This window comes from Megalops cyprinoides, chromosome 4 (assembly GCF_013368585.1).
Source record: "Megalops cyprinoides isolate fMegCyp1 chromosome 4, fMegCyp1.pri, whole genome shotgun sequence".
Taxonomy (NCBI): Eukaryota; Metazoa; Chordata; class Actinopteri; order Elopiformes; family Megalopidae; genus Megalops; species Megalops cyprinoides.
In genome coordinates this window covers 37,492,009-37,636,187 of record NC_050586.1, presented here as the reverse complement: position 1 = coordinate 37,636,187, position 144,179 = coordinate 37,492,009, and the positions used below count along the sequence as shown (strand labels likewise).

The 144,179-nt window shown below is 43.9% G+C and overlaps 6 protein-coding genes across 8 annotated transcripts; 3 read left to right on the top strand and 3 right to left on the bottom strand.

The window, feature by feature from the left end:
• Positions 1–6,960: 6,960 nt before the first annotated feature.
• Positions 6,961–10,542, bottom strand: LOC118776713 (beta-1,3-galactosyl-O-glycosyl-glycoprotein beta-1,6-N-acetylglucosaminyltransferase 4-like). Its single transcript, XM_036527223.1, has 3 exons — positions 10,498–10,542; positions 9,702–9,765; positions 6,961–8,697 (listed from the first exon to the last, which is right to left on the bottom strand). The coding sequence occupies exons 2-3, from the start codon at positions 9,734–9,736 to the stop codon at positions 7,398–7,400; spliced, it is 1,335 nt and encodes a 444-aa protein (XP_036383116.1). The 5' UTR covers positions 9,737–9,765; positions 10,498–10,542; the 3' UTR covers positions 6,961–7,397.
• Positions 10,543–36,931: 26,389 nt separating this feature from the next.
• On the top strand, positions 36,932–45,723 carry LOC118776662 (3-hydroxy-3-methylglutaryl-coenzyme A reductase-like). 2 transcript variants are annotated; one of them, XM_036527144.1, is made up of 20 exons: positions 36,932–37,198; positions 39,184–39,376; positions 39,542–39,653; positions 39,753–39,840; positions 39,985–40,069; positions 40,199–40,304; positions 40,612–40,718; positions 40,816–40,935; positions 41,228–41,388; positions 41,617–41,858; positions 41,960–42,120; positions 42,355–42,549; positions 42,691–42,849; positions 43,058–43,215; positions 43,300–43,405; positions 43,933–44,103; positions 44,250–44,390; positions 44,551–44,709; positions 44,797–44,951; positions 45,308–45,362. In XM_036527144.1, the coding sequence occupies exons 2-20, from the start codon at positions 39,212–39,214 to the stop codon at positions 45,360–45,362; spliced, it is 2,646 nt and encodes an 881-aa protein (XP_036383037.1). In that variant the 5' UTR covers positions 36,932–37,198; positions 39,184–39,211. The 2 variants fall into 2 exon arrangements, with proteins under 2 accessions (XP_036383037.1, XP_036383038.1); XM_036527145.1 differs by lacking the exon at positions 36,932–37,198 and having other exon boundaries at positions 39,212–39,376; positions 45,308–45,723.
• Positions 45,724–51,033: 5,310 nt separating this feature from the next.
• Positions 51,034–85,948, bottom strand: LOC118776925 (ceramide transfer protein). Of its 2 annotated transcripts, XM_036527573.1 has the most exons (18): positions 85,360–85,948; positions 83,930–84,064; positions 73,823–73,939; positions 64,410–64,517; positions 63,920–64,058; positions 63,316–63,399; positions 60,861–61,018; positions 58,887–58,979; positions 58,612–58,698; positions 57,419–57,511; positions 56,781–56,855; positions 54,238–54,333; positions 52,950–53,082; positions 52,754–52,824; positions 52,417–52,545; positions 52,054–52,183; positions 51,804–51,940; positions 51,034–51,304 (listed from the first exon to the last, which is right to left on the bottom strand). In XM_036527573.1, the coding sequence occupies exons 1-17, from the start codon at positions 85,453–85,455 to the stop codon at positions 51,813–51,815; spliced, it is 1,872 nt and encodes a 623-aa protein (XP_036383466.1). In that variant the 5' UTR covers positions 85,456–85,948; the 3' UTR covers positions 51,034–51,304; positions 51,804–51,812. The 2 variants fall into 2 exon arrangements, with proteins under 2 accessions (XP_036383466.1, XP_036383467.1); XM_036527574.1 differs by lacking the exon at positions 56,781–56,855.
• Positions 85,949–86,870: 922 nt separating this feature from the next.
• Positions 86,871–107,266, top strand: polk (polymerase (DNA directed) kappa). Its single transcript, XM_036526840.1, has 13 exons — positions 86,871–86,992; positions 87,713–87,865; positions 89,541–89,660; positions 90,764–90,916; positions 92,129–92,260; positions 96,361–96,499; positions 97,934–98,131; positions 98,518–98,642; positions 98,830–98,996; positions 99,782–99,814; positions 100,850–100,946; positions 104,613–104,784; positions 106,173–107,266. The coding sequence occupies exons 2-13, from the start codon at positions 87,734–87,736 to the stop codon at positions 107,264–107,266; spliced, it is 2,562 nt and encodes an 853-aa protein (XP_036382733.1). The 5' UTR covers positions 86,871–86,992; positions 87,713–87,733.
• A 4,037-nt stretch (positions 107,267–111,303) lies between these two features.
• Positions 111,304–120,635, top strand: ankdd1b (ankyrin repeat and death domain containing 1B). The gene is made up of 15 exons (XM_036526839.1): positions 111,304–111,478; positions 112,865–112,965; positions 113,147–113,245; positions 113,391–113,489; positions 113,890–113,994; positions 114,316–114,420; positions 115,217–115,315; positions 115,591–115,689; positions 116,512–116,610; positions 116,809–116,907; positions 117,223–117,321; positions 118,216–118,311; positions 118,960–119,161; positions 119,821–119,952; positions 120,580–120,635. The coding sequence occupies exons 1-15, from the start codon at positions 111,304–111,306 to the stop codon at positions 120,633–120,635; spliced, it is 1,665 nt and encodes a 554-aa protein (XP_036382732.1).
• Positions 120,636–121,459: 824 nt separating this feature from the next.
• Positions 121,460–133,146, bottom strand: poc5 (POC5 centriolar protein homolog (Chlamydomonas)). Its single transcript, XM_036526838.1, has 13 exons — positions 133,042–133,146; positions 132,110–132,193; positions 131,383–131,530; positions 130,001–130,087; positions 129,263–129,447; positions 128,399–128,575; positions 127,736–127,840; positions 126,470–126,649; positions 124,660–124,822; positions 123,166–123,314; positions 122,793–122,903; positions 122,182–122,361; positions 121,460–121,862 (listed from the first exon to the last, which is right to left on the bottom strand). The coding sequence occupies exons 2-13, from the start codon at positions 132,191–132,193 to the stop codon at positions 121,716–121,718; spliced, it is 1,716 nt and encodes a 571-aa protein (XP_036382731.1). The 5' UTR covers positions 133,042–133,146; the 3' UTR covers positions 121,460–121,715.
• Between the last annotated feature and the right edge of the window lie 11,033 nt (positions 133,147–144,179).

Sequence of the window (144,179 nt, the reverse complement as noted above, 5' to 3'; positions counted from 1 at the left end):
CAAGTAGGCCATTTAGGCATTAGAGCACCGCAAAATGGTTACCCTATCATAGCCTTTAAAGTTGCTCCAAAGCTCCATATCCCCTGGCACAGAGGCCTGTAGTGAGTTTATCTCTGGGTGGCAACTTGTGAGTATGCTTTGATTCCATATTGTGCGGTTTAAGCTAAGATTACATTACAGGTATTTAGCAGATGCTGCCATCCAGAATTACACAGGTTGCAATTTTTACATGTTATCCATTTATACAGTTAGATATGTACTGAGGCAACTGTGGGTTAAGTACCTTGTCAAAGGGTACAGCAGCAATGCCCCAGTGGGGACTCGAACCAGCAACCTTTCCGTTACAAGCCCTGCTCCTCGCCACTATGCTATATTGTCACCCACTGCTACAACAGAATGTGTGCCAACATTTTAAAGGTTAGGGCCAACATCTTATAAAATACCAGATAAACATAAACATAACAGGATAAAATACAGGGGAGGCTTAAAAAAACATTTATGAGTATTGCATTACAACTAAATAGGAAAGGGTAAAAGACAGCCTGTCACGTGCAGCCGAACCATATTCAGGGCACTTTAACATTTGATGTTTGACAGCTATTTTTTCACCTTCTGATATATCACCTAAGCATGAAATTTGATTGGTCAACCATTGGTTAAAAGTTACACATCACACATGCAACATAGCTAACTTTTACATACTCAGAAAAGCAGCCCCAGCCCAAAAAAACTATGCAGAACACTTTGCACTTCCTTATTTACGTGTTCCTAGAAGAGGAAGTTGTCTGTACAATCAGGTACACATACTGCAGTTAAAATTACAGTTAAATATTGCCAGCATGCTGTACTGGAAAAACATCAATTAACTGTGCCAAATTGTTTCAAACAACATTGCACTGGCATCATAAGTTGTATACATTGAAAAAAATAGATAGAATGTGCAACTTGTCACGTGCCTTCTAAAATAAGCAGGTTTTAATTGATTAGCAATGTTGTTAATTTTTTCTGTCTAGGCAACATTTGAGACTTCTCTGAAAAAGCAGACCACTTCCTGCCCAGACTGCTCACTGCAGAGCATTTGTGCAAATCCACCTTTTCAAGGAAGTTCTAGAAATCAAATGCATCCATTTCACAGGAGCCCCACAATTCCTATACAGTAACGAGCACTCACTGAGACACAATCTATTACAGAGGGTATTTGTGTAATTACTGTTAAAAGGACATGGAACGATCTTCAGTGCCCAATTTATTCTTTTCAATAGTAAAAGACGATTTTTTTGATAGTTTACCCAGGCTTATGTTTCACTCCCTGGTTCACATAGTAGACTCCTCCTTGGTTTTCTCTCATTATTATTTACAACATACTTTAGCCCACCAAATTGCTTTCACATGACACCCAGCCCACGAGCTCCCCGTACAAAACTGATTAGATGAAAGCATCCAGCTCCGCTAAGTGAAAGCAAAGGGAAATAAACTGGACGTGGCTCAGCTCAGGGGAACTTCTGAATCTGGCACAGCGCACTTTCCATTTTCAACGGCCACTTCTGGAGTCAGCAGGCCAGCGCATACAGTAGCAGGGAGAGCTACAATCCATTACAGGTGGTTAAAGTTTAGGATAGCCTCATTTTTTTCCCCCCCATGAATGGATAATATTTCAAATGATGTCATTTTGGTCGATAAACCACGCCAAAGCGAGGATACAAAGTAGCAGAAAGCGACAAGGCAGTATATTGCAAAAGTGATATGAATGACGCCATATCAGAACGACATGATATATTTAGCATTGGCAGAGCCAGAAGTGATAAAGCGAAGTGGCAAGTCTGTCTGAGAACTAGACCACAGATAACATTGGCTCAGATGCCGACAGCACTATGACAACGGTAGAACAGACACTCTCCAAACAGGACAAAAACAGGATGTGCTTTTCACAGGTTGAATCCAGGTCCACGCCCGGAGATGAAGCTCATCTCCAGCTTTTGTTCCATATACCTCACAACTACTGTGGAATGCAATGCAAATCGGGAAAGCATTGAATGGAGATTGCTGTCTGGCACACACACCACAGGCAGATTCCGAAACTGTTTGAAAAAAAGGTAAGAACAGAAACATGCATTCACACACCTCCCATTTCAGCTTCCCACTCATATCTGTATTTTGTAAGTGAGCAGAACAGATAAAAAAAGCACAGTTAAGCTGATGGGTAGCAAGTGAGCTTGTACTTAAGTTCAGTGCCTGGTAAGTGAATTGGTAAGTCCATTTCCAACAGACCGCTCTCCATTTACAAAAGTGAAGAATTCACAGTAAACAAAATAATTAGTGCCAGTCCAAACAGTTGTTTCCTATTTGAGCATCACCTCGGGGCCAATCAGTGCTGTTCAATCGACCTACCACTCGACATAATCAATAGACTAAGCCTATGTACTATCATGGCACACTGTCTGATGAGAGAGCCTACCATAACTCTGGTCCACAACATCAACTATGTTTTGTGACACTAGCTAGTATTTCTTCTATTTTATTTATTTTTCATTTTTCCAAAACTCTCCCCACTAGAGATAAATAAGTTAGTGATTAGTTCATTTCTGATTGTTGTGCATTTTTCTGCACTGCCAGGAACAACCTGGATTGCCCTTTCTGTAAAATGCACAGAATGATCTTGTTCTGCAGGTTTTCAAAGAATCTTTGAAGAAGCGTCAGCGCAGCTTAGATGTGAACTCGCCATTCCTCATTTTAACAATGATCACATGAGGACGAGTGGAGACATACAAACTGGTAAACAGACACACGAAAAGACTTGCTGCTGAAGAGGAAAAACATTTCCCGAGTATCGTCGAATTTGCAACCTTTCATTTCAACTTTAAATCAACTCATACAGGGAAATTTTCATTCAGTAAATGAAACTCATAGCTCCTGGCACAGTGGTTACAGAAGTAGTAACTAGATGACTGTAAACTGAGATGGGGCACAACTGCTGAACCCTTCAGCAAGGCATTTAACCCCAGCAATATAAAGGGATAATACGTAAAATGTAAGCTATGTAAGCTACCCTTGATAAGGGCAACTACATGGCCAGTGAATGATAACATTAATGTATTCTACAGCAGAATCAGTAACAAATAACACTGTTTACTCATTTGGTATACTGTCTTTGTGAGCGCAGTATAGACAAGAAAGTTCATTGTTTTGCATGCATGTTTTCCATGCTTGTGTTCCATATCTACTGTATATTCTTGCCCTATTTGTAAACTGTGGTGAATGTATAGCTGACACAAGACCTTTTTGTCTGGCTTTGACCAACATGCAGAACAACACTTTCAGTGTGCGCACAGATCCAACTTTACAATGTATGCTGAACATATACATATTGTGTGTACCATAGCGGGGGATGAGGTGGCTGGGGAGATGGGCATTATGGGAAGTGTTCTGTGTGAAATGTTAAGCATCCGCATTCCACTGTATGTTCACCCTCTTTTCTGTCAACACAGTCAAAGTGTGTGTGTGTGTGTGTGTGTGTGTGTGTGTGTGGTGGGGGGGGGGGGGGGGGGGGTGTATGGGATTGGTCCTGACCAAGCTATGACACGTTCAAGGCTCCCTTTACAACTCCAAGAGCCGCTCACAGCTAACATAAACCTATGGATTACTGTCAGTGTCAAATGTGCAAAAACACAGCTTGTATGGAAATGCACTACAAAATATATACAGAGGAGGGGGCAAGCCCCCCTACGTCACACAAAAGACAGAAGCGCAAGGCTTTGTAATCTCCTTGTGACAGTGAGAGGATAATTATTTATGGATGTCAGTCTATTATAGAGTACCGAGGTGGGTACGTCATCACTGGTTCTTCGCTGGTGTCGGAAGTAAATTCCCTATGGAAAATTACAAAGGGCTTTGGTCCCCTGAACTGATTCTAAAATGCTATGCGCAGCTTAACACTTTGGCTGTAATTAAGACATTCCTGTTGGAGTTAAGACAATAAAACATGTACAAACGCTTTATGAATACTGCTGCCATATACAACACAAGCAAATAAGCAGAGAGCAATATTGTGCTGGATTTTTAGAGACAAGGATCCTAGGAGTCTGCTAGCCAGTTAATTTACCTGTTTTAAATCTAATCATACTTCTCCTCCTCATGTAATTCACTGTAGACCTCTGTCGAGCTATTGTCCTTTGAGAAATATATGCAAACCACTCAACCACACAGTGCCTGACACTGCTATGCACAACAATAGCTCTATAGCTTTCTCACTGGCAGTAATGAAATCCACTTCATGCTCATGCTCAGAATGTTAGTTTGACTAAAAATATGTTAAATGGCTTCTTGCTTGAGTAGGTTAGTAGTAGCAATATAGTATCATGACATTCTGTGTCAAGACAGTAACAGTTTTCCATACTTTATGTACTATATACTTTATATACTTCTTTACGCATTAACACCATAATGCCTTTTGTCCACTAAAAACACAAACGCGTTAGCATTGTGTCCACGAAATATTGAAGAGAGCACATACTTTCATGCACAGAAAACAAAACGGATAATTCCTTTCGTGCACTGAATTGACCTTTGTGCTTTTCATTTTGTGGACAAAAGGCGGAATGCACTTCGCACTATGTGGACAAAAGAAACTCATTTTGAAGACAAAAGTAATTCTGTCCACGTAACAGATGTCCTAGGCCAGCATTTATGCTGTTGTGGCACGAAATGCAGAATGCGCTGTACGATCATCATTCCGTGCCATCGAATGTTCATTTTGTTCACTTAACTGTTTTGCTATATTACTGAAAGTATGATGTGCACGAAAGGGATTTAGCACAATCTATTCCGTGACTCCGCAGTTACAGAAGGCATTCCGTCCATGAAAGCAAAGGCTGCTTGAACTTTCGTAGACATCAGTGTTTTGCTTTCGTGGACGGAATGCCTTCCGTCAGTTACAGAAGACATTCCGTCCACAAAAGCAAAGGCTGTTAAAGGGTGTTATATGGTTTCGTAATGAATTTATGCGTTTCGTAGCACAGAAGGCATTCTGTCAATGAAAAAAGGTCTGTTACATTTGGCGCCCCATATCTGATACACTCGCACATGTTGCACAAGTTGCCCAGAACACTATAGTGACGTAAGCACTGGCTGGAGGATTGGTTGGGTTTTGCTGATATCTGAGTAACCTGCAGGCACCTGATAAGCTGCAGGGTCCTTGCAGGTGGCAAGATCATAAAGTAGGATGTATGCTGACGTACCCACCCCAACCCCAATGGCAAGAAGCTAAGAATAAGTTCTCTTCAGACCACTGCCATTCATACTGTTATTAAAATTTTGAATTTAGCTTGTTTCGTGAAGATAACATCTCTTACATTTACTCTCTTTGCAGGAAATATTACAGGTCATTAACTAAATGACTAAAGAGCTCCAACAGCACCGGCTTTTGCGATTAGTTTTCCTCACAGGACTGAGCCCTGCAGCCTGGGTTTGAGCCTGGCTCCGTCACCTGCCGACAGTGGTCAAGAACCCAAGGTGGTGGAACAAACTGGCTTTGTAGGGATGGGTTTGCTGGCCAGAGTTCCCTCATTGACAAAGTGAACATGTAGTATAAACTGAGGCCTTAAATGGAACGCTTGTGCAGATCCAGTCTTTATTATTCACAGTGGTTGTCACCTTTGCGCTCAGTTGAGGAAATCAATCTGATCTGTCAAACTTGGAGGGATGCGCAGACAGAAAAAAAAACAACTGGGGACGGTGACTGATTCACAGCAGCTTAGAAACTGGTCATATACTTAACAGTACATTTAATTTACACAGCAGCCAATTAAATCTTCTTTATTTGTCATATTGAAAAGGAAATAACTGATGACTGAGAATGCAAACTGAAAAGTTGCATTCAGTAAAATTTGAATGGCTGTGTTTAAAAACACAATTTAAGCATTGTTACTCTTAAACATGAACTGGCCCTTGTGTTACTTTTTGGTCTTTTTTTTACAATATATTTACTGATTTCGTGGATCCCAGAGATCATTATGTTGTGTAGCAATGAAAAATTCTAGCAATTACAATCACTACTCAAAAACAAAGTATTAGATTGTAACTGGGCCAAAATGTTAAGTTTTGGTGTTAAACAGACGTCAAGACTTCCCATTGTTCTGATAGCTGTGATAATGGACCAATGTCTGAGATTATATCAATGGATAATTCTCTGGGATCACATTCTGAAGATGTGATACATTGACTTGTATGACTCATTAGACAAATCAATAATAAATAACAATAAATCATAAAACTTTCAAAATAATAATAATAAATCTTAAAACATAAATCAAAAGCGTAAAGTCCGCTTTGTTTTCAAAGTCATTCGAAATTATCTGTTTAATGGATGATTATTGACTAATGGAAGGGACATCCAACCAAACAAGAAATGGTAATTTCTCAAACGTAAGCAATTTTTTCATGTGTATTTACAGGTAATTATGTGTTCAGCATTTTTTCTTCCAATGCTTGCACATTACCTGTTCAGTGGTCATGATATTAATCATTACATCAATAAAAAATATTTGCTTGAATATCTTACTCACAGTTAAGGTCAAAGGACAACATCAATGTGACTGAATGCTCCCCTAAGTCCACATTGAGATGAATCCTATTAAGACAGTGACAGGTATGGGCAGGAATTTTAAAAAGCTCTTATTCCTCAACGCCTTTATTCCTACAAAATGTCTCTGATTTCATTCTATCAAAGCCATCTTAATTTGTCTACTTCATATATAATTAAAAGAAAATCATTCCAATTACTTTTTCCACACAGGCAATATACTTCAGTGATGGAATTGTTCTCTGTCAGTCTTCAATGATAGTGCAATTTCAGAACAAAACAAATTTAACAAATCTAAAAAATAATTTGTCCCTGTAACAAAGCATTTCAAGGCACAAAGTTTCAATTTCGTGAATGAGCCAGTGTATCTGTAAAAGAAAAAACTTCTACAAATATAAAGCAATAAAGCAATAATGCACTTAAGAGTGGGAAATTATTAATAGGGTTATTGCAATGTGAAATTAAGTCTACGTGGCCAACAACACATACTGCTCTAATTGTGTTTCTTTCAAAATGTAGTCATCCGCAGTAATCTAACAAATTCATTTTCCTTCTCATGTGACTAACTTTGGGTTTTACCAACCTGCTGACAACCAAGATGTACAGGAAGTACACAGTCCTCAGCAACAAAACAAAAGATTTGAGGCAGATCAATGTTTAGATCTGGTACTAAAGTCGGTACCTGAAATCTGGAATGTAAAGTGCAGGTGGTGATACTGTCTGGAAAGTGTTACATCAGACATTAAAAAAAAACCTTCATACATTAAATCCCTTCACAAGCTAATAAATAACCCCCACCAAACTCCCCCTTCGAAAACGGTCACTTTGACGTCACGTTAACCCAGTGCTGCTGCTGTTCTTCAAGTATCTCCTCCAAACACATAACGAGCACAGGATCCACTTTGAGGTCGAACTTGTTTGCGAACCAGTGGCCGTAGCTGAGGAGCCAGCGCAGCTCCGCGGTGCCGTAGATACAGACACTGCGCTGGTGGGTGCCAGTGCAGGCCGGGTACAGCGACCCCTCCAGGTAGCTCCACTTCACCAGCCTGGCCTTGCTCATCAGGTCCGTGACGTCGGGCTCGGCCCGGGGGATCTCGCCCGGGACCCCGGGCACTCGCACCAGAGTGGCCCAGAAGTGCTCGTCCGGGGAGTAAGTGTCCTCTGACCAGGCGAGGAAGTCCTTCACCAGCTGGCTGTCGCTGATGTAGCTCACAAACTCGTGCGACAAGACAAAATAGGCACTTCCAATGAACATCTCGATGTTGTGCGGGGGCGGGTCTTTGGCCTGCGCGGTCTTGACGGGCAGTTTCTGGTACTCGTAAGGCACGTCTTTCAGCACGTGCTGGAAGCCAAAGCGCAGCTTCTTCAACTCGCTGGGGCGGCTCGACTCCAGCATGTTGGCCCCATTCAGTTTCTTCAGCTCGCTCACCAGCTCAAAGTTGGACCTGAGGGGGAAGTCCTGGCCACAGAGGTTGATAACGTACTTCCACCTGACCGTGGCCTTGAGGAGGTCTGACAGACAGTTAAGGTCGGCGTTGAGCCTCGTGATGTGGGCATACTGCACCGATTCCAGCTTGGACGCGATGAAGACATTGGGGAAACACTTGGAGAGGTTCTCCACAGCAGCTATAAATGTTTTGGAGGACTTCTGATCATAGTGAATACAGTAAACGTTGTGAGGCATGTAGACCGCCCTTAGAAGGCGTTCTACCATTGACGCGTGCTTATGCACAACTAATGAATAAGCAAGGGGGAACTCCCGCTCCTTGCTTGATAAAGGTATCTCCGCATATCTCCTCAACTGAATGTATGTCTGACAGTCTGACGTCAAGGATACGATTTTCTCATCTTCTAAATACTCATTGTTTTTCTGCCTTATTTCTAAGGACTTTCCCACCTCCACTGGATCCAGTTCATAAATAGCTTTGCAGTCAACGTCATACATGCGGGGCTTGATTCTCGAAGTGTTAAAAATATATCCATATGGCTCGATGATAAAATTCTTTTTCACGGTCACTTTTACATAGACCAGCTTCAACAGACATAAAATTAGTAGCGACAGGGAAAAGAGGAAGCACTTGTTCTGCAGCTCATGTTGACGGCCACATCTTATTTTCATTCTGTAGAAAAATACATGTTAAATGTTACAAATTACAATTAATTTAAAGATATGCACTGCATAGAAAAGCACGTCAAGAAACATAATTGTCAACATGCTTCTTTATGTGCCTGTGATCTTAAAAATGAGTTTATGAGAAATATAACTTGATCTAGCATGGCAAACTCACACAAAACACAAAACAGATAACACAACAGATAACACAAAACAGCCTAAAAGTGACAAAACTGACAAAGGCCTGTCATTTTTTTCCCCCACACACATACAGCGGATGGCTCAATCAATTCACCAGACGTTTCCCATGGAAATCCAACCACAGGTAGTTTTTTTAACATATAACTTCCCAATGTCATTCATTAAAGGTGAAACTCTGGGCTGCTCATCCTCGTCAGCTGCAAATGCAGTAAATATCACTGGAATGGAACAGCACTCAATATAATTGCATGACCAAATCAGCTGTCCAATTTTTATAGAGAAAGTACATTAAATGGTGTTGCTCACAATCATTGTGCCGGTACAACCGGTACAACTGGAAAAACAACCTTTTTCAGCCTCTAACTGAAGATTTTTTTTCTCACATTGTGTTTGGACTTTAACATGGCAAATCTGAATGGACACCATAGTTGAAAACAATGCTGTACTTACTCTTACATACCTTGTGTCAAACACTACCAATGGAGACTTCAAAAGATTCTTAATATTCTCCCTTTTGCGCTACAACCTCCCAGTTTTTATTACTAATGTTTTAAATTAGTAATATTTCAGATTCAAATAGCTTCAGGTTCAAAATTAATTAAATAAATAAATAATTTATAATAAATACGTCTCAAACTCTGCTAACAGAATTTAATAACTACAGAACTTTTTCCACGCAGCTGATTTTGTGGTTTCAGTTTATCCTCCAGGTCTAAAACAGCCATGCCTTGCCTTATTTAGTTCATCAGGTTGTTACAGTATTTAACCTTTTAAAATGACGATCTTGAATGATTAATCCATAATGTTTACCTTGCACAACAACAGCGATTTCGCAGCTGTGTCATTAAAAGTTTTGTAGTTCTCACGGGACGACCTAAAAAACAAGTTACAAGGTACGCTTAATGAAAACAGTTGTACAACGGCCACTCACACAAAGCCACAGCAAAAAAAAGTACATCACAGAGTAGGCTACATTGCAACATACATACATAAACCAATGCATTTACAATTATAACTGTCCGCGGCAAGATTCATAATTCATGTTAATTGCAAGACTTTTGAAACCCCTTCACTAATACCAGGTAGTTAGTTTTAAACTCACCAGTCTACTGGAGACACTTTATTCTGACAGATGTTGCATCCGTTGAAATTGCAACTAAAAATGATACCTCTCTTTCCCTCTCTCTGTTAAAGTCGCAAGATTAAAAGGGAAACTTAAAACAAAAAGATGCGTTGCCCATTGTAATTGTCATACAGCAAGCTTTTGGCAATAAAAACGATATTCATGATGTATTGTTTTGTTTAATGTATTAACGTTTCCATTCCTTTCACCTCGCACAGGGTACAGTACCTCCCGAAAGAGTAAAATAGCTACAACCACCTGACTTTCCCCACAGCACCTCGCCCGAAAAGGGTGGCATATTGATGTCAGAATGCACAAATCTGCTACGCTAATAATTAAATAATTAAGTAAATACGTCGCAAAGCACACAATTTGAATAGTTTCCACCACCTAATCCCCTTTAACCTCCCCTGTACCTGCCAGGTACATTGCATCAAAACGTAACAGAACAGTTCGGTAGTAAAGTCACAAAACATTACTTACGTCCATGATGATCATGGTTCTTCAGGCACGTCTGACAAGTTGGAATGGTAAGGACTTCCAGGACTGGCGATTTACATTTCGCTGAAGCTGACGGGAGGGGAGGCGAGAAGTAGGTGTGGCAAAAGCCATGCACTGCAAGCCGTCATGAGCGCGAATCGGTTCGGTGCCGGCGTGCGTCCCGTGGTCCGCATCGAATTATGAATTTCACACGTGCCTTTGAGTAATTCACTTTGTATAACAATATATTTGTCTCCAGTTTATTGCAACTTTGAGCTTCAAGTTGAAAGCTGTTAGCACATAACAGTGAATGGTGTGAACCTAAGTTGTGAATGTCGTAACCCCGAGTACCGACACTTACAACTGCAGTGTGCCCTGTCAAGTATGTACATAAAAACGACCAGATGATAGCAGGCAGCATTGGTAGAATGAGGTCTTAATAAACGTAGACAATAAGCAGTGCTTTAGCCTTCATGCTAATAAGGTTATTTTGTATTTATTTAGGTAATATTTCATCTTAATTCCAGAGTCCACAGACGACAGGAGTGACAACAGCACAACAGTGAACAGCTGACCATGGTAAATCGTTTTATTTTACGTGTTTTCAAAGTGGTCCAGTTAGAGCAATACAAAGCACTTAATCTTTGCAATAAACCTGAATTCCCAGAGCAGAAAGTGATCAAAATTTAATTCGATCTTACTGTTAAGACCAGGCTAAACATGTCATATAGCATTCAGACAAATGATACAAAATGACTTTTCTACGATGAAAACGCGAGTACTTCACTAGAATACCCAGTTAAGTCACAGCAGCTTCTGAGCATTGCTGAAACTGTAGTAAAGCATAACCAAAAACTGTACTGAACATCATGTAAACTGTATTGCTTTGATCAGTAACTTTCAGAGAGTGTCTCCCAGTCTTCACATTTTGAAAAGAAAGCCCAGTGATGATCCATCAAATGGCAGGGCGTAAACTCCTCATTACTGATTAGAAGGATCTTGTTGATTTCCATAAAACTGCCTACGGAGGTCTTTGTAGCTGTCTCTGTGAAAACAAAAAGAGGATGAAGAAAAAAAAGACTCTAAATTACACTATTATGACTTTATAGCAGTATTTAATTTGTTGCTATACCATTCTTTAACTCTCCATTCAGGAGGAAGAATGACTAACTCAAAAGTAAAACACGTCTCCAGCCAGGACAAAACATGAATAAAGGACAGACCTTTCACAGTAGCTGCTGCAGGTGAGCCGTCAGGAGTGAATCCTTGTTTTGATGCTCCAAACTGAGTCACTCCTAGGTCAGCAGTCATCAAATATCTTGAAAGTGACTTTGATCTATACATCACCTGTTAAAAGCAGGAAACTCTTTTCTTGCATTACTGACAAACTTCATTTAATGCATGAAGCTGATGTGGGACTTCTCCAATCCTGTATATATATATATATTCTTTGGCACTTTCTTCCCATGACTTGTCTCCAAATGTCACACATGGCAAACTGTACAAGCTCTTAAACTTGAATACCAGGAGTAGGCACCACCATTTTTAAACATCTCATTAGACCAATTATCCATGTTATGTGATAGAAAAACTAGCAATATGTCAGCTTTTCGGCATTTTTAAAATGTGGTCAGATGAAGGGAGTGCTGGGTAGAAAGGAGCCCTTCTTTTGCAGAGCTCCGCACTACAGGTTTAAATTATTTATACAGAAATGTTCTGTCTGCATAGCGTTGCATATGCACTGACAGCTTATTCTGTGCTGGGAGCCACAACAGACCGGCATCCACACTGACACTGACCTTCAAAACTCCCTTCAGAGTTGTAGGATGATTTCAATGACATATTGTAGATTTCAAAAGTGTGTTGCTTTTGAAAGCAGAAAGGAAGGAACGAATGGCTAGTTAAGCAGTCAGGTTAATCCATGCTTAAATGCTGATGAGTATTCAGCTACACATTTATAATAACAGCTCACTATTTAAAATTATTTCAAATGGATTAATTTGCTTGCAGTAATTCACCTCATAGTATATAGCAATAGTTCACCAACATTACACTACACAAAACCCAGGCATTCTGGCTAACCAGAAGAATGGAATTAGGAAGAGAACAAAAAAATGTGTTTTATTGTTCAAGACCATTTGTATTTCCATGGGTCACATCATCTCTCACTACAGAAATAACAGGATTTTGTTCTGGATGACTAAGCTGTAGCTCAGCTCTCTCCACTATATGCACGCTCACTTGCCACCTTAAAAAGATGATCCCAAATAACAAGCGGTGTTACCCGCCTCAGGAGTCAGACCAGAGAGTTGTAAATCTGATAATAGTGAATGAGAAGGAGGGGCAGTTCCACCGCCAGGAGCAGGTGCATAATTCAACAGAGGGAACCTGGAAGACTATGCAAGTGTTACACTGTTAGAGAGGCTTTAACAATTAACCATATACTGTACCTGGATACTGGTTAACATCTACAGAATATGCATTATTAAAGAAATAACCGTTTCATTCTTTTACCTTTTTAGAAGCGAATGTCAAACTGATAGGTACGTTGTGCCCAAGGAGTGATGCAACCCACTGCTCTGGGGTAAGGAAGAGCTGTCCATTTGAATCCTTGATAGAGCCATCAGGTTGAAGGGATGCCTTATAGCAAGAGCCCTGAGAACATATGAATAAGTAATTGGAGTGCCTTTTTCTTAACTGTATGACGAGAAGGTGGACGAAATGTGCAAATATTATCATGGACTAAACTGACAAAGCAAGCAGAATGTATTTGAAACATATAATAACTACGTAGTGAATTATGAAGGTTCAATCTGACCTCTCAAATCTCTTTCACAGCTTAGCCTAACAGTTTTGATTGTAGTCATTGAGAACATTAATAAAACAGTGTGTTGCAGCTGATAAGTGTGGCAAGAAGAAACTACCTGAACTGAGAGAAACCCTTCAATACTGAGTGATTTTAAAAAGTTTCTCCACACTTGGTCTTTCACTGTACTGTAAGAGCAAATAATGACTTTAATTAATGTTGCTGTTCATTGCACAACCACTACAGCTACTGTTTGTAAAACCATTTTGAAGGTAACCCATTTACGTGCACAACAACAATCTCTCCATTTTTCACATTCTTCAAAATGGGTCAATTTTCTGTGTGAAACAAGTCCAAAAAAGGCAACGAGATGAAATTTACCTTCAGTGTCACCTTCAACACATTGTCTCCAGGCTTAATGACTCCACGATGAATAAGATTTTTCAATGGCCTGTTGTCACTTGCACTGTCTCCATGTGGTGAAAGAGCATTGCTAACAGCTGCCTCTGCTGCGCTCTTCTGATTACCAACAGACAAAGCTGCATGTGAAGACTCTGCGTCAAGGATCAATGGAGCAATATTCGATTCACTCCGCTTTCCGGGACGTGTTTGACTGACATTGCTTTCAACCCTCCTGCTTAATTGCACATTCTGCAGGGAAACAGAGGTGGGTAAAATTTCTCCAGTGCTAGCTCCGCATTTATTTACACCCGCAGTTATGTGGTGAGCATTCAGGCCAGTCAGATTGCTCACTCCCAAATCCAGTGGCTGGCATGAGATTAAGGGTTGGTAATGACACCAGGAAGAACTCAGTATGTTTCCATGAGCTGGTGAGACAACAGTCAGTTTTGTCAGTGATGGCTGTGAGGCCTGTTGGTGGTCTCTGAGGTCCATTAGGGCAGTGGAGGGGGTACTGCTGCTGACTGATAGGTAACTCATCCGAGGATGGGAAGAGCCAGTGAAGTCCGTGTTAGTGACTGTTACCCTCTGCTTGTCATTGCTTGAGCTAGTAGCTTTTTGGGATGAGGAAGGCAGAGGAGCCTGATCTGCAGGGTAAGAAGTCTTTGATTGCACAGGTCCTGTGGGAGTCTCAGCGGGGGTAGACCACACCTGTGTTTCAGGCGTTCCACAACCCACGTAAGCCTCGTTACCTGCAATGTTCTCGCAAGGAGCAGCACCCTCTGCGTCTATCAGTTCATCACCTGCAGACTCAGGTTCCACCAGTTCGGCATCTGAGGTAATGCGAGCAGAATCGCTGCCGCCTGGTTCGATATTTATATCTCCATGACTTGAAATGGACTGAAAGACATTTTCTGTAGAAACTCCAGGACAGCTTAAGGGGGCCTCTTGCTCTGTTATTCTATAGGGGCTTGTGTTAATTCTGTGAAGAATGTCTTCAGACTTGTTTTCACCTGCTGTTGTGCTTTGTGTGGCAGTCTTGCGTGTCATCTTTTTTCTCCTTTGCATTTGAGCACTAAGTTTGAGAACATTCTGTTTCTGGAGAATGTTCAGGAGGCGCTTCTGTCTAGAAGCTAAGGATGTGAGCTGTTCTCTCAGAATGCCTTGCTTGAAGGAGTCAGATGCAATCCTGTAATAATGAAAATACCTGTGATCACCTACAGAGGTTGTGAACTGTTGAATGAAACACACTGTGTATACTGAAAGAAATTTATAAGGTTCCCCTTACCTGTACTTTCTGGTCAGATCACGATTTTCTGCTTTATGCTTGTTTAGTACATCATTTAGGACATTTTGAATCTGAGAGAATGCTTCATTGAATTTGCCTGTTAGGACACACAGTATTATCCTTTCTTATTATCTTAAGCATGCCCTTTCCAATTTCATTTTCAGTAAATCAACACAAACATCACAAGCTAGTCACCTGAATCTTCTGGGCCACTTAGTTTCCAGGTTGATATCTCATTTTGTTTCCTTTCCACTTTCTCTAGAGTTCTGATGATGGATTCAGACTAGTGCAAGAATACAGACATATAAAGCATGACCAATATTAGGGAACTGAAAGTATGAGGCCATTCAACATATAAAGCTGTCATGAATTCATATCTCATATGCTCACTGGATATGGAGCACTTAACCCTCAGAGGACTCAGAGGAACCTATATTGACAGGTGATGCTTTTCCAACAGACCAAAATACCAGAAAAAATACAGAATCAAAACAGACTTTTTTAACATTTTATATTCATAATATGAAATCAAATTTAATTCCTATTCAGATGTCTAATTCAAGCACAACAGGCTAGTACACTTTTATTATGTATCTTAATACCTTACTTGTATAATTTATTCAATATTTATTTTGGTACTATATGTTATCAGTAAGGATGATATTACGCACAATGTAGTGTAATGGGAGAACAGATGTTAATCTCATCTTATCAGGAGAGGGGTGCAATGTTATTATCAAGCTAGTTAGCAATTTAGGTAAAAATAAAATATGAGATCCAGGTCTGGCTCCATTGTTTAACGCATTCATAAACTGTCACTGTGACATTATATATTGATATGACTCATGACAGAACATAAACTCATCATACAGTTGGTGTCTGATTAACAGGAAGCATAACACTTTGACATCTATACCATTTTGAAGAATTTTTATATTAATTGTATCTTCTCCAACACTGATCTTTCCCATTATATTATAAATACCATAAGGAAACTATGGAAATTATACTTACATTTTGTTATTTAGTAGACAGTCTTACCCAGAGCAACTTGACAAATATCATAGTTATTCAGATTAGTTTGATCTCTACAATCAAGATTTACTTTTTGTAAATCACTCTGGATAAAAGCATCTGCGATATTAATAAATTTGTACTAATTCAAAGCTGTCACAATCTGTTCACTTCTAATTAAAATACACTGGTATCATTCAGCCTAATGTTATCACTGTTTTGTGATGGTGTGAGAAATATTGATTCATATTGTAAAATTCACAGCCAACTCTGGTAAAACGTATTTAAAATAGGGAGTTTTTCAGCATGACTATAGGGATGCTGTGATATCACACCAAACATGGAGGAAATGTCTGTACAGTTGCACGAAGGCAGCAGTGACGGCAAGTGAAAGTTCCTTTTGCAGAGCTGGTTACCCTTGACCATGTGACTCGCCTCCATTTTGAGATGAGCTTCTTAGTGTAAGTGAGTGAAAATGCTGATTTCAGTGCAGCCTAGGTTGCAGCTGGTGGTAAAATGAACATACAAGGCAATGTTTTTAAAATGGAAAAGATAGGTAAACCATTTTAGAGTTAAGTTTATGTTGGTATTAGCTATATTAATAGCCTTTGGGTAGGAGCATGGTTAGCAGCTAAATAGCTTTCATGCAAAAAAAGAAGTGCAGAAAGTGACTTCTGAAAGTGGCTACAACACACAGACTTAGCTACATATGGAGAGATACCCATGGAGAGAAAAGTAAACTGGAGTGCATTATTGATGATGTACTGTGGAAGGCAAATTAAGATAGCGGGACGATAAGGAAGAAAATGAAAACTGTCCAAGTCTGAGGATTTATTGTGTGGCCACATGAGATTGCATGCAAATTGTGTGTGCTTAAACGATGTTAGGTGGCACGGAAGTTAATTACTGAAATGAGTCAAACCGAGGGGTCATTGCGGTTATTCCATAAGGATCTAACTCCTGGTGTTCATCCATACTATGACACTGCATGTGGCTCACTCTGGATAGAAAAAACGAGTAATAAGAACTTACATCACATTTTTTGCTAGGCGGAACTCCACTGAAGATAGACTCCCCTTCGCAACAAAGGCATGGAGCAGCATTTTTTTTCCTCACTCCAGTTTCACATTCTAAGACGATACGTCATATATAAAGCATTAAGGTGACATATAAAAAAAGTACAGTCATTTATAACATTCCATTTCAAATCAGCATACTGTAATGTGCCTCTGAGATGTGCCTTCTGCGTTTCAATGTATTGAGATGGGAGAAAAATATACCTGTTGTGGATTCTGAAGAACGCTTTGGTTGTGTTTTAAAATTTCCACTATGTGTTGAAAGCAGCTCTTTCATGCCTGCATGGCACGCCATGTCCAAAGGGCTCTGTCCGAAGGCGTTTTTGTCATTAGGGTTTGAGCCATACTGAAGGAGGAGCTGGACAGTCTGCGAAAATGAACAAGAACAAAAATGCTTTTTCAGGGAACAGATTCTGGGCACAGAGAGAAATCGGAATACCTCACACTTCCTGCCTACGACGCATATTAACCACGGGACTGTTGCTTTCCTACACTTCATCAGGAGATGGGACAATGTTATCACACATCTGTGAATAAACAGGTGAAACATGCTAAAGCTAACACAATGTTCTTTATAGGCCCTTATTGTATAGACCTGTGTAGCAGTTGGGATGTCTAGCAGTTTCATTTTGAAGACTGCTGTGTACTGCTCAGTTTTGCATCATAACAACCCCTGTCATTACAGGCTTTATTTTTTACAGAGGAAGTAAAAAAGCCTTCATGGTACAGTGGCTTCACGCTGCTATTCAGCTCAGAGACAGACTGACTCACGTTGATAACAGGATATTTTTTCAACAGAAAGTCTTGTCAATGACGTCTGTAAGAAATATAATTCTGCAAACTAACGAAAACAACTTACTACTGCGCGTCATTTTTTTTAAAGAATCCCTAACAATAATCTGGGGTTGCACTGTTCTGTATGGATTTAAAAAAAGGTCTTTTTTTTGCAATAGTGCGTATCTGCATTGAAATCACTGTCGCACTGACCAGCATGTACCTCGTAATGGTCCGAGGCGACAGCATCATGCAGAGGTGTGAGTCCCTCCAGTCCCCTGCTGTTGACGTCAGCTCCAGCCAGCAGCAGCTCCTCCGCCACAGCCGCACGGCCCTTGATACAGGCCTCATGGAGCGCCGTCCACCCTGACCGTTAACACACACCACGCTGTCAGCCATATCACCACACACACGAGATTCATACGTGTCTAATGCAAGAACATGTAAAAAAAATGTTCCACCAGTGTGACTTCAGGGAAGGAAAGTACAAAAGCCAAGGTTAACACCACTTTCAAATTAAATTAAGAGCAAAACAGCTCTCCTTTGTCCAAACTGAAAGAAAGACTTGTGCGTACTCTGATTTGCCACAGTACCTTTAACAGTTTAACACCTGACTGTTAAAGGCTGATGAGCAATAAGAGTGGAAACACATGACAATCTTTTACTGTCCATTAGCCACAACAGACACCATCTGAAATTTTCCCTCTGATCTGAAAGCTCTCCATTGTAGGCGTCTTTTTGGCAAACATTGCCAAAAGCAGTACGCATGCTGATGTAGAACATGTTTATTGTAAATGGTAAAAATGAAACGTAAATGGTGCACTTTATTGATCCCCGTGGGGAAATTCATCTTGTGCATTTGTCCCCATCCAAAGCAGTGGGCAGCCGGGCCAACTACAGTTCTTTTGTCAGTGCCTTGGTCAAGGGCACTGACAGGAGTATTAACCCTAACATGCATGTCTTTCTGATGGTGGGAGGAAACCGGAGCGCCCGGCGGAAACCCACGCTAACACGGGGAGAACATGCAAACTCCACACAGAAAGGACCTGCCCGCTATTGTTATGATCACCTGCATAATCCGCCTGGTTGACATTTATTCCAGCTTGTATGAGGGCTCTGACAAGAGGCAGGTCTCCTCTCTTGGAAGCCAGATGAAGCTGAGATTCTCCCCGACTGTTTTTCTTGTGGATGTTTCTGTGCGGTATCTTTAAAATCTGCTCTGCTGGTGGTGCTGGTACGTCTAAAAATAACCAAAAAACTGTTTGTTTTGACATATCAAGAAAGGTGGTGTGTATACATAGGTTAGACCACATTTACCATGGGTTGGGGGGCATTTCAAATATACTCATGATATACTCATACTGATTTAAGCATTACATTAAAATAGAAGTCCTGTACTCTGAGGGTAGTTGTGGCTGTACTGACTGTGTGTATGTATGTGTGAAACCACATTGTCTGCACTTCTTCAAATACCTGGGCAAGACCTTGCTTCAGCACAAATGCTTGCACATGGCTGGCTGCCTGTAGGACATATTTTCCATGAGGCACCCTGTTCACTCTTATGGCAAATATCCTCATCTTTTGTAAACCTTTTAGCATTTTCAGTTTTGTTTTTTTGGTCTTGCTGTTCAGACCAGTTGCTATGGACACCTGCTTTGCCCGGCTGCTCCATATCTGGTCCAACTCCCACCTTCTGACCATGATCCACAGCGGGACATAAATTTGTTGCGCTTGCAGATGCAGAATTTTCCACATAGATTTCAGTGCTACCCTCTTCGCTTGTCTCAAATGCGTTTTCAAAGTTATCCTCTCGATTTTCTTCAACTTGATTCTCCATGCAACCAAATATTTCTGTATTTAGATTAGCATTCTCTACAGTAACGCTAAAATTGTTGAAGGCCATATAGTAAGACTCTGAGATTATAGTGCAATCTGAGTCATATGAGCTGTTTGCTGTATCATCTTTGGCTGTGTCTTTGTCAACAGTTGAACTAGCTTTGTCGGGTTTATTGATTTCTCTTACAGTGCAGGCCAGTGCAATGTCTTCAGATGTACTTACACCCACTAAATGTCTTTTACTACTGACAAGTAAGACAGTTTCCTCCTCATTCTGTGACTGAGTCTCTCGCCTGGAATTTTCATCCTCTGAGATCTTTTCAATGGCCTGGTTGACTGGGGTCACAAGGGATTCTGAGCATCCAGAATTGCTGGATTCTGAGTTACACAACAGGGCCTTTTTATTAAAAAGATGCTCCCCATATCTCAAGTGAGGCTTTTCAGGAGCTTTTTCTGGGATATCAGGAGAGCCTGGCCCTTCTGTCTCTTCTCCCTGGGCTCCTCGCCCAGGCGCATTTGGTGAACCCACCCGGTTATCAGTCAGCAGTAAACATCCTTCTATGAAGTCTTCTCTAGTTCTGTCCCTGCCCTGGCAACTGTCAGTAAAAGGTGGATCGCCATTGGTCCCTGATAAATCCCTCACATTCTCTGCAGTGTGCAAGTGCTTCACAACAGTATGGCTCTGTACAGATTTCTTCTGGTCCTGACTATTTTGTGGCAAGACTGAAAATGCTTGCCTCTGACTGCTCTCCACTGTCATTAGCATATGTTCACTTGCTGCTGTGGATCTCAGTGCAAACTCATTGTGTTGTATTTCCTCTGTATTACTCATGTGTCTGCCTGCTTTATCGCTTGCATCAGCAGGCTCTCGCTGCTTTGACAGAAATGAGGCCTGAATCTCGCCGTTTAAGTCTACGCATTTTGACCCTTTGTGTGACACTCTGCGGTCACAGTTTTCATTTGCCGTGAATGGCTGTGAATCTGAGGTGACATGAAGTTCATCATCAGCACTGTTGTGCAAATCAGAGGGCAACAGTCCTTCACTTTCATTCGGTTCTCCTAAAAGCAGTGATGGAGTGCTGCTGTCAGATCCTGCTGTCCCTGTTCGTTCTTCTTTTGATATACCTGACTGTGTTTGGTCCCCAGCATTATCTTCACTGTACGGGCTATGGCTAGGCTTAACAGTTACTACCGTTAAATCACATGAACGAGGTGCAAGCAACGAAATGCTACATTCATCCTCGTTCTCTTCCTGATCGTATTCTCCTGGGTTATGCTGCGCAACCCTGGATTCATATGATATCCTAGCTTCACAACTGTTATCAGAGAGGTTAGCACCTCTTAAAAGCTCTGCTTTGGGACTCATGTCAGTCACTGCTGTAAATTCAGAAATGTTCTCTTGTCTGTTCAGCTCAAATGCCCTCTGAATTCTGTGACCATTCTCTATCAAATCACATGCGTTGCCAGTTACTGGTGGGCTTCTATTTACTCCTGGTATCGGAATAACAGGGTCTCCTTTACAGAGGTATTCATCTTGCAATGGCAGACCAGGAAACGAGCGCAGAGATATTGTCCTGTCCTTTGAAATGACTTCACATCCTGATTGCTGGGGCCATGAGATGCCTGCTTTATTTTTGGCCATCACGTTGCACACTAAACCAGAACTTCTGCTATTCTGTAAATCATCCTGTTGTCTCTTTTGTTGTTGGGTATTTTCAGCTATGCCCTGAGCTCTAGTTTCATCAGACACTTCAAGAACAGGGCAGGGCATTGGGGACAGTGTTTTGTCCCCACAACCATGATCAAGAAATCCATTTTGTACTTCTGTAAATGAAAAACAGCTATTGTGCAGGTTTATCTCCTTGTCCTCTGACAGCAAGGATTTCAACGGTTCATCTCTCAAGCCGTCAGCTGCTAAGGCAGGCATGAAATCTGCACTCTGACTGTTCCTTTCTGCGTCACTTGCATCTGCTCTTTCTGCAGCTATTTGTCCATTTCCTGCTTGACTGACACTGCCAGGGTCAGCTGAATTGCTAAACAAATCAAAAGCGCTGTTATTCCTGCCTTCTGAGCTTTTTCTCATTCTTCGCTGAGGCCTGGCAGGCTCTCCTGTAATTTCTGTCAGACTGATCTGATTTGTTTCACCAGTTCCGCCTGATCTGTCCGATTTCCGCCTCATACTTTCAGCCCTCGATGCTAACATCTCTTTTTCAGCAGACACCTGTTTACTGTCTGTAGCCCTGTCAAGGGATTTGAATTCAACTTCCTGTGTTGAGCTGGCACTACACTGAAGAGACCGTCTGACTTCCTGGAACAAAAATTAAAATTGCTACATATGAGTTAGTCCATCACACAAGCACGTAACATCCAACATATTAAATCTGAAAGAATAAGTTAGATTTATTTGGAGAAGAGTGTCACACAAACCTCTTTTTGTGAGAACGATACTGGCAAATCTCCGCATTCCGGCACACATTCAATACACTGTATTTTCAGCTAAGTCAATTAAGTCACCAGTCCTTAATGCTGACAGGTGATGACACAACGGCGCGGATTGCTAAACACAATAATAACGCCAGAACAAGCACTTCAACAATAATTGTGCTCATAACGGATATCCTGGGCAGAGGTACAAACTGGCATTTTTCCCACCTTGGTGCATTCCTGGCTACGTGATTCAGGAAGTGTTGACTGCTCTGTGGAGGAAAAAAAAAAATGAAAAGAGAAAAATTAACTTGCTGCATTAGAACAGAGATTCCATGTTTAAAACCTAACATGGGTTCACCTTAGGGGGATTTTGTTTTACAGCCGTTTATTTTCAAAATAATGCCTTGAGCTAACAAAGTTATTAATTAACCTGTTCAGATGGAAAGCAAGATTAATGTCTTACTGGTTTACTTACTTCAACTAGACTACACTACAACTTAGTGACTCCTAAGCACTACGCAGTGATATTTCTGACATGAAGGCAAAAGGGACCACTGCACATGCAAGTGACACAGCAAACCAGTGTTTCCAGATCTGCAGTCATCTGTGCTGAAACTGTAAACACTGAAATATCAAAGAGTGCCTTTCCAGTTCACAAAAGCCACACTAAGATCAGTATGTAACTACTGCCTGGACCTATGCGTTTACCACTTGATGTATTTGCTACTTTTGTTGAACTAATGATTTTTTTTTAAGATATTTGCTCTACGAATGCAAAAGAAAACTGCAAATCAATAAGGACTTTGAAGGGAAAAGGCATCTAAATAGTACGTTATATACTGTATAAACATTATAAGCACAATAACAAGAGAACTATTCAAAGATACGACCCCCATGTAAATAGTACGTGATATATATAAACATTAAAACCACAATAACGAAAACTATTCAAAGATACAACCCCCCATGTAAATAGTATGTTATCTATATAAACATTAAAAGCACAATAACGAGAACTATTCAAAGATACGACCAATCAAACCACGTGACTTGACATTCACTTTGGGTATCAAATCCATGCAAATATTACGCCTCTGCTTTCTAGTTCTCTGGACCTGCAGAGGTGGATATGAATGCTCTTGTAGTAGTAACAGCAGTACCAGTAACCAGTCCTGTAACTCTTGCACATGTGCTCCTACATGCTGCTGAGCCTCTAATGTCCTCCACTAATGTGCCGCTTCTCCTGAGTGTTACACGGCCACCTGCCTCAGCACGATTGTTCTGCCACGACTGAGTCACACAACCTTTAACAGCATTCTTGCCGGCTTCAGGTATGGGGTTATGCATCACTCTCCTGCTCCTGAGACAGATGGTATTTGCTGAAGCTGTAATCTGAGAGCTCGACTCCGCCGCACTGGCTTGCAGTTCGGCATTACTCTCATTCGTCTTAGCGCAGCTCCTTTCATTTCTCACAACACCCCTCGTGCTCAGCGATGGTTTGCCGGTGCTTTCCTCTCCCTAAAACACACAACAGTCATCAGGCGGAAGACCGTGTTGCATCAAGCTCAAAGTATTATTATTATGAGAAAATCTGTGATGTGTACAGGCGAAAATGAAAATTCTGCAGCCCTTGATGCCCGAAGGATTGAGGGACAAATCTACTATTACCTGGTCACAGAATGGCCTACAAGTCGTTTACATTTTCAAGCTTGTGTCTTCGTGTATCTGTAACTACATACCCGCAGTAAAGGAATTAAATACCACCTGAGGCTCCAGGCTTCCACTCACCCTCTTTCGTCTCGTACACATGACCTGCTGGCTGTCACCGCTTTCTTGAGGAGGGCTACGGTTGGATGAACGTATCTCTGCAAAAAAAAAAGAAAATACTTTTCATATTTTGCTGCATGGTTACACTGAAAATAAGTCCCAACACAAACTCATACTAATGACAAAAAAAACAACATTCAGACCTGACAGTGATTTTCCTTCATCTCTTGGTAAATATTTTTTCATCAGATTTCGCAGGGAGTCATCGTCTGCCATGTCTAGGGCTGACAATCCCTCCTCGTTCTTCAATAGCGGATTAGCGCCACTGTTCAAAAGCAGCTGTGCGACCTGGAAATACGTCATGTCGGCGACAGAAACACCTGCTGTCCAGCGCATTCTAGCTTTTCCATTACTGCTTCATGCAATATTATTCAGCCTCTTAACTGGCAATAGGCATCGGATAGCTATACTGTAGCTTAGTAAAAAAAACACACTACAAAGAATCAGTGGCATCCAACACTGTTCCATAATAAATTAATAAGTAATAATAAGTAAATCACTCTAACTGCTACAGTTTCATTAAAAATGTGACACGGGGATGCTTGCCGTTCAGAAATTCAATGTTTGAAAAATACATATCGAGCAGCCCTCCTCATTTTCTGGCCTCCCTGTGTTCCTGGGTCAACCGTTAATTTTGTTTATTTCATATATTACTTGTATTCATGGCACTATTACATGAGTACATGTAAATCACTTGTTCATTGCATTATTATATTATTGTATATGTGATGAAATATGGTTACTTTGTGTCAGGAACAAATCCTTTCTGCATACAGTATAAGTCAATAGTTTGACACACCTGATTAAGATCAAAACATGCATTCAAAGACATTTTGATCTAAAGACTTATGCTTAAATGCTTGGAATGTGTTTCTTAGACAAATATCAATAGTGAAGTTGATGCCTATATATGAATTTCTTTCCAAAAAAAAAAATTTTTTTGACTACTTTGAGTCTAAAGATAAGATAGTTTTGATTTTTTTTTACACTTTTTTGGTCACTGCATAATTCCATTTTTATTATTTCATAGTTTTTATGTTTTTAATAAAAAATAAAGAAAAACCCTTCCCCCGAGTAGGTGTGCCAAAACTTCTGACTTTTACTGTCTTTCCCGTTGGTACAGTAGAGCATTTGTGGAATTCCACATCATGTCTAGAATGCATGTCACACAGACAGTAAAGGTTTCCTGTAATTCAGCTGCAGGCAGACGGCACGCACCTTATGATTGCCCTGGCTGATGGCATCATGCAGAGGAGTGACTCCTTCGTCCCCTGTGCTGTTGACTACGGCTCCAGCCTGAAGCAGAGCCGCTACAGTTTCATACCAACCTCCAGCTACTGCCTCGTGTAGTGGTGTCCAACCTGAAAACAACCACTCAGTCCCTCAACAACGCTTCACCTGGAATTAGTAACATGAATATTTTATTACCAACCATGTGAGTAATAAACCACGTTCAGTATTTACCTGATATTTTGTTGCTGTAAATTAAATGCATGTAATGGTATAATTGTTGTTCATACTACATCTGACACTAGCCTACTCAGCAGACAGATGTGTAGTACAGGGGATGTCCCTTTTTCAGTTTGGAATATTATGATATCATGATGGTTAAGCCACAGGGTGCTGCTTATCAGTGACAGGATGATTTTCTCAACCAAGGTCCAGTCAAAATGGCTTTATTCCTAAAGTCTGTATCTTTCCCTGTATTTGCCCAGAGGTTTGTGTGACTGACAGGAAGATAACCAATCAGACACCTCATACTCAATAAAGGTGCAGACCGCAGAAGACAAACTGAATTGGCGTGGCCTTTCCAAGATGGAGGGGAAAGGAACATTCGAGACATGTGCGAGGCAGGCTAGCCTGACACTATCCAGCTATAAGGATCTACAGTACGTACCTCTACTAGGCTGCCCTTTCCGGTGACACTTTTTGTTTGCCTTCATCACTTTGTGACTTCACAACTCGAACATGGCTGTTACACCGCTTGCGAGCTATGAGTAGTTTTCGGCCCGAGCCGGAAGCCGGAGTCGAGTGTTGACCGGATCACCCTGCGGGTGCGTTACCTGCGTGGTCGGCTGCGTTTGCGCTGGCCCCCAGCCGCAGCATGTCCATCACCAGCCACGCGTCCCCGTCCCTTGCGGCGCCGTGGAGCGCCGTCTCCCCGAAGAGGTTCCTCCTGTTGACGGAGCTGAGCTGGAGCTTCTTCCCCTTATTCTTCCACGCCGCCCTTTTGCCTGAAATACAGACATTAGCGGCGACCGTCTCAGCGCCTCCGTTTTCCTGCGTCCGTGTTCCGGACGTCCGCTGGGGCCTCGCTGCCTCCGTCTTGTCGGCGTGGGAGTGATAATATAATGCGTGTTGATAAACACTGACACAGGCCCTCGTTTGAGGAGCGCGGGCCTCCCTTCTGGACCTGTTAGGTGCTATTACCTCAGCAGAAGTTCTGAGTAATGAAGGAGATGGCCTGCCAGACAAAACAGCTCATTAGTCTCTGTGGCTTCCCCAACAGCAATAGAGACAAATCCCTTAAGATTTCTTTGACTTCTTATTAGCAAACCGAAAGCAAACCTTCCCTGAGCCATTTCCTGAGGAACAGTTTTGATTCCAACGAAGAAGAGCCACATAATTGGAAACTGCTTGCAGCAAAGTACAAGCGAATGATCTGAGATGCTGAAAAGATTCAGTTTTGAGTAACAAAATTTAATTGAGGAACTTCGGTGAGCAGAGAGCTGAAGTTGGAGCTGCATTAAACTCATCACTTCCTCAGGAGTCAGGTGAATTGAACTTCCTTGCTTTTGGCCTACTTCATGTAATTCGACACTCTTCCCTTGCATTCTAGCTGACAGAAGAAGGTTAGTAAAACCATGAGCTTTGTAGGTTATACCATGTTGTTATAACATCATCCTTGGGATTAGATCTGATGCTTTGGAGACTGTTTTTATCATGTAAACAACAGAAGTGTCCGTAATTCTGCTTACGCATCACAACATACTACTGTACTCTGATTAATGGGAGAAATCAGACCGAGCTAAATGTACCGGTAAGCTTGTATTGTAGACGTAAAATTAACTACAGCCCCCCACCCAATAAAAACAACAAATCTGCATATCCTATCTAAGTTATATCGAAGTTACATCTTATAGGAATGGAGAGATGGGATTCTAAACAGCTGAAAAAGTGTTTCTAAATGCCAAATCCCCTTTTGCGAGTTGGTCAAGAATGAAAATTGGCAAATGAAGTGAAACATGTCCTCCTATGAATTACAGGACAAGAGCCTAAGGAAAAAAAACACAAAATGGGGAGAGGTTTTACTGGTTTACAAACACTACATGTTGGAGTTTCACAGTGTCTTTGTGTTTTGGGATGTTTCTTACTGCTGCTGTATTTCGCCTTGCTCTGGTTCACAGGGCAGAAGTTAGGCTGTGACTTCCTTCTCCTGAAACAAAGACAACATTAACATCTCTGTAACATCCAGTCCACTCTAAATGAGTAATCATATTGCAGACTTTACTGCAGTATTAGACTACATTAGAATTCATATTTTGATTCAAGGAATACATTAGGAGACTACAAGTTACAAGTCATAGTAAATAATACTTTACCACTTTGAATAAGGTGACGTTAAAGGAAGTTAAAGAGCACAATATACTGTACATCCTGTATAACAAATGTACCTTTTGGCATCACACTCTGGGGGAGAGCGTGCTCTTTGGGCATTGAGCCGTGACACAGGCTGTATCTCTCCGGATACCTCGGTGTCGAGTGCTAAAGGGCCATGTACTAATCCACTTCCCTCTACATAACACATACAAATATCTCAAACACACTTCTGTATTGTGCCGAGGGATTATCCACATATCAGGATTCAGCGTAAACCAGATACAATAAACACATTATTCCTGTACATCTGTTTTTATTTACATAGAAATCAGATGCAGAAACCATCATGAGAGGAGAATTGTTCTGAAATGTATGTCACCATTGACTCAATGCTTGTGGAGAATATTTTCCAGGCCTTCCAGTGGCACTGCCATAATAAGCCCAGTGTTTTTCCACAGAATACCGGGGGAATTGGTTTAGAGCTGTCAATTTTCCACTTACACCAGGGCAACCAGGACTGAAAAGGGTTACTTATTCAATAAAAACTTGCCTGAATGACTTATTTAAGCTGACGATGTTGCCTACCCTGGGCAACGCAAAAAACGTGGTATAATTTTACAGTGATAATTCTTCAGGTTTTTTTGTGACTTCTGCGGTCTTGCGTGAAACAATGTGATAATCATAAGAATAACAAGCATTATTATTAGGAACTATCATTACAACCCAGTACCTAAAACCCAACCATCATATTTGCAAATGCGTCATGCATGTTCTGAAAGCATGCTATAAAGCCTTGCCATTTTGCCTTTTCTCAAATTTTTCTTACCATGATTAACTATAGATTTCAAAACTAGCCATACCAATGACCAATTTTGTTGCAGATAGCCAATTAAAGTTCAAACATCGATGAACATTGAATTTTACCTTTTTCAACAACTGAAGCTGACAATTTCACCATTTTTGCTTGATCATCAAAGACCTGCAACAAACATGCGGCTTTTGTGCTACACCTGCCCAACTTATCTCACTGGCAAATAAACAAAAAAATTATATGACAGACACAAATGGACCGAGAGTGAATACAGGTTTACAGATCCACAGTAATTAAAAGGATATTAATCGAAACTCTTCTTAGCATTCCATTCCATGCAGTATATATGGTAACTGTGAATTTTTTCCATTTCACTCTAGATCAAGTTCGTCGGCAGAAAGACATTATTATGCCATATCATGCCATTAAGCAAACAGAACATGGCAGGACTGGCACTATCAGTTGTTCTTGTGAAAACAAATATCAGAGATAACATACAGCCAGGCCTGACTTCACAAATATTACAGATAAAAATAAAGCCCTACACGTACAATGGCAGTTATTGCGTGGAAACCACACTTACCCAAACAGCTAGACCGTTTCTGAGGAAACCCCAGAATAAACTATTCACGCGGAAACTGGACATATTAATCAATTAGAACTTTAGTCAAGAACACTGAATCATCCATATGGATAAAAACATCATGTGGAGGACCTACAGCTGGCTACAGCTACAGGGATACTAAAACCAAAATTTACAGCTGTCTAAGCTGATGAAGCCAAAGGTACACTATGCCACTCCAAAATAAGGAACTTCTCATGAATCATTAATCAGTAATCACTATTCAGTCCTTGGAAAAGTACATCTGGCATGTTAGATACACAGGTTTGAAAGAAGAGGAGTCCTGCCACCACCATATTCAGCTAGCTAGCATGACCGGGAACAACTTCAGTTAAGCCATTTTGCATTGCTGCAATGCCAGCGAAAGCATGACACTAGACCCGAGTTGATGGATTTGTTTACTGTATTTTCAAACTGATACCATTACCTCACTGGCTAGCAGCATTCAAGGACCAGTGCAAACAGCAAAGTGATATAAAAATTGTATAGAATACAAACACAGATGACTAAACTAGAAAAACCCAGAACAAAACCAGGAAGTTAGCATATCTATCAATAACTTTCCCACTATTTCAAAATGAGTAGTGTTATGCTTGCTAGCCAGCTGGTTACAAATATACGGTGCTTGTAAACAATATTTTTTCCCATCTTTTGTTAATAAAAACAAAGCCATTAAGAAACTAAGTGGAGAAGGAAATCAGAAATATCTTATCTCTCTCTCTAAGGATATACATTTTACTTTCATCTGTAGCAATGGTTAAATCTGAGTCCACTGACAGGTTGTTTGTACAGTGGGTGATAAACACCCCTTTCGAAGTCTGCCACAACAGAAAAGCAAAAAGCACGAAAAGACTTGATCAAGACGTTTATTTCATAAGGCACAGTGGAATGCGAACATCGCACAGTTTGACTCGGCCTCTTTTCAAGGAAATGGATGTTTGATCGTAATTGAACATTGCGCAAGCACGAAAGCGCCTTCATGTATGGTGTCTTGGAGCCAGCGCCTGTGGCAAAACAGAAGAGCTGCCACAAACTGTTCCAACAAGTTCTCATCCACATAGTGGAAAAATACCTTCTCACGGCTGATGAGTGTGCTGTGGCCACGGGTTACTGAAACTGTACATGTGCGTGGAATTTGTGACAGCTTGTCCCAACTGAAATCATCTTATAACATACGTATATACGCTCATGGGGTAACCACATCTGAAATTCCACACCTTGCCGTGGTCTGTCATCTCTCTCCTGTGAGTGATCCTGGACGAGCCCCGTTAGTCTGTCGACGGTGCTTTCGTCACAGGCAGAGTTTCCACACTCACTCTCTATTGAGGGATCAGCTCCATGAAACAAGTGGAGTTGCACCATCTAGAGGAAATGTGTACCAGACAAAACGCACAGTAAAACTCTCCCTCTCAGACGGCTCAGATTACAGAGAAGATTCCACTGTTGCTCTCATGGTAACTCATGGTAACCTGATCCATCTACACTATTAATGTATGCGACTGAGTTTTACATCAGACAACTGATTCCCTTGATGTGTATTCAGTGTATCACTCATGTCTAGCTTCCACATACATTCAGAGGCCTTTCTTTAATCATTCAATATATGAATGTAGCCATTTATCCTATATTCTTGATACAGACAATTTTTTTTTTAAAAAGAGTAAGTGTATGTTTTAAAATGCTTCGATGTTACCGAATAATTCCCTGTCTTGACAGCTCGATGCAGTGGTGTGACTCCGTGCTGCCCCCTGGTGTTGACATCTGCACCACCTTTCAGCAACTCCACACCTACATCATAAGAACCCAGCAAACAAGCTTCATACAGTGGAGACCATCCTAAACACGTTGCACTCATTTCAGAAATACTGATGATACAATCAACAACTTCTCTTAAGAAATTCATCGCTATGGAGGTGACAGATCTGCTGACAGTTGTACCTGATACTCCATAATTGTTAGAAAATGTTTAAATAAGCAAAAAAACACAAAATTAATAACACCATCAGCAGACACAGAAAACCAGGATCCCAGCCAAAGGAAGGCGTTGCCACAATGTCAAGCGGTGTACTGATCCGGTCTCTGTTTTTGAGTTTTGTGATTGAATAAAGCTTTACAAAGTTCTTTGTATGTTTATGAGTTTATTTTTTCATGTTCTTCCCCTAGATTGTCCTCATAATACAAACTTTTTGTAACGTGCCATCCATGGTAACATTTTAAGATTTAGGGGAAAAAATTATAATCATTTAAGCCATTTATCGTTTTACTTCATAATTAAGTTGTTACTCATCTGAACGACAGACATGGATAAGTATAATTCTTTCAACACCTGGATATTGCAATTGAGTATACTGTACATGAATACAACCCTTCAGGGATTACTGCCTTTAGCTGGCTCCAGAGAGAGTGACAATTACCTGGAAGTGGCCATATTGTGCGTATTTAGTTTACTGACAGTTCTTTCCTGTTATGTTCTACAGTGCTATAGAGCACTGATTCTCAATCCTGCTCCTGCTCTGCACATTTTCCATCTTTCCCTGCTCTACCTACCTGACTGAACTCATCAGCGGCACTTTTGACTAGCTGAGCACACATGATTTAATCAAGAGCATGTTAGTCATTTCAATCAGGTGTGTTTGGAGCAAAGATAGATAGAAGATATGCAAGACAGGGGGGCTCCAGGAGTAGGATTGAGAAACACTGCCGGAGACACGCAGTAGCTTGCCTGCGCGAGTGCCCCCCCTGCTGGTGGCTGCTGGCTCCTCGTGTGATTTATCGCTACCTGTGGTCTGTGGAGGAGGCTGGCGGGACATGCTGCCTTGCGGCTGAGAGCTCACTGCTACAGCGGGCCGATCGACTGCAGACCCACGCGCCATTGATCTCAAAAACAGAAAAATAGAAAAATAAAAAAAGCTTTAGTGGCTCAAAGTTTGGAAATAGTGTAGCACAAAATTCAACAATTAACAACGCTTTGACAGTATCCACTGTTACAGCGCACAGTAATGTTTGTATTCACAGAATCATTAAATACATTTGTAATTTTTTTTTTCTTTTATGCCTCTTTCCTTATTTTGGAATCGGCAGTTGACCGTGAGGCTCCGTCTTACTGAGACAACCTCTTCAGACAGTATAGCGAGTGCGATCCTCCCATACGCTCACGCACCACCAAGGGGACCCTGGCTGACCTACCCACCCTTATCCCCGGCAGAACCAAGCCAATCTGTTCCGCCGCTGTGGACTCCGGGTCACTCTTGGCAGATGACACTGTTTATAGCCTGGGCTGTGCTCAGAGCAACCACTTTAACTGAATAAGCCACTTGGGAGCCCCCATCAAACACATTTTAATATTATGAGGGAATGTGACTGTAACTGGACCTTTAAGAGGACTACATATGCCAATAACTACAAATTGCTTGCTATAATATTTTATTGCTTAAAAGGAGCACAAATCCAACTGCAAAATCTAGTCCTGGAACTAAGGGTTATGTCTACTGATGTTGACAATCTTGGCTTATCTACAATCTTCTTTACAACTCTGTTTAGAGTCTGTCGATTAACCTGCTCTGCGTTTGTCGTTTAGGGTCCAGCCTGGGCTCAGACTCTGAGCTCTGTTCTGCTTCTCCTCTCCTCAGCCTCGCGCTGCGTCTCACTGCGGGGAGGCCGCTCTGGGCCTCTCCCCGAGCCCTGGCTGACAGAGGCCGGCGGCTGCCTGGCGCGGAGGCCCCCAGTGAGCCGGTCCCATCCTCCCGGCGGTCACTCCCGCTTTCACACTGCAGGGCAGAGGAGATGCCTTTACAGCCCAGGCCCAGCGCGGGGACAAGCCGCTCCGCCTCCACGCTGCTGCAGTGAAATGCTTCTGTGCCGACGCTCCTCCCCCTCTGCCTCTTCCCTCGAGCATCACCACCCGCCCTGCGTGCTGTGTGTTGCCTGGTTCCCCCCTCAGTGTGCTGGTCACTAAGTGACGCATGTTCCTGTGTTTATGAGGGTTGCAGTGGAGTGTAGGTACATTACGGGGTAAAAGGAGAGGATCCAGGCATGGGGCAGCTGAAGACTGAACCATTACTCAGCACTGCTGAGAGTGAAGCTACAGTGGCTGTGTTAGCATGCATTCCACACAGGGGCTTACAAGCAGTTTTTGTTGAACTTACTGAGCTATGGAAATACTGAGCTATATGGACAGCCATACACAAACACAGACACAAACTGTGCTGCATGCAAACACACACTAAACCTGCCTTACATAAAGACAGAGGTGGACACCCTGGCTTCAGAAAGTAAAAGTCCTGCCACGTATTCGTTCCACCCATGCACCACACCAGCTGAATTTAATTAGCACAACTCTTCAGCCAGGTAGAGGGGCTAATTAGTGTAATCACCTTATTTAGTGAATGGCTAGAACAAATACACGGTAGGACTTTTACTTTCTGAAGCCTCTGCATAAACACACAGCAGAATAATAGATAATAGAATAACAGAAATGTTCCTGGCACAGATGACACTTCTCCAGAAACATGTAAGTCTTTGTTTTTCACTTACCATCTCCACTGATCTCGGTTTTCCAACTGCTCTTTCCTTGAAATCTTTGTTAATCAAACAAAAAAGGGTGAACTCAATTACAGTAGATTACTAAATGACATTGTAAAGTGTTAAGTCGACAGGTTGTAGGCAGAGAAATGCAAGGAAGTTTACACTGATTAATATAAAAGCAAATTAATTTCCCAGAGAAGGTGTCACATCTTTTCACTAAGAGCAGGGAAAGCCCTAGCAAATTAATCACAGTCTATCAGGTTGATATTAAAGCAAAAAAAAAATGTTGGGATTTTGGGACATATGAATATGCACTCTACATTAGTGTTTCATTAATTCCTACTCTCTGTATCATTTACTGCGACTTCAGATGGAATACTGTACATCAAACTCCCCAGACTTCCCACAAATTACCACAGGGTGGCGTCAGTTACTAAAAAGTAAATATTCAATCATAAGGGAGAACCAGCAGGCGGTGTCCATGCATTTTTACGCCCATAATACTTCACACTGGCCCAAAGTCTGTACTTTTATGTGGCTATTTCATTTCTTTTTCATATGTGCGTTCTCCCACACAGCCTCAGGGAGAACAGACCTGAGTAAATTGGTCACAATTGGCTGTCTCCAATGAAAATGAACATTATCTATGAACAGGTTACACACAATCATTCTCCTAACAGGCAGTGTGATTTGCATGGGCAGAAGGAAAAACAATCCTCCTTTTTCTGCTAACATTTTTCCAGTGGAAAAGCTACTGTGTCCTACCATATGAAAATAGCTATCCTGACTGCGAAACTGCACACCATTAGGTGTATTTGCCTGCATTCTGTGAGTATTCTCTGAATTACCTCTTTTGTCATTGTTCCTTTCTTCATCTCCACATGACAAAGTATCTGCAGAACTTTCAAGAAAGCCAAAGGCATTATTTGGTCATGAGAACAGATGAGAACCGCCGAATGAAGTGCGCTAACAATAAAAATTTGCGTAAAAGATGGCAGTACAGACCTTGAGACAGATATGGATCCTCTAGAATGTACCTGCAAATATAAAAAAAAGAATAAAGGTGCACATCTGACAAGTCATTTTAACAGACGACATGTACGTGCTGCAAAAACAAACTGCAGGTCATTGTGCACTTTATTCATCTCCTGGTTTCTTTTTACCTTTTCTGAAACGTGTTCAGTTTTCTGCATTTCGTTCAACCTTCTGAACGACAGTGGTTCTATCTGCGGAGAAACTTATTGCAAAAAAAATAAAATAATGTGACATACAGAGCTACAGGCACAATGTGACAGCCAGCTAGATACCCAATTAGTTAAGTCAGTTAACGTTAGCTACTTAGGAAACTACGATGTGGCAAGTCTTACCAATGCCACTGAAGGAAAACCCGAAGGGTGACAATCCTACGGCACCTACACACATTAACCTGTGAAATAAAAGTTTCGTTAATTGTTAGTTTCAGTTGATCTACCACAAGGTATACATCTAACCAGGCAGTTAAGATATAGCAAGTGGCCTATCTGCCCGGAGTAATCAGAAGAATCGCCAATACAGAGGTTCATGCCTGGGGAAACATTTTTCTTTGCGGTCAGCCTCGACGTTTGATAGATCCCAAAGAAGGGTTTAACGTTAGGTAAATCAGATTAAGTAAATGCATGCAAAATGGTTTCTATAGACTGTTTTCCTCTTAGCTATTACACTTAGCCTAACAATACCCAACGTTAACATTTTCCAGAAAAGTCGGCTACAAGGTCACCTGTTCAGGAGAAGATTTTCGTCGGCATCGCTCTCCGAGTCCGCTACTATCGACATCTCGTCACTGTCTGACATATCATTTACCTCCATGATATAAAATATAGATATTCGGGTGAGGCTATGTCTACCAACAAGTGACAAAAGATTAGCTTTTTAACGTTTGCTGGCTAGCTAACTAGCTAGCTCAATGCGATTTTAGAGTTGGCCGAAACGCTGGCACAGTGTTTCGCGCTCTTCCCTGGGCTGAACGCCTTTATTCCTCACAATACTGCCACCTATTGGCCAAAACCAGAACACTGTCCACATATACTGTAGATCGCTGCCCGTTGGCACGATTTCTTTAGCGCAAGTTTTCAATTATCTACAGATAGCGGTGGTTCTCTCTGCTTTATATCGTCCCACTTCCACAGATTCATTTAAAACACATTTTATTGGACATGGTAAATCGGGAACCAGAGGGCCAGATATCCCACTGAACTTAATCGCATGATAGTTCGTGATGCTCATTAAGCAGCATCAAGAGTATGGCCCCCATTCAAGGAACTCAAGAAAGATGAGAAACCTCCATGGTGGAAGTAATGAGCAGACATAGCGTCCTGCTTTCATGTGTTGCTTGCTAGCTAGTTGTTTAGGACCTATCCGCTGCTCCGTTGGAGATTTGGACGCTGGGACTGGGGCTATCTGCATGTTTTACTTATGTAATTCGTAATGGGCTGCAATGCATTCATATGGCGATTGCGTGACTTGTGCACTTACCAGAAGGCTACAGAGTTCAGAGGACTCTTTCAGTCAAGCCCCGATTTCTAATTAAATGTCCTCCTTTTCTGTACAAACGCCTGGCTTGTCATAGCTGCCTTAGCAGCCTCCCGGTGGCGCAAGTTCAGTGGAGTCATTGAGTTAAAAATGGACGCCATGAAGGCAATGACTGGATTCCTTCTCTTTCAGTATAGTATTTAAACATTATCTAATGGGTGAATTAACAGGGCTTTTAGACAACAGTTTCAAGCTCCCTGTTATCAGGCAAGATTGTTAGGCTATTGTTTAAATTGTGTGAACGCATGTGAAGGTTTGTAGATAGTGGCATTATTAATCAAGGGTTAGCTAGTGTAAGAAAATGAGTTGTGGCAGGAAAGGGATGTGTTTTTTCTCTTGTGTAGGCCCGATAGAGTTGTTCCCGCTGTTCTCCAAAATTTCGCATTGTCTGGCAATTGTTCTAATGCTGAAAAAACTGACAAAGCTATTCTGTGGACATTATTTCCCCGTCATTATCAAAACTGACATTCACTTGCCTTATGCATTATTGATAAGGATTCCATGACAAAAACGCTAGCAACATGTGTTTAAAGTGTTCTTCAACTAAAACATGCATGTACAAATAAAAAACTGAATGCATTTTCGCTGAAGGAGAAGTTCCATGCGAGATTTTCGCAGGTGAGGTCAGGTTGAACTCCACGCTATTGGTAAGGCTTTATTTTCCTGCTAACCAATGGTACATTACAGCATCTCTGCACCTTCTCCGAAATTGGCCCAAGCTGCAGTGGTGAGATCACGCGTCCCCCTCCTGGCCACGCCTCCGCCGCGGTCGGCTTGACGACAGCCGCCGACGGAGGCGGTTCTCAAGACGCGATTGGCTCCACCATCGGACCACGAACCCCTCGCCATTTTTTTTGCATCCGAATGACATTAGGGGCTCTCCGTCGATGGGTCTCTGTTTGAGAGACTGCTCTCAAACGAAGCAATGCCCAAACCCTCCGTATTTATTGAAACAGACCTGTGATCACACATGCGTCTGTTTTTTTTCCTACATCAGCTAACGTTACTACATTTATACGCCTAACTTCACACTTGACATCGCTAACCTTGTCGACGAGGAGCGTTCAGGCACTGAACAAGACGGACTAAGGAGACGCTGCGGGGACCTGATAAATTCTTGACAGCCGCTAAGGTAGGTTGCTAACTGGTAGTGGATTTTGGTGTTTGTGTATTTTCGAAAGGGCCTCGACATCGAGCGGTTGTGGTTTTTACTGTAATGTCAGATGTTCTACTCTCAGGTAAACTAGCTAGATTGTCAGCTGAACCGAATTAAGTGTGGTGTTTTGCTTCCGAGATGGGTAGCTAGCTAACTTGCTAACCCTGGTAGTGCAAAGGCGTATGCAGGAAGTTCTTTTGATCTGTTACGTAGCGAAAGGTGCATGAGTCTGTTAGGCAATAATTTAAAGTGTAGTCGCATTAAGTGACATCTTTCATATAATGTCCATACACATGTATGTACGCAACTAAGCTATTAGTATGACGAGACGGCATGTGTCATCAACTGGCTAGCTAGTCAGCTAGCTACAGTTACTTTTTCACATTTCAGTTTAAAGATAGCACTTTTCCATCAGCTTTGATTAGGCGTGCTTGCAGATGCAACAGTTGTCATATTCTGAACAAATACTCCAAATTAGTGTGCCAACCCAGTGATTGGTGACTCATCGGTTACGTTTTAAATTTGACAGTCAGCTCGATCAGACAGTAAGTTATCTGCCCTTGTAGCTAACATGTCAATAGAGTTCCATTGTGATCACGAACGGTAGGTTTGATAAATCTGAGATTGTAATCAACTGAACATTTTTTTTTCTGGAATGACAGCTGTGTCGGAGCGCGCAATAATGAGCTTGTTCAGACTGCGTTAAATATGATGTAATCGACTGATAGTTCCAGAACTGAATATTTAGGAGTGAGCGTGAATCAGATGTCTGCAGTTCTTCTTTTCAGTGGTCTACGCAGTTAATCAAAGCATTCGCATTTATTTTAGTTGAACTGATGACTGGATAAAGTCATTGTTCTGTACGGAGAGCACACGTCCATCAGCATATTTTTGGAGTGGCCGTTTTTTATTCCTGTAAGGAGCGAAGTATTCCTCTTTTGAGAGGTTGAGGCGTCTGTATTGTCACTGTACCGGCAGAATGACTCTGCTTGTCAGTGATGGGAGTGGCCGAAGTGGCACCGTGAATTGCCTGTGCATTGCTCATCTCATACCGGTATCTGTCAGTGTAGGACTACGTTGAAAATGTTTATTGTAGTGAAGAATATATTGTTTATGTTAACGGTGAACATATATATTCATAGTTAAATGTAATGGGATGAGAGACCGTAAAATTTTAGGCAACCATTTTTAAAAGTGTTAAAACCGTTGAAAGACTCATTTTCTTAATTCATACGGTTTAGGCTAATTTGAGTTAGAAATATTTATTTGGATTTGGCTAGAAGGATGAGTAGTACTTTTCTGTGATTTTGTCTGTGCCATAAATGGTACACGGGGATTTCTGATTGAATAGGTTGGATACACCCATTAGTTACATAACATATTTTTTCAGTCAAGCCAGTTAAATTAGTGAGTTGCTTTTGGCAGTCTCCAAGCAACAGCATTCTGGTCCCTCTGTACCAAAATAGAAAGCATAGCAACAAGACCAAAAATGCAAGCAGATATATGTCCCATTGTGGTATCAGACAGGATAATCAGCACCCTGGTATGAGGCCCTTCGGCTGTAACTGCATCAGTAATCCCTTTTAGTTGCGTCAGTTGAACAAGAATTTTTATTGTCTGTATTTTACCTGCATGTCTGCATTATTAAGTTGGCTGTTTTAAGAGATGTGACTTATCAGTCCATCCATGTATTGCAGAAGAAAATTCTCTTGGTACAACCTGTCTGTTTGCTGGAACACAACTGTCTTCTAAGTCTCCCCTGAACTTGCTGTGATTTTCCTTTTGATTCTGATTGCATTGAGGGGAAAAAAGATTCCTTGGCATCTGTTCCTGAGTGGTTGGAACTGAAGTTGAGTGTGGAGCTGCAGTCCAGACTGACTGTTTGTGAGGAATGGCAGCGGACCAGTGAGTGTGGAGACATCGCTCCGGTTGACGCCCCCCCTTTTTTTCTGGCACCCTAGGAAACCTATAGAGCCACACAGCGCCGCCATGCTGACCCACCTGTTCAGGATACACGGCCTCTTTGTGGCCTCCCACCCCTGGGAGGTGATCGTGGGGACGGTCACGCTCACCATCTGCATGATGTCCATGAACATGTTCACCGGCAACGACCAGATCTGCGGCTGGAACTACGAGTGCCCCATGCTGGAGGAGGTAAAGCATCAGCCTCAGCACACCTACTTCGTCCCTGAGGAGGCAGAGCACACTTCAGATAGCTTGCGGTTATGTAATTTGCACACAGATGCTCTTAGTCATCAGGCCTTCATCAAGGCATTTTGCCACTGCCTCTGTATTGATAGTTTGTGTTTTGTGTTGCAGCAAATTCTAAGCAGCGACATTATCATCCTAACCATCACCCGGTGCATAGCCATTGTGTACATCTACTTCCAGTTCCAAAATCTACGACAGCTTGGTTCAAAGTATATCTTGGGTAAGTTCGGAGACCCTATTGGTAATTGTTGCTACATTTGGATGTTTTTTAAATGACATAACATAACATCGTGCATCATGTAATGTTTTATCTCTACAGGCATTGCTGGTCTTTTCACAATATTCTCCAGTTTCGTGTTCAGCACTGTAGTGATTCACTTCCTGGATAAAGAACTCACAGGCCTTAAGTAAGCATTGTTTCACTTTCATACATTTGCTTGTTTGCGTCCTTATTGGTTAGATACTGTTCAGGCCCGATTTATTTAATTCAGTACAATTGTTGTAACTTGGGAGGATTCCTCGCTGTAATTTGTTTTCATTTTGTTTTTCAGTGAAGCTTTGCCTTTCTTCCTGCTGCTGATTGACCTTTCCAAAGCATGTGCCCTTGCCAAGTTTGCCCTCAGCTCCAACTCTCAGGTACCCTCAACATGTCCAGCCAACTGTGTTTCCCTCTGCTTGTAACATCACAGTTTGTGCCTCATCATAAATTCTCAACATATCTCCAAGCCAGCTGTCATCATAGCAAGGAAATGTGTCCCCCCACAGGATGAAGTGAGAGACAATATTGCCCGTGGAATGGCCATCCTGGGTCCCACATTCACTCTGGATGCTCTTGTGGAGTGCCTGGTGATTGGAGTCGGCACCATGTCAGGTGAGTTGCTTGTTCACCTCCTGTCCATGAATTTTGTGAGCCTGTTTGTTTTTTTTTATTGCGACATTTGGTAGCCATACTGAGACATATTGTAAATATGTTTTAAATGCTCTATCAATTTATTTATGTATTCATTAAGAGATTTGGTAGCTTTACAGTGGCATGTCACAATATGGAAATAAATGCCTGTTCAGAGAGTCCTACTTGTCTAGTTTGGCCTCCGTGTAACTCAGTGACTATAGATTGAGGGCGTAGCGTTTTCAGTGGTTCCCCTGCTAAGCCTCGGTCCCTGTTGTGCTGTCCTCAGGTGTCCGTCAGCTGGAGATCATGTGCTGCTTCGGCTGCATGTCCGTCCTGGCCAACTACTTCGTCTTCATGACCTTCTTCCCTGCCTGCGTCTCCCTGGTGCTGGAGGTGAGTCATCCCAGAGAGGGTCTCTTTTCTCCAGGACAGAGGATGCATGCTTGTGCTTCGCACAGGGCTCACTTGGTGCACCCCTCTGCCCTCACAGCTGTCCCGGGAGAGCAGGGAGGGGCGCCCCATCTGGCAGCTGAGCCACTTCGCCCGCGTCCTGGAGGAGGAGGAGGACAACAAGCCCAACCCCGTCACCCAGAGAGTCAAGATGATCATGGTAAGGCTGTCTGTCCTCCGTCCCTTGGCACTGCTGAGGGTATGGGTATGCTCAGAATTGGTTCAGTCTTATACTTGCCCCTAAGCGTGGAATTCCCAGGTTGTTGGCCTAGAGTATTTATTTTCAAATGAGATGGATCACAGAAAGTGCGTTTGTTCAGCGAGTGGGTCATGGACTTGGAAAATGTGGGAATCCCTGCTCTAAAGGACACCTACACTGTTCAAATGAAGTGGTTGTGGAGGCGTACATCCTGTTTTGAGGTTAATTAGTCATCATTCTTCTCCCCATCCAGTCTCTGGGCCTGGTTCTGGTCCACGCTCACAGCCGCTGGATTGCAGAGCCGCCTTCCAGTAACAGCACAGTGGAGGTACCCAGAATGGGCCTGAGCCTGGGAGACAGCATCCCCAAGAGGATCGAGCCAGAGAAGCCTCTGTGGCAGTTCTACCTGTCCAGGTACGCCTCTGTAAAAGCTGCACCATGAGGAGATTGCTTACACTTACATTTACCCTGCCAGTCAACAAAATTGGCACCATTCTGTGGGACAGTGTTGGCTATAGTTTGCATACTACCCAAGATCTTGTGTTTCATTAAGATATTTAACTCCAGTGTGTTTGAAACTGAAAGTGTGGTTTGACTGTGCGGGATTAACAGGATGTGACCGCTTTACCCTCCCCCTTCCAGGATGATCAGCATGGACATCGAGCAGGTGATCACCCTGGGGCTGGCCCTCTTCTTGGCCATCAAGTACATCTTCTTCGAGCAGGCAGAGACCGAGTCCTCCCTGTCCCTGAAGAACCCCATCACCACCCACTCGCTGGCCCAGAGGCGGGGCCAGGACGAGTGCTGCAGGAAGGAGCCGGCCTTGCCCCGGTCCCCACAGAAGATTGCCGCGCCGATGGTCGAGGCCACCAAAGAAGAGAAAGGTGAGCTCAGTTTCTCCCCTCTGTCATCCTGGGCACCTGTCCTGTTTTTCCAGCTTAACCGGGCGGCGTTCTCACACTGTCTTTGTCTGTCCTGTTCACAGCCGAGGTGATCCGCCCTCTGCCTGCGGTGAAAGAGCCAAAGAGCACCTTTGTGTTGGGGGATGAGGATTCGGCACTGGAGCCGCCCACCGACCCGCTGCCAAAGCTGCCCACAGAGCCCCGGTCCATCGAGGAGTGCGTGGCCATCCTGAAAAACCCAGAGGTGTGTGCTGCTGCTACTGCTGCTGTCATCATAGCCTTTTACTACCTCTGCCAGTATCATGTTGGTGTCATTTATGTAAGCCATGTTGTGCAATGTTTACAAAACTGTAAAGCCTCCCTGCCAGTGAACATTCTTCCTACCATATCTTCAGTACAGTCCACACCTTTGCTTGGTCTGATGATTGACTGGGATTTTCCAGGCTGATACTCACCATGTCCTGTTGTCATTCCACAGCTGGGCGCCAGGCACCTGAGTGATGTTGAGGTGATGTCTCTGGTGAACTCCAAGCACATCCCAGGGTACAAGCTGGAGGCCATGATGGAGACCCCCGAGCGCGGGGTGGTCATCCGCCGAAAGATGCTCACCTCCAAACTGCCCAGCGCCTCGGCCCTCACGCACCTGCCTTACAGGGACTACGACTACTCTAAGGTAAGAGTGCTGTTGCTTGGAAGACTGTTGACTGATACGGGGTGTTGATACCTTTATGTGCTTAGTTAGGGACTGCAAGCCAAGCACACGTAGAACTTCACTTCAATCCACAAACGGTCATTGTGACATCTTGTCCAACAGGTGATGGGGACCTGCTGTGAGAATGTGATTGGCTACATGCCTGTCCCGGTGGGCGTGGCTGGACCTCTACTCTTGGATGGGAGGCAGTTCCAGGTCCCCATGGCAACGACCGAGGGGTGTTTAGTGGCCAGCACCAACAGAGGATGTCGTGCCGTTGCTGTGAGTCCGTGCTATGTTTACACTAACGAAACTGCCCTTATGAATAAGCTTACCACAGTCTGCTGCCATGTGTTTCCTTTTAACAAAAAAGAAACACTTTTTGTGATTAATTGGTATGCTTGCAGTAGAGCTCTTCAGTGTAGAGACCCACTGTATTGAGTTTAAGGTCACGTGACCCTTGACCCCGCTCCTGCGTGTCCCTCCACAGCTGGGTGGTGGCGCCAGCAGCCGGATCCTGGCGGACGGAATGACCCGAGGCCCCGTGGTGCAGCTTCCCTCGGCGTGCCAGGCCGCGGAGGTCAGGGCCTGGCTGGAGAGTCCAGAGGGCTTCCAGAGCATCAAGGAGGCCTTCGACCACACCAGCAGGTCAGCAGCTTCCCGCACGAGAGCGCTCCACAGGGTATGGGTTCGGCAGGATAAGGGAAACTGACGAGCTGCTTGTTCCTGCAGGTTTGCCCGCCTGGAGAGGCTGCTGATCGGACTCGCGGGCCGTAACCTGTACATTCGCTTCCAGTCCAAAACTGGAGACGCCATGGGGATGAACATGATCTCTAAGGTCAGTGTTGCAATGGCTGTCAGTCAAGCCAAATTCATGCCAAAGCTGTATGTGTCCTGGTGGAGGGGAAATTCCAGTCACCTGACTAGTACCATAAATAGCCTGTTCCAGTCATTTAAACATATTGGCCATAAATCTGTGTCTGGCGTGGGACTTGCTTTGTGCACTTACGGTGATTTTCTTGGTCATGCCAGATCTTGTTCTAAGCTTTGACTGCTTTCAGTGCAAATCATCATGCGGTCGGTTCCATTTCAGTTTAGTCAATTCAGTAATGAACTGAAATCCAATACATGAATTTGAAAAATCCACACAGAAAATGATGGATTTTCAGTTCATTCGTGTTATTTCAGTTCATTCCCTGAACTGACTGAACCGAAATGGAACTGAGTCCAACTCTAGAGTAAATGGCGTGTTTCGTTGGACAGGAAACCTTTGCGTGTGGGAGTGTGTCTGTTTCACATGTGTATCCTTTTAAAGCACACTGAGGTTGACTGCTGAACCTCTGTATGTCTGTGTGTGTCCTGCAGGGCACAGAGCAGGCCCTCGCCCGGCTCCAAGAGGAGTTCCCCGAGCTGCACGTCTTGGCGGTCAGCGGGAACTTCTGTACGGACAAGAAGCCAGCCGCCATCAACTGGATCGAGGGCCGCGGGAAGTCCGTAGTGTGCGAGGCCACCATCCCCGCTAAAGTGGTCAAAGAGGTACGGGGAGGCATCACGCTTCGTGCGAGAACCGCTAAAGGACCGAGTGGTTGAGCCCGTGGTGGGAGCTTTTAACAGCCGCTTCTTCAGCGCCTTACCGAAACTGAGCATCTCTGGTTAAATCCCTCTCTCTCAACTGTTTCAAGGTTTTGAAGACCACCACAGCAGCTCTAGTGGACGTCAACATTAACAAGAACCTGGTGGGGTCCGCCATGGCTGGCAGCATCGGGGGCTTCAACGCACATGCGGCTAACATTGTGGCAGCCATTTACATCGCCTGCGGTCAGGTGAGGAAACACCTCTCTTTAACCACTGCTGATAAAGCAGCATATGTATTTCACCAGTTTTTTTTATCTCTAGTACATAAAGAAATGGCATTTAAAACAAGGTATCTGAGATGCTGAACTGTGCTTTTCAGGGAATAACTGAATTTATTTTCCTCTACAGGACCCAGCCCAGACGGTGGGCAGCTCCAACTGCATCACCCTGATGGAGGCCACAGGCCCCGCCGGAGAGGACCTGTACATCAGCTGTACCATGCCCTCCATCGAGCTGGGCACCGTGGGGGGCGGCACCAACCTGCCCCCCCAGCAGGCCTGTCTGCAGGTATGTAGCACTCGGCTCGCCTTTTTATGAATGGTTTCGGCTCGCTTGGCGTGACAGGTTGTAACCGCGCGCGATGCTGCGTTCCAGATGCTGGGTGTGCAGGGGGCCAGCCAGGACTCGCCCGGGGAGAACGCCCGGCAGCTCGCCCGCGTGGTGTGCGGCACCGTGCTCGCCGGAGAGCTCTCCCTGATGGCCGCGCTTGCCGCCGGACACCTGGTCAAAAGCCACATGGCTCACAACAGGTAGGATCGATCCCCGACGCTGAATGCCCATCACTTATTACTTGGATCCTGATGCTGGAGTTAAGGAGTCAATAAATGGCGTTTTGCATTCCATATATTAACAATGGTCTAGAAGTAAGCAGTACGTAATAGGTACAGTGTCAAAGAAAAAAAGCATTTCTTAGAGTGAATATCACTCAATGAAGTTAGTACAGCTAAATATGATGTGTTTTTTTTTTTTTTTAGTTCTAATACAGGCAATTATTGCAAGAGCAGAACAGGTGGAATATGTCAACGTGGACTGTAGATATTGAGAATTTCTAACTGAAAAATAATCGCCAATGTTAATAAAATGTGGCTCCTCCTTTTTTAAACAGGTCAAAAGTAAATCTTCAGGAAAGCGTAGGAACGTGCACCAAGAAGGCCTCGTGAGAAGTGAATGGGGACGTGAGGAGGAGTTAACGGACGGCCAGTGGGGAGAGACGCCCACCATGCTGGGAGCAAGCCTGCTTATATCCAGTGTCAATGTCACATTCCAACCTGCCAAACGCAGAGGGGAAGCATCCAATCTGGCCAATACGCATAAGCTGCAATGATTAACTGTACCATTTCATGGCTTCCTGGATGATTTTCTGGTAACCGAATGTGGTTTTGTCAAGCGTCACCGTCTCTGCACTGTTTAAAAGACTGATCACTGTTGGAATCTGCCTTTCTCTAAGAATGTACCCAGACAGGTTTTGTTTTATGAACAGGGTCCATACGGTACGACTTTTTTTTTTTTAACTATTAAATTATTTAATTTTTTTTTTTTTTTAATCTCAGCTATCTGTGACGAACAGATTTGCCATTTCATTTCCAGATCCAACACTGTAATAGGGTTGACCACACTGATTTATAATGACGTTGTAACAAGACAGAATTTAGAATTTCTGCCGTTACTGAATTCACTTACAATGCAGTAAGACTTAATTAAAATAAGTTGTATCAACTGGAAGAATGGTATGACAGACTAAAAAGTACCCTGGTATGATTATGCTGGATCTATTTTTCATAATGTAAATGTAAAGTAACGATAAGACTTCAGAAGATGGAATCAAAGTTAATGTTCAGGTAATACTGTTGCACAACGGACTTTGTGTTTGCCAAATACAGCCTTTTACGTCTTGAGAGTAAAATGAAGTGAACTGTTAAGAACGTTATCATTCTACAAATGACTAAACACTAAGCGCTTTCTTTCAAGAACTTAACACGAAGTAACGGGCACAGATATCGCAGAGAAAATATACTTTGATTTTTAAAATGGGGAAAAAAAGGCTCGTAAGCACAAATGATTTCAAGAAGGTGCTAAAAATTAGGTGTAAGAATTGGTTTGCGTTGTTTTTTCCTGCTTCTTTGCGTACAGCTGTGTGCTGCGCACCGCACTGCACAATCACGCCCAATACGCTGCTGCTGTTCCATACGAGAGGGTGTCGCTAACCGGCTCGGCTGTACATGTCTACACTTGGAACCTGTCTGTCTCCGCCCCAGCGGCGACCGCCACGCAACCCGCCGGGTCCGCTCACACACGCGATCCCCGTCACCAACCACGCTACGTATTGCTTCAGCTTACAGGAGGTGATGGAAGGAGTATGTATGTACGTGTGTGTGCTGGTCTTGCATCCGTATTTATTTAAAAGCACAGAATGATGGCTTCTTGCTGGATCTGTGCTGAGACACAAAAAAACAAAAATCACAACTGTCTTGACAAGTCGTATAAGCTTTTGTATACACAGGTATTTTTTGTAATAAAATGAAAAGGGAATTTGCAATAAATATTGATGTAACTGAAATTTTTGTTGCTGCCTTTTTTATATGTAATGTGATGCAGTGGATGTAAATATGTGTGTTTTATCTTTCAGCCCAGCTCCCGCACAGTTGCACATTTCTGTTATTCAGATACGGCTTCATTCACACATACTGTAGTATAATACTGAATATCATACGTAGAATATCCTTGATAAATGCCATTAATTGTGCAATGAACTGAAGAACACCTTCTTGAGAAATTGTGGGGTTGAGTGAAATGTTACAAGTGAAATGGTGAGGTACAAGTCTAAATTCTATCTGAAGGTAGAAGGTAGCACATTTTAGGTGTAGGACACGTACGCTAATGGAATGACCTTCCCCAGATCATGTGGGAAGTAGATCTTTTGGTCTAAATTCAAAAGCCATATATTTTGCTCCATTCAACTCCTGATCTTTTGTGCCAAATGAGCATCCTAAATTATGGCCCGGACTTGTTAGTCTTTATGGGCCCATATCATTCCTGACAGTGGAAAGGTCAATAACATGGCATAACCATTGTTCCCAAGGTAGCATTCCCAGATTTAACTGGGACTCGGTTTATGGCATGGACACCAGAGAATTCAATAAGTCTACTCTCTGGATAAGCTAGTTATTACAGCTCAAGTATCAAAGTTACCTCACTCTACTTCTAAAATTTTAATACCCAAGTCATTATTCATTAAACTTTGGTGGTCAAGAAAATGGCAAAATTCGTCATCGTCATTCGTCATTCGTTGGTTTCTTCGCCCAAAGCTGCAGCATGACACATCAAACCTCCATCTTAACAGACTGAACCTTGCTCTCTATAAACAGACACTACTTTATTCGCAAAGCGTATGAGATGCGCTTTCTATTTGCATGCAGCTGTGTCTATCTCAGGATATGTTGCTTATGAATTGCAAAGTAATTGTCAGCATTTTCTGAATTTAATGTGCGTGTGTTACAGCAATACATTTGTAATTCTTCACCCCACAATTTTATGTCCAGGATCTCAGCTCAATCACACTGTTTTTGTTCATTTTGGGAATGCCCACTGTGAAGCACTGCAGCAAGTTGATAGCAAATGGCACTATAACAAAACATTTGACCATACTTCACATTTTGGCTAATAGGCATATTTATTCTACGTATCCATTTGCTATCTATACAACAAGACCACACTACTAAGGCCTGTGTGAGGAATCAATGCTTTCACTTTCAAGAGAAATTATCCATATAATATTCATTCCACCCTCATATGCTCATCAGGGCTGTCATGGGTAATTAAAACTCATTTATATAGGAAAGTCCCCTGCACTTTGTCTGCAGTTTGCTTTGGACTGCTGTACGCACCGCCCATTATTTCAGTAAAGAAGTAATGTCGCATTCACTTGTGCCAGAGACAAAGATGAAAGTGAAGGTGCAACCAACAACCAACAACAGAGTAGGGACAGTCCCTCAGCTTGAGGGAAAAGCAGTGAAAAGCTTGACTTGAACAGCCCACTGATCCTGAGTCAGTACAGACAGATGGTGTGTGTGTGTGTGTGAGCCGGTACACCACAGTGTTTGAGGAGCCCTCCTGAAGTGACATCAGCATGGTCTGCCCTCACCAGAGGGAGGGCCAGCCAATCAGCTCTGCCTGCATCACATCTCACCAGCCTGGGAGCATCTGACTGGTTAACTCTCGCAGGTCTCCGTCGGCCCAGGAACGCCTTCTATAATGCAGACCGTTTCATTGTCGGCTAAGCCTGTCGAACGGAAGCGAAAAAGAGAGACTATATTTGTGTCACCCATCCCCCTCACACCTCATCACACCACAGAATGCTGTGCTCATTTTCAAATGTCTCTTCAGTTACCACTGAATATACTCATTTACTGCAGAGAGGGGGTCAGACCCACTCAGAAGTCCTGGTTAACTCTGAATGCTGATCATACCATTTTTTTTACATTAATATGTAACAAAAAAGAGATTCATGGTATGAGAACAATACTGAAATGAAACAATTTGTACAACATGCTTTCTCCCAACCACATAATTAGCATACCTTTTGCTTTACTTTCTGCATACTATATTTCCATAAAGATCCGTGCACATTTATGTTGACAATGAATAACACACACTTAGTGCCAGTAAGTTTTTAATACCCTTTAATCTTAAATACTGTTCAATTAGAGAACAAAGTAGAGCAAAACGCTCACAAGAAAAAAAAAAATCCATTTTGTTATACAACATTCTGACTCCGGTTCTCAACTTTGTACAGGTCAATACCATTGTGAGGATATTTGTACAGAATTCCATTAAGAATTTTAATATAGCTTCTATAAAACATCTACAATCTATACACTCCCAAAAAAGAAAAGTTCTTCCGACACAGGCGTACATCAGAAAGCCAAAGGCAAGAGCAGAGATGTCTGGGAGCAGAACAGTGCTGCTGAACCGGGGGACGAAGGGTTAACTGATCTGATCAGATCTGTTCAGGTCCAGAGGGAGGAGGACTGCGGAGCACGACAGGGACGCGTGCATGTATGGATGAACGCACACGGACAGGGGCACCGTCCCGCATATTCTAATGTCAAGCTGTTCAGTTACACATTTTCACAGCATGGTTTGTTCTCCCCAGACCCCTTCCTTCTTTAGTGTAATCGCCCTAAATTACCTCACATTTAGTGCAAACGCTAATGATAATAAAACACCAGAAAGACGAGACAAATTCGAATTCCGCCAGCCCCGCCCGTTCCTTTGCGAACGCAGATAAAATGATTGTTTTGTTTAGCATCAGGTTTTTTGGGAAATCCCTCGTCTGATCTGTGAGATTAGCAGCCTCTGCTCTCTAATCCTTTGACTAAAAAGCTGATTGGTACTGCGGGATGCTCTCGTCACTGGATGGACTCTTTAGAGTGAAGGCCTGTCCCCTGCTGATTGCAAAATCACAATGTTTAATGAAAAATTCATATTGAGGTAAGAAATCAAGTGAAATGTTATTCCCCCCGCCCCTCAATCATTTTCAAATGCATTTATAAATGCGAATTAGAACAAGGTCATAAAAAACAAAAGAGTGTTACTTTTTTTTTTCTTTTGAATTGCTTTGCAAGAAGTACCCAGTGATCGATCATACACCCCCTTCCAGGATTAATACCGAGGCACTTCTCTTGTGATTTGAATGGGTTTCCACGGACACCCCCAGGTAACTCCAGCTCTCTAAGGCATATGAAGTTTGAACAGTCACACAATAAAGCATTTACAGAATCTATACACGTTAGATGCAAAGGTTTTAGAAAATGATATGCAAATTAGACAATGCTCGAAACGGATCCCCTCCCCTGGAACAAAGCAGCTAGCGGAGAGGAGCTCCAGCTTTCTACAAATCCTGTACATTTCAGTTACACAGTGGCAGACAAGCTGGCAACATGTGAGGTGGGTACAGGGTGGTTAAAATGCTACCTGCCCGCTGTGCTTTGCTAATAAAGCTCTACTGCCGGTGGAAAGCACAAGAGGGGCACATCAAGCCACAGATTTTTCACCTGCGAAGCATTTTCTCAAGGCCAGAGGAAGTACAGCTCAGCTGGAAAAAGGGCCCTTTGTTCCACAGATTCAGGACTCACGCAGTCGGTCCTTTCTCACGTTTCCTGTTGCCACTACAACTCCTTCCTCTATTTTTCCTCGAGTCACCCCTTTATAGCACACGCACAAATGAAGCGAAGCAGAAATGTAGTCATTTCAGGGGAAAATAAAACACAAAAAACACAAACTCTCCCTCCATCAGAACCTGTGTTGTCTTCACGAGAGGGACGGAAAAGGCAAGGTCAGCGAGAGCCCTCCACAAGTCTAACGAGAAAAAAGGCATACAATTGTGTCTTTTTTATTTTGTTCAGTTTGATTATTTTTGTTAAGTCTTTTTTTTTTTTTTTTTTAGAAAAATTAGCAGCATGAAAATAAGCCATGAGATCAGTGATTGAAGCAAACCCAAACGGACGAAACAAAAACTACTGAAAATAATTACTATAATTGGGGTTTCATGCTTCGTTTTATCTCCAGAATCTGTATAAAGTTCTTCATATTATGTGTGTGTGTGCGTGTTTGTGTATGTGTATACATATATATATATATATATATATATATATATATATATATACACATATATACACATACACACATCAACACACACAAACACAAATATATATATATTAGACAGAGGACAAAACCAAACAAAAAAAAAACCCAAAATGCTGTTTGGCTATTCTCACAGGTTTATAGTAACAGTGTGAGAGCTACTGGTGATGCACAGCCTTGGTACGGCGGTTGGGTCCAGCTCCAGGCCAGGAGCTGGGGGGTGGTCTGAGCGGGCCGTAGCTGGCTGGAGGGTGCGGGTAGTGTTGGGCGCTACGGCAGCGACAGCTCTGAACAGTCTGGAGAGAGGCTGAGGGGAGGGAGGGGAGGGGGGCGGCGGGGTGGAGCGTGCAGGGCCCCGGAATGTGTGCTCAGCCTCGACTCTCTCTTTCTCTCTCTCTCTCGTTCTCTCTCCGTGTGGCATGAGGAGAGGCGGGGCCTTCCTGCCGCCGGTGCTGAGACACTGAGGGAACAGAGGAGAGAGGGGGGGTTAGCTTTATGTTCAAATGAGAGAAAGCCTGGGTCAGATGTACTAAAACTACCCCCTTATTTCAGTGCCTCATGGGATGTCTCCATATGAAACAATGGGCATTAACCCTTTGTATTAATGGTGAATACATACTCTCTGTACATTACAGAAATATACAGGGCAGAGCAAAACATAAGGAGTTCGTGTTTCTTTGTCATATTTGGAACAGCAGTGGCACGTACTATGTAGCACAGGTTCCTTTAAATAGCCACCATAATGACGCAGTGACAAAGCCCATCCTCAGGCATGTTCACTTCCTCAGTTAAAGGATGTTCATTTCTTGCTTTATAGCAGCTCCAGTTAAACATTACCCTCTAGAAGTGCCTAGATCACATGAGACAGGAATCCATCACAGAACTGTCTTTCTGCATATAAAGAGTGCCCCAGAGGCAGGCCTGGAGACTTCGGTGCTGCGGGTTTCCTTACGCATTACCTGCAGGACTCAGAAAAGGATGGCCTTGTCAGCTGTCTTCTCCTGGACGTAGGAGGTGAAGCGTTTGAGGAATTTGGGGTACTCCCTCTTAGCCACTGCTCGGAGGACAGATGCTGGAGCCCAGCCGCCCGGGTTCACTGGACACGGCAGGACACAGTTTGGAATTAAATATCACCCCCCCCTTCATCCCACAGTTACACCTACAGAGCATCACATTGTCAGACTGAGCTGAAAACAAAGGAGAGCTTACCATTAGCAACGTAGGTGATTTTGCAGAGGATGTTGTCTCTGCTGATCTCTTTGTCGCCCTCTGGTGGGCTGACCAGGGTCTGACAGATCATGGCCACATTGATTTTGGCACGGACACACCTGTTGGTGGGCTGGGAGACACAGAAAACAAAGAATTATTACAATTATGAAGAATATGAGACTGTTCATGGCACCAGTGGGGTTTAAACTCCCTTCAAATGAACTTACTTAAGATCTCATGTCTGTGAAGCCCTGCAATAATCACTTGAGAGCACTGGCATTTTGTGTCACAGTCCAATAGCTATGTGGAATTCTGGGAATTCTGAGGAAAGGAGAGGGTCCACACTTTGGCCACGCTACTTACAGGGGCACTGTCGTGATCCACAGAGAAGTTGCACACCAGCCACGTGTCGGGGTCGTTCTCGTTGTTGGCCAGGATCTTACGGATTGCTGACAAGTACAGAACGTCCCTCTGGGAGGCCGGCCACACCCTCTGTAAGAAAACTCCCAGCCTTCAATCAGAGGGTCTCTTATCTCCCCAGCCACGGGGAGGGTGGGGGCTGTTTAGTCTCACAAACTGAAATCAGTGGCGTGACGCGTGACAATCACAAACACTGCTCTTATCTACCGCACGTGCAGCCGCCTCTGAATACAATCTTTTTCAGGACGCCAGAAAAAAAAAAAACAGCACGTTTCATTACCTTGTGCGTCTGGTAGACGATGATCGCGTTGTCTGACAGCGTCTCCACCACGTTGAAGTTCTCGATGGTTGCTGAAAAGGAGGGGAAAGGGCAAAATGACACACTTTCTCTGAACGCGTGGCACAATGGGCTACCGCAGGCTTGAGATCAACATGTGGGTCTCCAGAGCACACTCAGAAAGAGAGGGGCCACTCACTCTCCCAGTCATTCCGGACCTCCGTGTCCCAGAAGTAGTGGCAGACCTCGTGGCCCGTGACACCTTTCACTGCGTGAGTGGCTTTCAGGGGGTCCAGCACTATGCCATTCTCCTCCACCTCCCTCCTGTACACCTGAAACACATGACCAGCAGCACTGCTTGTGACTCAAACCTCCCAACTTCACTCCCAGCAAAGAGAAAACGCAGAGAAAGAATGACATGTATGATGCACTGTTACATCATACTTCACTACAACACTCAAATAGCGAGCTTCCATCAGGGTATACTCAGTGCAGGATCGCCACCTGGAGGCAGACAGAAGAACTGCAGACCTGTGTTGCATTGTGCACCTAAATGCTTTCACAGCACATGTTGCCAACATTCCACCAAAACAACACAGACACTAAAAAAAACCTGGGCTGCTATTCTTTTTTACCAGTGTGACGCACATTCAGAGATTAAGAAACAACCACAAAGGATTTCACAGCAGTTTATCATTAAAAGGAAGATGAAACAATGGCACATTCCTACACTAACACGATGGCTTATCTGTACTGTGCAGATATGCTGGAGACGATGACTTTCTGACTGAAAAGGGAGTAAGAGAAATGTACATCATTGTATGTCAGTCTACATGTGCCCACTTGTTTAATCACAATGGCACAAATGTATATACATAATATATATAAATATATATTATACACACACAAACATATATATATATATATATATATATACACACATTATAGTAGCGCCGTGGTTAACCCCCCCACACACACACGCAGTTGTCTGTGTCACCGTCCCTGTCTGTGCATGTGTATCATTCCCCCGTGTGTGTGTCAGTGACATTTGTTGCATGGGAAATTAGCCACTGATTGGGGGGAGGTGTCAGGGTGGGAATAATTAGGAAAATTGATAGGTCATTTGGGGTTTGGGGGGGGTAGAGCTTTTTTGGTTTTTGGGGCGGTTCCGGTTGGAGGGGGGGACGTTTTGGTTTTTGGGCAAAATTAGCGACACCTCCCGACACCCATTTCTAGTTTTAAAATTATAGGGAATAAACGACTACTCCCTTTTTTTTGCAACTGTCGCCGCTTCTTGACTCTGTTCAATGGTCACGACGCGACAATATATATATACATACACATATTCACACACACACACACACACAAACATGTACGTGTTTATGTTTAAAAAGTGATTTGAAAAACAGTGGTGGTCATATTTTTTGCATGCTTTAACAGGCTGCAGCAGGCTTAAAATGGGTCTTGTGTGCTGAGCCCCGTCTCACCTTCATCTCCCCCTCCTCGACCACCAGCTGCCAGTTGGCGTCCCCGCCCACATCCTGCAGAGAGTAGGTCATGTGATTCTGCACCATCTCCTCCACCTGCAAGACACAAATCAACCACCGCGCTCACCACAAACAGCTTTTTTTTCCTTCCTTCATAACCATGCACTTTGAGCAAATGCTACGCCACTCGTTCATCCGCCTGTCAGCCTGGTGCCTCCCGTGTTTGAGATAAGCGTGCAAAGGCCTCCCCCAGCTTCTGCATCCACTCATCCCTCATGTGATGAAGAACGGCTACTGAGCGCTGTCTAATTGGGAGAATCACCTACCGGTTCACCTCACCGGTTTGACCTTTATCTCAGTTTAGAACACATTCATTACCGCTGGTGTCGTCTGGCTTGACACAGGACTGTTAAGCAAGGATATTACGTTAATTTCATTTCTGTTAAAAAAAAATCCAGTGTAAGGGAAGTTCTGTATGTAATGTGAGGGATCCCAAAGCCAATGTAAGGGAAGTGCATCCAGCTTTGTCGCATGCCTGGTTCACAGTGTGGGAAGGAAACACATCACTACTCCAGACACCCCCAACCACCCGCTGTCTTAAGCGCAGGACACTGACTGTGGCCTTGATGAAATATTCCTTTGACATGCTTCTGAAGCCAAAGCTGGTCCTGACCAGGCTTGCACAGGGTCACGGAAAGGTGACAAAGTATGGAATCACTAATCAGAGCACAAACCTCATCACTGAACACCACTGAACTATATTAAGGCTCTGCATTTATTTTTACCTCTACTACTAACCTGCAGTATATTTGCAACTGATTAGAAATGAGGTTTATGTCAAATTTAATGAGAAATTAATATTACAAATACATCTGACAATGACCTTCAATAGGCTCTTCAATGGTTTATCCCTTTTATGCGAACCTGTGCTGGAATCCGCAAAATCGTATGTCTTGGCTTGTCTCCGCCTGGCAACCTTCACACTCTTGCAAGAGCACTGAAGCGAGACGAACGTGATCCTCCAGTACACTCCCACACAGCCAGTGTTTATTTTATACACTACAGCTCACAATGCAACACAGAGAAATAGCCGCTGATTGGATGACAGATGATATCCCGTGGACGTCATCCAAGCATCTTACAGGTGCCTGGCAAGTCGTAGGCTGAAAGCAGGGGGATGAGGAAACCATGGCCAGCCTACGCGTCCCTTCACCTGGTGTAACAAACCCAACGTATCCCACTGCGGATGATGGCAGATGATACGGCTGGTTTCAAACCTGGGCCTTACTGCGCAACCTACACTCAAGACCGGTCCACTCAGGAGCCTGATGTCCAATACTTTCTAAATGTCATTTTATTTGGATGTCTGTTCAGTTTAAATCAAAGTACATCTGTATTATTATTTAATTGTTGTCCACATGGTTGTTTTATTTTTGCAGCCGGTGCTGAGTTGTGAGGGGGCAGTGAGCTTCTTATGGAGGTCACAAGGTGAAATCACTTAGGAAGCACTGCTTCGGGACACCACAAGCTCATCACAGCCTTCGGAAATGCGTTCAATGAAAACAGGTAATGCAACAATAAACGTTGTTCACTGTAGATTTCTCAAATCCTTCTGCTCTTTGACTGACATGTCTCCCCAGCCCTAAAATTCACATATGGCTTACACATTGTTTCATTAATACCTGCTGCCATACAGTTAATCTATGCAGTCCACCAAAGGCCTGAGCCAAATGCTATTTTGACCCAATAACAAAGACTAGTAACAAACAAGGTCAAACCTCACTGCCTGATAATGCAAGCCTACAGAAAATAGTTTCAGCGGTGTGCGCTACTGCTAAAACCATTGTGACTTTAGGTACATGCAAAGTCAAACCAATATATACTTAATCTGCACAAACATAAGAAAAGAAACATATGTGAAACTGAGAATGCTCTTTGGGAAGTCCTCCTGCTCTAACTGAAAGGGAACTCGGGTATTAAGTGAATAAGGGGGTGCCCAGTGCTGGTCGGCCGACGCCCGAGCAGGCTCTCCAGCTCTGCTTTATAAGACTTAAAACCTGAGAACTGTACGGAGTGGTTGAACAGGTTCAGAAAAGGCAGTGAGTAACTGAACTGTAGGCTTAAGAGCCTAAGGTGAAAAAGAAAACTCTTTCGGCTACGGATGTCCGCAAGCAGGATTGGCCACCCCTGGAACAGACAAGAGATACTGAAAGTATTCAGAGCTTCACATGACAATGTTTCTCCACTGGAAGTTTTGCTGGAAAGCCCAGTTCCAGAAACTACGCAGTGACCATACACAAACGGAGGGGGGGGTCTCTCTACAGGCAAAACAAGCATTAACAAACAAGGGATTAATTGAAGGGGGAGATAACAAGTCAAGAGAACTGGAACGACGGCAGCTAACATCATGCGTGTGAGGTGGTTTGTGTGCGTCCGCACGGGGGAGTTAACAGAGAATGAATGCCGCATGCAGTTAAAGGCCGCAGGCCAGAGGGTGCAGTGCAGACACTGCGCAGCAGGGGGCGCCTGCACGGATACGATACCTGCGTGCTGAATCTGTGAACATCAGAGGGACTGACTAGATCAATGGAAGACATGGAGGGAGAGCGACTATAGGGCTACACCACAGAGAGAGAACAGAGACAAAACACCCGGGAGTGAGAACCAGAGAGATGCCACAAGAGCTCAGACAACCGGCCACTGAAAAGAAGCCACACAGTCAAAGAAAAAAAAACACTGCTCATTGTATTCAATGGCATGAAAACTGTTCCCAGCAATAAGTCCACCGTACAAGGCTGTGATAGACCCATTTATCATTTTAAACACACACACACACACACACACACACACACACACACACACACACACACACACACACACACACACACACACACACACACATATACATACATACATACAGGTTGCCAGTTGGACTGGCTTCAGAGTGATTGTGTACTGGTGTTATTCGATAGCAAATATGAGAACAAATTCAGTGGCATACATTTACATGTTAAAATCATTAATAAAATCAGTGCAAATGCCTAGCCTTTGTTATAATTGGCAGAAATAAAAAGGAAAGCCAACACCCTGACAAAAATGATCAGCTTTTGGAATAAAGCTCCTGGTGAAATCAACAAAATGAGCATTGTGATAAGAAAAGACCAGCAGAGTAGCTCAGTACCTTCTGGGCAAATCGGTGGGTGCCGCTGGTGGAGTAGATGTCACCAGAGGGGACAGGGACGGGCCGGTGTATCCTGGACTTTTCTGACTGGGTCTGTCGGGCAGACCAGAAGGAGGGGGGCACATTCATGCATTATCAAAACAAAAGAAAAACAATCACTCACTTACAGAACCATCTCTTTACTTCATGTTATTTTATTCCATTCATATATATACTACATACTACAATTACATCTGTACCTTTAGTTGCACATCTTACTTCTCGGAAAACAGAACATGGTTTACAAAAGACTGTGCTAAATGTCCAAAAATGTCCTTCCAATACTTGCAAGACGTTTTAGAACAACACATGCTTTAAATTAAAAAGTAAATAACTTAATACTTTATAAATACCTTAAAACCTAATTAAGAAATGAGAAAAAAAAATGTCAGGGCAAGAAACTGAAATTAGGGATACCACTGTTTCCACACAATGGAATCTGTCAGCAATCTGGTGTTGATGTCTGACTGCAGGATCAACTGATCATACATTACTGACTTTGACAGTACTTCTCTGCTAAGGTCAGAAATGACAGCACTTCCAGCTAAGCGGATTTAACAGTCAAATCTTTGCTACCCTTGGCTTTCCTTGGTTCATCTCCTTTTGCACTGGCTTCCCACATCTCAGGAACCATTTCACATTATGCCTTATGGGGCTATGGCTTCAGGACTGAAGGCGGGTGTGTACAAGGATAACGTTAGTGGCCAGGCGTGTCTGAGAAACAGCCTACTATTTAAAGCTACATTCTATGTTTAAACTCTCAGATTGTCAATGTTCAGAGTGTCATCAAAACTGCATTCATAAAAGACCCACTATGTGCCATAACAAAGATGAAGCTTAAGAGCAAACTGTGTCAGCAAACTGCATATATAAGAGAAATAGCGCAATATGTCCATCAATCATGACTAAACTGACAGCTATAAAGAATACACAACCTACATGGATGTATTTGTGTACGATGAGTGCAACAGAGTTTTGCTAAAGAGGGTCACAGTTGCCTGCGCCCTAATGAAATTTAACTGTGTTACAGTAAGTTGGAGCAATATCTCCAAAAAACAAACCAAACCAGCACAGTTACGGTGAATTAAACTGATTCAGCTCCTTTCACCCACACCCATACAACGCAATGATATTATAGATAACAATGCGATTACCTGTTCCTCAATCTTGTCTTGTCTGTCGAGGGCAGCTTCAACAGCATCGAAAAATTCGTCTTCATTGATAAGGCTATTTGGACCTTCCTGTTTAATGAGATTTGAAACAATTTGTAGTAAGAGACATTGCTGGGACGAAAATCATATCTGATTAAAGGCATCCCAGACCACACAAAAATGCAGACCTATTTATCACAGCTAGCACTAACAGAAGACAGTGTCTTTACGATTCTGTGCCTGTATGTTTTCCCTGTACAGTAAAGCAGGAGCCGTACTTCATAATCGGGGCCTCCGAAATGAGATTTCTTCTTCAGCTCAGCCATGGCGATCTTGTAGGCATCCTCTACCCGTCTCCTCTTCTCCATTTCCTTCAGAGAGAGAAAAGAAACCTACACTGAGCATCGCGAACGGCAAATTCAAACTGTTCACTCTGCATTACCTTTTCAGTTTTTATGAGGACAGAGGGTCTGGGGGTGAACTTATTTTTAACCATATTTTTTTATTCAGTGTTTTGATCCTTTCCCGCTGATGAATGATCAAATGTGTCTGTTCTGCAGGATTAATGTCAGAGTCTCATACGACAGCAGAGAAATCTGTGCGTGTGTGTGTATATATAAACCACACGCACAAACACATGGACAGTAGTTTCTCATGCACAAAAATACAGTACTCAGCTTACAGCATATAACAGCAATGATGCAGTTTTCAACCTGTGCTTCGCCATTTAGGGCAAACGCTAGTATCCTTTAGAAGCTCTGCATTCAGCATGAACATCTGAAGTAAGCACTCTGAATCCCATTAGCCTCCAAAAATGACAACACAAATGGCGCCCTCACCCAGTGAAACATCACGGAAAACAGAAAAAGACATCTGAGAAGGTGAGAAGCATTAAGAAACGTCAACCTTTTGACCCATTCACTAAAACCTAAAACGTAAAACACCCAGCCACACCACACAAGAATGAAAAACCTGATTTTGGGGTGTGCACAAAACCACGCCCTTTTCTAACTTCTTCCACAGGGCCCCGCGCCGACCGGGGTGAGGGGGAGCAGGAGGTCAGTGAATCCGGCACACGTTTCGGAAAAAAACCTACAGCGCAGAAGCTGCTCTTCGCACAGAGAGGAATCCACTTCTGTTTGCCATGTTTCAGCAGGTCGCCGTCCCACTGCACCCTGGACTTCCACAAGGCCAGCCCGTACACCGACCACCCCTTGGTAGCTGAGGTCATGGTTCCGGCTCGGAAAAGGCCCGCACGAGAGAGCAGAATTCAGAATCCGGAACTGAGAAGCGGAGGTCCTCGTGCTGCCGCCGCCGTCTCTCCGTTCCCACGCGCCTCTGGCAGCTCCACTGAAGCTTCAAGGAACCGGCGCTTCCTGCCTACTTTGCAGGCTCGAATGTTTGCCCAGAAAAAAAGATGGAAGAACTGGTTTTGCAACCGTCAAGAGGGAGCTTGCGTGGCTGCAAGGGTTTAACAACTAGCAGCTTGCGAGGGGGGAAAAAAAAAGACACGGAGGAACGCCTCAAAAGTCCAAAAAGTTTCTGAATCCTCTAAAAGAATGTGCAACTTGCATAAATTATGGGATGTCTCCAAATCTTCAGATGTGCCATCTGCCTAATTTTATACATTTGTTATTTGTATAACCTGGTATTCTCAGGCAAGCTGCGTTATTCGAAAACATGATTGATTAAACACTGGCTAAGCAATAACCAGGTTGAAAACAAGGTAGCCACTGCAAGCGGCGCTGGCTGGCCAGCACAGCTTCCTCACTCTTAGACCTTGTCATACCAACGCCGACCATTGTTGGGGACGCGGTGCTGTGTGTATCTCCCAGCCGAGATGTGAAATAACGACTCCCTGAGGTTGTGTATTCCCAAGTTATTGCAAAGAGCACCTTGGCATCCCGCTAAACTGCGGTTAAGTCTAAATCTGTCCTCCTTATCACCATCATCTACAGCTGACAGGCCGTTCCCTCCCTGGCGTCACTTACCCTCCTCATTCCCCGGATGGTCAAAGGAAATGAGGAATAAGCTGGGCTTGTCTGGGGTTTAATAAATGGGATCCTCAAAAACAGAAAGGAGGAAGCAGTGTGATGCATGCACTATCCGTATGGGCAGCCACGAGCCCTCTGCATGGAGAAACTTTGATGACCCATGCAGAAAGCGCGCAGGACGCCGCGCAGCACCCACGCAGCACCCGCGCAGCACCCACGCAGCACCCACGCAGCACCCACGCAGTACCCACGCAGTACCTTGTCCAGCCTCTTCTGCCAGCTGTCCTCCCGCTTCATCATGAGGTCGATGCAGTGGGAGAGGGTGGACAGGATCCCGGCGGTGGTGGCCTTGAAGGTGATCGCCTCCCCTTTGAAATCGATCCCATTGATTCCCTTGGGGCTCACAGACGGAAACACTGAAACGCCACAAGGTAAACAGCGGGGGAGGTCAGGAACAGGACGGGAGCATTCTGTTCTGCATTTCAGACGCGAATCACCAATCACAGCAGGTCACAATCAAAACAAGCAGAGGTGAGAACTCACAGGAGCAGAACTGACACTGAAAGTCAGTGAATTCAGTTTGATACTGAATTCAGTTTTGTCCTAAAGCTGCACTGCTCAATGAAGTGCAGCTTCAAATGATAGTTATCCCTCTTTGTAAAATGCTACAGCATGATTTCAGCAAATAAAATCTGGTTTCAAATGTCACTTATGCTTACAACACACGTTATCATGTGGGTATGTAAATGTATATATCATGAGATTCTTTTCGTTGGATGAGAGCAGAGGGTCAAAATGCGTCGGCACAGCTGATTTGTATTTCTACATGAAAAATATGAGCTCTCCCATTTAAGGTGCCTTCAGTGTCACTTATCATGCTGTTCTGCTTTAACCCGAAGTGACCTCTCTGACTGATAAAACACCACGACACTGCAGCTCAGAGACACGTTTTATCAAAGGCATGTCAAACATGAAATAACATTCTTGGTTCAATGATCGCAATCAATATCCACTGTTCTATCAACTGTGTGTATCATTTGTTTACGATTCCTATAGAGGATGAATAGTGATAATTAGCACCATGGCTACAGAAGAGCACTGTTTGTTGTTTTTTTTAGCGATTTCTTATTTTATCTGGAACAACAGAGATAAACCTCAGACAGGATATTAAAAACATCAAGGGTGGTGATATTGATCTCAAGGTAAAAGAATGAAAAAAAATCAATCCCTTGGGGTGAGGGCACGTGAGAACATCTCAGCTTACTGCTACGGATCACGGTCTCTCCCACCTAGATAAGAATGGTTTTTGGTTTCTCCAGACACTTTTCGTTTGACGGTAGCCGCTAAAATTTCTAAGACTTCGCATTCCAGCCATACTATAAAAGCTTAACTCAAACAAAGGTGAAATCAAAGCTCACCAATCTGATACTATGTGGTATCCATTCAGCCGTTTCTCCCACACTCCTCAATATTTTCTGCATTACTTTAGAGCTAGCAGCTCTCACAGCAGTTAAGTGTGATGAACTAACGCCATAGTGGTCAAACACCTTTCATTATCTGACCCTATCAACAACTTCAGACCAAAGCTTCAGCACACTTCATGTTTTAATTTCCGTTTAGTTTTCCTGGAGAAATGAAAACATCCGCATGACTCATGAAGTCACAGAAATATTATGATGTTAAGAGGAATGAAGGTGCTTACGATCTTCAATATCATAACACTATTGCAAACTTGGAAATTGCTTGTGGTTACCATGCCTTCCGTGATAATGATCTCAGGGTCCAGTAAATGGTTGTGTATCCACCATAACCGATGAATATTTAAATAAACACAGTGATGTCATAGTTCAGACATTTTAGCCTTCAATATACATAATCATAAGTAGGGTGTATACTGCTCCAGAACAGGCTTGGGTAAAGCTTGAAGTCTTAGTCTACTACTTCTAATCTGTGCCGAACGCCCATCTAAAATGGGATGTAAGCAACATATTTTCCAAATAAATTCCAAATGTATTACTAACTAGCAGAGCACATAGTTTTTTTTTCTCATATTTCTTGTACTTGGTCCACTGGGTTGTCAGACATTGTTTTACTGTCACTACATCAAACCCTTAATAAACCTTTGACTCAGGTTGCATGAAAAATACATTTTTTAAGTCCAAAGGATTAAGATATTGGACTTGCAGCTGCAGTAGTGTCAGTTCAAATCCTGCCAGAATACATGTGGAATTTTAACTATCTTCAGGTGTGGAATATGGCTAAACAATGTGCACATATTTAATTCATTACAAGACATTTCTGCTAATGGAGGGTAATGATAACAGCTACTCCCCAGAAATTAACACACTTTCAATAATGGCGTTATACTTACAGCTGATCAAAAAAATGCAAGAGTCTCAATTCTTTTCAGCAATTTTCCACAGAAGAACAAGCCCACAGCTTCATACATCCACAATCACTTAACAATTATTACAGACTAATGGATCTCTCAACCACTCACTCTGTTTGAGTTTATGAAAGGAAGGAGTAATATGCTAGTTTTGCTAGCAACTGCATCTGTCTGCAATCAAGCACATGTCAAGTTCATCTGGTGCAAGGTGGTGGTTACACTGCACTCTTAAAGAACTCAAAAATACCCTCTGCAATGAGTAAAGTGGGAAGTAGTGATATGTGGCAAGCACATTTCACGCTGTGCTAATCTCACCCTACTTACGTTTCTCCTTGCTGCCATTGTTGTTGTGCAGGAAGTCCGCATCTGGGCGAGTGTTCGGAAAGTCGTCCTCGTCGTCTTCCACGACTGCGGGGGGGGAGACACAAAGTAGACCCTCGTTTTCTCGGGCCTCTCTGACCGCAAATTCAAAGGCCAGCCAGGGCTGTGTGTGGCGGGCACAGGGCCGTGTCACACTCACAGACAATAGACGGGCAGCGTCACCAGGCCGAGATGACTCTACAGTGAGGCTGGCGCAAACAAAAGCTCCACATTCACCCAGTCAATCGTCAGAACGCGAGCGTTAAATTACCAATGCATTCCTTAAATCTTACTCTGCTTTAAATTACCAATACATTCCTTAAATCTTTAATCAATATAGATTATTGAGGAATGATTAAATTACTATTAAAGTAAGTCTTGCAGGCAGTGGTGAGTGTTTCTGATATTTCCAGGTGGAGACCAGAATTCGCTTCAAGCAGTATAAGCAGCATCTTTAGAATTGAAGTACACAGTCTTGGTAAAGTTTTGTAAGCCTTATCCGAATGAGAGGACCCCGCAGTGCCTGGGACACACAATTTTTTTTTTTTTTTGGACAGTTCTGCTTTACCTTTATCTCTCTGGAACTCGTCTTTGGACACACCATCAGCGCAGGCATCAAAGTATTTCTGCAGCGTATCCACCTGTCTGCACAGAATGTCCCGGAATGTCTCCATCTCTGCCAGCTTCTCGCGTAAACTGTGTCCTTTCTGGGGGTGCACAAAGAGGACAGTGTTTCTTTTTCCAGCTTGTGTTAATTACATCACTTTTGTTGCATTCAGCAGGAAAGGAAAGAATTTCTGGCCCTCATTCCGAATTCAAGCCCACTGGTTTCACTGAAATCAAATATAAATGGGGAGACCCATCACTGTCACCTTTTTCCCTCCATGAAACATCACAGGATCAGCCGTGATATTACAAATGAATGATTATTTGGCATCGCATATGAATAGCATTCATTTCATGCTGTTGTGGGCTTTACTCAAGGCTGAAACCTACAGTGCGACTAGATAAACACGTACGGATGACACGTTAACGTTTTACGGCCGACCTGCCCCCACCTTGAAGGACGATGTTGAGGTAGCGGAGTAGCCGCTTGCAGCAGATGTGAGGGACAGCATGGAGCCATGGCGGCGTAAGCTGGACTCCGAACCGTAGCCCGACTCCGCCTGCAGAAACACAGGAACAACCGTAAGAACACCAACTACACACTCCCAACCCAACCTGCCAAAGGAAGTGATACATCAGACACTGATATGGGTAGAAAGAAAAGCTGGTTTTGGTAACGGACTGGAAATGCTGCCCCTTGCAAGCTGGACAAGTCAATGTCATTTCTTTTCTGATTCAAAACGGATGCAAATGTGCAAACGCATCACAGCAGCTCCCCTGAGGTCAACACATGACTGCACAGACACTGGCTGATGTACTGGCTGACGTGCATGTGATAGTTTGTCTTCGAAGCTTTACGGTGGAATTTCCTTCTTGGAGGTTTGTGGCTCAAGCTAAAGCTGAACTATGCATCTATCTTTTATCAAATGCCAAGCTAGACTGAAGAGATGCAACTCCTTCAGCTCAGCTTTCACTATTCAGACAGTTGTTGAGTGCCTTTTCGGTCAATTATTTTCCCTTTCACATACACTCAACATGTAAACATTAACCTGTTCATTATGACACAAAACTGGACGGAATGAAATCCTGCTCCACTAGCAAGATACATTTTCTACTGCCAGGCCCTGTGGAGTTGCTGTAACACCGGGCAGTTTGGCTCTGCCAAGGAAGCAGAGGTATTCCAGGCGCATCCTCTGCGTGGTAAATGTGTCTCTTTCTCCCCTGCAAGGCACCTCATAGTGTGAGATCACCATCCACTCTGCAACAGCTGCAAATGGAGCAAAAACTGAACAGCCACACCTGGTGAATCTTAGCAGCAATATCCTGTTTGTCTTGGAGACTGCCAGTTATTTTTCATGAGCTCCGATTGGCTCGCTGACCGGCCCTTAACCGCCTGACCGCCAACAGCGATTGGAAGAAGCGACTACACCCACTTTACCGACACCCCCAGAGGGTTGCGGCAGACACGCACAGTGTTGGACAGTACGCCCGGGGGAGTGCCTGACCAGAGGAGCCCGGGGGGGTCAAACGCAGTGCTGTGTGGCGCGGCGGGCCACACGGGGGGGGAACAGCCGACCGAAAAACATTCATCCCATACGGGACAGCTCATACCCACTCATATTTTACTCCTTATGCAATAACAATAAATCACTCGGCCGTTCCTCCCTCTGAATATTCAGGGACACAGAGTATGCGCTGCTTGCTTCTAAGAAACGGCCTGCGTGGAATTCGGCAAACCTTGAATTAACCTGAAGAGTCACATTGCTAAAAGAAACTAATACCTGGTATGTGGCCTGTTGCGCATAGCAGAGTATCTATGGGCAGATGATTTTCCCTGAAACACTGCAAGCCTTGAAAAGAAAAACATTTAACTTATCTACTTATTATGACTCAGAATCAGCTGAGGGGATCAGAGAGCCAGTCAGCAAGGCCTAAACGTTTGACAGAAGCTGGTCTTCTGTCTAATACTATGAATAAAGACAGAAGAAACACCCCCAGAGACCCCCATTCAGGTGACTGTGGTTTTCAAAGCCACTGTAACTGCACTCAAACATGCTCAAAGGGTTTCAAATACATCGCATACATACAACGTTAGGGTGTAAATATAACCCACTATTTTTAAACCCTGGGCATTCTAGTAAGCAGCCCGAAAGCGCTAATTATGTAACAGCAGTTAGTTTTGCCCGTAGCCATTATTCATATTATATACACAACTACAAAAGGCTAATTCATTAAAACTAAAGCTCTTCAGTGTTCAAAGCAAGGCAACAGGGTACTTGAATGCAAACAACTACTGAAAGGAAATTAAAAAAAAACCCTTTACCTTGAGCATGCAGTGGAAAACCCTGGTTTAGAGAAAAAATTCAGAGCTCCCAATAAACTAAACCCTAGCTAAAAACAGATTAGCCCAATTCAAAATATAGTTTAACTGGAATAAAAGCAAATGTAAAGAACATTCAAATGCAACAGAGCATGCTGGTTAATTTCACAGCGGACCATGACGATGCAGCACCAGATTTAAGTAGTGAAGCCACAGAACTGCGCTCATCTCCATGACAGCAGCTACTCAGCCAGGTCTATGTGAATGCTCCGTTAAGTTCCTTAAGTCTACAGCGTAGAGCAGGAGTTTCTGCACGTGCAGGAGGCGGAGTGGACCATGAGAGCATGCGGCGTGCGTAGCCCACCGTCCTGTCATTCCCACAGCCAGAGCAGAGCAGGCGTGGAGCAGCCCGGCAGCCGGCGCTGGGGTCATGGGAGGGGGAGCTCCTCGCGGCGGGCGCTAGCGGCCGTAGCGTTAGCGTTAGCGCTGCGGCCGTCCGGGTCTCTCCGAGTCCCCAAAGCCATGCGGTTTCCATGCGGCAAGCTGACTGCGGCTCGGGCGACACTGACGTTGGTGGCCCTCTCTGCCTCCCTGCAGCGAGCGAGGGGATCCATCGCCGCAGCGGGCGGGCGGGCGAGAGAGAGAGAGAGAGAGAGAGAGAGAGCGGGGTGTGGCCCTGGGGAGCAGCGTCTTTGGGGCGGGGGGACGCGCTAAGGTGCCAGCGGGTCCGGGGGAGGGGAAGAGGAGGCAGAGGAAGTAGCACTCCAGTTAGTGCTCATGCAGTCACTCTCTCCCTCTCGAAATTCAGCCACCAGCACATGCAGTTTCTGCATCTGTTTGTGGGCCAGCGCTGCTCTGGACCGCTGAAAACCAGCCCTTCTGGGGAAGGGGGGGGCGGGGGACGTTCTGAGTGAAGGACCCGCTTCAGGGCTTCCCCCGGCTCCGATCCCCCTCTCCTCCGCTTTGGAACGGCCCCCGCTGCTGCTGCTGCTGCGCGCGTCTCTTACGATCTGGCTGGCTGGCAGAACGCACATGCATAATTCATCAGAGGCCTGTCAGCAGAATCCTGCAGCTCGCTCCGTCTCTGCCTTTCAGAGCTGCTCCTCATTAACAGATGTGTACTGGCTGGGAATCTCAAACACATGCAAGCTCAGCATCTCTCATCCACTCCGCATTACATCAAAACTCAGTCAGGTTAATTCAGCCTGCTAGTAGCATACTGGTAGCGAATCATTTTAAACATTCAGGATTACTTTTTTGCGCTATGAAATGAACAGCGTACCAGTATTAATAAATACTGGAAATTATCACCAAATGCAAGGAAAGGGTACTTGCATTTAAGGAAATGACAACCTCAGAAATCAGGTATGAAATATAAAATGGTATGGCACTGGGCCAGGTGTCAAGTTACAAAGCCAGGTTGCAAGCAAGTAATTAAGAAGACAGGGGTACTATTGCTGCAACACAGGCTACAATATTACACTAAAAACAAAGAAAAAATGACTGCCTAGCATTGATCTGTTTTACAGTTAAGCTACTGGGAAGAAGCCCAGACCATCCACTTTCCTGTCTACTGCTATTGTCACAGGTAATATAGTTATACAGGTAACCAAAACGAAAATATCTGATTGCTATATGCCAAGTCCACAAGATCCAACAGATGCAGACAGACTGCATAATTCAGGTAACCAGGGAAAGAGAGCCAGACCGGACAGTACCATTAATTTAAAACGTGCAGTACAAAATTCTGGAGGTTTTCAGGCAGGCAGGTGTGTTATCTGGCCACTAGAGGGAGTAATCTGCTAAGCCTTTCATACAGTGGCCACACAAGTATTTTCAGTGGCAGAAAAAGAATGACCAGCTCTCATTTTTGAGGTAGCGATCAAAACTAAAAAATACTGCTTTAGATACAACAGCCTGTATGCTTATTTAAATATTATTTTGGTCAGTATTGGAACTTAAGAGTATTACCACTAGACCTTGGTTTTTTTGAGTTACAAAAACCAGGTGATATGGGGTTGCAATATTAATCAGAACAATCTGTAATATATGTTGACTTACAGGCCAGCATGACCAGTTCACTTCAGTATATTGCACTGTGTGTGTGTGTGTGTGTGTGCGTGCACGTGCACGTGTATTTCAGTTCTGTTAGCACTAACTTACTCTTGAGGGATAATGAACTGTACCACAATGAGCACTGTACCCAAGAACTCTTGCATCCCCAGTATGGCATAACTAAGGCCAGAAAAGGCCAGCTCAGGAAAAACATGCCACATTCTTGTACTGACAGTGGGCAAAATGCTTTTTCACAAACTTATCTCTGAACACTTCAGGCATAATCTAATTCAATGTTTATCTCTCAATCAAGAGAGGATTCGTTATACCTGTGTTAAATGTTATTACATATAGGGCAGCGTTTCCCAAACCTCTCCTGGAGGACCCCTTGTCCTGCATTATTTAGATCTCTCCCTGCTCCAACACAGCTGATTCAAATGATCAGGTTGTTATTAAGCAGCTGCAGGAGTTCATAACGAGTTGATCATTTGAATCAGCTGTGTTGGAGCAGGGAGAGATCTAAACTATGCAGGACAAGGGGTCCTCCAGGAGAGGTTTGGGAAAGGCTGATATAGGGAAATATTGTGTTAAATGCTAGCTAGAAAGCTTTGATAACAACTGAAACACGTAATTTGACAAAAGAGACAGTACAGATTATGCCTGCAATGTGTCATGATATAAAAGCCAACTGGATGTGTGTTAGGTACAGCATGTCCCATATAAAATAATTATACACAAGCAAGTTTTCAGCCACTGGGTGGTGCCAAAAGGACATACTTCCATTTCACGAGGTTACTGTAGGTCAAAGACCAAGAGTAACCCTGGCAGGTCCTTCTGCCCTGCCAGTAACCCTCCAGCGGCTGTTCACACCCTCTCCCTGATACCTGTCTGTCAACAAACCCACCACCAATCACATCAGCCAGGAACACAGCCTAAAAAAATAAAGCAGCATCATCTCTGCTGCAACTGCTGAATCAGAAAAGTATACTTCTGATTCAGAGATAAGTCAAAGATTGAAAGACAAAGACCTCAGGACAGTTTCCTCACTGTTTTTAAATAACTCTGTGGTTGCATGTTTTCCTTTCTCATGACAACTGGAGAAAGAAAAAAAAAAAACAATGTAGCGCTAATATCTGGTACCCATTCAAATACTTCCAAATGCACATTCGAACACTGTATCCCATTACGTGTCTTCAGACAGAATGAAGAGCTTTAGATTGGGAGAATCTCAGCTTCTGCGGCGTGGAGCCGCCGTCTGTTCCAGCAGGGCCTGTCTCCACAGACGCAGCAGGAATGTGTGAAAGCACTCTGTCGGCTGAGTGCTAACAGGCAGCGGCGAGCGCAGCGCAGCCCCGCCCTGACACAACACACCAAACACTCATGTGCCACCACATGCCAGAGTGCGCACCGTCAACGACTGTAGCCAAACTTACACGCACATACGTACGCATATCTGCACGCGTATGTGTCTGTGTATATTTATATATATACTCACACTAATACATACCATAATATATATATATATATTTCTATATATATACATATAGAAAAATTATGCTTATTATACACATTTTCACATATTTATATTACTGTATACATATACACTGCATATACAGTATGTGTGTGTGTGTGTAGGCCTACATATACACACAAAAATATGTATACATGTATGTGTAAAATGTGTATACAGTGAAAATGTGTCATGTGATGCTCTGTGTGTTCACCCACTTAACAGCATGTATTACAAGCTCAATGCGTAATGTTAAAAAAAGAAGTTAAGATCTTTCGGACCTGCCGTTCAGAGTAACGCGAGTGTGAGGCTGAGGGGGTAAACAGCAGAGCCTGTATGTCACCCTGCCAGCAGCAGCTGGGGGCGCGGGGAGGTGACTCGCTCTTTCCGGCCACGCTGGAGAGACGAGTGATGAAGCGGGGGTCACGGCCGGGGGAGAGGGCTTTCCCGCTAGAGGGGATGTGAATAAGAAACGCAGCTGTCAGCGGCAAGGCCAAGGCGTGCAGGATCCCGTGACGACGCTCTGAGGCCAGCTCCCCGGCACGCTCACCGCGCGATTCAGCGCCCGGGGCCCGGGGATTCACCGGCCGAGCTCGGCACCCCGTTACTCAGAATCACGCATAATTCATCTGCAAACCGTTACGGAAATGTGGCTGTGGCCTTGCGGCCTTGTGGCCTCGGCCGAGGGGGGAGGGGGGGAGGGGCATCCTTGAGGATATGAGCGAGGTGATGGTCATATCATATCAGGCGTTCAGTAATGCTTCGCAGGAACAGGGTGGGTGCTGGGAAATTGACACCGCCCCCAGCTCGGAGCCTTGGGGCGCGAGTCATCAAGGCCAAAAGGGGTGTTCTCCTCAGGCCCGGGCTTTACTGCTGTGACTCAGAGAGAGACATGCAACCGTCACCGTGAAATTGCACACAGAGTGGGGCCCTGAACATCACGCCACATAGGCCCCGACGCAAACGTGTTCAAATACGCTAACGTTTCTGCACTGCTTTTCAAAAGCAGGGAGCCATCCTAGCCATTCACAAAATCAAAAATCCAACCTCGTTAAGGAATGTTTTCTACATGGTAATTTACAAAGGCAAAAAACATTCTGCTCCATATAAAGCTGTGACGGTGAGGGTTACCGCAGCAGGGCTAACTGCGAGAGGGGAGGTGTATGTTAAGGACTGTGCTGTCGGGTTTAGGCCGAATTATCGCCTCCTGGCTGAGAGGCCTCTGGCGGGAGGCCCACAGGCCTGCACGGCCGGCCTCTCCCCTGGCCCGACTGGGCGGTCCATCCCCTCCAGCGCCGTGGCTCTCAGCTTGCGCTCTTACTCAACAGTGACTAACAGCCCCGCGATCCCAGCAGGATCAAGGGCCTGTGGAAAAGATTATGGGCTGGATTAGTTGCTGCAGAAGGCATTACCGAGCGCGCAGGCTCTGGTCTGAATATGCACGGGGGCCTGCCGAAATCGGGCCGGCCCCTTCTGCATTTCCGGGAGTTTCGATCCACAGTTCTCCCAGTTTCGGTGAGATGTAGGAACCACTACAGGGCCTCTCGCCCCTTCCTGTGTCCTGTGCTCCACATTCTCTGAGGTCTCAAATTTCACTGTGTTGAAAAAGCTGAAGTCTGACAATCATTTGAAGAAACAATACCTTTTTGCATGTGTGCACAACAGCGTGTGTTCTGGAGTTGGGAGGCGGCTCGGGGTATTATAGAGTTTGCCTAACGAGGTGGATTGCATCATTATGCTTTAGTGCTCTCAGGAGGAAACGTATTTGAATAGGTTTCTCTTTGTTCTGGAAGTGCCCCTTGGTGCCGGCCGTTCTGAGCCACCGCTCAGCTGAGGGGCTAATGAGGTGGAGCCTGGCGAGCAGTGTGGTCCGGAGCGGCCATGGAAAATCCCCACGGCTGGCTGCGACTGTGAGAGCGCCTAGCAGCGGGACCGATGACCGGACCTGTGTGTGCACGAGTGTGCGTACGTGTGTGTACGGTCCTCTATTCCGACGCCGAAGCAGGGTCGCTGAGCTGACCTGTGTCTGTGTGTGTGTGGTCCTCCGCTCCCACGCCAAAGCAAGGGTCCTCAATGGCGACTCAGCGCAGACAAGGCTTGCAGCTCTGCCAGGAAAGCAGCTACTGATAACCCAAAAACCACTTCTTCCGATTTCAGAAAATTGATTCTAATACAGGAGGACAGCTGTTTTTTAGCAGCACAATTCACTTCAGAGAACTGCAAAGGTGTGCACATTTTATAATGGAAGCCTGCTGACACCTGAGCCGGAACTAAAGAAAAGAAAGAGGTCGTTTAACTGCACGCGGTACCGGTTTGGAGGAGAACAGCGAAGCCAAAAAGGGGGAGAACATGGGACGCTTCTCCCCGCCTTCTATCTTGTCTTGGAAGCGTCGTCCCGCCCCAGACAGGAGACAGCAGGACCTCCGAGTCCCTTCCCCCGTCACGAGCTCCAAGACTCCTGCCTGGGCGTCTGGCTTTAATCGCAAACAGCTGAGAGGAAGATAAAAGGAGCACCATCGTTCCCATTTTCCGCAACAGCAAGGGTGGGGCGGGGGCGGGGGGGGGCGCTATGAAAGCAAAGGCCCTGCTTGTTTACACACTTGGGGGGGTTTGACCGGAGAAGTGCGGCCCGGCACGTCTCGCGGCTGCGATATCCACCACGCTCCTGCAGGCTCTCGCCCCAAACTCATTTCTCAAGTGCGCCGGAGTCCCGCCCAAGCGCGTGAGAGCAGGGGGGGGGGGGGGGAACGGCCCGGCCGCGCGGCTTCTCTCGCGCTCGCTGGAATGCACACGCTGCGCAGCCTCTGAGGCCTACGGCTCCAGCTACGCCCCTGCAGGGGGGACTGGAAGTCGGCCCGGGCTCAGGGAAACGCATCCTTTTTGGTTACAGCCATGGAAAAATAACAATGAGTTATTGCCCGCCACTCGCTTTTCAAGCGTAATCAAAACAAAGAGGTCCCCTCTAACTGAGCCGCCGGGAACGCGGCCATCTTGAAGTCTCCGTGCAAGCGCCCGGTGCTTCCTCTGGAGTGTGTTTCTGGTTAAGAGTCTCCAGCCCCCCCCCCCCATGTTTCACTTCACCCCGCTCTACACTTTTGTGGGCTTCCAGACTGTGCAGTCTCCTGTCTGTGTGCAACATCACCCCCCCCCAGACAGAGCCCTGGCTGACAGCTAGGGGCTGGTAGAAGCTGTGGCGTCAGTGCTCTCTGGACTCTGCCCGCGATGTGCCAGTCTGTATTGGCCGCCGGTCCTTTTCGCAAATGAGCGCGCCCTGACATCATCGCCGGCGTCTGAAGGGCACCAGCGTGGAGGGGTCTTTAAGTGCACTTTGGGAAACGATGCATTGTGAAAGAGGGCTATGACAGCCAAAAGATGAGGCATCCCGGCTTACTGTGGCTGCATCAGTCAAAGCAGCCTCCAGGGCGGGCCCAAATAGTATTCAAATGCTTTCAAGATGCAAATCTTTTACAGTGTGTAAATACATTTAAAGAGCAATATTTGACTGCAATTTCTACAATCGCATCCTCAATATATAATTAAGCAATTAAAAACATTGCAAAACAAATTATAGAAATCCAGTAAAGTGTTCCTCTTAAATGATTTAAACCAAATGTTGGCGAGCCTTGTTCTCCAAGCATAGCCTACTAAGTTAAAATCTCTCTTTGTCGATTTAGATTTGGTGCTTACTAGGGCGATGTCCATGAAGGGCATCAGCTAAAGAACTTTGTGATAATGTTGCCCTGCAAATTCAAAAATGCTAAGAGCCCTTGCTGTTACAGGCCCTCGGTAAAATGGGAAAACAAAAAGGCAAGAAGAATGAAACGAGGCCTCTCCCCTGGCCCTGGTGTCATGGAGCGTGTGAGGAGAATCACGCGGCCCTGGGAAGCGGACCAGCGCTGGCTGGGGGCCGAGCGGCGGAGCCGTGCGGAGCGGCGCTGAGCGGCGCAGAGCGGGGAGCTGTGCGGGGCCTCCCGCCTTACCTTGTGGAGCTCGATGGAGTTGATCCACTGCTGCCGGTGCTCTGGGTCCTGGGCCCGGAGGTACCACACGCTGTCATTCACGCTGATGTCGAAGCGGCACTCGTCGAACTCGTGGGGCTGGGGAAAGAGGCGGTACAGAATCAATACTGCTGCCCTGCGATGGCAAACTCCCAGGCTACCCAGCTCTGGTCTTTAAGGGCCCTGATCCAGCAGTGCTAGCAGCGCTCTGGGGACACACTAGCACTCTCTAAAAAAAAAGGGGGGGGGGGGGGCTGTTAAACTGGGTCAATCCAGACAAACGGTGACTCGGGCAGCTAAGTGCCTGGCTGGAACCACAGACTACAGGCACGGCAAGCCTCCGGGACTAGGGTTAAGTAGCTCTGGTGTATTCATTCTTTCGAACAATGTAAGTGACACTGAAAAGCAGTCATGCTTTCTCCCAGCGTACATTTCCACACACGGCAACTCTGAATTTACAACATAAGGGCATTATTATAGAGCCGACACACAGCAATTAACACACAGCACACTCGAGAAACAGACAGTGGTAAGATGTTACATCAAAATCAACATGTCAAATGCTGTCTGCTGAAAAGTACTCATATTACAACAAAAAGATGTGCATTAGTAAAATGCAAGACTAGACTACTAAACATGGAAATATACCCTTTCCTAAGAGACTAGAGAAACTATATTTCTTCTGCAACACTTCAGGCTTGACTGTTTTCACATGGCATGCCATCATCACTCAAGGCCGTTTTTATTGGCTTAAAAGAGTGAGCCAAATAAATTAGCCAACTGGCCTAAATATACTGAGCCAAAGCCCTTGGATGCAAACACTGCGTTTGTTCCCACAGAAGTCACCCAGACACCTTCTTGAAGAGTCCTTTCATAGCTTTTAAATTTAACTGTGGCTGGGTTTGTTCCACTTTTAGTAAAAGGTGCTCCGATTCATTAGAAAAGCAAACAGTAGACACAGCCAAGCACATACCGGTACCGGGAAAGGTCAGGCTGTACAACACAAGCAGCACTTAAAATTCACTCAGCATCATCAATATCCTCAGTCTGAAATGGACTTTGCCTTTGACAAATGACCATTATTCACAAAGCACGCAAACATATGAGAATCTCAACCGAATAAATTACTTGAACTGAAACTGACACAAGGAAAACTTATTATATAATGATACTACTATAAGCATAATACAGTGATGCTGGGGGCCCTTTTGGGCCTTTCGGTGGCACAGACTGCGTGACACAGGAAACAGCTGCTGCTTGCTTCAGACGGCCGAGCGTGGCCGATGCCTCCCAGCCCTGCCACCCTCACAGTGTTATCACAGGGAGCGAACGACTCCCACATTCCTCAGTGGGGTTGCGAAAACCTGCCCCTCCCCGTGTCTCCCCGGGCGCTGCGGTGTGTGCAGAGAGCATGCCACGTTCCCCCGTGGGGAACAGAGCACCGCTAGCGAGGGGGCGGAACAGGTCGCACTGACTCGAGCGGGCGCCAAGTTACTGCTGACCATGACAACCAAGACTGGCAAACAGGAAGAGCAGAGGAAATGGCACAGCATGTCATGTTTATTATAATATGTACTATAATATACACGGATGAGCCAAAACATTATGACGACCTGCCTAATATGCCTCCTCCGTGTGCCGCCAAAACAGCGCCAACCCGCCGAGGCATGGACTCTATAAGACCCCTGAAGGTGTCCTGTGGTATCTGGCACCAAAACATTAGCAGCAGATCCTTCAAGTCCTGTAAGTTGCGAGGTGGAGCCGCCGTGGATCGGACTTGTCAGTTCAGCACAGTCCCGTAACCATCATTAAAACTTTCTGTGACTTGTGCCACAGTAGACCTTCTGTCGGTTCGGACCAGACGGGATAGCCTTCGCTGCCCTCGTGCATTGATGAGCCTTGGGCGCCCAACACCATGCCGCCGGTTTGTGGTTTGTCCCTCCTCGGACCACTGTTGGTAGGTACTCACCACTGCTGACCGGGAGCGCCCCACAAGCCTTGCCATTTCAGAGATGCTCTGACCCAGTTGTCTGGCCATAACAATTTGGCCCTTGTCAAAGTCACTCAGGTCTTTACTCCTGCCCATTTCTCCTCCATCCAACATGTTGACTATGAGAACTGATTGTTCGCTTACCATCTAATCTACCCAGACTTTGACATGTGCCCTTGTTTGGAGATGATCAACATTATTTGTTTAACCTGTGAGCGGTCATAATGTTTTGGCTCATCAGTGTATATGCGCATCAATGTGAAGGCAATGATTGAAGGAAAAAACAACATCAGAGTGCAACAGACAGAGGGTGAGAGACAAATGTGAAGCACAGGAGAGGGACTCAATCTCCAGCCTCCAGCCTTTGGGAGAACTGCATCTACTACAGCAGGACGCAAACGACAAGTACAAAGTTGGCTGCGATGGAGATCAAATGACTGCTCATGTATGCTATTCATCCCCGTGTGTTAAAATCGATGTGTGTACTTAACGAAAGACCCCCCCCCCCCCCCCCCCCCCACACACACACACACACACACACACACACAAGCGAATGGAATAACGTACATTTTTTTCCATTCGTCACAGTGGCGCGCTATTAATAGCTAACTCTGACGGAGTCACGTTGTCGTTATTTATTACAAGACGCCTCGGTAATACACAAACGCGTTAGCATTCCTTCTGACGGGCTAACGCCGCCCGTACGAGCGGTCGGCGTGCGGTTCGCGGTCTGCGTTCTGCCTGTGTGAGAGAGGTGAGTGCCGCTAAGGGCCTCTTAGCGCCGGTGAGCGCACGGCACTCCAGCCCGCTACCCTCCGCTGCCCTTGACAGGGGGCTGACAGCTCCCGATAAAGCAGCAACGCTCGCTTTCGCAGCTCCGGCCGGCCGTTAAGACAAAGTGCTAAAAGGAGAAGCCCCACTCGCCCAAAGATAAAGCGCAGCCTGCCGCCAGCGCGAATACGAGTGGATACGCTTTCAAAACCTCTTACGTTGATTCTGACTTAAGTACAAGCGGTCGTTTTTGGACGATTGATACAGGTACTAACAAAACTGGGAAAAATACCGACAACTACCTTGGGTGTTTTTCAGTACAGTTTGCTTTGAGGTAATGTACCTATGGCTTAAATACTAAAGAATATGGCGTGAATGAATTACAGAATTCACCCCATTCTGGATGCGCGTATAATATCCAATACAAATGCTTAGACAGTATCGTGAGTGTTTTGTCTTGTTTGAAATGTGCGGTCTCTGAACTATGACACTGTAATGCGGCACAAGTCAAAAGGCTGCACAGACGTCCTCGCTAAATCACAGTAGAGTGCATTACGGCCTGAAGATGTCTTTCCAACACATCAAGACCATAAAAGGGGCAATGCTGGATGACCCAGGCAAACTGAGCTCATATCGCAAAAAAAGATGCAAAGCTAAGCACAAAGATCTGTTTGTCCAGAAAAAAACTGCAGTCATTACAGCTGTACATACTGTATCACACTAAGACTCGGGGAGGAACAGTATGGTACATTTATGAGGCTGTGTGTTGGACGTGGTCCAGCGTGCCCTGATTTCGCTTCTGGTCGAACGCCAAACTGTGCCTGACATTGCAGCGAACCGCTGCTGAGACACTGAGGATCCGAGCCAAAATAAAGTGTTGCGCTCTCGAGGGTTGGGAGAACGTGGACGTCGTAAATGGTCGAAACGTCTGTTACAAAAGGTCGTGATGTCATACAGGGAGTCTGCACCTGCCCTCAGGGGTACTGGATTTTTGATCACAAACATTCTGAGCGCTGACATGAAACAGCGACGCTTTCATGAACTAGCCAAGAGAAACTTCCCATCATGCTTTGAAGTGGACCCCCCTAGTCGCAGTGTGCGTGTACGCAGTCATGGCACGGTGCAGAACACCACTCCTAGCTCCAAGTGCTTTCCCTCGGCGCCTGAAAACAGATGGGTGCCTTGACTATACATGAAGTGATCGCCGCTGCCTAACTAAGGCTTTGGTAATCTAACATGGCAAGGCCTCTTACTAGCTAAATAGGAAGCTCTGCTGCGTCAGATTACCAAAGCCTCGCTGGCTAAATAGCAGAATGAAAATTGTAAAAAAGCAACTTCATTTGATGTGATTGCTTTTAAAGCCTGACAAAAGCTGATAGCCCTGTGATCCTATCTTAGCAGCACGCCTGCTGACCGGGCTGTAAAGCGGGTTACGCTATGTCATTAAACTAAATATTTACTACAGACTCTCCGGAAGAACTAGGGGCTCCTGGACAGGGACAATAAAACCTGGTTTACAATCTCGTCCTCTTTATAGCTGGGCAGCATACAGTATGCCAAGCACCTTTCCATTTACTTCTTCTAATACTTATCATCATCATGTTCTAAACGTTTTATGAGGAAAAACCTGCATTCTCAGCACTTGATATATCTGAAGGGGAGTGGGACCAATAAGTTTAATTACTATGTCACATCTTGAAAATAAATTACCTTTATCAAAGGTGTTTATGTTTTTTGAACACCTGTCCCACAATGCCCCTGTGATCTCAACTTTTGTTTTTATGTAGTAGACAGATGACAAATTGACATGCAGTCAAGGAGACCAGTCTTTTCCAAAATACATTCACAAGGTCTGATCAAGTGAGGACAGCTTGTCAATAAACAAGCTGGTCAAAGAGCATTTTCTCTGTCAGGCTGTAAAAGCCTTTGCTCTGTGCAGATTAATATGGCCACAACCCAAAAGAGCAATGACATGCCATAATTAGCTATTAGCTATCCTGTAATCCTCTGTTTTTTTAACTATGAAGGTAGAGTTCAACACAGGAGAGGACACACAAGTATCATCTTCTTGAGCAGTCCCATGAGCACATTACTATTGTGTATATTTGCTTTAAGAAGTCTAATTCTCTATTTCATCTTTCAATATTGTACTGTTCATTCATCTTGAAATGGTAAAAAAACGTAAGCCATACGGGGGAGTTGAAACTTGAAAGAGATAATCCTGAAACACGGGTGCCACTGGCCACTGACAGATAGTTTGCGACAGTCAGCTGAAGTTTTTTATGTCTTGCAGGCAAAAAAAAAAAAGAGTTTAAATTTTGCAACCTGCAATTCTGCAGGCCGTCACAGAAAGTCCTTTCTTGTACACCAAGAGTCTGATGCAATCTATTCAGCTGCGAAGACCACAGTCACCATGTGAATTTGGCAACCTAGAAACGGGTGAGGCATATGATGTGTAAACAGAATAACAAAGGCATAATCTATCTATCCATCCACCTAACAACTTCATCATCATCATCAGTAGTTGAATGAACAGGCAGGTATACACTAGCATTATCGATGCTGCACTACATTACAGTACATGCATTTAGCAGATGGTATCATGCAGAGTAATTTCTATCACAAGAGAACAGAAGTGTATCCATCCAAGTTATGAGTAACACTGACAGACGAGTTTAACAACACTCTCAGACCAGTGAGTGCATGCACAACACCATCCAAACATCACCACAAATTAACTTGTGCTAATCTAAAGCTAGACGGCCCAGAAAATATGGCCTGGATATGGCTTCTGTTGTCATCAGCCATAAGGAATACTAGCACATAGCAAGTGAAAGAGAATAGCAGTGCATTCAGTTTGGATAACTCTGCTTTAAATAGCCTTAGAATTCTGAGGGGACAATATTTGTTGGCATTTAACATTAGAAATTTGCTGTCTAAAAAAAGAAAGTCATTGACAATTGAATTAACCTGACCCTCAGGCTTACAGCAATACTTCAAATAGCATACCTTTATCAAATATTCACAATGAAAGCATGGCTCTCAAGCACCGAGTGAACCAAAAAGAACTAATGAGTAATAGTGTCATTCTGCCTGATCTTGCAAAAGCCCTTTCGAAAATGCAATATCAAAAGCCTAAACAAGCTTTGCCCATTTCATCTACTCCTAAAGATATTTTCACCACGTGACAGGCAAATGTACCCAAAGTGGCTCTGCTGTAACACAATTATAACCACTCCAACTCCTCCCAAAAATACATATCATATCCATTTCAGATAGAAATAAATAAGGAGCTATTCAATCCCTCCATTTGGCAGGCCATGAATCTGCAGAACAAATGTAAGCTTCTAGCATTGCGTCAGTAACAAAAAAAAAAACAAGAAAGCAACAAAATTCCGTATTGCCACTCCATGAAATTTCCAAGCGCCACATTACACTTAAAGAAATAATGAATTACCCCTATCAGATAAAACTGAAAAACCAAATTTCAGGGTTTCCAAGAATTTTACTTTGAAACCCTACAAAGAAAAACAAATAGCGAGTCAGTACAATTCTATATAGGGCATTTCTTGGAAAGTACGAGTCATGCCTGCCCAAACCCATCCCCAGCAATCACACCCTCAGTTATAGCTGTTTAATCTCACAATGTGCCAAAGGGTAGACTGTTTGCTCTCTCAATACAACGTGTGCAACAGTCTGCTGGCACAAAGTAAAGGTTTGTCCGTACAGTTCAGCCTTTGTCATTGGCATAAAACTGAGGTTCTACTTTTAGTGCCAAAACTTAGCCACAATCCATTGCTTATGGAGAAGGTCAATACTTAGGAAAAATATTTTCTTTGTTTTTTCCAGACTGATAACTGTTGTGTTGCAAAGTAAAACTTGAAAGACTGAAGTCTTGCAAAGGAAGTGGGTGTTTGAGTCACTTTTTGCATGCAAGAAGTACTGGGGTACATGCACTCATTGTAATTCTAACAAACTTTATATGGAAGAAAGGATGTCATTTGAAACCAGGCTTCCTGAGCGGAGCAATTGAGAAAATATAGTCAACCGTTTTCAGAAGTCTGGTATTGGCGCAGCATAAGATGTTGTAAAGTCTAGTGTTTATTCAGACAACTTACCAGAGGTTCTCTGGCTTGTTTTGAAAGATAATAAACCACGGCATTAATGGACTTTCAACCTTCCCACAGAACTCGTGTTTAAGAAGGCCCAAGGCAATGAGAAGGCATGTGAACAAACGGCAAACAGCCCAGCAGAATGTTAACCTTTAAAGAACCACAGGTAAGCATTCACACACACTGTGAAGACGTGTGAAAATGTTTCCTCTTCGTGAGTCATAAAAGGGAAATGTGTTCAGGACAGCAAAAACCCAAAAATAAGGTTACATCCTTACATATACGCGCAATACGGGGACAAGAAATACTTGACCATTTCAAAACTGGTAACAATATTATTTTACGCCCCAAAATACCTTCCAGCAGGCTCATCATCAGAGAGAGAAATGCCACTTCAGACAAAGCACAGGTGTGCTGAATTTAGGCAAATCCATGACACCTTTCAGGCCGATCCGGCCCTGGAAGTATTTAAATGAGAGCCTGAATAATTATTTGCAGATTAGCAGGCTGAGGAAACACAACATGAAACATTCCAGATTCAATATCGCTTGGCAAGCAGCTACGACGGCCTCACAAACATGTGCCTTAACGTGATCACTGTGTTGCGCGTGAAATCAGCGGATGCTTGCCTTCTCTGACGGGACCAGAAGCAGCCAACGTAAGTGAGCGAGCATGAGATGAAACTCTGCCATTATTCCTGCAGTTCAGTGAGGCTTTGTTTTGGCCTGCTCATCGATAGCTGCATATTGAGCCAGTTTAATTATGCTGCACTCAGGGCTGTAATTACAAACAATACAGAATCATCCTTAGTGTTCATACCCAGGCTATTGAAAAAAATACCAAAAAAAAAAAACAAAAAACACTGTGCCTTACTGATAGGAGCTGAGAATGACACATATTGTGGTTTAATCAGATTCTGAGTTATTTTAATCTTGTTGGGTCCAAATGCATCAGCCCATTTCATTAGAAACACCACTTTCATTAGAAAAACAAAAATGTTCCACCAGACTGTGGGGCTTCAACTGAATTTAAAAAAGAAAAAAAAAAAATTAACAAAAAAAAAAAAAAAATTAAAACCACAAAAACATCATAGGCCAAACTGCGTCACAGGTGCTGCCGTAGCTGGACCACCAGTGATGACATCACCTTTTTCGCTACCATCTTTCTTGCATGCTCGCTGAGAGCACCTTTGAATGGAACCCCTCACAGCATTTATGACTCAAAATATGTTTCAGACAAAATGCTCAAAACGGCAATAGCAGAAGCCAGCACTTTTCGTGGCCCCAGATACCCAGTTCAACAGGTTCATTGTCCCTGTGGCTGAATAAAAGATAAGCCGTAGAAACACTCAAAGACCTTAAGCAGTGAATATCCTGCACAGGCAAAGGACAAAAATGTATAATTTGGATAGTTTGTATATGGGCACAGAAAAGAACTCATTCCAAACAGTAACAACAACACCAATATATTTTAAAACATGGTCTGCATCCTATTTAATACTGAGGTTTGCCTTGCTCTTAAAATACAGCCATTACCTTTGTCCATGGTGCGCTCTGCAATAATTTCAGGGATCAACCCTTGACCAAAGGCATTTCTTTCACTTAATTCATCACCAATTTAGCCTTTGGTCTTTTCCATTTTTTTCATATTTACTGATAAATGCATTGAAGCAGTTTGGCACTGTCAATACAAACACCAATCAAAACACTTGCCAAGTGAATGAATTGCAAGTGTGAGAGACAGAGTTCAAGTTATTCTTTTTCTCCTCCTCTGCAGTGACCATCTTTGTTGAACTTCAGATTCAGGAAGTTTTGGTTGATGGGGGGTGTGGCAGATACACAGCATCATATTTTGTTATAAAGGATGGGTGTCACATTCTACCGTAAGGGCAGAAATACAGGCATCCACTCAACTGCTAGACGAGGGGTGCACTGATTGCAGGTTTCTGGACCAATACCAACGACCGCTATTTGCCCAGCCATGTCGTCTGATTCCGATGCAGATTTTGTTTACACAGTGCACAGCACACAGACCCCACGGGTGCAGGGGGATGATCATTTTAAACGTCTGGGTAAAAACGACCAGACAGCTGTGAGAAACCATGTAGTGGGCACAAATCAAAAATCACAATTAGACAGCTCAACACATCAGGCTATATGTACAGAGATACAATGCTGTTTGTTTCAGCATGCGGCAGGAAGGAGAAACCACCAATGAAAATGTTTGTATCTAGGGATATAAATATTGAGTGGTCAATTATTTGCTTTATAATTGTTCCATTTCATAACTTTGTTATAGGTGTACCTTGTTACTTCTAGTTGAGTTTATAAGTTTGTGCACAATTGTACTCAACAGGTCACATTAACAGAAAATCACCTGTAGTACCCTGAAATGAGTATAGTTCCCTTTCAACAGCCTAATGTTCCTGTTCACCTGGACCACATCAAGACACACTACAAAAATAGGAAAATAATAGTGACAACTTCTGCTTGCTTTGAGCTTGTCTAGACTGAAACTTGGCTCATGCCCTGTCTACCAAGTGCAGACTAGCTTCCAGAGCAAGCAGACAATGCCACACCCCTAAAAATGGCATCCCTCATAGAACTAATTAGTACCGTGACTAATCCAACATAACAGATCGGACAAGGTTACAGAGTGTACTCAAAGAAATTAAATATAGTCTGCCGTGCAAGGGAAGCGTTATCAATACCTCTGCACCCATTGACTGCCTAAGGTGAAGTTCCACAGAGGGTCAAGAGCTAGCTCCACAGCTAAAACACTCTCTGCATGAGAGGCCTTCTCATTAACAGGGAAAGGTGGACTACTGGGACTCATTTGGCTTTTGGCTTGTTAAGGCATTAATGAAAAATACATTTTTCTTTGAAATAATTATCTACTCATTTTTTAGTTTTTTAACAAGTAACAATAGTTAATAAGTAACCAATAATTCCTTAACATCTCTGTTCTGATCATTTTAAGTTTTCATCACCAAGAACACATAAGCATGCCCCAAGTAGAACGATAAATATTTAAATCAAACATTAATGCCAAGATACTAAGATACCACACCCAAAGATTCCTGTGGGTAGCTCTTAATATATGTGAAAAATCCTGCAGGTGGTTCTTACATGATCGAACAGATGGTAGATGACAGACAGCTCCATAATGTACAATTAAGCCTATGCAGAGAAGAGGCGCACTTCTGCACGGTCTTACCGTGATGACAGCCTTGCTGAGGCACAGCGACCCCCTGCAGCCATACTCCCGCTCGTCCTCGGATTTGTAGTAACTCAAGGTGTTGTTCTTCAACACTACCCATCGGTCCTGCCATCCGTGGATGTAATTGGTCCACTACAAAAAGAGAGTAAAAACACAAATGATGCCACAAGGACATCATTACCCTGCCGTGCAAAATTAATTTGTGTTACATAATATTACCGATTCATTGGGGACTGCAGCCGATAGATGAGACTTATTAATAGCAATTAATTAACGTGGCTGTTATTTTTCAGCGAAGCTGTCTCCACCTATGATTTAAATGGGTTGTGAGGATCGTGTTTGGTTAAAACAAAATACGCAGCAGAGATAGTACAATTTCACTGAAAACCGATACAACTGCAGCAGAAGTGACATTCGCGCAGTCGGTACTCTTTTCTGTTGTAAAGCTCACCACGTTCAATGGAGGCAGTAAAGAAGAAACGCAACGTATGACGTAGCTAGCTACCTACTCATGTGATTTTGAGTTGTGGTCAAATTCAGATTAGAAATAAGATGGTCATTTGTCTTTGGACTTAAGCGTCTTTGGTACATGGATCATATTAGCTAAAAACCTTTCTTAAATTAGTAGAACAGTTTCACAGGCTGATCACCACACCTCATGAACTACTACGACGCAAACAATGTCAGATCCTGTCATTACACCGATTTTACGCACTAACACAGCTAGCAAGCTAGACATATGGTTAGCTAATTTGACTTTGAACCTTGTGCACTGCGTGATGTTCGTTTAGATTGTAAAGTACAGCTATCTAGTTAGAATGAGCTAGATACTTCAGGATTAAAGTCCATAGAGCAACAAGCACGTATCACAAGCGGTCAACTGCGGTTCCACGGATGATCTAGTTACAAACTTAGGGTGGACATCTGACGTTAGTCATCTCGTGTGGCTGGTTAACAGTTAACTAGTTACATGTAGCTATACAGTCGGTTAGCAACTGGACATTGTAGATAGTTACCCAACAAACGATAATCGCATTAACATTCAACGGACTATCGAAATGTATAGTGTCCAGGTAAGTACAAGTAACTATCTAGGGTTAACTAGCCCATTTACAGCCAGTTAGCGAAACAAAATGAATCGCTTCCTACACAAGTTATTCAGCAGGATAGCCAGGCATCTCTTCCTCCTTGCAGGCTAACCCGGTTACTACCCACGTCGTGTCCACGATCAAAACTGGTCTTGACAACAAGCAGGCAATCCACGTGATGAAACAAAAATGAAACAACACAGCCAGCACAGAAACTCTGGCGTCCTACAAGCGATGGAAATGTTGAAATGCGCACCTTGCGTTTTAATAAACAAACACTGGACCCCTCACGCCGTCTGCTTCAGCCCCCACCCCCCAAATCCCTGGGTTCACCCTTACCTTGCTGAGGATCCCACCGAGCTCAACAGGCTGCCCGGACTCGGTGTCCAAATCCTCCTCGGAGCCTGAAGAATTCCAACTCTGATTATCCGACATTTAGCTAACTTGCTAAGCCGCGTTAGGAAGAAAAATAAAAATAGTGGAAAAAAAACACTGATGACACAAACGGTCGTGGCAAGAAAGACCCGTCAGTTTCCAGAACTCATACTGAAAGCCACAAGTCAAAGAGCAGATAAATGAAAACCCACCGACATACACAAAAAACACTTCTGAAACTAAGGCTAACTAGCTAGCTAGCTGATCCCGTGAACTAAAGCCTTTCCCCTTGGTTTCATTAATGCGGCGCTCTGGTAGCTAACTGCTGAGACTCTGGCGGAGAAGCTGCGACGAAATAGCGCATATTCAAGTCCTGCGCTTGAAAGCGCTGTAATGTGAGAAATCCCTCAGTAATGAGCGCGGCGGCGTGAGGGGCTGACCTAAACGGACGCCATCTTCTCCGACGACTCGCTATCGAGCGCACTGGCAGCCTGTATTTCGCGATCTCTGTTATGATGTTGGAAGAGACCTGTGGCAAAAGTGAGGACAGGTTTACGCGGTTTGTAATAAAAAAGCGACGCAGCGCAGAATGCGACGCGACGCCTGGAAATGACGAAAGCAATCTGTCAAAATGAGCAATTAGCTAGTTAGAAATGTGACAAGCATTGCATTATGAGGTGAAAAAAAAATCAAAAGAACACTATACATTTATTTAGACCGTTGTAATGTATGACAATGAAATAAAATATCCAGCTGATCAAGAATAAAATGACATTCAAATCAGTGTGCAGCAGAGTGAATAACTGCGATAGCTAGCTTGCGACAGCAAACATTATGTTCCCATCATCACAAACAACATTCTTTTGCAGCACTTCCAGGACCATGGCAAAAATGGTTGGCAATTGCAAGAAATGCAACTTCTCCCTCTGTAACACTACAGGTTGTGTACAATTAAACGGGTGCCGTTCTGTTTAAGTGAGAGGGTCTTGGCCACGAATTTTGGCTTGCAGTTAGATTGGCCATGTTCCTGAGTTGTCTGGCCGCAAATACACAGTACAGCAACTGACTGCTTTATTGGTTAGTAAAGGGTTAACTGTAAACGTATGAAGCATGCAAACAGCCAAACTATACGACAATAATGAAGCAAGTGATTTTGCCCAATACTGCCAAATACGCCTTTACCTCTCAGCAATAATGAAGATATTTAAGTCATTTAGCTGACTACCTAGCACTACGGATTTCTGTGGAATCAATTTACATCTACATCGAAATTAGTGTTGTCTGCACCACTAACAGTTGTTGTCAGTTTATTTTTTAATCATAAATCATAATATGTTGATACAAGTTATCAATTGCCTGTTGTCGTTGCCCTCAACAAACATGTCACTTTTAGGAGAGGGGGCGTGGTCAAATACGTCAACGTTTGTTCGGGAAGTACTTACTGCCGGGCGCGCAGATTGACGTTAGCTATTTTAGCTAAGGTAGCTAGCTAGCTAACTCAATGGGAAATTATGCTTATTTAACAAGAATAATTAGCGAGCAATTCGCCTAACGAACATGAAATGGTGTTTGTTAAAAGCTAGAATCAGCAGAAGAGGTAAATTACTATATCGTAACTAGTTAGTCTGTCTTGTTACATTGGTTAGTTAGATTGTATGGATAGCTACCCATCTTAGTCATATATAATTGTTACGAGTATTAAAGACAATCTCGAGGCGTATTAAATAGCAAAAATATATATCTAAACTTCGTAAGATAGCTAGATCATCGAGAGCGTAGATATGACTTGAGGTGTATTAAGAAGTCTGTATAGATAGCTACTGTTATAAAAAATCCAAGTAGTTTCTCGAGAGTTAACTGGCTATTTCTTAAGTAGAATTATTGATGATGGTTCGGGATAATTTACGCTGGCCGTAGTGTTTTTTAATTTAGCAAGCTAGCTGGCTACCTACATACCATCTCGGTATAGCCAACTAAAGATTGGCTCATAAACGTTTGGAGAAAAGTATGTAGTTTTATAGCTAGCTAACATGCTTTCTAATACATGTCATAATTTACATTTTACATTTTTTCATTTAGCAGACTCTATTATCCAGGGTTACTTCCAGTGTGCAAATGCATACTGTATATTATGCCATACCTGTTATATTGTATTGTGAAGTAGTTAGCTAGATATACCTTCAATAGGCTAAAGATTTGGTTAAAAAAAATCACACACAACATAACAGTGACGTTCGAATATGCTTTCCTCACATTTCAGCGTCGTCGACTGCAATTGTATGGCTTTTATTATTTAATAAAACTGCCTTTCCGACAGGTGTTACTACATAGCTAAAGGATGGAGCTGCCAGAGGAGACCACCTGCACAGGGGTGGGTTTCCTCTCCCGGATGGGCCTCAATGACAACAAGGCTGGTATGGAGGGTCTAGACAGGGACAAGATCAACAAGATCATCCTAGAGGTTTCCAAGGTAAATACCACACATGAAACACTACATTAATGAAACGAAGGATATTTCCGTAATCAGGTGAGGTGCAATCAGTACAATAGCATCCAGTTCAGTCAGATGTTTACTTAAAGATGCATTTTATCCAAAAATCATGGTCAGTAATGTGATATGTAGTTCAATACTTTTAAAATATTTTCATGCCAGTATGACGATTTCATAATCTGAAATCAAAGCGTGGTCAAAAAGTGTCTGCATCAGCAGGAAAACAGACTTGTTTCAGCTTTCTGTCAAGGGAGTTTTAGGTTGCTGCATTTTTGGAGATGGCAGCAGACTAAATGCTTTGTGGTGTTCAAACGCCCAAATGGCCTACTTGGCTCTCTAGACCAATCAATGCTAGATCAATACTTGTGCAGTCTGCACCTGAGGATATTTTTGTTGTATCCTTATTTAGATGGTTTAGAGTATCTCTCTAAGGCCCACTTTCATCTTCTGGCTTTAGCACATTCACCGTCCCACAACGAAAGTACCCACCCCTGACGGACACCGACTGTGCAGTGCCAGGATGAAAGTGCACTTCCAGTTAAGCCTATACATCAATTAGATGAGGACACCAAAAAAAAACTCCCAGACAAACTGTACGTTGGATGTATTGATTCAGAATGGGTTGAACAATAGAGAAAGAAGTAGTGAGCTAGTACACATTAGACACAGATACATATAATATCTGATTTGTTATGTTTGATTTGAGAAAAGCCCCATGGAAACTTAAAAAATCCTATTGTCAGTGTTTTTTGAAAATGTCCCACTTTAAGGCTGAAAATCTGACTGGTTTTATGTGTTGTCATAGAGAGTTGAAACAGAAGCCCACATTTACAGACTTCTCAGAGGCAGTGTCTTTTGCATGTCTTGGATGCTCTGAAGACTTGAGAATTGTCTGTGTGAGATAAGGACAAGGCCACGCTCACAGTGTCGCGTGAAATACCTGGCAGCCGTACACACTTGCTAAATGTTCGGGACTGCATCATTATTCCCCTCATTACTTGCGTTTCACTCTCGGCAGCCCTCGCTGTCAGAACTGTGAGAGTTTCCCAAGCTAAGCTGCAAGCCACTGGAAGTGCTGCCAGCAACCGCACGTCTGAGAATCCCATGATAAAATATCCCAGGCTCATTTCCTTAGCCAAATACTGTTTACTCCCGCTCTCTCACTCCCCTGCTGGCAGATCCCAGTTGTCGCACTGCTCCTATGATGAGAGGGCTTCTCAGGCAGAGACGCGGACGCTGGGGCTTCTCGTGAAGTTGCGGAGTATGACTTGGAGTTGGGGCTATAAATGGCTAAGGGAGCCACAGAGGTGTTGCTTACAGCAGCTAAGGGGGACATCTCTATTCAGTACACATTAGCATGGGGTAATACTGACACTGAATATGGCACAGGTATGAGGAGAAAATTTGAGGATGCGTGTGGAACGTGACTCCTTTCATATTGAAGGCATCTGCGTACCCATGCTGTTATTCTGATCACCTTCGAAGATACTGAATGATCAGAACCTGCAGAATGCTCACTTGTTTCCTGTGAAACTGCATGTCCCTGAATTAATTTACTCCGAAGGCTGGCACACTAGATACGCGGGGGCTCCGCCCTCGTCCGCACAATCGCACAATTTTGAAACGACTTGCACGTCTGCGTCTCTACCTCAAGGGGTCGAGGTTTTATGAGAACGAGCTGAAGAAGGACCGGCAGGTGAACCAGCGCATTGAGAGGATGCTGCAGCAGAAAGCCCAGATCACCGAGCAGCAGCTCGGGAAGGCGCAAGTACAGGTGACGTGCGTTCCCGTTTCAGCTCGTGTGTACATCCAGGGAAGTTATTTACGGAAAATATGTGCAACCTCTCGCAGGGGTTTCGACCTTAGGAGGAGTTGACAGCTAGCTTGTGTGTACCATACAAGCTATAGCTGGGTTTTCTGTCTTTACCGTTAGAGACATACGGCAGTGTTTTCTTTTCGTGCTCACACCTCCTGAGGAAAGGGCAGCAGTGTAGCATAGTGGTTAAGTAGCAGGACTCGTAACCAAAAGGTTGCCGGTTCAATTCCCGCTGGGACACTGCTGCTGTACCCTTGGGCAAGGTACTTAACCTGTAATTGCCTCAGTAAATATCCAGCTGTATAAATGGATAACATTGTAAAGAACTGTAACCTATGTAAGTTGCTTTGGATAAAAGCGTCTGCCAAATGAATTAATGTAAATGTAAAGGGTAACCACAGATAACAAATGTATCCACTCGCACAGGAACTCATCAGGACTGAGTTCAGTGGGCGGTACATCACAAAACATTTAAAATGTAAGTTTTGAAAGCGTGTCTTCGGTTAGTATAGCCCGTTGACTCAGCTTGTAGTGGTTTTTAGAGCCATTTAGGCCATGTCTGATGGCAGGTTTGTCTAATACATCCAGCTCTAGGCCATATCGTTTCCTGAATTCATCCATTAAGCGTAACACTTCAGCGTGTTTTCTGAGAGGGATGCCCTGCCCTGTGGTCGGTTGTGAGGTCTAGAGTGCACTACAGCCTCCCATTGTCCCAAAGTCTTCCCGTTCCACTCCTGGATTCAGATATTTTTGTTTCATCATTCATAGCTTCGCTTGCATATCTGTAATCAGTGCTACGAAGATAAATTCGTTCCACAGGCAAATTTCATTGCAAATAGCTTCCTTATTTGTAAAGGTAACTCAATACAGCTGTCATAGCTGATACTACCAGCAGTGTTTGATTTTAAACTGTATTTTATAAGAAATAATGTCTTGCATTTCAGTCCCAAATCTCTGAACAAAAATACAAATTTACTACATGTCAAAGCATGTCAGGTGATAAAGCAGTCCACACCTGGAGAGTGTGGCGACTAACAGCGTGGTCCTGCTGAACCACTCAGGTGGAGAAGATGGCCGCCGATCTGGAGAGGGGGCGGGAGTTGGGGCGCGTCATCGTGCACGTGGACATGGACGCTTTCTACGCCGCGGTGGAGATGAGAGACTGCCCCGAGCTGAAGGACAAGCCCATGGCTGTGGGTTCCAATAGCATGCTGGTGAGGGTCCATCATCCAACATGGGGCTTTGGGTAATAGCACAGCCACGTTAATAAGCATTCACTGTTTTTCATCATTGCTAAGGAGGAGTTTCTGCCTGCTGACACTTTTGTCCTGAAGATATGAAGGACTGTATGGACACAAACATTTACTTTACCTACCTTGTGCGAAGCCTTGCTTACCAGCTATAGGTCAGGCCTAACAGTGCATTTGTCGAAGACCGTGCTCTAAATTGAGATAATGTATGCACGAAGACGGAATAATTAAAAGGACTGGGTGATTCAGTCGGCGCACAGTAGGCGTTTCTCATTAACATTCAACGTTTGTTTGATTGTATTGTGATTGGTTGGGAACAGCAAGGCACAAGTCAATAACAAGCAATACCTCTCCCTGCAGTTAGGGGGCGGTCTCTGCGTACTAACCTGTTAAGTACACAGTTGTCACCTGACAAACAGTATAATAGGGGTGGAAGGCCTGACACACGGTGCATAAGTGACTCTACCTCTTGTATATATACATATCTCATATATAAAGAGCAGCTGGGACTATTCTCTGGGAAGAGTAAACCAAGGGATAGTGCCTGGTTGGACACTCCAGGCATCTGTTAATTTGCCTTTTAAGCAGAACCTACTTGGTGCAGGTTTGTTACTTCCAGCCAAACATTTTCAGTGAATTTCATCTTCTACAAGATATAGAATCATGTCAGGGTATTTAAAAAGTCATTTCAGGCTCTTAAATATTGCCAAGCGGTGAATACTTTTACAGGAGTCCTCTAAGGTCACACCTGGACAGCACCAAGCCGTGGAGCGAAGGACCTAAGATGTGCTGTGACTTCTCAGATGAGGCAGATAAAGGCTGACTCGGCCTCACGGCTGGTCTTAGCGATAACCACCGCAGCTGCTCAGGAGGGAGGACCAAAGGCCTCTGTCTCCCTTTCATTTTTCTGTGGGTGGGCCATCCACTTTGTTTGTGTGGTTTGTCAGTTGAAGGTGTGAGCGCTTGCTGTGTTAATGTTGCTAGGCTGTTAGCTGATGTTTTTCGTAAACATTTTATTTCCATTACGACACTTGATGAAATCAAACCTTTGATACACCCAAGGGTTTTTTTTTTTTTCCTCTCCCTAAAAAGTAGTTCCCTGGCAGTACCCGCAGCTCCCAGGTCTTAAGTTTTGAAATCTTGAACTGAATCTTGCCTTTCTCCCACCTCCCTCAGTCAACTTCTAATTACCACGCCCGCAAGTTCGGCGTTCGTGCGGCCATGCCAGGCTTCATTGCCAAGAAGCTGTGTCCCGGCCTGGTCATCGTGCCGCCAAACTTCGACAAGTACAGAGCGGTGAGCGCCGAGGTAACGATCTGACCCGCTCCTTCCTTCTCCGCTCCCTCGCTTGTTTTGTCTTGTTGTTATTTTTTTTCCCCCCCACTGTTGCCATAGCGCCCGGAGGAATAACAGAAGGTCTTTTCATTCGGCGGCATCATCTGCTTAGTTCATGAGTTCATATCATCTTGTTCCCTTCCCATACCGCCCCTCCTCTGTCCGAATTACAGAGATATGAGGCAAGCAGAACCAGAATGATACAGGCAGCCCCTTGAGCTGGGATATATTGCAGCTATTGTACCTGTTTTTTCTGCTACTTTAAAGACATTTCTTAGACAAAGAGAGATTGTGCCATACCAGGGATTTCTTGTAGAAATACGTTTCGATCACTGGAGCGTGCATTGTTCACAGGAACATAATAGGGTATAAATAGAGCTTGGTGATGTTTGATGTTGGGGTAATGCTGGTGCATTTAAAATAATGTTTGTCCAGCTTGCATTGATGTGAATAAGAGGGATGCCAATTTGAAGCAGTTTAGTGGAAATCACCCAGCAGAAAGAAAAGAAACCTTTGTCAGGAAAGGGCAAAGGAAAAAGTTCAAACTTCACTTTTCCAGTGTAGCCGGAAAGCTCCGTATTTATTTCATTGCGTATCCTTTTATCATTGAATCCTGAAAAATGTACAGAGATCCCAATCTTATCTCAAATCAAGTACATTTCAGCATGCTGAAGCATATCATTATTTGTCTCTAATTTCAATCCACCAGGTAACATTTTTCTTTGATGTTCATTTCATTTGTTGTTGTGAGCGTCACACTGTACCATGCTGTACCACAGTCTTGAAATGGTGAAGACCGCTTGATATGCTTCAGAAAGTGATTGGTGGTTCAGTATTTTTAAATATTAAGTTTTTGGAAGTATAGATGAAAGTTTGCATACACAGTTCAGTTAAACACGGGTCCCTGGAGAGGTCATGTAAAGCTTGTAGAAGAGCTCTCCCACACACTGTGCCTCTTGCAAAATGAACACATTTAGTATCACAGTGGCTAAACTGAAGCTAACAGTTCAGTCAGCAGACCTTTGTTAGAGCTCTGAGCTGTAATATTCTACAAACATTCAGTCTTTGACACTTGTCTTAGAAGAATGTCAGAAGCTGTAAGACTCCTCTGTCATTGTTTAAGTGTCAACAAACAGCTTCACTTCAGCAGCTGATACTGAATGTGTTGATTTTGCAAGAGACACCATGTGCGGGAGACTTTCTGCCATCTGTAGATTCACTTTGCTAAGTGCGATATATATATATACACTACATACATACGCTTTTTGTCGATAGCAAGGTGTGTGTTTATACATTACAGTGCATGCATATTCTGTGGATGACGCCCCTCTTACACGCACAGCTATAACAATTCTTAGGAGGACATCACATGCATGTGTTTAAAAACCCAGCAGCCTCATACAGAAATAAAAGTGTGAGCAGAGGAGGCTGTCTCTCTCTCTCTCACACACACACACACACACACACACACACACACGCGCGCGTGCGCACACGCTGGATGTATAGCAGGCCCAGCAGCTGCAGAGGGCTGCCTGTCAGCTCGAGTACAGCCCTGCGTTAGGAATGTGGGAGCGCCGCTCAGTTTGGCTGGACGTTCCCCCATTAGATTGGATTACATTAACATCTGAGCTCCACATCTGCGCTCAGCGGTCAGGCCGGTTCGGCCCTCCCTGCAGGGATGACTCAGTGGCCCTAGCAGACGGCACGGCCCAAAGCTGATTTCAGAAATGAGATAAAAAAACGGCACGGCTGCGGGAGGAGCGGAAGATATCCGTTACGCCCCCTCCTGGAAATGAGATTATGCTGACATTTAGGAAACTGAATTTGTTGCCTGTGCCATTTTTTGTCAGTTTGCATGCACATGTCGGTGTGTGAGTGTGTGTGAGAGTGTGTGTGTATGTGTGTGTGCGTGTGTGTATGTGTGTGTGCATGTGTGTGTGTGTGTGTGTATGTGTGTGTGCGTGTGTGTGTGTGTGTGTGTATGTGTGTGTGCGTGTGTGTGTGTGTGTGTGTGTATGTGTGTGTGCATGTGTGTATATGTGTGTGTATGTGTGTGTGCGTGTGTGGAGTGTGTCAGTATTGCATCAGTTCAGTCTCGTGTACACTGCCTGTGTCTGTGTCTCTGTCTGCGTCTGTGTGTTGCTGAAGGCCACACGGCCATTGTGCCAGTTTTAGAGTTCAGGAGGGTGTCGATGTGGCACTAATCCCAGACAGCAGTATTGACATCACTGGATTTTGACTGAGCTGGCAGGACTGCAGAGGAAAGCATTAAAACCATTTACAGACCCTCTGTTCCTCTCTTTATACCGTGACCCAGTGACCCAGCTCCACACTTCCTGTGGCCGTTAAGTGTGATTTCACCTTAGATATTTTATCACAACTAGTATTTTTTTTTCCAAAGAAAATAATTTCACCTTGCACTACAGTCTGCTCAACTGCCTTTCTTGATTGCACCGAAAATAAATATTTGTGGTATTACTTACTTGCTATTGAGATGCCTCTGTGAAGCTTGGATTATTTTATGCTCCGTGCATGTCTTATTTCACCATATCTTAATCAATGTGTCTGGTTTAGGTCTTTCTTATTTTTAGGCCATAAATTTCGCTCTGAGAGCTTCGCTCAAAGAGCCTTAACATTACACTGAAATCATCCAGTGTGCAGTTCAAGATAAACAGTTTTGGGTTTTTTGGGTTGTGGTTTCCTGTAGAGATAACTCTGAGGTCTGAGTTCTTACAAACATTTACCACATCTTCCATGTTCCATCAAAGGCTATATGAGCACGTGGAATTGTGATGAATCTGATGATTCTGAATTTCACACAGTGATTGAACTTGGACCATCTGTACCTTTTTCCTTTATTGTATTAGAATCTTTGTGTGCTGTTCCTTCTTCTGCTTCACCTCTGTCATAATTGCCTGCTCATTGCATTCTCACAGATCCCCTGGTACACCTAATGCTTTTCATTATTGGTGTGTCCTGTCTGAACAGCCTGAACTACATCATATCCAGCCTGATCTGTAGCAACTCCTGCTCATTATAAACAATTACAAGCTAGCTGGCACCTTTGACACATAAAACTTGAAGAGTAATATGGGGGAGGGTATCTCTGTTAGTTGATGCTTCAGTAAGACAGTGGGAGAGTTTTGCTGAAACAGTCACAGTGAGCTTTCAGTCATTAATGATTCCATGCTTTGAATTACTCGCTTGCACGCTTGATTGAAGCTTAGATGATGCAGCTGTGAGACTGATTTATGCTTTCTTGCTGCGTGGTGGGGATTTTCCCTTAATGGTGCCGTATGCCTGACTGTCAGCTCCATGCGTAATTCACTGGGGCCGTGACTCATCTGTGTTTAATTGTAACACTCCATTACCCTCCAAATGCCTGAATCACGAAATGGGCGGTAAAATGAGAAAACGTGGGGCCATGTTACATTAAGCAATTAAGAAAACACTGACTAACATTCCTGTGGAAGACTGCCCATTTAGTGTGTCTCAGATCCTGCAGTCTGCATGGTTCATTGTCAGTTGACATCAGATTGTTATGAATAGTTTTCGTGATGGAGGACTGATAAATGGAGAATGTACTGTATGATGTACATGTTTGTAGACTGAAAATGTTTTTTTTTTTTTTTTTTTTGTTAGAGATATGAGGTACTAATGTGAAATATCCAATTCGCATGTGTCAACACATACGCATGTATCAACCTTTTGACAAGGTTGTGGAGGCCAAAAGTTTGTTTCACCATGACCGAAAACCTGTTGTACGGTCATTCCTCAAGTGTCACTGTGAGAATGACTGTGGACCCAGGTGATGTGTTCATTCATCCTGCTCAGTGTGACTCGGGGGTTGCCTTGGTGACGCAACAGTGCAAATGGATGAGAAACTTGTGAAAAGTGAAGCCAGTTGTTAGCCTACACAACTCGGAGTGTGACAGGCTGGCAAATATTAGCTCTTTTCTCCCCGGCTGCAGACGTTTCCCACCGCGGGGTCCGACAGTCATTAAACATCTGCCGGACAGGCGGACACATGTGTAAATGTATCCCTGTGCCTGCTCTTCTCCCGCTTGCTCAAGGTGCGGGAGATCTTCGCCGACTACGACCCCAATTTCCTGGCAGTGAGTCTGGACGAGGCGTACCTGGACATCAGCGAGCATGTGGCGCAGAGGCGGGGCTGGCCCGAGTCCGTGAGGACGCACCCCGTCCGAGCGGCAGGTGCGTGCAGCGGGGGTGCGAACCATAACACAGGCAGCGAGACATCAGTGGGTGGGGGGCGGGGGGGTCGAACGTCCTCTCTGTCCCAACACCGATAGCAGCTTATCCCCAACCCGGAGGCAGCAGCTGTAACCTTTGCAGGTCTGCTGGTCCAGAGTCGCATGCTGCTGTGCGCTTACTTTCAGTGTTAGCTTCACATTAAAACCTAGCTATAATGCCTTCAGCAGTAGGGCCACAGTTTGATGTCCACCATTAACACATCATTAGTGTTTTGCATTGCTGGCATGCATCAGTGAGGGGGTTCTGGGGCAATGGCCTGTGTCTCCCTATATCCGTTGGTTGATCACTGTGCAGTATGCTTCTCCGTATTAACAGTCAGCTCTAAGTTGACAGCATCATATGTACATGCCATTTATTTGTCCAGTCTAACAGTTTCCTATTCCTCCTCTCTTCTTGAAATGCTGAAATGAAAAGCAGAAATAGTCCCCTGGAAAGAGGATACTCATTCTCATGTTATATTTTAACAGTCCAAGCGATGGTAACCTTACTCCTGCCACAGAATGCAGTGATAAGATATGATACAAAATTACTGTGCAGTGAAATGTCTTTATTGTAAGTGAGCTGATAATTGGTCCTTGAACACTATGGTTGCTCTATAGAGTCAAGGCCGTGCATCAGCATCACCCGCCCGCTAATGGCTTTGCGGTCAGCATGTGGTGGAACTGCTATTAGGGTGAGTCAGTGGGGCTGTATTATCACGATAAAGGGATTCTGCCGGGTTGCATTGTCATGACAGTGTGATTCTGTGGGCTGTGACATGATAAAGCGATACTGCAAAAGATGCCACGGTGTATGATAAACATCCGCGCGGCTTTGACCATTGTAATTTACGAGGCAAAGCAAATTGGATTTGCTCTCCGCTGGGCACACGCTAATATTAAGATCAAAGAGGTGGACACAGTAAAACGTCAAAGAGGATTCATCTGCAGGTGTGCACGGCGCTATTGTGACTCCGCTGTAATTACAAGGCGCACGGCGGTTGTAAACACGGGAAACGAGACGAGCGTTTGTGAATGGATTAAAAAGCAGGCTGAATGGACTGTAGATTTCCCACAGACCGCTTTTTGATTGGGGGAATTATTTTTCATAAAAGATTCTGCCATTAAAAAAAAAAACCCAGCGAGAAAGAAAATGACTCGCACTAAATTAATTTAGAAGTGTAATCCTTCTCTGGTAAGTCCAACAAAAGGGAAATTGGTCGTTTTTCAAGACGGGTTAAGGACTTACAATGTATATTTCATGTGCTGTACATCCTCCCTTTCTCTCCTGCTCGCAGACTGTGACAGCAAAAGTGAATTAGAGGAGATTAACTGTGCTTCCATCTCTGTCCCTCCTTCCTCTCTCCTCTCTCTCTCCGTTCTTCCCCCCGCGCAGAGGAGGGTGACGGGAAGGGGCCGCCGGGCGAGGGGGACGCCGACAGCCTGTCCCCGGTCCTGTTCGAGGACAGCCCCTCGTCGTCCCCCGCCGGGCGGGGCGCGGGGCGCGCCGTGGTGTTTGGGACGTGCGCGGAGGAGGCGGTGAGGGAGATGCGCTTCCGGATTGAGCAGAGGACCACCCTGACCGCCAGCGCAGGTGACGCATTCTCGCCCGGATCATACTCACGTCACCTACTACGTGTTCTGGCCAAACTTCATTTTGACTTGGTTTGTGTCTAGGGACTCTATAATTCACCCATGTAGGCTGCGATCTATCATCATACAAACCAAGACTGATATCCCACAGATTACATCAAAGCTTGGTCCTTTTTTCAATCAGAAACCTTGGTGTTTTGAGTGAAATTACTGTTGAACTAGATTTTTTATAAGTGTAAAATCCATTCCTTTTCAAGGTGATCTGGGTATCTAAAGTATATAGCTGGCATGGTTTGGGATGTATGGACTTTAAAATGTGTGACATCTTTGAGCATCAGTGTTATATGTAGGTGTGCCGTGGTGGTGATAGTCCTGTGTTTGTTGAAGGCATCGCCCCCAACTCCATGCTGGCCAAGGTGTGCAGTGACAAGAACAAACCCAACGGGCAGTACCGGATCCCGGCTGAACGGCAGACGGTGCTGGACTTTATCCAGGACCTCCCCATCCGCAAGGTGCGCCGCAGCTGCACGCACCAAACCAAGCCGCCACTCTCAGCCGCTGCATTTAGCTGTAGTGGAAAACCCATTCGTGGTAGCAGTACAGAGGCCACGCAGGTCAAGGCCAATAGTCAAAGGTCAATAGTCAATTGCTAAATTTTGATTTCGCCAGTCAAGTGTTTACCATGTGTTTGTCACTCAGGTGCCAGGCATAGGGAAGGTGACCGAGAAGATGCTGGGAGCTCTGGGGATCACCAGCTGTTCCCAGCTCCGCCAGAAGGTGGCGCTCCTCTCCCTGCTTTTCTCTGAAACCTCCTGGCATCATTTCCTGCAGATTTCCCTGGGTTTGGGCTCCACACACATTGAAAGGTCAGGAAGTTAATTGTAATAGCAAGTGGCGCTAATGCTAAATATTATTTGCTTTGCACCTTGCAAAGGGCAGTTCCAAAAGTGCTTGGAGTTGGCACAGGAAACAAATACAAGATTACTCAAGACAAAAAACTGGCATTGGTTAAATAAGAATACAAATGACACTCTGGTTTCAGAAGAGTTCAGGTGCAGGGCTAAGAACAGGTTGTAGGTATATAGACGAAAAAAACAGGGATGTGAGCTAAAAACTATTTCAGTAGTTGTAAAATGTATGACATAAAAGAGATACTGGTGGTCATGTAAATTAAGTATTAAGTCAAAGCATGTTAGTATTAGTTTCTTAGTATGAGCAATTAGGAGCTAAGGTAAGTTAGTATTATACATAATAATATGCATTATAGATAGTTTTTAATGTTATTCAGACCAATGTGTGATTTGTAGTTAAAACTAAAGCAGTGACATTTTTCACAGAATATCAGACGAGAGCGATCACTGGAATGTTTTGGGTGAAATAGTTTTTTTGTTTTCCGATTCGGTCAGATCCTCACCTGTCAGCTGCCCATAAATGAGGCGATTTATGCCACTGTCTTTAAATCAGTTACAACAACAGGGAAAAAACCCACTTGTTAGTGATGTCAGACTAGTTTAAGTGATATCGCTGATATAAGAGACAAAAGAGGTGGTAATCTGTGCTCCTTCTGTCTGCAGGTGAAGGCCTAAACCCGCAGATGGTGAGTCTACAGTTCATATTTTGGATGATAAATCGTTTTTATTCTCTGTTGCAGGGATGGTGAGAGGAAAAGCATGAGCACGGAAAGGTATGCTTCACAGTCCTACAGCTGATCATCTTCGGGTCTCACTGACAGCCGAAACAGCAGCCGTTCTTCTTCCTCCACATTGTTTCCATAGCGCAACATGTTTGTAGTCCATAGTAGTTTCACATGATTAATGTGCGTGTCAGTTTTTTTTTTTTGTTTGCTTTAGAGCGGGTGGAAATGAGCTTTTTGTCATGACTCCAGCTCGCGGGCCGCACTGCTCAGACGTGACACAGCGCGAGACGTTATCGGCGAGCTGCTGTTTCCCTGCCATCCCCAGCACGCCAGCCCTGAATCAATATCACACACATGGGACACATAGCAATCATACGCTGTCACAGAATCACTAGAAACCAGCCGACTTCCTCCGTGCAGGGACGTAGAGTGGGGAATCTGAGGCTACGCTCTGAGCATATATCATTAGAGCTGGCAGTACCTGCTCTTTGTCAACAGTGATCTGGCCACAGCGCCTTTTATGATGAGAATATGAGCCAGGCTGCTCGTTCAGTTAAACAAGGGCGGCTTCCAGCCAGGGCACACACACGTGTGACACATGTGTTACTCTAACCTTTAAAGATCAGGTTCATGAAACCAACATGCTATACCATTGGTATCTGTCTTTATTTTATATTTATATAGTTTAATTATTTAATATTAGTTATTATTTATGCATTTTTTCTTTTCCCGCAATATTTTAATTGCTGTTTTGCACATTGATGTATAAATTCTGCTGAAATTTGTCACTTTGTTTTATGCCAGTTAAGTTTAATTAATTCTATGTACAACTTTGCAATGAAAGGGCTTCCCACTCTGTATTTTCATGTTATTCCAGTAATTTGTTAATGTACTGTATTTGTTACGTATTTTTTGCTGGACACTCTTATCCAAATCCGCTCACATGGCCATTGTAAGACACATATACAGCACATCATAAAAGCAGCAATATGTGTATAACCTACATACAGAGATTTGCACATTTGAGCGCAAGGCTGCAGTGCACTCATCTCGGCACCCGCACCGCTGTGCTTACCGCTACAGGACGTTCGGGGAGATGAGCAGCGCTGAGGAGCAGTACGAGCTGTGCAGGGAGCTGTGTCGAGACCTGGCCCAGGACCTGCAGAAGGAAGGCCTTAAGGTAGAACCCTCCACCTCACTCTCTAACCCCGAGGGCTCTTCTGTGAGAAAAGAGGTGCCTTGCCACATGCTTCGTATGTGTAACTAAACACCTCTTTCACATTCACACGCTTTCATTTTCAGATGCGTATCGGCTCCATGAAGGAAAGGTTGAATTAATCTGAGTGACCGCCGGTCACGTGCTGATCATTCGTCAGAGACAAGCTGTAGATGCCCTTTTAACTCTCGTAGACCTGATCTTTTTTTTTTTTGGAATTTTTTACTAGCTGCTTATCAGCTGCTCAAGCAGTCATTGGAGCGCTATTGAACTCGCAGGAGTCTTTTTGTTGTTTGTTGTTTTCTTTTTCAAGCTTCGAACGTTCACGAGATTGACCGTGATGAAACGCGCTTTGCAGCCGTACGCTCTAATGAGTCGCGTCCCAGATGCGCGCGTGTTTTTTTTTTTTTGTCGCCATCCCACTGTCCTGCACGGTACATTTACTCGTGGCGTCTCCGTTTCTCAGAGAAAACGCCTGTCAGTTCCAGCCCGGCGAGTCTGTCCTGGTGTCAACTCTAACGCGTTGCTGACGGGGCGGCTTCTGTTCGCCCGCGTGAGGCCGGCAGGAAAAGGGAGAGAAAATAGAAATTTCAGGAAAACGCTGAGAGCGGCGTTATCTCATAGCTTCGTTAGCACTCGCCAGCTGAGCTGGTGACATGGGCTGAAAACATAACACTGCGTTTGTACTCATGAAGGGAGCGGGAAACGTGAAAGCGGGCCTGCTGTAGATGCTTAAAAAAAGGGCAACAGGTCATACCAAGCAGGAGAAAAGACAGCAACCTGGATTTCCAAGTGGATTTCCACATGAAATTGCATCCAGAAAGCAACTGTTTGTATTCACAGGTGTCCTTTAAGCGATTTTGGAACAAAACGGTTGTTTTTTGTTTTGTTTTTTTTATACCTACTGGTGGGATAATGCCTCACACCTTGAAAATCAAGGTTGCCGGTCACCGTCCCTGATTGGTCCTCGCAAAGGGAGAATTCAAAGCTGAGCAGCTGGAGTGATAGGAGATTGAACATGGTGGTGTGTCACTCCTTTGTGCTGTTTTGTTTACGGTCCGGAGCAAGCTCTGTGGGGATCTCAGGACCGCTTGACTTACAGACCCTGAAAGAAACAAATCGCATAGGACAATCAATATCCCCAGACCCCAGCTGCCAGCCCTCCATTGTGTCTGTTATCCCCCACTGATATAACTCATCCCGGCCCACACTCCATCACAATGCAGCCACGTCTCAATACAGCACAATGGAGTGTAATAAAAGCCTGCAAGAAACGAGCCTATCATATATCCGAGGATAGGCCTACTTCATGGAGGCGGCCTTTTCTAGGAGCTGAGGATTGTATGGGTTTGAAGTGCGCCAAGGGTATTTTTCTGAGATATTTCCACTAAGTTACTGTTATTTTGTGTTTTTGTTTGAGTTTTATTTTAATCATGAAAGATCTTTAGGACACAGTAATTAGTGAGAAAATGAATCCCGGGTGAAATGCATGGTTTGATGTGTCAAACATGCAAGCTGATGGCCTTGAAAGGGTCGATTTATAAGTGCTTCCAACCCAATACTCTCCATAAGAGACTCTTTTTTTTAAAGAGTAATGCTGCTTGACCTGTAATGTAGCGGGTTTATTCAGTCCTAAATAAGGAAGTGTCAGGGCCATGCCAGGGTGAAGTTACTTCAGTTTGGTGATTAGTCTTGGCCCTGGGCTTTCTGTTGGTCTTGTGTACAGATGGGTGCCGTCCTGTGGCAGATGCTGGGAGGTGGAACAGAAAAGGAGGGTTTGATTATCAGTGCAGAGTTCTGATAAAAGCTCTGGGGAAAGTGCTTCAACAGCTAAAGGTGTCAGGGTAGCTAACGGGTACGGTCACACGGAGCCAAAAGCTCTGAGGAGTTTATGGTAACACTTCAGAGCTCATTTCAATGTGTCAGTCTGTGACATCCGCGGAACGGTGCTCCAAATCTGAATTGAGGTGCAAGGTAAAGGATCAGCGAGTAAAAGCTGAATCTCTTCGCTCAGCCTTCTGGGAGTTTGTTCCTATCCTCGGCAGCGTGTCCCAGATCCTCTCGGCTGGCGCGACAGAGGACGAGGCAGTCTGCTCCTTCAGGGGCTCCTCTGCAGGTGTGAGAGGGGCGACCGAGACCCAAAACAGAGAGAGCGATGAGTTACCCTGCACACCTGACACAGAAAGGCGGCGAGGGGGGCGGGGGGGGGGTGGGGTTGGGGTGCGGGGGTTCCTGTAGCCCTGCGGCACTGCACCCGGGACGATGCCAGCCCATTAATTACAGCCTGGCACCGGCCGATCCGTGTCCGCCGCGCCTCCCGTGACCACGCTTGCCTTTCCGCTCACGTATCGGGACGTGCAGATGGGACAGACGCACCAGCTGCTGCCTGTTCCACTGCTGGGATGTTTTTCCCTTTTACACTGTACCAGCTGGCCAGAAGGTAACGGCGCGGAGCCGCGGATGAGCTCCTGCCAACCTCTCCCCGGGGTCTCGGGAAACAAGGAGGTTAAAAGGGGCGTGCAAGCCGGGCACACAGCACTCTATATCATGTATATCATGATCTGATCTGGCACGTGGGAAAGAGGCTGAGTGTATCAGAGGGAGTGTATGAGAGAGAGTATATCAGAGTCTATTACAGGGAGTGCATTAGAGGAGTGTATCGAAGTGTATTTGAATGTATCTGTGTAAGGGAGTACAGTAGGGAAAGTTTCATTTGGTTGGAATGTCACTCTATATGTCCTGGATAATGAACTCTTCCCTTTACAAGGGGTCTGGACCTTAGACATCTGAGTTGTGTTTTGTCTTCATCTGTTTTTTGTAATACAGTGAGAGATACTATAAAAGCCCACTTTTAGTTTTGCATTGGGGGAAATGCAATGCGCTTCATCTCCTGGTATATCTGTTCACCTTTGACGTTGGTGTTTTGATACCGTTATCATGATGCAACGTGGACATATTGTCTTAACAGACAAAAACAGAAGGACATTAATGTTTGAATGATAACATTTCTAATCTTTCCCTCGCATGGATGCAACACTTGGGCATGTTGTCTGTTCCCACTTGCATGGTGAGACTGTGGTGTAGTAGTTATGGCAGTCATGGTATTCGGTGCTTTTTTTGGTACCCCAGACCCAGCCAGTGCTTGGTGCTTAATGTCTTTTACTCTCTTTGTATTGTGTTGAGATTGCGTCTCAGATTGCTGGTTTCCTGAGACGGACGAAAACGGGTGTTGAAACCCAGTCCTTTCACTTGGTGAAGTGTCTGAACGATGGTGGATTACGGAATCAATCTTTTCCTTCAGTCTCCCCAGCAGCATTACTGCAAAACTGCAATTGAGCCACGATTCCCCTGCAAAATTGCACCACCTTTGTACCAGCCCAGCTCGGTAACTCCCTACCAATTTATTTTCTTCAGAGGAAAATCTGAGACCATTATATTTAAATGGTTATAAATGTGATCGCCACATGCAGCAGGATCTTGGTGCTTAGTGTGGTTCCGTTTGTATAAAACCCTCCCTGTCCACGATAACCACAACCTAACCTTTTTCAGTTTTTCAGACGAATCTCCAGAAAATAAATTGGAAGTAAGTCACTTCTGTACAAATCCTATTGGCGAGTCCTTTTCTTCCAGGGCAAGACGGTGACGGTTAAGCTGAAGAACGTGAACTTTGAGGTGAAGACCAGAGCCTCGACCGTGTCTGCAGTGGTGTCCAGTGAGGAGGAGATCTTTGCTGTCGCTAAGGATCTCCTGAAGACCGAGATCGAGAACGCCAGCCCCCAGCCGCTTAGACTGAGGCTCATGGGTAATTTCACCAGATGAAGGTTATGGCGTATTGGTAACGCAGTGACTTAATTTACAGTTCACACCGTGCAAGACCGATAGTCCGATGAGCTTTTGTTTTTGTTAGGTAAACCAGTTTTACACAACCACAATTTATTAATTTTCTCCATGGAAAATGGCAAGATTATATATTCCCTGGCAAAATTAAAAACATTCATGTTGAAAGAAAATTCATAAACCCCGGCACCAGGCACATCTCACTCATATAAAAGAAGAATGTCATGCAACAGAGACATTTTCTGTATCTCAAGAGTGAATAAAGTTGTCAAAAATATATTTTCAATCAACTCTGCTTTAAATAAACATTAAAAAATATCTGTTATAATGCTATAATAAAAAAAAAACTGGCAAAAGCAGAAATGTATCCCTGAGTTTATAGCGAAGCTCTATGATGTGTCTAACCGCAGAGCGCAGAACCCCCGCCTGACCACCCGACAGACCCCCCCACCCCCGCGCCGGCACGAGAAACGTGCCTCTCAGCATTTGTGACAGCGGATTGATTACAACACAGCGGCCGATGAATAACTCCATCAATCAATAACGCGGCGCGTCCTCTCTAATGGCGGATTTCACGGCCGGGGAGACGCAGCTGCAGAGAAAGTCTGCCCCGCACTGTAATCAGAGCGGCAGCAGCCTCGGGAGCAGCGCGCGGGCCGATCGCTCATCCACCGAGCTCCGCGGGAGAATGCTCAAACCGCGTCAGAGCTGATGCTCATTTCTGCAGGAGCTTCTCTAACGGCTTTTCACGCGATGTTTATTTCAGTGTTGCTTCAGTGTTGAATGTTTTAGTGTGCAGGTTTCATTTGAACATACCAAACGATGCTGTTTATAAGTTACATTCATTTAGTTGTGTTCAAGCTTTTGAAGATAAGCTTTTTTTGTGCAGTTTTCATTATGGGGGAGAGGAAACTGAAATTCAACCAATTATATCATCAACTTTCTAAACATTAAAATGTATATCACTTCAGAAAGGTGATGTTTCGGACATTTTTAAAAAGGCTGCAGATGATCTAGGTGGAAACCCAAGTATTTAACCAAAAACCCTAACCTTAAGCATAGAAACCTAATCATGCCTTGGAACTGCTTCTCAGTTGCAGATGTATGTAACTAATATTGCAATATATAACATGAAATTGGTAATTTGCAAATGCATTTGTAAATTACAGATATGCTTTAGCTAAGACATAAGGCTCAGCTCTGTAAATAGATGTATTTGTTCCCATGTTGTTCATTCAGTAGTGAAGTGTATGAACTGTACGACCAGATTTTAGATTTTAAGACTTCATACGCATAGATGAAATGTCTGTTGGTAAACTGATAATCACTCACTCCTCCTGTCTCTGTGTGTAGGGGTTCGAGTGTCTGGATTCGTCAGCTCTGAGGACAGGAAGCCCCTGCAGAAGAGTATCATCGGCTTCCTGCAGTCAGGCCGGTCGGAGACATGCGGGGCCACTCAGCCGGCCGGTCAGGTGCCCAGAGCTGCTCCAGCCAATCAGGAGGAGCCTTCTAGGCCCCTGGATGTGGAGATTATGAAACAGGGTGATGCCTCCGCTAGCGTGGTCCAGGAGACCAGACCTGACCCGGTGAAACCGGAGGGGGTGGCTACAATCCTCAGCCGGCCCAAGGCGGAGTCCTTCTTCCAGATGATGCACGCCCAGAGGCTTCAGATGCAGGAGGACGCCCAGGGGCGGGGAGACGGCCCCGTCCCGCCACGGGACGAGCAGCCCACCACCTCCCGATCCCCAGAGGGGGCCTTCACCTGCCCCGTGTGCTTCCGGGAGCAGGCGTCCACCGATCTGGGCAGCTTCAACAGACACGTGGACGAGTGCCTCAGCGGCGTCTCCGCCGGACAGGGCGACCTGGACACGGACCCAGAGACGGGGGTGGGCACAGGGGACGAGGACAGCTGCTCTCTGGACGCATGGGTCCGAATCCAACCAGCCGCCGCTTTGAACGAAGCCGGTGCCAAGGCAGGGAGCGGCACCATAAAGACCTTCTTTGAAAAGCGCACCCACAGTCCTGTTAAGATTAACAAGGAGACTTCAGTGAATGGTGCCTGCACGCTGAATAGGCCGGGCTTGAAATCTGTCGACAACAGCAAAGCTGGCTCCCATACCTTCTTCCCATTAGATTCCATAAATGAGAATTCAAGCGCAGTCGACCGTCCCTCTAACGAGACGGTCGATGGCCAGGGGGGACGGAGCACGGAAAGCAGGTCTCCTGGGAGGACGCTGGGCTCCCCGGGCCCCGCCCTCACCTGCCCCGTGTGTAACCAGCAGCAGGACACCAGCGACCTGGCCCTCTTCAACAGCCACGTGGACCTGTGCCTCAACCAGAGCGTCCTGCTGGAGCTCAGGGGAGCGGCGGTCTCTCACAACTCCAACATCGCGCCAGGCGCTAAGGTCAAAGGTCAGTGTTTGTATAGCTACAGCAAAATGAGCTAAATGTTTGCCCCAGTCAGGTCCACAATCAAAGATGTTTTTGCTGGTAAAAACCTCTTGTAATCTGCATTACATTACATTATTGTCATTTAGCAGATGCTGTTATCCAGAGCAAATAAGGTTTTACATATTATCCATATATACAGCTGGATATTTACTGTGGCAACTGTGGGTTAAGTGTCTTGCCCAAGGGTACATCAGCAGTGCCCCAGCAGGAAATCAAACCAGCAAACTTGTGGTTACAAGTCCTTACCATTATGCTACACTGCCACCCACATGTGAAATGATTGAACAGCTCTTCTGGTGTCTACAGAAGGCAGTTCAGCACACTTCATTGTTACAGTTGGAGCATGGACAGTGATTTCCTTTTAGGCAGGCAGGGGAACAAAAAATAATGATATCTGATTATGGAGTATCACCGTTCTGTCTACAGCTACTGAAGTCCAGCCTGGTTATTTGACTGTTCATCATGTGGAGACAGGTTCAGTCGTTTTAACCTATTCAGCTGTTTGAGTCCTCGTTCACTCAAGTACCTCACTAGCTACCTGCATGTTTCAGCAAGATGATGATTGATATCCACCACTAAAGAACCTTTCCGGCAGCATTTTGTCAAAACTTTCTCAGCCTGGTGTAAAGCTCAGCAAATTGGACTCGACACATTCTGCCTGTTATCTTGTGATACATTACACAGATTTAAGTTTTCCATTTGATCTGGCTGTTTTAAGAGAACGTTGAATACCACCCAGACCATACGAAGAAAGAAAATTCATCACATCACAGAACATTATTTAGAGCTGGTAATCAGTGATATTGCTTTGAATTTTCTTCAATTCAAACCTGTTCTTGATGTCTTCATTTCAAATGTGGCTGGACGTTGCTGAGGTCCAAGGTGTGGTTTCACGGTTTTCTCCATACAAACTCAAGGCACTGTGCTGCTGCCTCGTTGGAAATTGCTTGTTAAATCAGCCCCCTCCAATCTCAGTTACGACAGGCTTGTCATCAGGACATTGAGGTCTGTACATCTTCACCGTGTTCAAAACGCTCTGAAATGACAGTGTATATCAACTGTGTATGAGACATTCACTGCAGCCTAAAGAGTTATCCTTTTAACTCCTTCCTTGGAGTGACTGAATTACATTCACCAACATTCTGGGTCTGTCCACAGGAAAATCCGAAGACTTCCAAGTGGCTCTGAAGTCAAGAAGTAAAAACAAGAGGTAAGACAGTGTCACATTTGTCCAAAGTTTTTTTTTCTGAGCTGCGTAAATTTACAGCAACAGGAACTCAGGAGATCTCTATTGGCACCAAACCCAAATGCAAGCACATGACTGCGTTTTCAGGACGTTCAAGGCAAAATACTGAACTGAACATGGCGAAAGGCAGAAGAGATGTGCTGTTCTTCCTGATTGGGGTGTTTGTTCACCGGTCTTTTTCCAGACGCGGATCCTCCCCTCCTCCTCCTTCGAAGAAGGCCAAAGTCACAGCCTCCAGAAACACCATCGACAAATTCTTCAGGTGACGCTGGCTCTTTGAGCAAAGAACCTGACAGGAGAAGCGAGCGGACCCAGAAGACCAGCCCACGCACGTAGATTCTGAGATCAGCTGTCAGTTGTAACAGTTTGAAGAACACCTCTGTTTGCTGTGTGATCACGTCGGAGCGTTGGCTGTTTAACATTCACATGCCCCCACTCGGCACTGTCCGCTTGGCTGCTGTGCTCTGTGAATTTATTCTCTCCAGTATAATTTGGTTTTAATTTGTTTTAAAATCGCTGACTTCCTTATCACAAGATACACAGCACTGCCTTTAACTACATCATAACCGTTTCATAAATTGCAGTAGAATCAGTAAGTAAGGCAATAAAGGATTATAACAACAGCCATGACGATACCCACATGCATACGAATGCTGGCTATTCAGATGTGTAGTTCAGAGGTCACGGCATTGTGCTCAGCTGCAAGCATCTTGCACCGCACATTAATTAATACCCTTGCATGCTGACAGTGTAATGCTGCCTCCAGGACAGGGTGCAGTATGTAGTGAAAGCATTCCAGCTTACTGCAGGTTTTAACGGCCAGCGTTCCCCGGGGCACCCTCCGTGTGGAGACCGGTCCCTGCTGCGCCGTGTTCAGTGGGAAGGGCGCGCGTTAACGGGACGTCACTCGCCCCTCTCGACCGGCGCCGCCTCACGCAGCTGGAGTCCCTGTTAACTGAGAGTGCCTCATATCCATCTGTCACCCTGCGGGAGGGGGACACCGCTCCTCTCCCCCGCATACCACAACGCCCACAGACCCCATCACTGGAATGTGCAGAGCTGCAAAGAGCCACGCGAGCTTCCAAAAACCGCTCCTCCATTTGTCAAAACCCTGAGCGCCTTCCGCCTCTGTCAGGAGAAGCAATATTTGAAAGTACTCTGTGTGGGGACTGGGATGGCTGTCATTTTTCTCCCGTTGTAAACACCAGCCAGGCGCGGTCACCTCCTGGTCCCATGTCCAAGCAGAGCTGAAGGATTCATGGTTGGTACTTGAAAATATTGAAAAGCCATTTAAAGCTTTGACTTTTAATTTCAGCCAGCTGAAATTGCTGTGGAAGTCCAAAAAATACGCTTGCTGCTACTTAATTTATTGGTTAAATCTATTGTACGCCATATCTAATGTTTAATGCACTTTTGCTTGGAATATGTAATTTATTACAACATAATATGCGTTCCTAAATTAAGGATGTCTTGAAGAAGAAATTGCACAAAAAGTGAAATGTGAAGTTGAAATTTCAGATTTATTTGTGAAAAGCTACAAATGTGAGGCAAAAATATTTCTGAATGATTAGGATGTGTCCTGCTATGAACTAATAACAAAGTAATGTTATGATCCCTCAATATTTATGGCCCTGTTTAAGTGAGATGGAAGTGTGTGCTCTCAAATACACAGAACATTACCAAGTCAGAAATGTGTGTGTGTGTTGAAACATAATAAATAATTCACTCATTTCACGTCTGTTATGGCGGTGGTATTTTGCTTTTTATCATTTATATTTCATTGCCGTCCTGTGCCTCTGTCAGTAATAAGTGCGGGTAAATTCCATTCAGAAAGTGGAGACTTCTGTGGGAGCGAGTATTTAAATGCTGCCATGTTAGTCCCATTAAAGTGAAGACCGTTCACACTCTGCTTAATGGAATTGCTCGGGGTGTGATGCGTACCCCTGCGGGACAATCTTATCAGCATTCTAAACTCGCATGCAGTGCGATTCATGGGCCTCGGAGGAATTCCTTTTCAGAATATATCCCAGTCTGATAAGCTGCTCTGTCCTTTACTGACACACATATTTAAGTAGGATCTGTATTCAGGGTGACTGCTCCAGCTACTTTGATTTAGCTGCCTGTGAACCCTTAGATGATTGGTTCCCATCAGCCAGATTAGAAAATTGCACTACTGTGAAATGAATCAATTACTCTGTATGGAAAAAAACAATATACTGAAATATATATTTACATACAGCACAATGCCAGCACACATTTTTCAGGCCATATCTGAGAAATCTATCAAAGGATGGGAAATACAGACCTGGGGGATGGGGTAGCAGTGGAACTGCTTGAGTTAGGTGCCTTGATTTGCCCTTGATATGTTAGAATGTTTAACTGTATAAAGACATTTTAAATTTACCTCAAACCCTTAAAACAACAGGGTTATCATCACAGTTGTATGAGAGAGAAGCAAGGTTATTAGAAGTTTAGAAACCACCTGGGATGAGACAGAATAAACACTTTAAAATCAATTACAAACACAATTAAAAACGAAAGCCAAGCAATGGACTTTAAGAGCAAAGAACTGTGGATCCCGTAATTGTTTTAAGAGCAAACTCTTCGCGGCAGCAGTTTCATGCACCAGTGGTGCACTATTGCCGGCTCATATCCCAAGGAACAAGTTACCAAGGGTGTGAGCATGTGTGAGACATCTAGAGTAAATAAAGGGCCGGGCCCTGCTTTCTGTATGACCGAGACGTCAAGAGACCTGCTTTGATTCGGAGGAGCAGCGGAGAGTTCACAATGGAGAAGGCTCTGGCTTTGAGAGACAAAGTGAAGAATCATCCCGTGCTGAAGAAAGAAAACCTGAACCCCAAAACCTGGATGACAGCTGAGAATGTCAAGGGCTTCACAGACTTCATCCTGCACAGGGAGACCGACCCGGGGACAGACACCAGTTTCGACAATGCGCAGATGTGTAAGTGCTGTGTTTTACAGAGGGAACTCCAGGAGGTGGTGTTCTGGAGAAAGTTACGGTTTGTGTGCTACCCTCTTAAGTAAAGGTTAGAAATGGAGGTGTGCACATCAAAAGAATTTCAGTGGCTATTCAAAAAATCTCTGCGCTCAACATTTTTTCAAGAAGATAAAGGTAAAAGATTGAGATGTTTGACGTTACCAGCGTTACTCTGCAGTCATGCTTTAATTAGGTACAGCTTTGACATAAAAAGGTTGTTAATGAAAGAAAGTTGAGAATAGATGCTTCTGAATGCAATTTTTTTTAACTATATCACTCATTTGTATGTGTGTGCTACATGTAGTGTGGTGTAGGGATCTCTAACTTTGACAACAGTCAAAGTATTATAGTGCAAACCAAGCTAAATTTTAGCTAACTTTAGAGCCTATTGTGATGTGACTGTAACCGTTTCTCTGTTTTGCTTTTGAAAATACACATTCTACGCCATTACGCAGTAAAATGTCCTGTGCTGTCAATCTTGCTGCAGGCTGTGAGCGTGCTGTCTCTCACTGCTGTGAGTTGACATGCCAGTGGGTGATGTCAGAAATAATATTTGTAAGGAGTCAACATCCCCTCGCTTAATCATTAATTCAGTCAGGCATGAGCGCATGTCAGTGAGGCTTGAAGTGAACACCCAACACATTGTGCAGGTATTTGTTCAAGGCAGATACATGCAGCCAACTGGGCTGTTCTCTCACGCAGGCCTTCAACAGCCTCTGCAGAGAAGTCTACTGTATAAAGTAGGCCTATCTGTCTATCAGTGGTGTCAGGTTTGTAAGATGCATGTGAAATATAATGTATAAGGCACTGTATATTTTACATATACATTAATGTCAGGTTGGCTTATGTACACACAATTAAATACTAGTTTGAGAAGAAAAGCAGGATTTGTATTGGTGGAATAACAATAGTTTGTATGTCAAGTTCATGAGTTGGTAAAGTAGATAATAATATTCACATTTAGCTCTTTGTTCCCTCTTCAGACCATGACACAATACCAGATTAGTTCAATTAAAACCATGCTTTAAGGAAAACATAGCCTATAAACATAAACATAAGCCTATTTCATTGTTATACAGACAAATGACAGCTAGCCAAAGGGACTCATCCTACAAAATAAGAGGAATCATACATTTATACTCATTGTTTTCATCTGAGCGATTTACACAAACTAGAATATTAAAAAATAAAGCTTAAAATGAGACACCATTCTAACAACTGAGCTTTTAACAACTGAGTTTTTAATTTCACAAAATCCCAACCATGGCTCTTTCACTGAAAGAACCATGGCTGCCTTAGGAGCAGGACTGTTCCTGAGTTCTGACGCAAACCTTCTCTGCTCTGCGGCAGTGCTAGAGTCCGAGAGGGATTACATGGAGGCAGCAAAGAAAAACGACGTTGCGACCATGAAGCTTCTTGGAAGGAGTGTCAACGTCAACGCCAAGAATGTGGTAAGTGGCCAACTGCGACAGACAGACCACGCTTCACAGGACTTCAGCACCTAAAATAATGAACTACAGGAGCTCGATGGTACGAGCCCGGTACTCTGGGGTTCTGTGAGTCTTTCCTCAGAACGCTGGTGGAATGTTTTTTAACGTTACTGATGCTTTCCGTGCGTTGCTCTGGCCTCAGCACGACCGCACCGCGCTACACTACGCAGTGGCGGGGAGAAACACGGAGGCTGTGGAGATCCTGCTTCGGAGGAGAGCAAAGCTGGATCTGCAGGACAAGGTGAGGAGGCAGACAAACCCTCGCACGCTGACCGATAACCGTGAAGGCACTGTACGAGGAGCGTGAGGAATGAGCGGTGAGTCCACGTCGGTTTGCTCCCGTCGTCCGACCCAGGTGGTCATGCAGATCCCTCTTCCGCACGCAGCACGGGGTGACCCCCATCCACCTGGCCGCTTGGTTCGGGAGCTTGACCATCCTGAAATTATTGGTTCAGGGTGGAGCTGACCAGAAGATCGAAAATCAGGTAAGGCAACCCAGCCTAGAGCTTTGGTTGCTGTAATGCACTCTTTCCCAGAACTGTCTCTCAAAAAATAGAGTGCTCATGCATTTCACTGATTTTCCAAAATTTACATTAATTTATTTGCGTTTTTTTTTTTTTCACAGAGTTTGCGCAATATTTGTAAAACCTTTTCAAGCAGCTTTTAGTATGCAATGGGCCTGGGGTCAAATCAAGGTCAACTTATATTTTTGCAGTGTTTCCTGTAATTATGAGGTTAGGCAATCATATGTAAAGAAGAAAAACATTGCATACCATAAATAGCTGTACAATGCCTACATGTGAGTGCTCTATATTCTCTCTTTCCCCTCTATCCAGTGGAACTGCATTTCTCCCTCAGATTTTTTGAATGTATTATGTGCTGCAGGAAGGAATGAACATTCTGCACTGTGCTGCCATCAACAACCACACAGACATCGTTAAGTACATTGTAAATGACCTGCAGATGAAAGAGCTGGATAAGAAAGACCTGGTAACCAAGACATTATTTACTTATCTCCATTTCAGGTAATTTGTTGATAATCAACCATCTCTCCTTTACTTCTACAGACGTACTGGCTGGTTTTTATAAAATTGTACCATTAGAAGGTTATTGTAAGACCTATGCATAAGAGGTGACATAGCACACCTTTGTAGCACACTACAGTAACCTTTCCTGATGCTCCTTCTCTGCAGGTGCTTAGCTTGTATTTCTCTCATTACTATACCTTCCTGCCTCTAAGCCACTGATTGGTGTTGGTTTGAGAGGATATGATGTAATCAGACTTCCTCTCTCGCTGTCTCTCTCTCTCAGTCAGGGAACAGAGCCTTCTCCCTGGCAGCGCAGCATGGCTGTGTGGAGATGCTGGAGCTGCTGATGGAGGAGCAGTACAACATGGCCACAATGGAGGAAGACCAGGTCAGTTCCTGTTCAAGCTCATCACAGATGGCAGCATGAGTGTGCAGGAGGTGTGCACGGGGCTCCCACTGTCCTTGGGAATCCGTGAACAATGTTTTCATCCTGCCCTTGAAACATCTTGGAAAATTGCTCAATTTTTTTAAAACAGTTACTTATGGTTACTTGCTTATTTTCACAGCAACCAAAATTAACATTTCTGGCTAACTCACTAGCATGGTGTCATTTTTCTCTCAGGTGTAAGAGTTGTCAGTATACTGATATTGCTTACACATTGGTTAGCACATTAATCCAGCTACCAAAAGTCATTTGTGACTGGTAATTGCTGCCAGGAAATCTGAAAACATATATTTGTGCAAGGGCAAAATATTCTGACAGTTGCATGTCTCAGAAATGTCCCCCTACAATGACATCTTCAAGGGAGGACAGTTTCATGGGAATTTGAAAATTTCAAATAATACAAATACTTCATGAAAATCTGGCATTTAGTCTTAAAATGTCATTGATAAGTCATGAAAAATGTAACTCTGAAGCTGTGAGAACTGTTTGAAGAGCTCTGGTCCAAGAGAACTACTGTGCCAGCTTTTGTTCCAGACAAGCATTTCATTCACCTAACCATGATATCAACTGAGAGAATATACCTTTCTATTTTCTAAGGAAACCTGTGGTTCAGAGAGGTGGTTTTGCGGCTGGATTTTTAGCTCTACAGAGCTGAAATTGAGTGACTGTTGGGTAGTAGATCAGGTTAAATCAGGTTAACAGAGGTGTCGTTGTGTTCCTCTCTCCCTGTGCATTCCAGAACGGGAACACACCTTTGCACCTGGCAGCCAAGAACGGGCACCTGGAGGTTGTTCAGCTCCTGCTGGAGCGCTTTGACAACCGCAATGAAGTCAATAAGGTAGCTAATCGCATTGTGTACTGTCTCTGGTCACTGAAGGGCCAGAGGACTATTTTTACCCAAACTCTGTCTGTCTTGTGAAAAGTGTTACTAATGGCTTTACAGATTGGTTTGGTAGAGAGCTCCCTAGAGAAATCTGGGTGCCACGTGTACATTTTCAGGATGAGAAAACTCATTCGCATGCATTTTTAATGTGTGTCTGTGTGTGCGTGTGTGTGTGTGGTGCTGGTTGTTTCTGTTCAGGGACTAACCCTACCCTGTGTCCACTCCCCCAGGCTGGAGAGACAGCACTGTACCTAGCTGCAGAGGAGACCCAGGAGGAGTGTGTCAAGGCCTTGCTGGAAGCTGGCTGTGATGCTAACATTGTCACTACGGTACACAAGATGTCCGTTCATATATTTGATAAGGAACACGTGAATATGCGCAATGGCCCATGAGGAAATGCTAATACCTTTTCTGTTATATTCATGCCCTGCTCTGAATCCAGACATGCTCTAGACTGAGTCTGACAAAGTGGTGTGAATGGATTTACATCCCTTACTTACGTGTGACGCACAGTGGCTGTAATGACTTTCACTAATTGAGAGGTCATAGTGTGGTTGTCCAATGAAACTCAAAGCTATGACAGCAAACTTGTTGGCAAGCCTGCTCTCCCATTTTTAATACTAGCTACGCAACCCTTACACTCCTCTGGGGATGCAGAAAATGGAAGTCCCAAAGTACCCTTGACTGGTTCTCAGGTGTCTGTGAGATTGCTCCTAATTTAAAGTCCCAGGCCTCTAGAGGTCAGGCCAAGCCTAAAAGCCACCAACACTCACTATAAGTGTACTGCCTTTAGCTAAGGACTAATAACCCTTTCTGTTTCCTTTATCAGAAATGCATTTAGGGCACACGAGATCTTTTGGATCGGCCAGGAAGGGAAATGGGCAGACCTTTGCTTTGACAGCATTAAAAGGAAGGGTTTAGTGTGATTGAATTGTACATCCAAGCCTGATTATGCAAATGGAACCAAGCTTCCCCAGGACTGCATTTCACAAAGAATTACGTCTACTCTGCCAGACTGGAAAATGATAGAGATGGTTCAACGTTTGTTCTTTAGTTTTGTTCCATACTGTTCCAGTGGTCAGTCACAACTGATGGTCAGCTGAGTCCCAAATAATTCACTGCACAGAAATCTTTTTTGTCTTTCCCACCAGGAGAAAAGCAGCTGTTTGCATCCTGTCTCTGAAAAGGGTCATACCTCACTTGTGAAGCTCCTCATTGAAAATGGCATGGATATGAACTTTCAGAATCAGGTGAGACATTGGTTCGGAGGCTGTAACCAGTCCTCTCAATATCTTGAATTCATTCCTAGTAATTCAGTTTTTTGTTCATTTACTTTGCCTGACTCACTCGAAGACATTTTTTGCACATACTGCATCCTTATTGTAACTGTTCTGTCAAGATAAATGCTGATCATACAAAAATATCTGATGCAGGTTTCTGTCTCTTAGCACCAGCAGGCCGCCCTCCACCTGGCAGTGAAGAATGGATACATCCCTGTTATCCACACACTCCTGGAGTCTGGTTGCAACGTCAACGTGGCAGATCAAGTGCGTACTGTACTGTTGTGGCCTCCATTTGATACTGAGCCTCCAGCTTGGATCAGCTAACAGGATGGTGTCTTCTGGACTTAGTTATAGCTGGAAGGATTCCTCACTTTGTCCTTCCAGCTCAAACATGAGCACGCCTTCCTTTGCATAGAGAGAATCAAGATATATTGGAACCGGATCTGTAATGTTGGCAACAACACTCATTCATCAAGTTTCAAAATGTCTGCTTTTGTCCTTGAAAATAAAGTGGTTGGACAATGTTAAAATCCTGAAGGCTACAAAAAAACATAACTGTTAATGCTGTTTTTTCTACAGAGGGGCCAAACCAGCCTCCATATTGCAGCAGAAATGGGCAAGGTGGACATTGTGGAAATGATCCTGAAAGCCGGGCCAGACCTGGCCCTCCAAGACAAGGTAGTCCCACTGTGAATTAATAAGGCACAGACCGCCCTAAAGACCAGGTCACTCAGGAATTCAGCACACTCTGCACAGTGGATATTTACAGATGGGCTCATGACTACAGGCTGTCAGTATTTGTTAATGCCTGTATCTTGTTGTACCATAGCTCATATTGTGAACAATACAATTGGTGACTTTCAATACCTTTGGAGAAAAAACAAAACATTTTGGATCTGTGCCTATAGTTTGTGTCCGTATACATAAATACAGTGTACCTAAATTTATAAAAAAATGAAAAATAAAATACATGATTTATCCGAAAAGAAGAGAAAAGATCTTAGGGACACCTTGACAGGCAAATTTCAAATGTATGTTATACATACCATATTATGTATATTTACAGCATAGTATTTCCTATTTCTGAAATCAATGCTCAAAGGCATCTTTGCCTGTGCCTTCTGAAGGTTTTGTGCCTTCAGACCCACACACCAGTTCTTCCCATTACATGATGAATATGAAATATAACCATATGTTACTACAGAGATGAATCTGCAGTTTCAGTGACAGATTATGAATCAGTGTCTGATTCAATGATGAATTACCACACTGGCAAGTGCTGCTGTGACAATCTGCTTCAGAATGAATTTACGAGACTCTGGCCCCTTCACTATCACACTAAAATGAGATGAAGGACGGAAAACCTCTTTGTGGACCTACCAATCATTCAAAGCTGGGTCCTGTGCTGTCCTCGTAAAGATGTTCCCAGGAGGCTTGAGTTTGGTTTCTCAGAGCTGTTAACGTTGGGCCTATTGACCAAATATAGGAACTGAAATATGTACATCAGCTGGAAGATGAAAGCCATCTCAGTCTGCTGATGGCAACGTTTTCGGATTGTCTCACTCCAAACAGCAAGCTAAGACGGCTCTCGGAGTGGCAGCCAGGGCCGACATGGTTATCATTGTGGACATGATCATCAAAGCGGAACGATATTTCGCGTGGAAGAAGGTGAGCAGTTCTCCAGCTGTGCTTGGTACCCAGCCCACACGCTCGCATGTACACAGTCATCGTTTGCTCCAAATATAATATGCCACAAAAACAGATGTTTGATGTATTGCATTCGTTTGCTGTATATAGCATGAAATCAACACACGCTGGCTCATCATAAAATAGTTCACCATGATGTGCTACAGTATTTGGTGTTCCTTTATCTTTTCCCACAATTCCATGAGGCTCATTATGTCAGATGGAAAATATCCATGTAATAAATGAGATTGAAGATCACATTGGCCTGTTTGATGAAACCACCATGACTTATGCAAATGTAGAAATTTGTCACTTCCCAATGCTACATGGTTTTCGTCTTGTTTTTTCTTTGCTCATCAAGTAGTACGTTTCTATTCCTTTGTTAATTCCAATGTTACTGTTCTGAATGCAAGCAATTAGATGTTGAAACTGAACAGGTGAAAACTTATCTTCAGGTGGAGGTAGAAACGCTTTTATACACAAGGCAGCCAAATGTCACACGCAAAATAAGGCAGACTGGTACGGAACCGCGCGTCTGTATGACACGCCTGTCTCTCCCACTTACTGAACCTGACAGTAATGCTGCTGCCCTCTCTCTCTGGGAGTAACGAGATTTGATTACCCTTTCAGGCAAACGCGGAAAGTAATGAAAGCCTTCACGACCAATCTCCGCTGACATTCAAATTAGACCACAGAGCGGAGACCAGGCAGATCCGCACCACCATCTGGAACCTGGCTTACAAACTGCTCAAGCCCCACGACTGGAAGAAGCTGGCCCAGCACTGGCTCTTCAACGAGCAGCAAGTGGCGGCCATCGAGGAGCAGTGGACAGGTGACGGAGCGCGCCCTCTTCATCGGCCGTGCCTGCGCGCTGTGAATACTCTTGCCCGGTGTTTCTCGATCCTCCTCCTGGAGCCCCCCTGTCCTGAATATCTTCTATCTATCCTTGCTCCAAACATGCTCTTGATTAAATGAGGTGTGCTCAGCTAATCAAAAGCGCCACAGTTGAGTTCAGTCAGGTAGGAAGAGCAGGGAAAGATGGAAAACGTGCGGAGCAGGGGGGCCCCAGGAGCGGGATTGAGAATCGGTGCGTCTAGCCAAAAAGCAATGGGCGCCACAGGAGTGATCCCGAGTCATTACGTTTTACGTGAGCAAACAGAGCCTCCAGCGCAACCCAAAACCACGAGCATGATGTGTCAGCAGCAGAATATCGGACACATAAAGCTGAACCACAGTTACACCTGTTGATTGACCTAAGTCCAAAACACTCTGCGCTAAAACCTTAAACCAATACTGTAATGATAATCCACGTTTACTCACCTGATTCACCACAAATAACAGGTTGCTAGTAAGACAGGAAGTTACATGCATTGCGGTTTGAAGAACATGCAAATGTATGACCAGTCCAGGATGCTGAATGTCTCACTGCTTTATGAGTGTATTGGTGAAGGAATCTTATGTCACGCGTTCTGACACATCTGGTATTCCCAGGCCTCAGGAGTTACCAGGAACATGGGAACCGAATGATGCTCATCTGGCTTCACGGAGCTTTAATTACGCACCAGAGCCTGGCCAAAGAGCTGCACGAAGGTCTCCTCTCCATTGGAAGCAAGAGCGTAGCAGGTCAGCATCTACGGTCCACACAATGAAAACACTTTATGTCAGTGCAAAGACAGCAGAGCGTTTTGTCTGTAATCATTTTCCCTCCAAAATGTCAGCATTGGTCACCTCAAATTAATCTCTCTCCAGGGACAGGGTGAAAATGCTATGCACCCAGACAGAGCCCTTTCAAAAGGCCAAGCTCACATTAATTTATGATCGAGACAAATAATTGTATTAACACCTGATTGAACCAAGGTCCTAGCGGTTCTGATGTTAAATGTCACTGACACATTCACATATTTTTTCTCTGCTAACGTTTTATTGTACAATACACCACTGTTGTGTTTATCCTGACATCTACATTTTACTGTGGACCAGTAACAATTACGTGTTGCTTCTAACCAAATATCTGATGCAGCATAGGGACAATCCCTATTTAAGCCGACGGGACCTAAGTGCCACTTTTTCTGCACATTTTGCAGTTACTATGCATTTGCAGTTACATTATTATGTATTATTAAACTGAACAAGAAATTCAGACTGCCAATTTATTACCCTTTGTTCATCAGGAAGTTTAAAGTGTTTTTGTAACTTTAAAGTTTTACCAGGCTACGCTTACACAAATTCATACATATTCATTTTCTACAGACAAAATAAGACTTGAAACAACTGGCACTGAAATGAGGAAATGCACCGTCTCATGACATCAGCAACCGGAATCCATCTGGACTGTGAAGAAAACACATTTTTGTATGGATTTTCCTGGGATGTTACCATTGACATAAAGTGAAACATTCATTTCACTTGGATTCCTTCCATCGGTCTGTATCAGATCAGGGTGAGAGTTAAAACAATGGTCTTTAGGTGTAGAGTTGCAATTTAACAGGTTGTCTTACATCTACAACCTCGAAGAAGCAAGAGAAATGACTGAATTTGCCAGACTCAAAAAAACCATAATTGTTGCAACACTCTGGAAGACTCATTCAGTCACTTCCATGTCACTTAGTCACTTTTTGGAATTTTAGTGTGAGAATTAAAATTTAGTTGAATCTCTAACACTGCAATATCTGACACAATTGTAATGCCTCCATCTCTTACTCTGTACTTTGAATTTTCACAGTGGCGAGCAGTATGTATACAGTCAGACATTGTGTATATTCATTGTTAAATGCGATTTTAAACATGTTTCCTATGTACAACTGACTGCGAAGTTATTGCTCATGAGAAAAATATTTGCAATAAGTATGCAAATTTGTATTAGTGATCGTTGCTAGGACTGAAAGTAGGACAGTGAATAAATATGAACGTACATTGAATGTTTAATGGCATTTTTTTTGAAAATCATGACCAAATTTGAGTCGCACATTATGAATGCAATTTTATTTATAATAATTTAACACAAAAATGTTTGGCTTGCTTCCCTTATTAAAAAACATGATTTAAAAACAGACAGTAAAATACACAGCAATGTAAACCTGCTCCAATCATACAATTAAAGAGCAATAGCATAATAAAATTGTTCCGTCAATTTGTTTATAAAAACTAACTATATTAATCTACGACTGCTTTTCAGCAACCTAAAAATGTCCTTGAAACCATTACATAGCACAATGTATGAGCTACACTTTGTCAGTAACTCCAAACAGCGGTCCACTGCAAACATGGATAGTGGTTGGCTTTTGCATAAACCGCTCACAGTGATGAAGCCTCTGTTAGTGCAAGCGTGCTCGCTCCGTCGCTCTGAGTGAACGCGGGAGGGTCTGCACGTGTGGTTTAGGATGGCTTTACTGCACCACCCTGATGGAGTGGATGTGAGAGGAGGAGGAGGAGGGGCCTCGGGGCTTCTGGGAGAGGCCCCTGCCGCTCGAGGCCACGGCGCTTTGCTGCGACGGTCTGGGAAACTTGGCCGCCGTCGCCTGGCCGACAGTAAGCTGGGAAAGGGGAAACAACAAGGGTACGTCTTCTCATTTCCAAACGCCTGCTGGGAAATGATAATTACACTGATGGCTGTTGATGACTCCTAATCACCTCGTTATTATCATCACAAGAGGAAACAATGATATGACATACACACGCACACAATATACAGCCACAATGTTTGTTAGCCTGGTCTTAGATGTATGGCAAAATATTTAGCTCCAGCATGCATTTGTCCCTTTTGTATGTTAGCCATTACTCCAGTTGGATAAGCTCTCTGTCACATGGTCACCACTACAGTGCCCTGATCTGTGGTGATTTGACGCTGTGTACCTGTGTGATAGGGTGATGTCGCTCCACGATGACAGAGCTCATGGGCGGGGCCACTCCGGTCACCTGGAGGTGGCTCGGTGCGCGGGTGACCTTCGCTCCGGGCTCCGAGCGACCCGTGATGCGAGCGGTGATGGTCTTTGCGGCTTTCTGTTGGCCGGACGTCACGATGTGTGCGCTGGCCTGAGGCAGGGGGGTGAATAAAACCGAATTACAAATAACAGGATGAAAATGTGACTGAAAGTTTAGCGGCAGGGATTAGGCGTGACATGGAACAGCTTGAATGGATACACTTCTGTTCTTCTGTGCTGGAAGTCGCTCTGGACAAGAGCATCTGCTAAATGAATGTAATGTAATGTAACAGGGTCATTATCTGAAAGCCACCCACTAGTTTTGCAGCAAGTAGTACTGGACACAAACATATTCTGCATGCATAGGACTAAAAGCCACACAGCCCTTTGCATGTTCTAGACCTTTATATTAAAAACAATCATGAATCTGAACAGTTAAACGTGCATAACTGCAGTAACTCCCTTAATTCTACTTCCAAAGACAAATTACCCAGTCCTCTGCAACTGTGTACTGCAGGAGGAAGATGTGGAGAATCACAGTACCTGTCTGAGGGAGGATGCAGTGCCCCCTGGTGGCACAACACTGTCGATTACAGTGGTGGACGTGAGACCTGTTCTGGAGGGACCAGGAGCAGATCCCATCTGGGACAAGAACTGAAACGACAGAGACGCCATGGAGAGTCACAATGCTCTGTCCTTCCAACAATATGGATCATTAAGAATAGGCCTTATTTAAACCTTTTTAGACAAATCTGTAGCAGCCAGGAGAGTGGGCACAATCTAAAAACTGAAAATATAAATATATTTTTAAAATATTTTATAAATATTTTGCTTTATAATTGTAGGAAAGAGACTGAGATTATGAGAATGGTCTCCAGAGATGGGACGGCTCAGGTTTCGGGAAGATGGGGCTCACCATTTCCTCTGAATCGCTGTGGGGTGGGGGTGGTGGAGGCGGGGACTCTGACGGGACCGGGCTGAACCGTGTGGAAGAGGCGGGCTGGGGCGGCGGCAAGAACCGGACCGAGGAGCTGGAGCTGGGCTCATCCCGCGGGGTGGGCAGGTCTGCAGGACAAACTAATCAATCCCTCACAGACCAGAGCAATCAATCCCAAAAAGCTGCTCAAAGAAACCACATTCATTGTTAAAATGATCTCTAATGAGGCCCGCACTTTAAATAACGTCAGCTATTTTTGGCACCGGAAATAACACTACCTATGATGTGGCAATGTAATCTATTCATTTTCTCCTTTGCGCTTCAGGAAATTAAATCTTGTGTCTCGAGGATCTAAATCAAACTAATCGGTCTCACAAAGCATTTAAAAAGCAGGAATGAAAACATAACAAAATAAATATGCGTAATTCAATCTGCAAAAGGCAAATTTATCTGTTGCAAAAATAATTGCGAGTAGAAATACTTAGCTAATCGCATAAGCAACGCCCAATAAAAAAGCCACGAGGGATCAGTTAAATACACACCATTAAATATTGCAAAGCGTTATGGTGAATTAAAAAAGGCTTCCTGCGCTGACAGGCTCAGAGTGGAAGACTCACGTTTGCCTTCAGACAACCATGCCCTTTCCTTGTACAGACCTATTTAAACACACTGGGCTCAAACATAGCGCTGCTGGGATCTGGAATAATGTTCATGTTTCGGTGACATAAAAATGTCACGACCTTCAGCTAAACCGGCTGTCGAGTCAGCGTTTCCCGGACAGATTTACTGGCGTTCATGCCGGAGAGAGAGAAAAACGACGCCCACTCCACTCACAGTAAATTCATAATAATCAACGGCTCTGGAGTGACTGAGGGGGGGAGTGTGTGGAGGCCCCTCCCTTCCATTAATGGATTTCTAGATGTCACGCGACCCCGTGCGTTTCCGCTTCAGCGCTGGCGCGTTCGGGGAAGTGTCCGCCTTACGGATGAGCACGGCTGGCTTAAATGTCTGACAGGGCCATCAGCTCCGTTAATTACCCGGTTTCCTCTGACTACGGTGTTGATAATTAAAAAAAAAATCAGAGTGTAAGAAATGTGGCAATTGCCAAATGACTGATTAAAGCCTCGTAACTGGACATACTGTAAGTTTTAATTGAAATTAAAAGCATATGCAGCATCTGTGTTTGATTTGTAAGGTCTGTAACAGGTGCTTGATGTGGGCACTGGGTAGCAGAGTGCCTTTGCTTAGATAACCTGACTTGTTCAAAGCTAGAGCTCTGCTGTTGCACCTTTTAGTAAAGCACTTAAAGTGTATGGCTTCAGCAAATATCCACCTGTACAAATGGATAATGGATATAAAACATAAGGTCTGCAAGCTGCCCAGAATCAGGCTGTCTGTGTTGGAAATAATTTATGTTACAAGTACACGGTGCTCGGCTACTCAGGTCTGCAGGCTCGGCTGGTGATGTCTGACCTCTCTCTCGCCTGTTGTCCCCCACGTGGAACATGGACATGGCCTCCATGTTGAGGGCGCAGACTCCACGCATGAAGGCCTTCTTCATGGCCTCCTCGTACTGCTCCCTCTCAGACTGCAGCCTCTGCACCTGCGCCCGGGCCCTGTCCAGAGCTTCCGATTGCTGCGAGTGAGACAGACGCTTTACATGGGGTTCGGTCCAGACTTCCAGTACTAACAGTAGTGCTGTGTCTTCGTTATCTTACACTGGGATACCCCGGCCTGGGTGACACGCTGTAGAGGTCTAACACACTGACTACACAGACCAGTATTCCTAGGGGGGGGGGCTCTGCTATCTCCATACTGCAAAGTATACATCCCCCTGAGCCTTCTAAAGTTGGTGCAAAAATATAACCCAATACAACTGGGCTCTAATTTCTGTTTATGGTCTCGCAGGAACAAAGACTACCAAATGTGATCCCTTCCCTGAAATATTTCAAGAGCTGACAAAACGCTATGCAAAATTTAATTCAAAATTACTATCAATCTCATGCGTTTGCACGCTCCATGTTAGCTCCTCAAGCTTATATTCAGGGACCTTGTTGCCCCTCTTAACCCTGGGGTCTCCCTCTCTTTACCCAGGGGTTCCCCACCGCTGTTGTGTTCACTCTTCTGCTATAGCAATATTAACCCTTTTTTCCCTCAACCCTACAGAAACATTTTCACTCTCTTTAAGATTTAAACTGTCACATCACAGCTGTTCACATACAACCACTACTGAAGCTGCCTACAAATGGGCAGCAGAACTGTGTAGCAGTGAGGGACCTGACAAAATACCAGGGAGCTACAGGTTCAAATCCAGGGTGAATCACCCAATAATCATCATACCCTTGAGGCATCTGCTCTTAATCGCCTCAGAAAATATCCAGCTGTGTAAATGAGTCATATATACCACATGGAGAGAGGCCTCAGCTTAAGCAGGTTAAGCAATTATGTAACAGAGCAAATGATAAAAAAAACTTCATCTTTAAGTTAAAAAAGATAATAAGTAATGTTAGTCATTAGTCATGTAATTCTAGGACTTCTGATTTAGCAGCATATTGACAGGGAAGGTGTGTACAATGCGAGTGGCTCCCCTCACTTCCTCCCACGGCAGGAAGCCGTCTCCTCAGTGACGGCAGTAAAGACCTGCCTGCCTGTGTGCTGCCAGCAGGCTACACTGCTGAGCTGGCTCTCGCTGCCTCTGCTTATGCAGCACTCTTCATCAATCATACTCACTCACCGTGACCGCACTGCACTTATTCACAAAGATTATTAACCTTTCCAGATGAGCTCGTTTACAAAAAAATACCAGAAAGTGCCGTTCGCCTTTTTTTTTTTTTTCTCCTCCCCCCTGCACGTTTGACGAGCCCCTAGAAAGTCCACTCTCGACGCCGTTTTCCCCCCCTCGGCTCCTCGTTTGCGGCAATGCTTTTGGGCTATACTCCGCCTGCTCTACAGTGGGAGCGAAGCAATCGGGTTCTGTCACGTGGATGGGTGCTGTGCTGCTGCTCCCGAAATACCCAGCATGCAGTTGTTGAAATGAAAAACAACACTTCTGACACACAAGGAAAGGAAAGAGGACATTGTCAATGGACGTGCCCGTGAAAAGACATAACCTAAAGTAATAAACAGAAGAACGATATCCAATATGACCACGGACAGCGCTGGCTCTGGCAGTCCTACCACGGAGAGGGAGAGCGTACCGACGGGCATATGCGCAGTGTGGCACGGTGCCAAACCCCCCCCCCCATTGTGTGACACACGTGCCGGTCTGTTGCGCCAGCCTCACCTCGTTGAGCTTGGCGTCGTAGTCGGTGGACAGCCGCATGCAGACCTGCTCCGCTCGCACCTGGCACGCCCGCTCCACCCGCTCCCTCCACTTGGTCTCGATGAGCGAGTGCCAGGCGGCCCACACCTTCCTCTTCAGCTGCAGCTGGTAGTGCTGTCTCGCCAGTCTGGAGCCGTACGCCTGGCGACCACCGAAAACGAGACCTTCCTCATTTCTCTACAGGGCCCGAAACCACTTGCTTAGCGCGAGTGAAAATAATCACCAGACAAAGAAACCCAACACTAGCATCCTCTCTACCACTAAAATGTAGATTACTGTTGACATCTGTGGGTCTACAATAGTACTTCATAAAAAATAAAATAATAATAAAAAAAGGCACCAGGAGAAAAATTTGAAGATGAGCATGTGTGTGCATATAGCAAGTAATCACATTATGGTACATAAGTCTGGAAGACCCCCAGAATTTACATAAACCATAAAGATGTTAGATTACTGTCATTAGAGTTTAACAGTGTATTACACTGGAAATGTATTTGCATAAGTTCCTTTTAAATAGCACTCTCACATAGAAACTGATATCTTTTACTACTCTCATAAGGATATATGCCTGTGACTATTATTAATGTTGTCTTTCTATAAAAATGCAAATAAAATGGAGGCAAAAAACAAATAGGCAAAAAACTGGTTGAGATCATTTTCAAACAAACCCTGGGAAAAAATCCTTCGCATCCGAATGTTAAACAGACATTAAGGAGTATGCCCCATCTCTTCATTGCTCTGAACACATTAAGAATTTGGGAACAGCAAACCAAAAGTAATTATTTGGTATGGGGAGTGCAAAGAAGCGAGTGAGCCTGGCGCTGCCGTCTTTGCGCCCGACCAGCTCGGCGACGGCACTCAATCTGTCACCGGGCCCATTTCCAGCACGCGGGATTTGTGACAGAGAAAGGGAAGCGAGGTCAGATTGAGCTGGACCCCCCCCGGGCACTCACGCAAAAAAAAAAAAAAAAAAAAAAACAACGCAGCATACAAATGGGTAGTTTATGGCAGGGTAGCTTTTTTTTCCGCTGACTCTTGTTCAGTCTGCGAAATGCGATTGCGAGCGTTCTTCATCTCTTAACAGTTCCCACGCTAAAAATCTACCGCGTTCACTGTGCTGTTTCCTGGTTGTTGCCTTGTTATTCTCCCCCTGGGTGAGCCCACCCGCTGCTGCCGCTCCCTGCTGCGATTCGTCTGCGTGGCCCCGCCCCCCTCTGCCCCGGTCACCTCCTCCTTGGCGTCGGTGCGCTGCAGCCTCCAGTGGGTGAAGGTTCTCATCATCTCCATTCTGTCCCTCTGCCTCTCCAGCCTGGAGGTCAGGGAGCTGATCACCTGCGGGGGGGAGGAGACGCGGACGCTTTAGCGCACAGCGCAGTCGCGCGCGTCCTAGCCCAGACATCCTCGTTCCGTCAGACGGAGACCGAAATAAACACGGCAAATTAATCCCACAGTGCAAGGAACTCCAAAGGAAGCTGACGCTACACATCTGTCTGCCTCACATCAAATGTGACGCTTTGGCAAAGGGAACAGAAGCTCAACGAAAAACATCACCATTTCAGCTCATAATGACCAATTAACCTGTTCAGCTCAAGCTTGAAACTAGCTAAAGTTTCAACGAACTATTTGAAAATTCATCCTATGGAAAGCACTTGGCTGGACACATCAGATATATGGCTCATAAGATTCCGGAACGAATCTTTTCAGTGTACTGTATGTACTGGTTCACCATTCTAAAAGATTTGTTCATTCGACTCACCAGTCAGACAGCCTCCCCGATATCCTTTGAGTGACAACTACAGCCTACAGATATCTACAAAACTGATGAACTGAACCAAATATTCCTATTGTGCTGACCAAAATGATTCGGTTGAGTGTGTGAGCGTCTCGCACCTCGTCCTTCCTCTGGTTGGAGGTCTTGTAGGTGTCCAGCAGCTCCTTCAGGTTGTCCATCTCGGTGGTCAGGCCGGTCACATGAGCGGCGTGCCTCTCTCTCTCCTTCCTCAGCTCCAGCTTGTGCTTCTCCTTGAAGGACAGCTTCCACTTCCTCAGCTCCGTCATCACGTTCGTCTGGAACGGAGGGCCACTTCCTGTCACGTGTTGAGCTCACCGAGCATGCTCAGTGCGGCGGTTTAAAAACATGCACGCGGGTCAACTCGTTCATCTCTACGGCCATGGCAGCGATGTCGCAAGGCAGTTTGGAAACTGTGACCAACAGCTGTGAGTCTGTTATACAGTACTGCTGTTGGAGGGTACTTAAACAGCTTTAGGAAACATTCAGTTGTAAAAATGGGAAATAAAGTAAGCAATGCAAGTTGCCTTGGACTAGGGCATCTGCTAAGCAAATCAATAAATAAAATAATCATCTGTGGTCATGCAGATGCAGGATCATAATCTGAGACCTACAAGAGCTAAGGTGCTACTTATTTGGGAAAATCAGTGCACTCTGTTGCTTCCACTGTGCATTAAAAGCTCCACCAAGACACTAGATCATTGGATTACAAGCTCCACCTAGCAACACTAGATCATCGTCAAAGGCATCGCCTATTTATTGAGATCAACACTTAAAATGAAGACGTATTAGGTGGACCTCGGAAAGTACTGCAGGCTCGTTTACACTAAAAGGCTTCAGAGCTGGTTATGTGCGGCTCCTTCCTCTCAACTCCAGGGCAGGTTTAAGAGGATCAGCGCTGTGTGACTGCAGCCGCGGCGATCCGCTAAGCCGCTGGGCGAGGTCTTTAAGAGGCGGGAACCTGCCTTCAGATTATTGCTCCAGGTGTCCAGGATCTTCTCCATCCTGCCCAGGTTCTCTTCGGTGACAAACAGCTCCGTCGTCACGTTGACCTGCGGATCCACGCTGCCCTGGCTGGACTGTTCTGACTGCTCTCCATCCCATTCTACATCATTCACAGGGGTCTTGGACAGTTTCTCTTCAACTGAAGCTATAGAGGTTATAGCAACACAAACACTGTATGTACCCATACATTTTCTTGACAACTACTTTAGAGAACATAATGATGTACCCAAGTATTTTCTTGACAAGTACTTTTAAGAACATAATCAATCAAGCACTGGTGCCGCAATAAATCTTTGCCATCTTTGAGAATCATTTTGCAAATAAACTCGCACCCCAAGATTTTTGCCTTTGCTAAATATATTCCTGCCGTGGAGGAACCAGGAGTTATAGACCGCTTGTGGTTCCTGTACACATAGCTGTACAACAGGTGTACCACACTACAACATAATTCTATGCAACACTGATTTTAACAACATGGAATACTGTCGCAGTCACATATGTGTACATTTGTGACATGTGATACATATACACATTGTCCTGTCCTTGAAGGTCCACTGAAGAGAAATCATTTCTAAATGGCAAGGAAAACTCCTCAATGCTCTAATGTCCTACTGCGTGCGTATTCTGGCCTGTCATTGTGTAATGCATGGCTGTAATTTAAATCCCACTTGTAGCCGTCAGCTCAGTTCAACATGTACCTCCAGCAGTCCGAGGCGCTATTGGCAGCGGGGAGACTCTGGCCGACTCCAGCTCGCTGCTGGTACACTTCTGTTCAGACGCGGACTCTTGAGACAGACAGACATAATGACAGACAGACAGGGAGAGAGGTAGGAACAAAGAGAGAGAGAGAGAGAAGTGGTTAGAATGCTAAGAATGACAGCGAGGGCATCTCATCCAGTAATGGCTTCATGTCAATATCTTAATGCAATTCTGTAGTGGGCTGGTGCTCAAGGACAAAAAACCCGTTGGCTGTGTTCCAGAGGATCGTTACCAATGGGCTCCTGCAAGTGCTGCAGCGTTTCACAACCAGCTGCCTGATCTATTTCTGCTGGAACTCAGACCGCAGCAGCACCGGTTTATAGGGAAGGCTATTGATTGGAGCTTGCAAGAGAAACAGGAGCACCCGGAGGAATTTGTGTTAAACTGTTGTTTCAACTGAAATTGCTTTGACTCCACTGTTTGCTAGGACTTGCATTATTTGCCACATCTTAAAAAACAAAGTGAAACAAACAACCCGCAAAGCACTCGCAGTGTTGGCACAGTGAGTTAAATTCGCTTAGCAGGCTTTGATCTTACTGATTGACTTCATTTCCTTAATTGGCTCTGATGCTGAAAATCACTCAGCAACACTCAAGTAACAAAAATAGCACTTTGGCGATTTGTCAGGCTGTAGCCCTTTAAGGGCTGCCATTGCCATTTACTCAAATTTAATCAAATATCTATTAATATGCGAAGACAACTTTTTCCTTTGCGTATACATTACTGTGATGTTTATATATTGCACTTACAGCTAATGATTTTATTAATTAATACACTACTGCCTGTTCTGTGCCAATGCTCTATTTCTTGTAGGTATTTTTATACATTAATAATATCTCTGCCATTATAGCCTTATAAGTCGTTTTTGATACGAGCGCTGGCCAAATAAATAGATAAATAATAAAAAGTCTTAGACACCCTGTCAAGGGTACAGTTAAAATCAGACAGAGGAAGAGGAGATCAAAAATAATAGTGGGACTACAAAATGTGTATCGCCTCAATAGCATGAAGAAAAAGGCTCTGTACAAAGAACAATATCTTTCAGCCGACAGAATAAGCTATATGCATTAGGATAAGGTAAAAAAAAAAAAAAATACAGTAATTAATTACCCCAGAAAGATTACTGTGACGATTGAAAACAGCAGTCACCGTATTCAGTGACCATTTTGGCAAGATACTTCTTATCAAGTACATTAACTTTTTGTTCTATAACCAACTGTGTTCAAGCGCACGATATGCAAGTTTTGTGGTAGTCTCTCTCTTCGTAGCCTCTTTTAGCATAAGGGTCACCGAGTGCGTCTCAGGGTGCACCTCAGTTTACCTCCTGAATTCTCAGACACAGCATCGCCCGCTGCCACAGAGACTCGTCCATCAGTTATCTGCTTCAAGGCAGGCTTGGACTGCCGGAGGACGGACGCATCAAATTTGGGAGTAACGACAGCATACCGAAGCAGCTCCTCGTATTCATCCTGTCAATCAGTCACATGTAAACAGCAAAGAGGACAATATAAACCAAGTAAATCCTACAAAATGAGACTATAAACCAAACAATCAAAGCCATCGTGACTTTGACCCACAGTATAGTCAAAACGGTCTAGCTTTATGCTGTTTCTTACTCTTGATGACTTTACTGCTGCAATCTGTCCAGCATATTTGAAATTGAGTTCATGAAATTGAGTTTATAGTTATCAACAATAAAGCCATGACACCATATATTTCCCACATTGCCAAATGTACACAATTTTAGTCAGATTGGTCCTTTGCAAATTTCCACATACACTCCGAAAAGACTTTATAATGGGAATTCACACTAAAAGATACTATTTTATAGGCCTAAAATGCAACAAATCTGTAAGCCTATAAATGCATTCAACTACCAAGGCTGGTATAATATGTTGTTGGGGGACTGGATGCGAAAAAAGAAATCATACTGTGCACATTTCTCCCAGGATTTAAAAACCCCAATCAACATTCACACTATGCATATACAAATGCAGCCCTCCCACTACACTATCACAGACCATGTTTATTTAATAAACACTTCGTACCTGTAACTCAGAAGAGACCGAACTGCCCCGATCAGAGTCCTTTGGCAGAACTGGGCCGCTTACCTCTCCTTCGTCTGAGGACATCTGTGTAATATAAAAGAAATATACATTAATGTCAGCTTACCCTTTCAATACACAGCAGTGCTTTGAGAATGGAAGAACTGATGGCATTATAATGATACGAACATATGTATTAATGCCATGTTTGGCAAAAACCAGTCTTCTGTTAGCTGGAGACACCTTCCAGAGGTACAGTGCCGGTATGCAGTTTAAACACGTGTGCGTGCGACGCAAGATCACGTGGCTAGCTTAGCTCTCCAACAGCTGGCTATTATAGAGCCTACCGCTGCTTTCCCATAGGTAAATAATAGGTAGCTAACTTGCTGGCTAGCTAACAAACAAACATACAAGGTTGTCGTATATTCACATGCTACAATATTAGCTATTTAGCTTATAGCTAAGTAGTAGCAAAGTAACTTCATGAGAAGAAATGATCATGTTACTTACTAGATAGCTCACATAATGCCGAGGACCATCAGATAAATTAGCTATTCTTGTTAAGCAAGGAAATTACCTAACTAGCTTACGTTGGGTACCCTAGAATAGCCAAATCGCTAGCTAACAAGCTGAAGAACGAATAGGCTGTTTACGCTGGGTAGCTAACTCTCCGAGTGTGAATTTTAATTTACTATTGATCTAACAGCTAGCTAGGTTAGCTCGGTCAAACACGAGCAACTTGAAATGACTGATCCAAAGCGTTAGAGTCAGCTAGCTAGCATACTAGTTACCATCTGGACAAGCTAAAGACACCCAAACACAGATCTTGTAGCTAGGTTAAGTTGGGGCGCTTTCCGTCCATCCGTTTTTCCTTTTCTGACTTGATATTCATGTACAATGCTTCCGACTTCAAATCTCTACTTAGCTCTGATTACCTTAGCATTCCGGGGTGTTTGATCACGTTTCTGTCAAAACGGGTGAGCTGAAGTAAATAGCATGGAATGCTGTCTACAACTTCGCAGAACAGCACGAGAATTTCAAACCTGAGGTTCTAACCGACTCGGTTACCGCAGAACGAGACGGGATTGGCTACAGCAGCACGGAAGGGTCTTTTTTCTGTAAATTTCTGATTGGACACTCTGTTTCCACGGCGACGAGTAAGCTAGAAACGACGCTTTGCGCTCCCCCAAATCTGTTACAACTCCCGATAGCGTCTGTGACAACAAAGGGGCAGATTAGTGTGAGTGTTTCGGTAAATTTATGTATTGTGAATGGATCTAATTGCCATGCTGTTGACCTCCCGTGGGGATGGCCCGCAGAAACACAGCAAACACACAGCTTAGCAGTGTTCCTCTCATCCGCTCATGATATGGTTAGCTAATACAGTAACTGAAGGCGGTACTCCTTGGCACAGGATCCTACGTAAACATGTCCGACTGTCTGTACCTTAGCTTGCTAACGTTGGTTACATGTCCTTGTCCTCCTTTGCACAGCTCAATTACGATTAGTTACAAGAGAGGCCGGGAAGACGCCTATCCAGATACACTGTAGTCTATTTTAGTAGAGCGAGCTAACGGAATATACTAGAATTACCTTAGATTCTACAAACGATTAAAGTGTAGACACATATGAGTGAATGTTATATATGTATTAATTTATAAATGATCATGTGTCACAACCTAGCTCAGTAGCTTTTCTGAAGCAGTCTTTTAGCCAACCCCCACTTTTAAAACTACTCTCAGAATACTCAGAGCACTATCGTAATGAAAGCAAACCATAAACAAGTGAATACACATATCAGAGCATGCACAAATAAACCACAATTAAATAGCTGTTACGTACTTACACGCGTTAGATTTTTGTACTGAATTGGTGAGTACCACCTGCCAACATGCCTTCTCGCTGCCATATTTATTAGGAACCATCAAAATGAGAAGCATTTGTTTATCAGCAGACAGGAAAAGGAGAAGTCCCCCAAGGTCAAGACCTGGTCATTTGGTAATGGCATTATCCGCAAGTGGCATAAGCTCAACAGCAGGGACACCTTCCAGACTGCAGCATATGGTCAGACACTGGCTGCATCGATAGAGAGTACACGGACTTAGCCTACCTGGCCGACCAAAAACAACAGCAACAACGACAAAAAACACTAACTTTGGAAGCTTGGTCTAAAATCCATCAACTATGAATGCAAAGCAAGATGTTACACCACTTGGTGTCATAATGGAGATCTCAGTTACATTTTTGTATTGGTAAGTGCAGGGAGAGGCTGCAGTCTTGAAGGCTGAGGGCATTCCGTGAGGCTTGTTCACAGTGCGCCATTTGAAAGGAGAAGGTAAAATACGAGGAACAGGGAAATTACTGTTAAAACTGAGGTAAAATAATTTGCCTCACATGAGCCATTTTAACACTTGAAAAACAGCAATTTTGAAATGACAGATGCATGTTCAGAACAGTCAAAGAAACATGCAGAATACAGTACAAAGTACAAATTGAAAACTGGTACTAGGCAGGCTACTGTACAAAGTCCAAATAGTATTGTTTGTATGACAAACAACAATATATTTCACAGTTGTTGCCATGTTTGGCAGTTTTATAGTCAATGTTGCTAGGTGGTCAGAGATAAAAACAGAACAATTTTGATTTATCGTTGGTACAATCCCTCCACCAACATTCAGTACCTACAGGGGGATTAAATGTGTCTGTTAAAAAGAAATTTGAATGGTTTTGAGGCAGAAAAGAATTGTGCACAACATTATTGTTTTCCTTGTAGTTTCTCTTTGCCATTGGCAAATGCAACATAGCTCTTTCCTAGGCTTTCCTGGTAAACAGCAGGATGACAGATATTGTATGTTACAGTCATGTATTCAGCTTTTGAATTCCTTCAGTCCTCTGTCTAGGTTCCACATTGTTGTGGCTGCATTTCCTCAAAGTGTACAGTAAATATTTAGACTTAATTTATTGAACTTAAAGTACACCCGTACTATGTTACCTGATTATGTATATTCAGTGTAATTTGATTGGAATGGCTCTTGAATTGAGTCAAGAGTCAGCCAATGGCATGTCAACAGCTTGCATGATCATTATCAGTGCAAATAGTTTTCAATGACCAAAACCGATTTTTGTTGGGATATTCAAGTGGGTTATTATGAGTTACAACATTGAATATCTAACTTGCAAGTTGTGAGTTGGCACATGACTTGAAGTGTTGCACTCTTACAAGAAGTATTTTAGAACTAATCCAGCAGAAAAATGTGTCAATGAACAAATGTATGAAATGCTATTCACCTTAGGGGGACATCACTAAAGGGTTACCTATTGAATAGTAATATCAGCTGTATTAGCTGTAATATTTATTCTAAATTTCAGCATTCAAGTATAATGCCCTACAGTATGAAATACAGTATAAATGTTTTGCCTGCTTTTTTGTTTACTGAAATATTTGTTGAAAACACTTCTGTTCATGTCGTTGCCATGGAAATTAATTATCTGTAAATATATATCTTCATACCTTTCTTATGCTTCTCTAATGTAATAAATACAATAACAATTGATGTTATAATATCGTCCGTGTGTTTTATATTGTTATAGTGCTTTCAAATATTTAAGTCATATTTAAACATGCCTTTTAAAACTGTCTTATAACACAAAGACAAATTTTAAGAGATTTTAAGGCCACAACAGATTTTAAGGCCACATTCTATATTGAGGTCCCAGTGATTTATTTAACATAAGATCATTTATTGGTGTGCTTGTTCCAAAGTAGACATCATTCATCCCTTATTCAGTACATTACTTTTAAGACAGGTACAGCAAGTATAGGTTTTGCAGCCTTAAAGGATGTTCAGCAGTCAGGTCATACTTATAAGGAAATAGTACTTTCTTCATCAGAACAGGCACTGCAAAAAAGTACTTAGGGATAAAAAATGTGCCCATATGCAACAATACAGCAATGTTATGCCTTATCTTCATTTACATACTTCAACAGAGGCCCTACATCAAAGAGGAGGGAAGAAGATGCATTATAATGTTGGCAAATCAGATGTATCTAAAGGGCCTTTATTTCATTTAGAGGTGTTGAGATGTCAATTGCAGAAAAGGCTTGCCGTTTAAGTGTGACTAAGTGTGTGGGGGTGTGCTGATCTCTGACTCTGGTTTGATGCGTAAAAAGTATGGCTATAGTTGTGTAAACACTGCAAAACAGCCTGCTTTTAATCGTTAACATATCTGACATTTTTAATGGCAAAAAAGTTGCCTGAAGAATTCATTTGGCATAGCAGCTAGTTACAAAAAACGATGCTGTGCATGCATGGTAACAAGCCTTTATTGTTGTGTGCCATGATTTGGATAACAATAAGCATTGATGTATTGTGATGCTCCTTGCTTTCTGTGATCTGCGTGCCATCTGTAATCATAATTTGAAGTGTCCTATTAACTTCAAAGCTGTGAATAGTGTGGTGGGAAAATGATGTCATTCATATGGCTACTGATCTCATTTGTGCGACTTATTCGGATGTACATAGCACTCACTGCCTTGAACATACATTCTAAGGACCGATTCTTTCATGTTGATTTATTATATAATTATTTCTAACAGTGCGCGTTTTTGTCAAAATCACAAGAAGACCAATAAACGAAACAATTCCTTGCCATTTGCTGTGCTGCACTGCATCATTCCTGATAATGCCTTGGCCTCCAAACAGTTCCCCCTGTATCTTCAGTTTTTTTAATAGCTTTTCTTTCACTAGAGTACTGTTATCCTTTAGGTTGTCTAGCTCTCAGTGGCTGTGCACTCCTTTTACCAGTAGTTATTTGCACTACCGGTCTATGGTAATTCTTCAAAAGTTCACTGTGGGACTGTATTTGTGAATTTGTATTAGGGGAAGGGGTCCCTCCTCAGGCCCTACACACATCAGCCAGACCACTGCACTCAGCTTCTTTAAGATGCTTGGCTGTTCCCCCTTCTTGTAGTCTCGCATCCTGGTCACACCCACTGTCTGTCTTTGCGCCTGTGTGGTGGAAAAAGCTTCCTTTTACTATATTTTATAATAAAAATATCCTTTTATTATATTACCTTTGGTAATATAATAATTGTGCTTGGTAAAGATTATGGGCCATATGATTTGCTGCAAATGTTCTCATAAGATTAACTGTTTTACAGACAATGGAACATGGTGTCTCAGGAAAGCTTATTTACATATCTGCAGGAGGTTCTGTCTACAGGAAACCATTCGGTCCATGAATTAGCATAACAGTCACCACTGTTCTTGTGTGAGTGATTGAGTTTATCAGCCTCTTTGTTCTTGAACTGTAGGTGGACCATCATGGTGGGTCCTGTGAGGTATAAAGACAGCAGTAACATTTCTTTGTATTTGCCCTATCTTGCAGTATCCAGTGTACTTGCACATCCTGATGAGCATTTGTTCTCGTCTATAAACCACACTTGACTGGACCCTGTCTTAACTCAGAGATACCTCACATGTATCAATACTTACAGGTTCTTCATAAAGCTGTGCTTTATATGATAATGTATAGTTCTACCATAGGAAAATGCATTAACAATTTGTCAATGGTGCTCACTTGGTGCTACGAAAATGTGAAGATGAAAATTTTCAAATGGTTTATATACTCCAGCTATTTTGCAGAGGAAATATTTCTGTGATGATATGGTAGTGCAGAATGACACAGGGCCACAAAAATAACTGACCAAAGATATGACTTCAGCATGACAAATGTAGTGACAAGATGGACCTTTGCAACAGACTGTAGTGGGTTGTGTCAGTGACAGAGCAAAACAACCGAGCTGGGCCTGTAATCCTAAATGCACAGCAACGAAATGACTCATTCACTTCCACCGACAAAAAGCCACAAAGGTCATCACTCTCAGCTCTTCCCTCAGTCATTATTGTGGGCTTCACAATTCCATCAGCGCACACAATGGTCCCTGGAATGGACACAGACCTACAGCATCAATTGAGTGGTATAAGCAGTGTATTTTTAGTAAAAAAGGCGGTCTCTGTCAAGGCTGAATTTGAAAACCCTGACGGCCGTGGGCAACACTGTACCCTCACGCTGCCATTGCAGTGAACAGTAATGCGTGACGGGGCTCGGTTACGCCTTCGAACAAACGCAAAGAACGGGAGCCGGCCGCTCTCAGGTGGCCTCATTTGTGATGGCTGACGTAAAGCCTTCCTTTTCTGAAAGCCTCTGACCTGTGAACAGCGACTTTTGAAAAGCTACATTGAAAAAATGTGCCACTTAATCCTGAAATGCTAAATGTCTAAAGGGTTTTTCTTTTTCAATGAAAAAAAAAACATACACCACAGGAAATGGGACACACAAGTCCTCTGTTTGTTTTGATTCCGTGTAAGTGTGTCAATACAAATAGTTGTACTCTGCAATCAGCAACACAAGCTTAGAAGCGCAGCGTGCTATCGATTGCTACTGTGTTTAGCCATTCATATAATGTAGCCGGTGCTTGGGCTCTGTGGAAGTGTCAGATGGGTCAACTGAATAGTGTAGTTTTTCCAACTAAATGTGGTCACATTGCACATTTATACAACTACACAAGTGTTAAACATTACGTATCTGTATGAAGTATTCATAATACATTGTGTATGACACATGATACACTTTGACTACACATCATAACACACAGTGAAATGAATATCACATCCAACCCCACCAATAGTGTCAAATGACACACATGACATAGCTGGAGTGAGAGATGTCTCTGTGTCATGTGACACTGTTGGCGTTGTGCAGCAGGTCTTTTTAAACATCTCATATAAGGCTAATATGACTATAAGAGGTATACAAGCACCATTGAGTGCACCTGATATGGAATTGAGAGTTTAGGCTAGAAAAGAAGTATTTAATTGCACTTTTTGTATGTTTTAAATAGTGTACCAAACATTTGTGGTAATGCAGCACTATCCAATGTTACTTTTATTGTCAAAATAGCAATGTCACTATTACAGAGTGGGATCCAGCAGGCAACACTACAGAGCTTGTTCCCTCCTACACTGCTTTCCAGACAAGAAACCCAGACACTTACCATTTCAAAATCCCCGGCAATGTTAGCCTAAGAACTTCTGAAGGCTGCAGGGCAAGTCCGATCTCTCCTGCGTTTTCCTTTATGGCTGAAAACACACTTATGCACAGTGTGTCGAAGGACCATAGTGCTGTGAGAGTTAAGCGTGCTTTTGATGAACACCGAACTGCGTGCAGCCATTGAAAACTCAACTCTGCAAAATTACAGATCCAAGAATAATACTGCTCCCACAGAGCTGGATGTGTATTATCAAATGAAATGACTCATTCCACTTGCATTAGGGTGCTGTTTTGCTTCCTCTGGCCCCTGTCATTTTTGAGTATAAAATTAGAGGGTAATGCTACCGAGAGAGGCTAACATTTACAATTAGCAGTGTTAAACAACTTCAGCCATCGCAATAACATATCTGAGGACTGTCTGTCATCAGGCTATTCATTTGTCTTCATTTAATTTCCTGGCGTGAGGCGAGCAGATTTCTCCCGCATGTTAACGCTTGTAATGTATACCTAAGAATTGGCTGTCACGCAGGCCCGCTGTTGTCACTGAGTCACTCTGCTTTCATGACAGCAATGTTTGTCTCCGCAGTGATTCACGGTGAGTCAGAGGGGAACTGTCCCGGTAAAGCGCAATGCAGAGCTAGCCTCCCCGGCTGGTTCTGCTCCATTAGGTAATTGCCTGCAGTTTTCCACCAGCGAGCCCCCCCCCCCCCCCCCCCCCCCCCCCCAACCCACAGCAACAGCAGCAGTGGGAGTGCGGTGGGCGGAATCACGATCTTAATAATTATAATCATAATAATGACTACTGTGATTAGTTTGAAAAATTTTAAGTGCAATTACAGTGATTTTTCAACACCTTCATATTGTACCATAGTATAAAATGCTGAATTATTGTTATTTTTTTGTTGCTGATTTTTGCGAATATGGACAGAAACACAAATTTCGGAACCTGACATGAAATCAATTACCCTTTAAGTACCTGAATAGATCATCACTGGGAGTGGTGGAGTTAGCTATACTGTTTATAAATAGCAAGTAAAGCTCTCAGGAATAGAGTCGTGCCAGTCCTGTCAGTATACCTACACTTCCATTAAGGCTGCATTTTAAGCTCCAGCTGTCTCAGATCCTGTCTTCACAAGTGATTCTCTGCAGGTCAATCTGATAAGTTAGAGTATTTAAGGCAGGGATGTTGGCTCAGGAGGAAAGCTTTGCTCTATGTGATGCTGATGTACTGTACTTCGTGGAAGAGTATTTGATGCAGGGTAACACGCAACCTTGAGTGTCAGAGCGCTGTGACACTTGGTATTGCAGAGTCTTCATGCCCTCAAACTGAAGCGCAGTCTTCCCTGCTCATTCTACTTGCATGCTTTCTCTGGCTCTGGTGCTGCAGTGGCTGGGTGACCTTCCTGCCAAAGCCACTGTACCTGATCCTCCAGATCCATCGTATCTGATCCTCCTTCAGCTGCCCAATGGATAGTCTCCCACTCCACCCGCTCCAAATGCCACACCTTTGATAATCTACCTCCATTGATTACCAATTGCAGCCTATGTCTGGTTCAGAGTTCTAGCACTGGGCACCGTACCCCCATCCACACTGTTCTTACTGTACAAGCCGATAAACCTCTCATCTCTCACCACACCTCTTCTTCTGCCCGGTGGGTCCTCTGCTTACAGCTGTGTGTTTGTCTGGCCCCTTATTTAGTTTCTGATTGAAATCAGGCACCCATCATCCCCACAACTCCGTATTCAGCATGTGAGTCATCTCATTGAACGATATTCTGACGGCTCATCCCTTACGACTGCACACGGGAGCCTAACCCCGGCTTGAATGTCATCGGTCTGCACTTTATCTCTGACAGCATTTTTCAATAAAATCAAGGTTTTGGTTTGGATTCTATAAACTACTGTGTATTTTATAATGTAAAGCAATGGTGAACTGCATTATTTATTCATTTATTTAATGCTGTACCTTTCCACTAACAAATGCAATTAATTTCAGTGTTCCTGGAATCTCTTGTCCTAGCTAACTGAATTTATGGGAATTTCACACGATTGCACTTTTTAGCTGGAATTGTTTTTAGCTGTTTTTGCATTGTATTTTGTAATTTGCTCTGTGCTCTGCGCTAATGCTGTGTATGTACTGATGCCCTGCCACTCACCTTGGATACAAGCATGCTAAATGAAGAAATGAGAATAATGAGTGCCCTGTCTAATTTTAATTGACATGTAACTGAATTGGCATCTAATTTGATCAACATCTAATTGTCAATTAAAGTGATTCCCTGTAGTGTGTCATTCAATGGTTACAATATATGAATACGAATAGGGTGTGTGAAACACTGTGTCCGCTTGCAGGCGAAGCTTTATTTGGAAAAAAAAGGAAAATTTAAATGACCTTGTTCACTCAACAGCAGCCTATCCATGTTTTTGCATGTCTTCAAACATTTGCATTTGCAAATATTCAGAGACCATGAATTGTGCATTTAATACAGCGGTATTTCATACGGTAATGCTGTTTCTCTAACAGAATGAAAGATACATACATGCAAAAAAAAGAATTACCTCACTCATGCAGAAGTGTATGTGAGTGCTACCCCTATTACCTCTATCAGCACAGAGCATGACTGGCGTATGACACAAGACACAAAATGATAGCCAGAGGTAGAAAGATGCCTTATATAACACCGGGTAAAGCCACATATGAAGCAACATATTTATTTCATTCGGGGGGTCAAAGTCTGCTCGGCTGATATGGGAGAGATGGGTTCTTGGTTCCTCCCTGTACTATAGGCCTCTTCCTGGCTTTAAATTAAACTGCACAGAGCTTTGCTCTGCCTGGTGGTGTGCTTTGAAAACCACCTCGCTTCCTTTGTTGGAATTCAGCTCACATCCTCTGCTCAAAGGCTGTAAGAGGTTCAATCTGTTCTGAGACAAAAATCACAATCCATTAAACTTTGTTCCCTGTAGTATTTATTCTCAGGTAGATATACAGTGTGCTTTCTGAGGCGAGCCAGAGCACAGCCAAAAAGAAAGGAAGAAATGAGAAAGAGAAGTATTGAGTCGCAGAGTGAGTTGGAAGCAATCTTGTGTGTGTGTGTGTGTGTGTGTGTGTGTGTGTGCGTGTGTGCGTGCGTGTGCGTGTGTGCGTGCGTGTGCGTGTGTGTGTGTGTGTGTGTGTGATGGAGGGGTAGGGTCCTACTGTTTTGTTCACTTTCAGCTGCTGTAATGAAACATGGTGGCGTCACACCTTAAAGGGCAATGCATATGATATCAACCTCCTAAGAGTACGAAACATTTACAAAATATGAAATGCATGATAATAAATGGATAATACCTTGAAATTTCACTACTTTGCAAATCTATTGAACAGATTGAATGCATGATGGGAATGGTGAGTTTCTAGGTGTGAATGCAGCCAAACTGAAATGACATCCTTTTAACCCACTGTGGCTCAAGTAGAATTTTTTTTTTGCATCAACAATGCTAGATTACTTTCCTTCAAACCTTTCATAACTTTCTCTGGGTGACAACCATCATATACGTGAAGGACATTTTTTAAAGGTAGTCTTTTTAAAATGATAATTAATGGCCACATCAGTGAAAAGGTGGCCAGAATCCCAATTCCTTGGTCTTCCTAGCTGAAAGGCTTTAGTGCTACAAATCTCTTCATCCAAATAGAACCTGACAATCAATTTTCAATTACATTACTCTGATGAGGGGAGCAACATCTGAAAATGTCAACTTGTACCGTTATAAATCATAATACTGTCCACCCAATTCATGTCTCTAATAAGGCAATGGTGATTTTGACTGATGTTGTCCATTATTTGCTCTTTCGCAACAATTCATTGTTTTGAGGTTTTAGTGAACATGGGCGTTATTGGACCAGCCTCCTTGGGTCAGATGATCCATCATATCACAGCGCCACCATCACTGTGGTCTGTTTTGTTTGTGTCACCTCCTCTTTGATGACAAAGTGTGTCTGAGAAGTGCTTTGTTTGTCATTTACAGCCCTCAGGCTTTTAGACAGTTGGATTGTCACAATCAACCTCTCACTGTACAGCTACAACGCAGAACAGGCTGCAGTCACTACTTATACATATCATAAGAAACTCAGTGGAAGTGCTACAGAAAAACAACAGCAGAGTCATAACAGCGAAAACAACACCAGCACAATTGAATGTTTGGATTTTTTTTACATCAGACATCCTAAATAACATTAATATTTTGCTGGCATCATACCAACAGATATAAAAGTGGATGTTTTATGTGTTACTTTTCACTGTGGTGGCAACATGCTTAGCCACAATGTTTTAAAATGTATCAATTTTCGTCAATAAATCTGAATGGTTTTACAGTGACATGCATTTCATCTGAAAGGAAAATATACCTGCTGATCTGTGCATTGAGAACAAGGTGACAATAGTCCAAAAAACAGACAGACAAACAAATACAGAAATGTGCTGATGATTTGGCACAGAGCCCTGTTTGAGTGTGGTTGTGGATGGTGTGCATGTTTTCATGCACACCATCTACACACACATCTGTGAGAATTTGTGCACTTAAATGCTTATTTTAGTTGACTAAAGACTACAGTTTGTTCCATACAATGCAAACACCTCAAATATTGTAATTCTCTTGCATTTACACGCAAAGGGATTTGCATTTGACCCCATCTGACTTGGTTGGTTGCATTTCACCAGAGAGAGAAAGAAAATGATTGAGCTATTACCTAGACGCCCAGATGCAGAGAGGTAATTAAAACTGCAGAGAATAATTACACGTACCTTGTCGATGACTTTCCACTGACAATATTTTAGACACAGATGTTCATTTTGAGCAAAACACTCATTTTCACAGATTCTGATGTTTAGGGCAGACATGATTGAAATGAAGAGAATTAATTTTCCTCAAAATATACTAACACGTGATCAATCAATCTAACAGAAGCCACTGCAACGCTGTGCAATTATTCAGCATAAGGCGTAAGGGGACGTTTGTATTGCTGTCAATATTGTCTGCT

Coding starts and splice junctions, on each gene's coding strand:
- LOC118776713 (XM_036527223.1), bottom strand. CDS start 9,736: ATGACACAGCTGCGAAATCGCTGTTGTTGTGCAAG. Junction 8,698..9,701: donor AATCGCTGTTGTTGTGCAAG/GTAAACATTATG, acceptor ATTTTTCTACAG/AATGAAAATAAGATGTGGCC.
- LOC118776662 (XM_036527145.1), top strand. CDS start 39,212: ATGCTGACCCACCTGTTCAGGATACACGGCCTCTTTGTGGCCTCCCAC. Junction 42,850..43,057: donor GAGGATGTCGTGCCGTTGCT/GTGAGTCCGTGC, acceptor GTCCCTCCACAG/CTGGGTGGTGGCGCCAGCAG. Junction 43,406..43,932: donor GGATGAACATGATCTCTAAG/GTCAGTGTTGCA, acceptor TGTGTCCTGCAG/GGCACAGAGCAGGCCCTCGC.
- LOC118776925 (XM_036527573.1), bottom strand. CDS start 85,455: ATGTCGGATAATCAGAGTTGGAATTCTTCAGGCTCCGAGGAGGATTTG. Junction 64,059..64,409: donor CCTCAACATCGTCCTTCAAG/GTGGGGGCAGGT, acceptor GTGCACCCCCAG/AAAGGACACAGTTTACGCGA. Junction 61,019..63,315: donor CAATGGCAGCAAGGAGAAAC/GTAAGTAGGGTG, acceptor GTGGCGTTTCAG/TGTTTCCGTCTGTGAGCCCC.
- polk (XM_036526840.1), top strand. CDS start 87,734: ATGGAGCTGCCAGAGGAGACCACCTGCACAGGGGTGGGTTTCCTCTCC. Junction 98,132..98,517: donor CACCCTGACCGCCAGCGCAG/GTGACGCATTCT, acceptor TGTTTGTTGAAG/GCATCGCCCCCAACTCCATG. Junction 99,815..100,849: donor AAAAGCATGAGCACGGAAAG/GTATGCTTCACA, acceptor TTACCGCTACAG/GACGTTCGGGGAGATGAGCA.
- ankdd1b (XM_036526839.1), top strand. CDS start 111,304: ATGGAGAAGGCTCTGGCTTTGAGAGACAAAGTGAAGAATCATCCCGTG. Junction 113,995..114,315: donor AGCTGGATAAGAAAGACCTG/GTAACCAAGACA, acceptor TCTCTCTCTCAG/TCAGGGAACAGAGCCTTCTC. Junction 119,953..120,579: donor TGGAAGCAAGAGCGTAGCAG/GTCAGCATCTAC, acceptor CATTTTCTACAG/ACAAAATAAGACTTGAAACA.
- poc5 (XM_036526838.1), bottom strand. CDS start 132,193: ATGTCCTCAGACGAAGGAGAGGTAAGCGGCCCAGTTCTGCCAAAGGAC. Junction 129,448..130,000: donor AGCGCCTCGGACTGCTGGAG/GTACATGTTGAA, acceptor TAACCTCTATAG/CTTCAGTTGAAGAGAAACTG. Junction 124,823..126,469: donor ACGACGCCAAGCTCAACGAG/GTGAGGCTGGCG, acceptor TCTCACTCGCAG/CAATCGGAAGCTCTGGACAG.